This window comes from Micromys minutus (genome assembly GCF_963924665.1).
Source record: "Micromys minutus genome assembly, chromosome: 20".
Taxonomy (NCBI): domain Eukaryota; kingdom Metazoa; phylum Chordata; class Mammalia; order Rodentia; family Muridae; genus Micromys; species Micromys minutus.
The window spans coordinates 12,522,897-12,667,075 of NC_137955.1; the positions used below are offsets into that span (position 1 = coordinate 12,522,897).

Genomic DNA, 144,179 nt, shown 5'->3' on the forward strand with positions numbered 1-144,179 from the left:
TTTATTGATGCAGATTCCCAGGATGAAAAAGACTAGAGTCTATTCTTCATTCTGATCTGCTCCCAGAAGGAACTCGGAATGAGTTCTCTGAGTAGCCAGGGTTGAGTACAATGCATTATACAAGATTGACAAAAATGTCTTACTCGGTTTTCCTTCAGGGGAGCATCGAGAAGCACCATCCTTTGAGGAGATCATAGAACCCGAGCTTGGTGCCTTGAAGTTCTAGTCTCTAGTCTCAGGAAGAGATTTTGCAACATTTTTTTTTAACCAAAGTATTTTGTTTGTCAGTTTGTTTTTATGAACCCCAGAATATCAGAGAAAATGAGACAAATTATATTAAAACCAAAGAATGAGTTAGAAATAAAGAAAGGGTTCCATCAGTACTATTTCTCAAGTTAAAAAAGTTCTTCAAGGAAACTTGGGGAGGAGGGGAGAAGGGAGGAAAGGAAGACAAAGAGAAAGAAAGACAAGAAAAATTTGCAAAGTGACAGGTAGGAGCCAAATGAGAAGAGAGAGGCAGGAGGTCAGAGAATGAGGAATGTCTGAGGACTAGAAAAGAGTCGTTTCGTTGGCTGACACCAAACGTGCAGACTGCAAACCAGAGCCAGGAGCAGGGTCACTGTGAGAACACAGGGCCTAAAAGTCCAAGGGCAAGGGGCCCTGTTACCCCAGCTATGCAGAAAGAGTCTCAGAGCAGAAAACAACATCAAGAAGCCAAAGCAAACATCCATTCAGTGCCAAGGATATTTCACTTTGATTTCCTGTGTGTCTCTTGTTTTCCAAATTGCTGTTAGCATATTTATAATCAGAAAGAAAATATAATTAAACACATGTTTTTTATATAGAGAATATATATCAAAGCCATATATGTATATTTACACATATATGTTATATGCATACATACTATAATATATATTATATATAATATATTATACATTATGTATTATGTATTGTTTATTACATATAATAATAATAGTATATATTGTAATATATATAATATGATATATTGTATAATCATATATAATACATATTAAATATGATGTATAATATATTATACATGTATATAATATGCATCATATGTATTATATAGATATTCTATTATTTTATGTATATATAGATCCTATATATAATATCATGAATATTATATAAAATATATAAAATATATAATATGATATATATGATATATGTCTTAATAAGCATATATAAATATATTATGCTATAATTACACTAATCAAATAAAATGTATATACTATGTATTTTAAATATAAAGTATATAGTGTATAGTATATAGTATGTATTTATTATATAGTAAATATTACATGTTATATAGGATATGTTATATATTATATATTATGAATTATGAATTTATTAGCTATTATATGTTATATATCATATATTATACATCTTACATATTATATGTCACATGTTACCCATCATATATTACATATTATATTATGTAATTATTACATATTATTTAAAATATTATGAATTATATATTATATGTAATATGAAAGCTAAGAACTTAACTGATGTCATTGGCCTAAGTCATTGGTCTAGTGCTCATCTGTCTATTAGAAATTGTACATAAGGTGACTGTGTCCATAGAGAACATCAGCCAGTTAGTTGATAGGGGGATTGTACTACAGAAGATGGTGTATGCAGGAACAATGTAGAATGAGCAACAATGGTAGGACAAATGCCCAAAGAGGGTTTGAGTACAAAATCAGTATCCTAGGTAGACAAGGTTAGTGCTGACAATGAATTGCATTTTTAAATCAGTGGTTTTTCAAACTGAGGGCAAGACCAAGTATAAAGAGACAAAAGGGGTGTAACCTACTGTAATAGGGGGGTCTAGATTTCTACCTTCCCAGTGCGCTCTCAGCCCATAGAGATCATACTACATTTATGGAATCCTAGGCCCAGCAGAAGTTGATTGAATGAATTTTCAAAACCATTGCTTTAATGGTTTTAGACTTTAAATTATACCTACTAATTAGGATTTTTAACTTGCTGCATGGGAATTTATAGGAATATACATGTAGCACGAGCCCAAATGTCATTTAAAATATCTATTTAATGTAAAAATAGAAGTGATTTGCAGGCTAGGGAGTAAATTGCATGCTAGGGCTAAATCTGTGGTAGAGCGCTTTCTTAGCACATGTGACCTTCAATCTCTAGATCCACAAAATAAAATAATAAATATATCTTCTAAAGCTAGGCACGATTCCAACATGAGTCAGGAATGTCTCTCTGTACAACCCTTGGCAGAGACAGCATTGGCTGGTGAATGGTTGCTGAGGGAAAAGAATGTCTCTCCTTTGAGGACATGGATTCTGATAGGTTGCTTATGGCCCAGAGAATGTCCTCCCAAACCATACACATATAGGCAGCCATAACTGGTCTCAGGTGGTTACTAAAGACAAAACAGAAAGGGAGGCATTAAGTTTCAAGAGAGATGAGATGGGAGTGGGGACACTGGGGAGAGTGGGAGGGAGGTAATGATTAATATAATCAAAACATATGAATGTAAAAAATTTTAAAGAACAGATAAAAACATTATTTAAAAACACCCAAGTATAAAGTTTTAAAGTGTATATGTTTCCGGAGTTGGTGTCTGATATCCAGAATTTGTCCAGGGCTCTGTGAACATGGTTGAATGTATCCAGCTTTGAATTAGTGTCCGGCATAAACCACACACGGAGATCATACAGAATGGCTTAGCTAACACACTCCATGTCTGCATGTGTTGGTTAAATGCTACCACCCCCTATTTAAAGCATTCCTCAGAGAACACACTTAAATGAAATCCAGTGGCTGGGCTTTAGTAAAGTCAGTGAATAGCTTTAGTAAAGTTAAAATAAAAGGAAGAAAGGCAGGCAGGCAGGCAGGCAGGCAGGCAGGCAGACAGACAGACAGACAGACAGACAGACAGACAGAGGATCCAAAGCAAATCCAAAGCTTTAAGACTCTACTACCATAGGTACCCTAGGTACACCACTCACAGATCTTTTGCCCAAGGCTGGTCTTGAACTCACAAACAACCTATATAGACTGCAACACCACACCTGACCTGGTTTTGTTTTCAATGTTTCTTGTTGGGATTTGCTTTTTTGCCTTGATGGTCACATGTAGATCTCTTACAAAAGAACGGCTCTTCATGACATCTGCATATATGGTTTTCTGTGAATTTTGCTGTACACAGCCCACTAGCATGTTACAGAGGACCTACTGAGCTTGCTAGGAGGAATAGAGTGGAAGTAATAAATGACCTATAGAGGGCTCTAAATGAGCCCAAGTTTCTGTTGCAGTTCAATACTAATGCATAATGGAAGTGAAATCATACTGATTTGTCTTCTTGGACTTTTTTATGAGTCAAGAATAATAGGAAGTGCTTTCTGAGAAGACACACTGGGATGGGGAAAGGATCTAGTTAGCTGTTCTGTTCTTTTTCCTCTGTGTAGTCCAGCCTGGTCTAAAACTACAACTTCTCTTGCATCAGGCTCCTGAGAGCACAAGTTTGTTAATGGCGTACGTGTGTGTGTGCGTGTGTGTGTGTGTGTGTGTGTGTGTGTGTGTGTGTGTGTGTGTGTGTGATGGCTGATGACCATAGAATAAATGGAAATGTTCTGTTCATAGATTTTCCCAAGTGCACATGTGAATGAGATGAACACTGTAGACTAGGCCTGCCATTCCAGCACCTGAGGGACTCAGGTAGGAGGTTCATGACTTCGGGGCTCGCTTGGACCACAAAGCAAGACACTGTCTCAAAACCACCAAATATGAATGAATGAATTAGAGGTATAGATGAGGGCTAGGTGAGAACCTGGGTGTCACTTTCTTGCTGCTGTGGCTATGAGCCTTATTCAAGTCTGCAGTGTGCCTTCCTCCTGCACCACAGATGCTGGGACCCTGAACAAAGACACAAGCAAACCAGAGTTCTGTGAATGTTGGAGGAACTAGAAACAGGGCAGTATGGGCTTGGGGGCGGGGTGCTGTCTTTCTCCCTCCCTTCCTAACGAAATCCCTCACAGGGAAATCCCCTTTCCATTAAATTAAAACCAGAAAGGGTAGAGCTTACATTTTCAAACATCAAACCATTGTCTTCAGTTTCTGTGAAATAGGATATCACTTTCAAACGCTCCAGGAACTTCACCAGCTGGTTCAGCTCCTTCAAGCTCAGAGGTTTTGCGGCAGTGGCTGGCTCCAATCCCGGCACGGAAAATGACAAAAGCCCATTTTGAAGGTGGTTTACCGTGATGATGTATGGCCTCTGGAGAGTTGCAGAGAGAGAACAGAAGGGAGCCTGTGGGAATCCCAGAGCAGGGTGTGTTTGGAGTGCAGACCTGGGGCTTTCTTCATGCCCTGGTACAAAGACAGGGCTAGGAGGAGGAGCTGTCTGTTCTCAGGAAGCTGGAGTGACAAGTGTGCTGGAGGCTTAGCCAGAGCGGGTTTCCTCAGCAGCAACATGTGGAGGAAGGAAAAACCTCCCCTTTGGCCAGACAAAATGTTGCTGTTCTCCTTATGTGCAGCTTCTCATGGGACCCCTGAAGAAATCTCTGGAAATGACAGAAGGAAAATACCACATCTTTTACTTCTCGAAAAGAAGGAAAGAGCTGATCTCTTTGTTTAAACACGTTCCAAGCCTTCCTTCCCCTCTCTGAACAAAGGGGGGGGGGACTTAGCCTTCTCTGTTACTCTTCCTCCTGTGTCTGCCTGATGCCTTGAACCTTGGCTGTCTAGACATGAGTCTTTTTTCCATGGATTTCTCCTTAACTTTATGTTCACAACATCCACTGTGAAAGGTCACCCAGAGACAGGAAAGTAGGAGAAAGGCTGTTTTTAATCCTCTTATTTTATGAGCGCTGTATCAGTCTGAGTTTTCCCTATAAATTACCTCTATGGTTGGACTCTGCAAAGCCTGTATAGAATGTATTGATGAGGATGAAAATGGAAAAATCATTAGAACTATCTCGAGACAAAGAAACATTCCAAACCTTGTCAAGTCGCCCTCCCTCTAGGTTCCTTTATGACCAGGTGCCATCTTTCAACATATTCTGAGCCATCTTATTTTTGTAAGAACTCTGCTTAGTCAGGAAGAATCTACACAGTTCATTTTCCATCACCCCCTTGTCTTTCACTATTAGTATCTGATCACCCTGGCATGCCACTGAGAAAGAAAGAAAGAAAGAAAGAAAGAAAGAAAGAAAGAAAGAAAGAAAGAAAGAAAGAAAGAAAGTTGATTTAGTTGGAAACCCCTGGCTCCTGGTACTTCCTCTAGAGAATTCCCATCAATTACACCCACCTTTGTTCCTTGGCTATCACTTACCACTTGCACAGGATAGATTTAGAATGGAGAGCAGCTAAGAGAGATCTCTTCACCTGTTACCAGAGTCCTAAATGAAAAATAAATTGGCTGCTCCAGTCTCCAGACAAGCTTACTGGTGCCATAAGAATTGTGCCTAGGAAACTGGACCAATGAATGGACACTGCCATGTACTTATTCACAGAACAGAAGGAATCTTGTCAAGGGTAGATGGACTTCAAACACCCAACACAGAAAAGGTTTTCTGAACTGAGAACGTTCGCTCACAACTGGAGAACTAGTAAGAGACAATCACAAGATCCATGACACTGAATTCAACATAGATACTGTGAGATTTGAGAAAGTGGTGATAAAGCTCAGAACTGGGAGCCTCCCAAGTTCTGAAGTCCCTTCAAGTTCTATAAGAGAACTTCAGTTCCTCCAGCCTTGGGTTCTCTCCCTGGGAAGTCAAGGACTATCACCCTCCAAGTTACACAGTTCCCATATCTGGACTGTGAAATACAATGCCAGTCAATTGACAGAAACACAGCATTTGAAATGGTCCTGCCTCTGGAAATCATCTTCGAGTCCTTGCTTCCCAGGATCTGGGAGCTGACCTTCTGAAGTGTCCACTGCCCCCTCCCCCATGGCAATGGTTTTCAGACAGATAAGTGAAGAATAACATTTGCAAACTAAGCTCAGAAGAGACAAAAGCAAAGAGAACAAGTTCAATTCCAAAACACATTCAAGAGATGGGAACCTTTAGTAAAGACAAGATTTTTCTCACCATAAGAAATTTAAGTTGTTCATTTAAAACCTGCCACCTTCAACTGACTTAACTCTACTATTAAAACCCCATCTTTTTTTATCAAATGTGCAATTTTCAAACTCAAAAAAATATGATATTAATAGGCCTGCTACATGCTCTCTTCATAAGAGTTAAGTCATTCACTCCTCAGTACAGTTTACTTGATAGGTTTTGATACTAATTGTACTTCATAGATAAGGATTGTAAGTTCAGAGAGCCACTGAGTAGCTGAAAATTTCATAGCCAGGATTCCTTGCCCAGGCAGGATAATCAACTCTTCATTATTATATTACAATCTAAATATACACAATTATTACACCACAATCTAAAGGAGTTTGAAATTATAAAACTGAAATTCTGGCAAAGATCTCTGGAAGGAAAGTACATGACTCTGGGCTGGGGAGTCAAAGATGTGACAGATCAAAGGGTCTTATTTTGTAAACAAAGAAGACAATAAAATAGATTTGATGCTTGGGAATCTAACATCAGGTCTCAGGAAGTACATGTCTAAACATACAGCTTATCCAATTACAAAGTGATGCTCTAAGTCCTGAATGACAGTTCATATTCATTAAGAACAAACCTTACCTACTGATATGCTCACTGAATAACAGATCAGAGAGCACACAGAGGCAGAGAATACCTGAGTCCAGTAACACAATGGCATTGGCTACCTGGTTTGTTTCGTTTTGGGATGTGTGTGTGTGTGTGTGTGTGTGTGTGTGTGTGTGTGTGTGTGTGTGTGTGTACATTTTTCTGTGTGGATTCACATGTATGCTTAAGTACATGTGTGTGAGCAGAAGCCAGGAGACAACCTTGGCAGTTGTCTCTCCAGATACCATCCAGCTAATTTTCAGACAGGTCTGTATTGCCAAACAGGCTACATGGCTGTCCAGTGAGCAGCAGAAATCTATCTGTCACCCCCTCCCCAGTATTGGGTTGTAAGACTGCATCACCAAGTCCACCTTCTCTACACAGGTTATGGGCCTTGAACACAGGTCCTGTCTTGGGCAGCAAAAACCTTGCCTACTAAACTATCTTCTCTGTCAGCAATGTTCATCTTAGTGTTCTGAAAAATGTAGTAGAGAATGAGGAGGGTGAAAACTGTCCCCAAAGAGTGTTAATTGGTGGGTGACTAGCAAAGTAGAAGGAGGCAGTGCTCTTGATAAGTCCTTTTCTAGCTGTGATTAGGATAAAACATACTTTGCAAAGAGAGATCTCACAGAATGTAGATCCCACAAATAGAAAACACACATTTTAGAACACCTTTTCAACAGGTCAGAATAATTTATTCAAGCTCATGTATAAAATGTAACAGAACAATTTTTTAACGGCTTTCACACTTTTAAAAGTCAACATACTGCATAAAAATACAGCTTCATCTCACTGAGGACTTAGTTCAGTGATTAAATGCTTGCCTAGGATACTCAAGGTCCTGGATTCAAACTCCAATATAAGAAAAAGAATTTGCATCAAAAACTATTATATAAAAAATACCTCAGGGTTTGAGTGGATGGCAGTTCAAAATAGGCTTTCTGAATTGAGAGAAATATAGTTGTCATTTCCTATGGGCTCAGCCAGTGTGCCCAGCTCAGGATTCACTGTGATCCAGAACAGATCTGAGGTATGTGTCCTATTGTAGAGGAGAAAAATCAGCACAAGGTGCCTATGCGGAAGCAGAATTCATTCCCTTCTCCCCATCTGATCTTCCTCTACTGTGGACCACCTTGGTGAATGACACTATCCCGCTCTCCCATAGGCCAGAAAGATAAGCACCGCCCCACCACTTATGCCAATCTAAACAGTTGACCCCTTGTGCTTTTCTGTAGCTCTTTAAGTGATTTTTGTGTTTTTTGTGCTTCCTCTTTAAGGGCTCCAACGTGCTTGCATGTGTTCTCCTGGCTTTCCTATACTTCTTTAAGTGTGTTATTTATGCTCTTCTCCAGGACCTCCATAATCATCATGAAGTATGATTTTAAGTCTAAATCTTGTTTTTCTGGTGAGTTTGGCTATGCTCTATTTGATGTGCTTGGAGAACTGGGTTCTGATGTTGCCAGGTTGTCTTTCTTTCCGTTTCTTAGATTCTTGCGCTTGACTCTTGCCATCGTGTTATTGGTGATCTTGTTGTCTCTGACTAGAGCCTGTCTCTCCGGTAGGTCTGTGTACCTGTGTGCTCTGGAGGGAGAATGGTCCTGGGTGTTTGTCTCTCTGGGTAGGCTGTGAGTAATTATGGCAGTGGGCAGGCTCTGGGTTTGGTCCCCAACAGTTCTTTATCATGCAGCACTGGATAGTCAGTGGGAAGGACTGTGGACTCACCCGTGGGCTCAGGAGTGACAGCACTCCTGAGGCTCCTCCAGGTCCCAGCAATATGGGCTACCAGTGCTGATGAAACTGTGCTGGCTCCCCACAAAATGTATTAAACCATTGACTAAAGCAGTTATCCTTTCATGTGGCCTCTGAACTGCACCGTCTATTAAGATACTGTTAGGAGGGAAGATGACTAAGCCTCATGCTACTACTGTCCCTTCACATCTATTACCTCCTCTGTGCACAACCACAGTCCTTGAGACATGCTCCTAGCTCCAGCAGAAAGGAGTTGAGCTCAGCTGAATGGGTGGAGTCTTGTCTAATGAGCAACTTTGCATTAAGGTCTCTCCATCAGCTTGCTTAAAACTATCTCGTAGTGCATGCATCCTTCTCCTTCCTGGATGAAGAGCTATATTGTGGGTGAGGTCCCCTCCTTCTGCTCCCCCATCCTGATGATTTTTTGCATGTATATTTGCAGCTAGTATTTGCTTCTTATCAGAATGTATACATCATCTACATTAGAATGTGTTATAGTTTTACTTTATCCCTATGTCATCTGTCTCCTAATCAACGCCTTTCACCATGTTGACATTTGCCTTCTATCCTAAGGCTCAGAAAGTATTGGAGAGGTATTATTCATTCAAAACTGTGCTCTCTTCTCTGAGTGGGGGTTTGGAAGTGTTTGAGTATGTGACTCAATCCCAGACAAATCACACCAAGCAGCAGGACTCATGTGAGACATTTTTATTGGTAGAGGTGGCCTCTGTGAAGTGAGGAAGGGGTTTGAGAAGAGAAGAGGATGAGAAGGAAGATGATGAAGACAAGGATCAGGATGAAGAAGAAGTCGAAGAGGAGGGGGAAAGAAAAAGAAAAAGAGAAGAAGGAAAGAAAGAAAAAATACAGAAACAAAATGCTTACCCTCTGTGTCAAATGCCAAGAGAAATCTCTCTGCCTCCCAGAAATATTTGCAACAAGAATCTTCTCCTCCTCCTCCTCTACACCACACACACACACACACACACACACACACACACACACACACACACCTTTGATGGCTTAAAAGTAACTCAATAAAAAATATTCTGAGGCCAAAATATTGATAGGCAGCTGAGAGAGAAATGGGTTTCATAAGGCAGACAAGGATCTATCCAATCTGACAGCATAAAGAAACCCTACTGCTTGTTTATTTACAAAGTCAGCAACCCATCTGAAGAGTGGGCAGTGGCTAGCCCTTCACAGATTAGGGAACACTGGTTTTTGTATATAAGAAGACAGCTGGCCTCATTCATAATAAGAGAAATACAAGCTGAAACTACAAGGACTAATTATCATGTTCCATGGTTTAGATTGGCAAATATATAAAAGCTTCCAGATGTTCCATGTCATTAAGGTGTGGGGAATATAACCTGGAATCATACCTAATTACTGCAGATTAATAGTAATTAGTAACACCCTATAAATATACTTGCAGAGGCACACCAAAATAGATATTTTTCATTGGAGCATAATTATCAGAGGAAATGGTTAAATTCAAAATAAATGTCATAAGTAAGAGAATATAAAACTATGCAATAATTTTAAAACAGACCCCAAACTAGAAGAGTTATAAAATATTAAAGAATCAATTTCCAGGGCTGATACTCCCTGACCTCAAATCTTATTATAAGTTCCAGTAATCAAGAGACTGTGGTTTTGGCAGAAGATTAGACAAATAAATCAATGCAACACAATGGGGAGGGCAGAAATAAACTTACATAAATGTAATCAGCTCATCTGTGTAAACCTAGAAACACAATGAAGCAAAGAACCAACGGTTGCTTCACCATCACTGTCGAAAAAACAGGACAGGTATGCAAAGATCTGAATCCAGACAAAGGCCTTATCTAAACACATCCCAAAATTACCTCAAAATAAGGAGCAACTCTGCTGTATTTGCTTTGTGTGCATGTGGGTGCATGCCGGTGAACACACACCACAGCACATTCGTGAAGGTAGGGAACAACATTCAGCTGTTAGTTCTCTCCATCACCCCAGGGATCTGGAGATAGAACTGAGGTCATTCATGCCCCAGCACAAGCACTTCTCTTTGCTGAGCTGTCTACAAAATGGACAGTATAGAGCCAAACGTAAGATGCCAAGCTTCTGAGAAAGAACAGTAGAACATCACATTAAACTTGAATATGATCCACAGAAGAGATATCCGGCTGAACCTCATTAAAATTAAAAATATATGCTTCATAGAAGACATAGCAAGTGTGTGAGTAGGAGAAAATATTTACAAAATACACAACAGTTGAAGGAATACTATCCAAAGAACTCATATATCAACAAAGGGCAAAAGCCTGGTTCAAAACTGAGCAAGACCTTAAGGGGCACTTCACTAAAGAAGATATGCAGAAGTGAGCAGACAAAAAAATTCTTATTTGTCATTAGTACCCTGAAAGCTAAGACAATGACATCAATGATAAGCCTATATCAGCCACCAAATTCTAAGATATGACGTCAAATGCTGACAGGGATATGGAGCCATAAAAACTTATTTATTTCTGTGAAGAATTTCTGCCTGTGTCCTGGACCTGCCCAACCCTACTTGTCCTCAGGGAGTGGAGGTGAGGTGGAGCAGAATCAGCAGACTCCAGGAGCAGGGGAGAAACACCGCTGCAAGCTCTTCTGATCCTTGCTGCAAGCTCCTTTAATACTCTCTTCTCAGGCCCCATTGGCCCCAAGAAAGCATCTCTTATCAACAGCAGTTCCCTATTGGCTGACATTGTCTGCATCAGCAATCCTTAGTCTCTCGGGCAGTCCTCTATTAGATCCACCTGCAGAAGATGCTTTGGTAGATGCTCCCCACCCAGCATTTATGCAGAGGCAGCTGCACCGTTCCTCTTACAGAGAATATGCATGGGTGCAGCCACTTGAAAAGATACCTGGTCAATTTTTAACAAAATGAACCATATTCTTTCCTTCCAGTCCAGGAAATTGCACTCTTCTGGCTTCTCACCAGATGTGCTGAAAAACAACCTGTCCACATGAAATCTTTGTTACACAAAGAAGTTGACCAGAAACGAATAAGTCAACCATGATTTCCAAACTTTGAAAGCTACCAAGATCTCCCTTGATAAATAAATGGATAAACAAACCGTGGAATGCCGAAATAATGAAAGATTCCCAGCAGGAAATAGACACGAGCTACTGAGTCATGAGAAGAGAGGAAGTTTACATGTGTGTGACTAAGGAGGAGATGCCAATCTGAAAAGACTACGTGCTATATAACTGCAGCTATGAGGCATTCTTTTTATTTAAAAAAAGGCAAAACTATGGAGACCATAAAAATGATGGGTTGTTGCCAGGGGCTGAGGGGATGGAGAGAAGGGATTGAACATGGAGGATATCTAAAGAAAATATTGTATATATTTTAATGATAGATGTGTGCCATCTTGTGTTTGTCAACCCTCAAGAGGTGCATACCAAGAAAGTAACCATATAAACTTATTGTAACTAAGGCATTTGAGTGACAGTTATGTGTTCCCATGGTTCCACTGATACAAGAGCCCCGATGTTGATAGTAGAGTGAGTTACTCATAAAAATAAAGTATTTTAAAAAAACTAAATAAGGCAGGCATAGTGGCAGCTGTGATGCCAGTGCTCAGAAGGCAGAAATAATAGTGTCACAGATAGATGCCAGCCAATGACACTAGTTAGATCCTGCCTCAAAAAGCAGGGAGGGGTTGGCAGTTAATTGTGTATGTCAGTTTGACTAGACTGTGGGGTGTTCTGATATTTAGCCAAACATTAGTCTGCTTATATTAATGAGAAAACTTCTAGGTGAGATTAATATTTGAGTGTAGGTGAGTCTCATCTATTCCTGGGAGGTCTCTTTCCTGGACGTATAATCAGAAACCTTGTATGTTCTCTGGCCCCAGACTGAAATACTAGCTCCTCCCTGTCAGTTCTGCACCCTTTCTGGTCCTTTAGTTCTTTAGCTTGTCATTTACAGACAGGAGGACTTTTTACCTTCAATAATTGTATAAGCCAGTTCCTTACACACACACACACACACACACACACACACACACACACACACGCATGCACGCACACACACACACGCGCACACACACACACACACACACACACACACACACACACACACACACACCCCAGTGGTATTGATTCTAGAGAACGTAGATGCATATCCAATTGTGATGTCTATGCCCTTGGGACCCACTGTGAGTTGTTCAGAGTGACTCATCATTACCCCATGGACGTTCCTTATCTCATGTCATGTTACCTCACGTTGTATTTCCCTGTCTGTATTGTGTTGTCATGTCTGGTTTAGCACAGATTTGGATCTTTATCTCAAAGATAGAAATACACTTAGAACATTCATTTGGTCCTCTATTATTTCAAGAAAGAAACTCCTGTGTATGTTTTAGAAGGAGAAAGGGGAAGCGTTGTCTTTAAATCTTTTCTGTGTTACTTACTTTTCTCAAAGCTGTGACAAAATGCTCAACAGAAGCAGCTTAAAGGAGAAGTGATTTGGTTTGGCTAACAGTTTGAGAAAGGGGAGTCCACCATAGCAAAGAAGGGCCAGTTCTATTGTGACATCAGGAATATGACTAGACTCCTTACAAGGTGCCCATCGGGAAGCAGACAGGTCACAGCTCAGATGGCAGGCTATAACTCATAAGACCTGTTCACTCCAACAATTTAGTTCCTACATCTATGCCCTGCACAACCCCCAAAACATTGCCACCAGCAGGAGATGGAGAGTACAATCACACAAGTCTGTGGAGGACATTTCACATCCAAACAGTCACTTCATAGAATACACTGTCTGGAAATCAACTGCTAGGCATCCCCAGACCTGTAGCCTACTGGCTGTCAATGTGCTTCTTTCCTGTGAAATAAAGATAATGACTGCCTTCTCTTGGGGTGGTGATAGGGAACCACCTGAGGGAAAAAAGAATATAGACAGGTACCACATAATTGACCAATTACTTCCTCTTCTCTGGAGAATTCTACTTCCTGTCTCCTTGGGGAAGTATCAAAGCTTGAATTTTCTCTGCATTCAGGAACCTGGTAACCCTGAATTCAAACCGGTCCTACAAGCAAGGGTCTCATGCTGTCTCATTACATCAGCTGAACTGTCAGACACATGCTTTCTTTGAATGTTCCCCAGAAAGCTGCAGAAAAGATGATCTCTCTGTGACAGCAGAATCAGGAAGGAGAAGAGCAGAGGAGGGGAGAGGCTCTAATGCTAGCCCAACTTTTCACATTGAGGGATCAGTGAGGCAGACTACAAAAGGGGTTTGACTTCGTTTTTGGAAATTCCTACTTGTCCTTTCTTTCCAAAATAAACTAGATCCTCAATCTTCAGTTTCAAAAAAAAAGTGAGAACAAAGAACACCCCGAAGAGCACCAGCCAGCACACAAGCAGAGTCGCAGCCTGCTTATCCTTTGATGAGTTTGAACTTTCTTAGTAACTTTAGGATAGGTGCTTTAACTTTCCCCCAGCTGAATAATGCTACAGTTGAGGACCAGCCAAGTTGATCTGTCCCAGGTCATAGAGCCCATATGGTGGACTGGGAACTAGCAGAGTCCAAGTGTTTAATCACTAGACTAAACTGTCCTCCAGAGACCTGACCACTGCAGCCTGAGGCAGAAAGAGGAGGAAGCAGCCTTTGAAGCCAGGAAGGAAACGCCCTTCCTTTATCCCTCTTCTCAACCCTATCACTAACGTGAGGCGTTCATCCCAGCTCTGCCCGGTTCTCTAGTCTCTGCATCCAGTCTCTATGAGTCTTTGGTTCCTTAACTCTGACCAGAACTTTATTTTTGAATGTTTTACTTGGGTCTCCATACCTAGCCCCTGCCCCCAATCACTTTACTGTGATGAACTCACATATTGAAACATCACAGCTTGTTTTCGTTGTCGTCGTTGTTTGGTTGATTTGTTTTGGTTTGTTTTCTCAAGGAAGGATGTAGCCCTGGCTGTCTTGGAGCTCACTCTGTAGACTAGGCTGGCCTCAAACTCATATGCCTGCCTCTGCTTCCCAAGTGCTGGGATTAAAGGCTACCAGCTATCACATAGCTTGTTTAAGAAAGACACGCACACACTCAAAACATAGTCCCAAACTTTATGTATCTCAGTGAACTATGTGGTTATATTTAGAAGCTGTGAGGCTCTGAGGGGGTTCACACCTCACTACCAATTCCAACCCATGTTGTCTGCTTCCCTTTTAAAATACATGTCTGAGTCTATTTGACTGGTTGTTCACATGTGCACATGTGCATGTGTGATTGGATGCACAGGAGCCACAGTGTGTGCACGGGGCTGAGAGAAGGAGTCCATTTTTGCCCTCTACATGCAGGTTACAGAGATCAAACTCATCAAGACCCCTCACTGGCCCACCTCGCCCCATGTCCTCACCCATCCACCCTTGCTTCTCCTAGATCACTAATCTAGACTCACATTGCACGTCTGTCTGCCTTACTTCTCTACTTTAGATCCATTTATTCCTGCCAGTCATACTGCTGGGTTTCAGACCTTGCCAATGCCCTCGGCTGCAGTTCTGACTGGACCAGCATTTCCGCTCCCTGTGCCACCCAGAGCCTGCAGCTGCTCGTGCAAGCCTTACCTCCTCTCCTCTAGAATCTTCTCCTCCGTATCTCAGCAGGGATGTGTCTCCCAGCATGACATGCCTTCTTCAGGCATTGAATGACCTCTCCTTTGTGTATTGTCCCAACTCACATAACACAATGCAGTGTAGACACTCAGAGCCTGGTCAATTCTCACTATTCTCACAAGCATTCTGGCAATTTCAGCTATGGTTATCCAATCTCCTTCAAGTTGATTAAAGACAAACCATAAAATGTATACAACCTACAGGTCTAGAGAGATGGCTCGGTTTATAAAGTCCTTACCGCACAGCCTGAGGGCCTGAGTTCAGTCCCCACAATCCACATCAAAGAGTGGGTGTGACAGTTCTTACTTACAATCTCAGTACCGGGAAGGCAGAGACAGGAGAATCTGAGAAGCTCACTGGCCAGCCAGTGTAGCTCCAGGTCTACTGAGAGACTCAATCTCAAGGAAGCAAAATGGACAGAAACTGAGAAAGACGTTTGACATTGATTACAAGCACCCACATACATACTCACACATGAGCACAACCATGCACTCACACATAAGCACAACCATGCACTCACACATAAGCACAACCATGCACTCACACATAAGCACAACCATGCACTCACACATAAGCACATCCATGCCCTCACATATGAGCACATCTATGCACTCACACATGAGCACATCCATGCACTCACACATGAGCACATCCATGCACTCACACATGAGCACATCCATGCACTCACACATAAGCACATCCATGCACTCACACATGAGCACATCCACGCACTCACACATGAGCACATCCATGCATTCACACATAAGCACATCCATGCACTCACACATGAGCACAACCATGCACTCACACATGAGCACATCCATGCACTCACACATAAGCACATCCATGCACTCACACATAAGCACATCCATGCACTCACACATAAGCACATCCATGCACTCACACATAAACACATCCATGCACTCACACATGAGCACATCCATGCACTCACACATGAACACATCCATGCACTCACACATAAGCACATCCATGCACTCACACATGAGCACATCCATGCACTCACACATGAGCACATCCATGCACTCACACATGAGCACATCCATGCACTCACACATAAACACATCTATGCACTCACACATAAGCACATCCATGCACTCACACATGAACACATCCATGCACTCACACATAAGTACATCCATGCACTCACACATAAGTACATCCATGCACTCACACATAAGCACATCCATGCACTCACACATAAACACATCCATGCACTCACACATGAGCACATCGATGCACTCACACATGAGCACATCCATGCACTCACACATGAGCCAACCATGCATTCACACATAAGCACATCCATGCACTCACACATGTGCACATCCATGCACTCACACATAAGCACATCCATGCACGTACACATGAGTACATCCATGCACTCACACATAAGCACATCCATGCACTCACACATGTGCACATCCACTTATATCTGCTCATAATCGTGACTACTGTCAGCAAAAGTAGAAGTAACTATATTATTTGTGGGAAAAGAAAGCTATTCCTCACAAAGAGACACACAAAGAAGCCGGTATTAGGGAGAGAAAGACTGGGAGGATGATACAGGATCAAGGGCGATGCTGTGATATTTGGGGTGGAAGTTGGAGGGCTGAATTTCAGGTGAATTTAAGGTAAGCAATTCCTGCCCTTAGGCCTATTTGAAAATAGAACAGGGAGATGAAAACAATATATACTGAAATATATATATCGAAAATACATTTTCAATTTATATTTCAGTATATATTATTTTCATATATATATATATATATATATATATATATATATATACTGGAAATATATTTCAGCAAATTTAATAGTCCTAAACTTCTATTGCATGTTATAACAAGGTTAATGATACCAAGTTTCGGGATTTTTTCTTTTAGGTGCCTTTATTCACCATCTAATTAACAAACAGATATTTGCACAGCTCTGGGATCCATTCCTATTGTTTGTTAGCTTGTTTTTCCAATCATATTTAATTAAAGAGGGGTTTTTTATTATTAAAAAGGAATCAAAACAATTAAATGTGAAGTGCACTGCTGTTCTCCAAAATTCAGCAGACCATTGCTAAGGCACTGAAGTCAGGAAGCAATCATGAGCCCTTCTCTTTATACAATGTCTTTTCTCCTTGGGAAACTTCAAAGCCCTTTTCTGATGCTTGGTCTCTGCAGCTGCCAGGAAAGAAATGTGGCTCCACTTACCTCAAAGGGGGTCAGAGCACACGGGGACCGGCTGGACCCACAGCGGACACGCCTCCCGCTGTAGCCATGCTGCCTCACTCCACCAGAGACCACCCCAGGGATCTGGAGTGGGGGTAGAAAATAGAAGATGTACAGGAGTGCCAAACCTCTCCAGTGCACACACTCCCCAGATAAGCACCATAAGAGCAGGAGCAGCCAGAGGTGGAGATGTGTTCTGTCATCCTACGGGTTGTTGGGATGGAAAGTAGGGCAGGCAAATAGGAAGCAATGCATAGACAGTATATGTGCCTAGGGATAATCCTAGCAACAACCTCACAAGAGCACACTTCTGGTGTAACAGGAAATGCAGAAACAAACTACAAATGACCATGGTGGCTCCCTAAAGAGAGAAGGAAAACAGCGAGATAGGAAATCAAGTCAGGATTTCTGGTTCTGACTCTCTGGCCAGGATGCCCTCTATACACATGATTTTAGGTGGGGGGCTCTGTTTCCTTCCAGAAAGAAGGAATAAATAAATAATGTTTATTCCACTCTATAGGCTAGAAAACATCTCACAGACTCATGTGAGGCAAGCCACAGAGCTGGGATTTGTATCCATGTTTTTCTAAATCTGAAATCACATGATTATTTTTTTATTATTATGATACCAGGTTGCATTTCTGTTTCAGATACTCAGGGCCTTTTAGCCATGTGCTCCCCAAAATTCTAAGATGGTTCTCATTCTGGATAGTTCTCATACTTGGCTTCTAGCAGGAAAAGGGAGTCCATATGCTCTATGTATGAATCTTGGCAGAGAGGCTAATAAAGAGTGAAAGCTTGATATGCTGGGTATTGAAATAAGATCTTGATTGAAATAGGTAGTTTCCCCAAATCTCTCTGACATTTCAACAAATAGGAGGTATAAGGGGGCTATGGCTGTATAACACATTTTTTTCTGACAGCTAGGACATTGTTGACCTACAAAACAATATAATTTTAAGAGTCTATAAAAAATCATTTTAAAGTAGCAGAGTTATATCAGTAGGTGCTCTGATGCTCTAATGATATCACAAATGTTTGTGTGTGTGTATATAGTTTATACACACATATATGTTACATACATGTAAAATAGAAAGCAGATGATAGGTATGTAGGTAGATGATAGACAGACAGACAAACAGAAGACAGATAGATATGAATTTCCACTCAACCCTTAGGATCATCTTGCTTTTTATATCCACTGTATTTGGCAGGGATCATAAATCTTTTATTCTATTGTGGGTAGAGGAAGGAAACAATATTTCATGTATCTCAAGCTAACTTTGGAGTTGCTATGCAACCAGGAATGACCTGGAACTCATGATCCTCCTGCCTCTACCTCCCAAATACAAGGATTGCAGGTGTATATTGCCACACCAACTTTAAATCTTTTGTTCTTTATATGGGGTTCCTGCTTCTATGCCTGAGTTCTGCATTTTCACTACTGGTACCTATTTCCAAGACTCCCTTGCAAGCTCCTCCTGTTGCTTCTACCTTCTATATGGAGAAGTGCCCTAGGACAGTCTCCTGTCCACATTATCTGGTTCACCTCTTCAGAATTCATGGCTTTTTTTCCCATTTTTATTATATAATCTCTGGATTTATATTTCAAATGTTATACCCTTTCACCTCTTCCTCTCCTCCCTCCTCCCCCTCAAATTGCTTCCATGAAGGTGCTCCCTCTCCAAATCACCCTCTTCACCTCAGTGCCTTGGCTGGTTGATGATGTTGTTCTTCCTATGAGGTTGCAAACCTTTAGTCCTTTCTCTAGCTCTTTCTTTGCAGTTCTTGTGTTCAGTCTGATAGTTAGCTGCAAACATCCTCAGCCATATCTGTAAGATTCTGGCAGAGCCTCTGAGGAGACATCCATATCTGGTTCCTGCTAGTAAGCACTTCTTGGCATGAGCAATAGTGCTTGGGTTTGGTGGCTGCATATGCGGTGGTTCTCCAGGTGAGGCAGTCTCTGTAGATCTTTTCATCAATCCCTGCTCCTCTATTTGACCTTGTATTTCCTCCCATGAGTGTTTTGTTCTCTCTTATAAGAAGGACTGAGGCATCTTATGGCTTTTATAAGACATTTATACATTAGGTCCCAAGATGTATGACTCCAGTCTATCCTTCCCTCTAAGCTCCTGGTTTGAACATCTACTTGTCTTCTTAACATTAGGTCTTGGAATCCAGCAGGCATTTCAGACTCAGCATATCTGAAAAACCTCAATAGCTTTTCATGTCATTATTTCATATCATTATTCCATATCATTACTTCAAGCAAATCCCTGAAAGTCATTTAATACCTGCCTCCTCCTCTTCCTCCCCCTCCCCTTTCTCCTCTTCCTCCTCACTGTCTTCCTCTTCCTTTTCCTCCTCTAGTCTATTTTCATCCATCCACTGCACACTTGAACTTCTTCTGAGCACACTTCAAGCCTTCTCCTGCCTTGGAGCTTTCTACTGCCTCTTGCTGCTCTTACAACATGACCCCCTGAGACGTTCACAGAGCCATCTCTCTGGGTAACATGGCTCTTTTCAGATAGAGCCTCTTCAGAGGAGGTCTGCAAGAACTATCCAGTTTCTCTCCCTGGTCTCCAAGACCATCATAACTGCAGACCTCTCTCTTCCTGTCTCGCAGGATGTCATTTTAATTGTAGCTGCATGTGCTATTATTTGTCTGTGTATATTTATCCATAAATTGATTTGTCTGCTGACATGTGTGATTCTGGGCCTAGTCCTCTATATATGACCTTCAGAGGTCCTTGTCCATTGTTTGACAGTGTGTTCCAGCATTTACCAAAGAACCTGGAATTTTGTGAACTGTGTAACTAAATCCTCCGTGATGCCTGGATGTTCTTCTTCTAATTCCGCATTTATCTTTGCCATCTGCCTATGAACTTCTCTAAAGTTCACAAAGTTTACAGTTCTTATCTACTTATCTCTTCCACACTAGCTACCACTTCGTTGTTAGTTAATTGATACTTTGCATAATCCTTTAATTCTCCCAAGCACAGCCTATCCACTCACAGTGGAGTCATGACACTGTGTTCCTCCTAACAATGCAATCTGACTTACCTTCAGGGAGAAAGCTTTTTCTCATCTCTGTCTCCGCCCAGCCCCTGCCCATCCCAGCCCCAGACACACCCCAGTTCAGCATCCTTCCATGTGTTTGTGTCTAACGCTGTGTGACATGTCATACATGGGAGAACAAACATGACAACTTTCCTAGTCTAGATGTGGAGTAGAAGGCTCCAACACTCTCACAGTGTGGACATTACTGCGTGTCTGCATTTTTCCAGGGCCAGAAAGAAAATCAAAGCCAGACTGGCTTTGTCCAGAAATAGCCAATGAACCATGCTCACAGACCTTTACTTGAAACAAATCAAAATTAGAAACTTAAAGATCATGCCAGACAATTCTTAAACTATATAAAACTTTGGAAGTTTTAGAAATGATTTTAGAAAGATGCTTCCAAGTCTTTCCTTCTAAAATCCATTAAACAATAGAAAGAATAGTGTTACTCACGGAGGCAGAGGCCAGATCAGTAGACGGCTTTCACGAATGATTGACAGCAACACTACTTCCCTTCGATTTACAGAAGCTGCATTTACATAATTGCATAAAGTGACTCAGAACTGACCTCACTCCTGAAAACAGGCAACAGATGGCATTGGGATGCTCTGCTGCAGGGAGAAGGATAATGAGAATCACTTGCAACAGCAGAGCCATCAAACCTGTTTGCAGGCTCCCTGGACTCTGTAAGCATTCATTAGCTGCTACCTTTGCTCCTTTTGAAAGATGTGACCAGGATTTCATGAAGCTCCTAACGGTGTCCCTTTTTTTTTTACCTAGACGTGAACAAGGAGGGAAAGAAAAGAGTTTCTGTAATCTCTGAACCTTCTGTATTCCTTATATCCTGTTTTCACTCAAATCTGTTCTGTCAATGTGTGGGTGTTCTCTGATGTTCAGTATGATACAGAGGTCCTTTTAATTGATCTACAGTTCAGTTGGAGCAGTCCAACTCTCAGCGAGTTTGCCATGGGTGAACGTTGAATGCAAAAAGACTTTTAATTCATGTGCTATCCAGATAAGAAGATGCACTGTGGACTGGAGAGATGGCTCAGTGGTTAAGAACACTGACTGCTCTTTCAGAGTTCCTGAGTTCAAATCCCAGCAACCACATGGTGGCTTACAGCCATCTGTAATGAGATCTGATGCCCTCTCTTCTGGTGTGTCTCATGACAGCTAAGGTGTACTTATATATAATAAATTAATAAATATTTTTTAAAAGAACATGCATTGTTGGAGAAAGGCCATAGGCCAATGAAAATAGTATGTTTCTACATCAAATAAACAATAAACATTAAAATAATAAAACCAATATCTGTTAAATAGACGTATACATTTCTTTTAAGGCAGTCAGTGTCCAGGGCAGCACACAAACAGGTGATTTTTCTTTCTGAGATCTACTACCTTTTTCTTCAGAAAAATCATAAAAATGAAATTTGATCTTCCCATGGCAAACAAATAAAAAATGATTGGCACTGTTTGGTTCCCAGAAAACTCTTCCCAGGCACCTACTGTGTGCCAAGCATTTACCCTGAGCTCTGACAACAGATAGCCCGACTTTTCCTTAGAAGGGAGGGGGCACACTGCACCCCTGTTTCTATTGCAATGCACTGCACACAAAGCAATGCTCCTGTCCCTTGACTCATAACGGGACACACACATCACTTCTCAAGGCAGTCTCTCTCACTGGTCACACCCACACACTCCCCACTGTCTCAAGTCCATGCATTGACTACAGTGGTCTGCAACCCACATCTGCTGTCTGCCCTGCTCACGACAGCGCCCCAGCTGTCTCTGTCCTGACCCCAGAGACAAGTTCCAACAAAGAGCAGGCTAGAGTTCTTCCAAATTACCTTGATGCCTTTTGTAGGGATGTCTGCTTGTCCAGAGGCTGGTGGCACCTCTTTGGTGCACCCCTGTTCACCCTCAGAAGCTGTGCAATCCCATACCTGCTAACACTCCTTCCGTTTGCATGTCTGCTTTCCCACAAAGTCTGTACCCTTTCCCTACATTTTACCTAATGAAAATGGAAGAGGCTAAAGGGTACTGGAGGGTAGGAAGGGAGGTGGAAAGATAAACAGAATATGCTGCAGGTTGCATCTGTAGAAAGATATCATAACACAACTATTTTGCTAGTTTCATATAATTCAATTCTAAAAGTAAAACGTGGATTGATTTTTTTTCAAAAGCCTGGTAAGAAAACTGTGGTTGGTGACACATATATGTAAGTCCAGCACTCGGGACAGAGAGAGGTAAGAGGAGGAAGAGTCTGAGGCCTTCCTGCACAACCTGAAAGACCCTGTCTCAGAGAGAAAAAAGCAAAAAGCAAGCACTTGGGTTGAGACTCGGTGGCATGTTTACATCACTGTTTGGATGTAAAATGTCCCCCATAGACTCATGTTTGAACATTTCGTCCCCAGCCAATGGTGCCCTTTGAGGATGTAATGGAACCTTTGGGAGATGGAACAATCATGGAACTGGCTTCAAGGTTTTATATCCTGGCCCTACCTACTCTTATGCCTCTCCTTCCCCGCCATGCTGAATTCTATACCTGTGAAAATATAAATGAACCCTTTCTTAAGCTGTTTGGGTTAGAGTATTTTATCAGAGTGACAGAGAAAAATCTAATACATCTCCAATGTCCAAGGCCCTAGATTAGATCCCCAGCACAGAGAGAGGGGCCAGGGAAGGAAATGAGCAACCAGTCCATTGGACTGTCATGTAACTACCACTTTCTCCAATAAATTTGTTATTATGGGGATCTGCCTCCACAGCCCTAACAACAGACCACAAACAAATTTTGGAGCACAAGCCATTCATAAGTTGAGGACTGCCTACAAATGATGCTCCTTCCTGTATAAGACAGGCTGATGGATTGTGTTTATTAGAATTACGGGATGAAGAAACCACAAAATGCTGACTCCAAATCTCCAGATAGCCCTCCCAGCCTTCTGGCTCCAAAATACAATCGCAATCTGAGCTTATCTGGGGGTGAGCCAGGCCAGCTCAAGAAAAAAAAAATGGGGTCAGGGCTGCAGTCAGACTCAGAAGGCCACAGTGAGGCCATGTGTGTAAAGCTGGAAACACTAGAAAGCCTGATTCCCCAGCAGTCAGCTGTGGGGTGTGTGTGTAAAGCTGCACCCAATCCTACCCACCGGAATAACCTGTGAAGTCTTCTAATTCTAGCCAGCACTCCGGGTGCAAAGTTCTTCCTTTACTCGCTGCTCCCTATAATTTACAAGGCCTTCCTGTAGTCCACAGCAGGCTTGATTGGTTCTGCTGCATGGAGGAACTTCTGGGGCAAGAGCCCAGCATGTTTTGGTGGTGTTCCCTCAGAATAATCGGTGATACCTTTGCATTTGCTGTGTTCCTAGAAGGATCTCTTTCCTTTAAAATCTGCTTACGACCTGTGTTTTCAGGAAAGCTTCTAACTTAATGACATAATGCATGGCTTGGTCTTTCCCCTCTACACAGAGAGGGTTGACACTGCAGAAAGGAACCCGGCTCAGGGTGTAGGAGGCAAAAGTCATGTCCTCAGGCATGGAGTTCTTTCTGCCCAGGGGACCCCCAGTTTCTTTATTCGCACAGAGCCAATGTGGGATAACAGTCGCTCTGACAGAGACAGTTGATTTGTATCTGTTCAAAGATTTACTAAATGGTAAAGTTTCAGACTCTAGCCTATCTCCCTGTCAAAACAGATGGATAAATGTTATACTTATAAACTAGACAGAGAATCACGCACTTATCTTGCAAGCACACATTTTCTTTCTAAAATTGTTTATGTCACACAAGGGCAAAATATTAATCAGTGTTGCAAAAGAAAGCCTGTACTCTGTCCGGCCAATTTCATTCACTGGCGAAAGCAAAGCAGAACATGACAGGCCCCTTGTTTTGCTGTCTCTGTTTCCCATGTGCCGAGTGAAATTGCACAGGAATTTTAAGCGAGCAGTTAGACAAATGGTGTATCAATGACCAAAAACCAAATGACAGCTCCGTGAACAGAAGCAGGCTGGCCGTAGCCGAGCAAACTGCTTGAGCTCTGGAACAAGAATGGGGAGTCAAGTTCCGTCCCTGGCACTGAACCCAGCTCACAATTCATCGTCACTTGCTCTCACACGTGTGACTTCCCAGAGCACACACAGGGCTTTGTGACCTGCGTTGCAATGTAAAGACAGAGCCTACTAAGCCAAGTTGGGGGGGGGGGGGCGGTCGGGGGAGCTTCAGCTAATCCAAGGTTATATGGAGGGATCCTGCAACATGTTTCTGCTAGGGAGGGTGTAGAACTACAAAGAATCTCTGTGGAGCTTGTGAACTATTGTTTCATTGGCAAACTTTGATGTCACAAGAATTATGGGAGAAAAAAAATAGTCTCTCCAGTGGTGCCAATGCTGTTGACAGCTTGATGCAACAGTATTAGAACTTAAGCAGTGCTTTGCTCTCTTCAAAGGTCAGACCAGCTCCATCCATCTGAACTGCCTTCTCGGCTCTCCCAATACCATTCCTTCTCCAGGCCCACTCAATACTAAGCCATTTCATAAGCTGGGTGTGTTGCTATTGTTTAGGTTCAGGGAGAGAAGACTCAAACTGTTTCATTTAGATTCTAGATTCTAGTCTTCATCTTTTTATCAGAAACACACTTAGCCAGGCTTTCTGAGTGCACCTTGAAGCCTGGTTTGGTTGGTTGTTTAGAGAAGTTATCTGTTTTCTCCAAAACCAGAGATGTTCCTAAATGGGAACAGATGTAGCACACACCTAGGCAACTTGTCTCAATCCAGATCCTGTACTGGTCTCACGTCTTTTTCCTGCTCCAAGCCATGTCCCTGAAATGCACCGTGAGCATGTGGGACAGATCAAAAGCAAGTTTCTGCCCGGAGGGTAACAGAGCTTTCCGTGATGTTCTCGTGCTCTGGGGTTCATTTTGTCAGTGTTAATAGTTCATCCTGCTACGTGGGGAGGGGCTGATCTTCCCCTTGCTCAGTGAGAGGGGACACAAGCCATGAAGCTACAGGTACTGCCTTTTGGCATACTCTATCCACATCTGAACTAGGGAAGCCCAATTTATAGACTAGGAAGTAGAATAGAATGATGCTAAAATTCTGCTAAAACAGTAATTTTAAACTTCTGCATTTTTCCTATCTACTAAATTTTCTGGGGTTTTTTATTATTATTATTAATTATTATTATTATTATTATTATTATTATTATTATTATTATTATTATTATTCCTGACTGCTTTATTTTAAAAGGGGATACATTTACAGGTTTTTAAAGGCATTTTAGCATAACATTATATGAATAATTTTGTCAGTACTTAATTCTTTTAGAGGTTTGATAGCATGCATAGAAATTCCACTAGTTACCATAAGCAAGAAGTACATGTAGGACAGAATGTAACATGGAAACAGAATTCTTTTTGGTTATAAATTAAGCATAATGATTTATGAATACCAAACATTGCCACAAGGCTATTATCTTAGCTCTTGGAATATTAATGATTTGAGGTCCAGGTGTACCACACTCTGAGAGGGTGCTATGTATTTTGTTTTCCTAAGAAGGACTGAGGCTTTTTTTTTTTTTTTTTTTGGCCTTTGTTTTTCTTAAGCTTCATATAGTCGGTGAGTTGTTTCTGGGGTATTCAGAGCTTTCTGGGGTTAGTATACAATTATCAGTGACTGCATATTATGTCTGTTCTTTTGTGACTGGGTTACCTCACTCAGAATGATATTCTCTAGATGCATCCATTTTCTTAGGAATTTCATAAAGTCATTGTTTCTGATAGCTGAGTAGTACTCCATTGTGTAAATGTACCACAATTTTTGTATCCATTCATCTACTGAAGGACATCTGGGTTCTTTCCAGCTTCTGGCTATTATAAATAGAGCTGCTATGAACATTGTGTTACATGTGTCTTTGTTGTATGTTGGAGCGTCTCTGCCAAGAAGTGGAATAACTGGGTCTTCAGGTAGTACTATGTCTAATTTGCTGAGGAATTGCCAAACTGATTTCCAGAGTGGTTGTACCAGTTTACAACCCCACCAACAGTGGAGAAGTGTTCCTCTTTCTCCACATCCTCGCCAGCATCTGTTGTCATCTGAGTTTTGGATCTTGGCCAATCTGACTGGTGTGAGGTAGATTCTCAGGGTTGTTTTGATTTGCATTTCCCTGATGACTAAGGATGTCGAGCACTTCCTTAGCTGCTTCTCAGCCATTCGATATTCCTCAATTGAGAACTTTTTGTTTAGCTCTGTACCCCATTTTTTAATAGGGTTGTTTGATTCTCTGGTGTCTAGTTTTTTTGAGTTCTTTGTGTACCTTGGATATTAGGCCTCTATCTGATGTGGTGTTGGTAAAGATCATTTCCCAATCTGTTGGCTGCCGTTTTGTTTTCTTGACGATGTCCTTAACCTTACAGAAACTTTGCAATCTCATTAAGTCCCATTTGTCAATCTTTGACCTTAGAGCACTAGCCATTGGTGTTCTGTTAAGAAAATTTTCTCCTGTGCCTATATGTTCTAAGGTTTTCCCTACTTTCTCTTCTAATAGTTTGAGTGTACCTGGTTTAATGTGGAGATTTTTGATCCACTTGCACTTGAGCTTTGTACAAGGAGATAAGAAAGGGTCTATTTTCAGTCTTCTACATGCTGAGTGCCAGTTGAATCAACACCATTTGTTGAAGAGGCTGTCCTTTTTCCATTGAGTGTTTACAGCTCCTTTGTCAGAATTCAAGTGACCATATATGTGAAGGTTCATTTCTGGATCTTCTATTTAATTCCATTGATCCACGTGCCTATCTCTGTACCAGTACCATGCAGTTTTTAACACAATTGCCTTGTAATATAGCTTGAGGTCCAGAATGGTGATTTCCGCAAATGTTTTCGTGTTGTTGAGGAAGGATTTCGCTATTCTAGATTTTTTTATTATTCCAGATGAACTTGCACATTGCTCTTTCCAACTCTATAAAAAATTGGGTTGGAATTATGATGGGGATTTCATTGAATCTGTAGATTGCTTTTGGTAAGATGGCCATTTTTACAGTGATGATCCTTCCAATTCGTGAGCATGGGAAATCTTTCCATTTTCTGAGATCTTCCTTGATTTCCTTCATCAGAGTTTTGAAGTTCTTGTAATATAGATCCTTCACTTGCTTAGAGTCACACCTAGGTATTTCATATTGTTTGTGACTGTTGTGAAGGGTATCTTTTTCCTAATTTCTTTCTCTGCATGTTTTTCCTTTGAGTAGAGGTAGGCTACTGATTTGAGTTAATTTTATAACCAGCCATTTTGCTGAACTTGTTTATCAGCTGTAGAATTTCTCTGGTGGAATTTTTGGGGTCACTTACATACACTATCATGTCATCTGCAAACAGTGATATTTTTACTTCTTCCTTTCCAATTTGTATCCCTTTGATTTCCTTTTGCTATCTAATTGCTCTGGCCAGGATTTCCAGTACTATGTTGAATAGGTGGGGGAGAGTGGGCAGCCTTGTCTAGTCCATGATTTTAGTAAGATTGCTTCAAGTTTCTAACCATTAAGTTTGATGTTGGCTATTGGTTTGCTGTATATTGCTTTTATTATGTTTAGGTATGGGCCTTGGATTCCTGTTCTTTCCAAGACTTTTAACATGAGGGGGTGTTGAATTTTATCAAATGCTTTCTCAGCATCTAGTGAGATGACCATGTGGTTTTTTAATTTGAGTTTGTTTATATGGTGGATTACATTGATGGATTTCCATATATTAAACCATCCCTGCACCACAGGGATGAAGCCTACTTGATCATGGTGAATAGTCGTTTTGATGTGTTCTTGGATTCAGTTTGCAAGGATTTTGTTGAGTATATTTGCATCAATGTTCATAAATGAGATTGGTCTGAAGTTTTTTTTCCTTGTAAGGTCTTTGTGTAGTTTAGGAACGAGGGATATTGTGACCTCGAAAAATGAGTTAGGTAATGTTCCATCTGACTCTTTTGTGGAATAGTTTGGAGAGTAATGGTATTAGTTCGTGAATAAATGTCTAATAGAATTCTGCACTGAACCCATCTGGACCTGGGCTTTTTGGTTGGGAGGCTTTTGATAACTGCTTCTATTTCTTTAAATGTTATGGGATTATTTAGATGGTTTTCCTGGTCCTGATTTAACTTTAGCATCTGGTATCTGTCTAGGAATTCATCCATTTCCTCCAGATTTTCGAGCTTTGATGAGTATAGACTTTTGTAGTAGGATCTGATGATTTCTTGAATTTCCTCAGTTTCAGTTGTTATGTCTCCACTTTCTTTCCAATTTTTTTTTAATTTGGATACTCTCTCTTTGCCCTCTAGTTACTCTGGCTAAGGGTTTATCAATCTTGTTAATTTTATCAAAGAACCAGCTCTAGGTTTTGTTGATTCTTTGAATGGTTCTTTTTGTTTCTATTTGGTAAATATCTACTCTCAGTTTTATTATTTCTACTCCTTTTGGGTGTATCTGCTTTCTTTGTTCTTGAGCTTTCAGCTGTGCTGTCAAGTTGCTAGTGTATGCTCTCTACAGTTTCTATTTGGAAGCACTCAGAGCTATGAGTTTTCCTCTCCGTACTGCCTTCATTGCATCCCATAGGTTTTGGTATGTAGTGTTTTCATTTTCATTAAATTCTAGAAAATCCTTAAATTTTTTTTTAATTTCTTCTTTGACCATGTTATCGTTTAATAGAGCATTGTTTAGTTTCCATGTGTATATGGGCTTTTTGTTGCCTTTGTTGTTATTAAAGACCAGCCTTAGTCCATGGTGATCTGATAGAATGCATGTGAGTATTTCAATCATCTTTTATATATTGAGGCTTGTTTTTTGACGAATTATATGATCAATTTTGGAAGGTGCTGTGAGGTGCTGAGAAGAAGGTGCATTCTTCTGTTTTAGGATGAAATGTTCTGTAGATGTCTATTAATTCCAATTGGTTCATAACCTCTGCTAGTTTCACTGCTTCCTTGTTCAGTCTCTGCTTCCATGATCTGTCTATTGATGAGAGTGAGGTGTTCAGGTCTCCCACTATTATTGTGTGGAGTGCAATGTATTTTTTGAACTTTAGTAGGGTTTCTTTTATGAATATGGGTGCTCTTGTATTCGGAGTATATAAGTTAAGGGTTGAGAGTTCCTCATGATAAATTTTCTCTGTAATGAGTAAAAATTGTTCTTCCTTATCTTTTTTGATAACTTTTGATTGAAAATCTACTTTTCTCGATATTAGAATGGCTACTCAAGCTTGCTTCTTGGGGCCATTTGCTTGGAAGGTTTTTTTTCATCCTGTTACTCTGAGGTAGTCTGTCTTTGTCTCTGAGATGAGTTTCCTGTATACAGCAAAATGCTGAATTCTGTTTATGTATCCAGTCTGATAGCCTATGTCTTTTTATTGGGAAATTGAGTCCATTTATGTCAACTGATATTAAGGAATAGTCGTTGTTGTTTCCTGCTATTTTAGCTTTTAGAGGTAGAATTCTGCCTGTGTTTCTTCTTTTGATTTTCTTGCTTAGGTATTTTCTTGTAGTTTCCCTTTTTGTATTGGCTTTTCCACCTATAATTCCTTGTAGTGCTGGGTTTGTGGTCAGATATTGTGTAAATTAGGTTTTGTCTTGGAATATCTCGGTCTCTCCATCTACGGTGATTGAGAGTTTTGCTGGGTATAGCAGCTTGGGCTGGCACTTGTGCTCTCTTAGGGTCTGCATGATGTCTGTCCAGGATCTTCTAGCTTTCACAGTCTCTGTTGAGAAGTGAGGTGTGATTCTGATTGGCCTGCCTTTATATGTTACATGTCCTTTTTCCCTTACTGCTTTAAGTATTCTTTCTTTGCTTTGGGCACTTGGCATTTTGACTATTATGTGTCGGGAACAATTTCTTTTCTAGTCCACTCTGTTTGGAGTTCTGTGGGCTTCTTTATGCTCATGGTCATCTCATTCTTAAGGGTAGGGAAGTTTTCTTCTAAGATTTAGTTGAAGATATTTCCTGTGCCTCTTAGTTGATATTCTTCGCCCTCTTCTATTCCTATTATCCTTAGGTTTGGTCTTCTCATGTGTCCTGGATCTTTTTCAGCACACTAGGCCTAGACCTCTCTGTGCCCTGGCCACTGGAGGCACAGTCTCACCAGGCCTGTGTCCCTGGATCTCCACTGTTCCAGGTGGCAAATGGCTTGAACATTTGGTCTGCACACAAGGGCCTTTGGGGTGGACACCGAGTCCTTACGGCAGAGTTTCTGCTCCCCTAGACCAATCAAAGGGCCGTACCTACCGTGCACTAGGCCTAGCCCTCTCTGCCAAACTTTCTGCTTTTTAAATATAGTTTTTCTCTTTAACTGCTAACATCAAAAAGAATCAAAAGTAAATGAACCATATGTCTGTGTTTATTAATAATAAGAAAGTATACTCCAAATTATCTATCTTGTTTCAGGATAGCATGTGCCACATCTTTACCTTTTCAAAGTCATTAGTTTTGTTTTGGTTTGGTTTGGTTTTTCTTCCTCCATTACAAATATCTCAAAAGGGGGCAGGGAAGTTGGATCAGCAGTTAAGAGCACCTTGTTGCTCTTCCTGAAAAACCCATTCAATTCTCAGCACCCACATAGCAAGTAGCAACTGCCTACAACTCTACTTCCAAAGCATCTGATGCCCTTTTCTGGACTCCTAGGGCACTACACACAAGAGGTGCACATACATGCAGACAAAACACACATACACACAAAGAGTGTGTGTGTGAGTGTGTGTGTGTGTGTGTGTGTGTGTGTGTGTGTGTGTGTGTCTGTTTGCCAGGTGTGGTGGTACATGCCTGTAATACTAGTAGCAAGAAGAAATATCCAGCTCCAAACATCAACAATGGCAGTGCCGAGAAACTGGTCTATAAATACAAATGGTCCTGGATATACAAAGCCGTTCTGGATGTACAAAATCATTAATAGATAATAGAGTTGCTGTGACAGTGGTCATAGAAATAGTACATTAAAGGTATTATATATACTGGAGAGCAAAGACTAAGGAGCCAGGATTTGTAGCTGCTCCCTTTAAGTACAGATTTGCCTAGCAACAGAAATGACTAGTAGGTGCTAAAGAACATTGCTGCCATCTAGAGGACAAGAAGAAAATTTCCTCCTAATGCCACACCACTTTTTCCAAGGGCACAAACTGCAAGAATTCTGGCCACATGTTTTTCTTTCATAACACTAAGGACACCAATTGTTCACAATGCATACATGCTTAGTTGCAGTGCACAAAGTCAACTAGTATCTCCAGAGTTCTCTTGTAAGACCTTTCTTTCTTCATATCATTTCTCCACATCATAGCCAGATAGCAATAAGATTCAGGCCACTTGCAAATCACAGTGGTTCATTATTCACTTTTACCAAATTATGAAGTTTTAAAAGTTAAATTAGCTGAAATAAAATGAATACAAAGAAGAATATAGCCGGAGCTGGAGAGATGACTCAGTGGTTAAAATCAGTTGCTCTTACAGGACTAGATTCAGTTCGCAGAATCCACAAAGTGGCTCCCAAACTTCTCTACCTGTAGTTTCAATTGATCTGAACTTCTAACCTCCTTAGGCACCAGGTATGCATGTGGTAAAAGAAAGATTCAAGCAAAAACCCCTACACCCTAGAGAGATATGTAAATAGATGGATAGATGATAGATAGATAGACAGATAGATGATAGATAGATAGATAGATAGATAGATAGATAGATAGATAGATAGATAGATAGATAGATAGAGATAGATAGATAGATAGATAGATAGATAGATAGATAGATAGGCAGACAGACAGACTGGCAGACTAAATAAACAGGGAAGAAAAGAACAATAATGTCTTGAGAGAAGTTTTTCTCTAACCAAACATAATGTGACCCATACACACACACATACACACACACACATAGGTACAGACACAAACATACTGACACACACATATTCAAACACACAGAGACACAAAACACACATTCACAGAAACAAACACACATACATGAAGATACACATGCAGCCTACAGATATAAAGTCCGTAGGAAAGACTTCTCTAAGAACTTGAAAAGTGTGAAAAGGTTTGCTCAGTTTTGCTTGTTTGTTTTCTGTTTCCTCTCATCTCTGCAGAAGCTATACACACTACAGGTGACATGTACCACAGACGCTCAATTCCCGTCCTATATGTGGTCTTCTTCAGCTTCACCATGGCCAAAACGACTGAACATGAGTGATTATCTCCCACCACCAGAGCTGAAAGGCTTCTACCTCCATCATGGGATCTCCCAGACATCCTACAATAATATGAAACTTAGCTTCATAACTCACTTTGAAATAAGTCTGAATTCATTTGTGCTTCAGGGGAAAAATATAAAGATCAAGACATTCTATTGTGACTTACCTACAAAACCTTTAGATCACAACCAGCTCATAATTCGGGTCACTGTTGGACAAAATAAAACGGTTCTTTGTCCTCACTGTCTCTTTGGAGCATCCCTACTGCACCCCACAACTAACACTGTTAATCCTCGAGTTTTCGGTAGAGAATCCCCACCACCTTCTACCTCTAATATCCCACATCATATGATAACCACATCCATGCCTTCCTTCATTTGAGAAGGAAGGGAAACTACAATACGGAGAGAAGAGAGCCTCATGGATAAGACATGATTCCACAGCAGAAAGAATAATCTGATGCCCAGCGTTACCCCTTTTACAGCTCATGGACCACAGCTAGACTGATGAAAAGATGCTGTTTGGATAAATGAGAGATAAAGTGATAACTATAGAACAGAGGTTCTCAACCTGTGGGTCAGGACCCTTTGGAAGTTGCCTATTTGATACTCTATATATCTAATAGTTACCTTTCAATACAGAACCGTAGCAAAATTACAGTTATGAAGTAGTAACGAAATAACCTTGTGGCCAGGGGTCTCCACAGGAGGAATTGTAGTAAAAGGTCACAGCATTAGGAAGGTTGAGAACCACTAATGTAAAGCAAGATACAAAATTTTCATTAGAATTCAAGCATATAAGTTTGCTACATGCCACTTCTCCTAAGTACAGAAACGTGGGCAGCATTAGCTATTACAAGAGAAAGCTCTTTCTTAAGAAAATGCATGACACTTTTTGGAATGCACACTGTTATTAATGTTTATCTTATATCAAATATTAATGTGACAAAATGAAAGACTTGTCTTCACATCCCTCTCAGTTGTTTGAGGGTCAACTGACATAGGGAAGAGATGTCTCGTAAAATGGCCCTACACTACGACAGTAAAAAACGCAGTAAGATCAGCCACAGAAATGCATTTAAAGAAATATATTTCAGGCTGGAGAGATGGCTTAATAGTTAAGAGCGCTGACTGCTCTTCCAAAGGTCCTGAGTTCAAATCCCAGCAACAAAATACTAGTTTACAACCATCTGTAATGAAATTTGATGCTCTTTTCTGGTGTATCTGAGGACGTTAGCTAAGTACATACATACATAAATATATTTCTTCTTTGAGCAGTGATGCCTATTCCTTCAAAGATCACATATTTTGAGCACTCTCCAAAAATGAAAAGAGGAACCCAAGGAATTGCCTACAAATTTCCATTTATACCAATTTTGTCTCCTATCAAGTGCACAGCAACCAATATTTTCTGTACAACTAATCTAAGAATGGAGCCTTTTTCCGTGTTTGCAAGCACGTAGGTGTTCTTTGAGTGAACCTGTCTCCTGTAACATCTTTATGAGGAATTCTCTTTCCTGCTTATTTTTGAACATATTCATTAAGCCTATTTATGTATCCATCCCATTCATGGTCATTCTAGAAATTTCCATCTTATCTCCTGAGTTAGTAATTTTGTTTTGTTTTGCTTTGCTTTGCTTTGTTTTTCAGATCTCATAATCGCACTGCTTGGCACGCCTCTGGTTTTCCTGAAACAAAGAGGTTAATTCTGATAAGGAATGAGGTAGGAGATACAGCTTGAAGCCTCAGCATTTGTCTGGGAAGATTACCCCCTCGTCCTCATTGTGAGGGTTGTAGGCCTGATGTCATTTCTTCTCATTAACACTGACACTGAGATTTTGGACATTCTGATCCCGTTCTTCACATAACTGTTGGGCATTTCTGCTTAAAAGTCAAAGATATATCCCCTACCTCTTTCCTACCCTCTTCCCTCTTTCTCCATCCCCCTCTCCTCCCCCTCTCCTCCCCCTCTCCCCCTCTCCCCCTCTCCTACCCCTCTCCTCCCTGTCTCCTCCCTTTCTCCTCCTCCATCCCCAGTCTCCTTCCCCTCTCCCCCCTCTCCTCCCCCTCTCCTTCCTCTCTCCTCCCCCTCTCCTCCTGTCTCCTCCCTTTCTCCTCCTCCTCTATCCCCAGTCTTCTTCCCCTCTCCCCCCCTCCACCCCCTCTCCTACCCCTCTCCTCCCCCTCTCCTTCCTCTCTCCTCTCCCTCTCCTCCCTGTCTCCTTCCCCTCTTCTTCCCTTCTCCCTCTCCCCCTTTTATTCTCTCCAGTTCTAAACCATCACAACAATGTAGGCTGAGTTATGGACTGTTCCACCAATCTCTGAGATAACTAACTCAATCCAGAATCTTCACTCACACCTAGAAGATTTTTCTTAATTCTCTCCTTTCACCATAGCCTTTCCGTTTGTCTGTTCTATAATTTCTATTTATTGGATGCTTCACTTGATGAATTAATCCCTTAATTTTTAAGAAAAAAATGAGTTTCCACTTATCATTTTGTGATATTTGACAAACTCTGTCTTCTTTTTTAAAAAATGCTACAGAAATTTTTATTTGTTTTTAAGTGTCATGAGCTCTTTCTGTTTTGTGACAATTTGGGGTTATTTTGGATGACCTTCTGTTCTTGTTCCTCAGGCAATATTACCTTTTATTCTTAGAAGGTATTATTTATAGCTTTACCTTTTCAAAGAGTTTTCATTGTTTTTCTTTTTCTTTCGTTGTCCTTTGTGTCCACTTTCCTTTGTTTCCCTGTTGTTTCAGATATTTCTACTCACTGCATCCTTTTAATTAAAAGCTTGTTTTCAATCGTCCCTGATACCTGAGTAAGGGGAGATAAAAAGGCGCCTCAGAGTTCTTTGTGCTTGAAGTGACAGACTTCACTGAGAACACATTTGGAAGGCCTTGAATTGAGGAATCCCCAAAATTCAATATTCCTACATCTCAACTTCTTATCCCCTCCACTCTGGCCACAGCGATGTGGCCAGGCTGTGGACATCCTCTAGCAGATTTCTTTCTGTACTGTATAGACTTGCCCTCCACCTTCAGTGAGTCTGTTCTACCACAGACAGAGGAGTGTCTATCACACAGTGAAACTGGCAGTAAAAAATTAATGGCCAAACAATGCAGATGCCCCATGAACTCACGTGTACTATTTTCTGAGCCAGGAAAGCACAGTGAAGGACACTTATACTCTTCAGCAGAAAACATGGCCATCAGTCCAATTATCCTGTTGACAACAGGAACAACTTTGCCTGGGTTTTGAGTATTCCAAACAATCACCTATATCTTGGTTTCCACCCCAGAGACCCCTGAGCCTTTGGCCCCTGGCAAGTCATGCTGTGGTGCCTGTCTGCGCTGCCTCAATTCCAACCACCCTACATCCTCACCTGACGTCTTCTCTGACTATATGTCATCTCTAATAGACCCCAGGAACAATGAGTTTTCTGTTTTATAGTCCAAATGTATTCCCTGTGCATAAGCTGCTGTTGTTGCAAATACTTTGTCATGGATTTGATTCCATTTCCCATTTCCTTACTGTTTTGTTTGCTTGTTTGATTTTGTTTTTGACATGTGCCTTTTGCTTTCATTGCACAGGCATAAAAATGATAATCTTTTTCAGGGCTCCTATCAGAGCTGCTTCCTGTAGTTGTTTCCCAGGCTGGCTGCTATTTCTCTCTGGCATCTGAACCTGGCTGGGATGTGATCATATAATTCCAGCCACCAAGAGGTAGACCCTGTGCTAGCACTAGGACTGCTCCAAACATGCTTAATCTCTACCTATAGTGTGTGTGTGTGTGTGTGTGTGTGTGTGTGTGTGTGTGTGAGAGAGAGAGAGGGGGGGGGAGGGGGGAAGGGAGGGAAGGATGGAGGGAGGGAGGGAGGGAGAGAGGGGGGGAGAGAGAGGGAGAGAGAGAGAGAGAGAGAGAGAGAGAGAGAGAGAGAGGGAGGGAGGGAGGGAGAGAGAGAGAGGGAGGGAGGGAGGGAGAGAGAGAGAGAGAGAGAGAGTTCCAGCATCTTGTCAAGTCCAGGTGCTCCTTACATCTAGAACAGCTCCAGAGAAGCAACCTACAGCTGCCCCAACCTTCTCTCGCAGACACAGATGTTTTTATTGGACCTGTTCCTTCTGGCCTGTCCTCAGATGGTTCCACAGACCCTGGACAACAAGGAAACAGCCAACTCTAAGCCTGAACACACACCCCAACTCCCACTTTTCTAGATTTTCTAGAAACAGAAACATTGCCCCGAGGAAAGCATGAAGCAGTCAGAGATCACAACAACCCTGTTCTTGTTCCATTATTGCCTCTAATTTTTCTTTTTCATTAAGCCAAAATGGGGGAATGTTGGCATTTTGTAAATCTCACCCCACAGTTACCTGGTACTATAAAGGGGGATGCTTGCCCCCTCCTAGCTCTCTTGCTTTCTTGTCCCTTTGTCCCTCCTCTTCCCATTCCCTTCCCCCTCTCTCTCTTCACTTGCTCATGGCCAGCCTCTACTTCTCTACTCCTCTTCTCCTTTTCTCTCTCTCTCTCTCTCTGCCCCTACTCTTAACTTCCTTCCCCATGCCCTGAATAAACTCTATTCTATATCATACCATCATGTGGCTGGTCCCTCAGGGGGAAGAGATTTCTCAGCGTGAGTCTTCCAGAGGCATCCCCCTTACTCCCATGCCTCACTGCACCTCCACAGAACATATCCCCCCCCCTCTCTCTCTAATCCTGAGCCTTTCTGGGCCTCTGCAATAAGAACATTTGCTGCTTTTGGGCCTCCCTAAGCCCAGTAGAGATTCTACCTCCTTAGTTACTGTCTGTTCATGGCTTTCCTGCTTTAAAGGTGATGGGACTATGATTTCTTGTTCTAGCCTTTTTTTTATTAGATATTCTCTGCATTTACATTTCAGATGTTATCCCTTTCCCACAATCCCATCCCCTTCTCCCCCTCCCCTTACCTCCATGAAGGTGCTCCCTCTCCCAACCACCCTCTCTTACCTCAGCACCTTGGCATTCCCCTACACTGGGAAAATGACCCTTCACTGGACCAAAGGCCTCTCCTCCCATTGATGCCAGAGAATGCCATCCTCTGCTGCATATGCACCTGGGGCCAAGGGTCTCTCCATGCAAACTCACAGTCCCTGGGAACTGTGGTGGGTTTGAATAGTTGATAATTTTGTTCTTCCCATGGGGTTGCAGATCCTTTCAGCTCCTTCAGTCCTTTCTCTAGTTCCTTCATTGGGGTGCCTGTGTTCAGTTCGATGGATAGCTGCAAGCATTCTCCTCTGTATCAGTATGGCTCCAGCAGAGCCTCTTAGGAGGCATCTATATCAGGTTCTTGCCAATAAGCACTACATCAGCAATAGTGCCTCGGTTTATTGGGTACATATGGGATATATCCCCAGGTGAGGCAGTCTCTGGATGATCTTTTCTCCAATCCCTGCTCCTTTATTTCCTCTCATGAACATTTTGTTTTTTCTTCTAAGAAAGACAGAGGTATCCACTTTCTGACTTTCCTTCTCTTTGAGCTTCATAAGTTCTGGGGTGGTTTCTTGGGTATTCCAAGTTTTTGGGCTAGTATCCACTTATAAGTGAGTACATACTATGAGAGTTCTGTTGTGACTGGGTTACCTCACTCAGGATGATAGCTTCAAGTTCCATCTATTTGCCTAGGAATTTTATGAAGTCATTATTTTTGATAGCTGAGTAGTACTCCATTGTATATATGTACCACAATTTTTTCTATCCATTCCTCGGTTGAAGGACATCTGGGTTCTTTCCAGCTTCTGGCTATTATATATAAGGCTGCTGTGAACATGTTAGATCTTGGAGCGTCTTTTGGTTATATGTTCAAGAGTGGTATAGCTGGGTCCTCAGGTAGTACTATGTTTAATTTTCTGAGGAACTGCCAGACTGATTTCCATAATGGTTGTACTAGTTTATAGTTGAACCAGTAGTGGAGTGTTCCTCTTTCTCCACATCCTTGGCAGCATCTGCTGTCACCTGAGTTTTTGATCTTAGCCATTCTGACTTTGATTTGCATTTCCCTGATGACTAGGGATGTTGAGTATTTCTTTAGGTGCTTCTCAGCAATTCTTTATTCCTCAGTTGAGAATTCTTTGTTTAGCTCTGCACCCCATGTTTAATAAGATTATTTAGTTCTCTACAGTCTAATTGTTTTTAGTTCTTTGTATATATTGGAAATTAGCCCTCTATCAGATATAGGATTGGTAAAAATCTTTTCCCAATCTGTTGGTTGCCCTTTTTTCCTTTTGACAGTGTCCTTTGCCTTACAGAAGCTTTGAAATTTCATGAGGTTCCATTTGTCGATTCTTGATCTTAGAGCACGAGCCATTGGTGTTCTGTTCAGGAGATTTTCCCTGTGCCTATGTGTTCTAAGCTCTTCCCCACTTTCTCTTCAAATAGGTTCAGTGTACCTGGTTTTATGTGGAGGTCTTTGATCAACTTGAACTTGAGTTTTGTACAAGGAGATAAGAAAGAATCGATTTGCATTCTTCTGTTTGCTGACTGCCAGTTGAATCAGCATGATTTGTTGAAGAGGCTGTCCTTTTTATTTGACTGTTTTTAGTTCCTTTGTCAAAGATCAAGTGACCATATGTGTGTGGGTTCATTTCTGGGTCTTCAATTCTATTCCATTGATCTACCTGCCTGTCTCTGTACCAATACCATTCAGTTTTTATCATATTTTATCTGTAATAGAGCTTGAAGTCAGAGATGGTGATTCCCCTGGAAGATTTTTTATTATTGAGAATGATTTTTGCTATCCTGGGTTTTTTTATTATTCCAATGAATTTGCAAATTGTTCTTTTTAACTCTATAAAGAATTGAGTTGGAATTTTGATGGGGATTGAATTGAATCTATAGATTGCTCTAAGCAAGATTGCCAGTTTTATAATGTTGATCCTTCCAATCCATGAGCATGGGAGAGCTTTCCATCTTCTGAGGTATTCTTTCGTTTCTTTTTTCAGAGACTGGAAGTTCTTGTCATACAGACTTGTTGTGGTTTGTAATGGCCTTTTATTTCCTAGCTGCAAAGTTTAGTGGTCTTTTGAGAGAATGTTAGGTGAACAGATTATTAGACTAGACAGATGTACAGCCAAAATTAACAAGCCCCCTCACTTTGTTTTATACATAAGGAAACAGAAGACCATAGCTTGTAAATAACTTGCCCAAAGCTACATGATAGTGGTTAGTGGGGAGAAATTTTTTAAAAGAGGAACGATTCACAGTCCAGTGTTTCTTCCTCCACTTCATGCTACATTCATGGTTAGGTAAGGCAGCCCATTTGACGGGCCAAGTCTTACCCCCAGTTTACATTATTATAGATTCCTCTGTACAGCAAGTGAGAGTCTGCAGTCAAGAGGTTTGTTCTAGCCTTGACAAGTATTAACATGATCAGCTTATGTAATGAACACTGTAAAGTCAACAATGGGACATTTTCTATTTCCCAGCTAATGTCTAACTGTATACACTCACTCACACAGAATTGTGAAGTTTGTCAGCTCTCATATGTAAACCAGAATATGATTAGTCAGTATTTAGAATTTTAACAACATAGGCAAATAGCCGAGCTTCAAACTAAAACAAATTTGCAAGCTACAGGGTGTGGCCATGACACACAGGTAAATGACCCTCAAGCTAGTTGGAAATGACTAGAAATAGGTGTTTCATGACTTAGTATATCATATCACACAGATCAGTTACAATACCTTGTTTCTGCTAACAACTATCAGTGACTATACCAAAAGCTCTGTTCTGGTCACTTATATGAAACTGTCACAGTCTGCCACATTTTCTCTCAGACCCTTTTCAGAAGACTACACTCAGCATCACCATACAACTCCAGGAAGAATCAAACCAGCATGGGTGCTGGGATAGGGTCTGACGACATGGATAGATTATCCCATACCTCTGAGTAAAAAAAATAAATTAAATAAAAACAAAAATCATTGCTTCTAGATAAATGATACTGATACTTCTTGTCTTGTTTCTTCACATAGACCTGTCTGTATTTATGGATTTCCTCAAGACAATTGCATTCTGCAGAATGTAGCTGCTTGTACCACAACAGTGTGAGCATCGCTGCCTGGCTTCTAGAACTCAAACCCTCATGTTTAGTGAAGACATATTTGCTGCAAGGCCTTTCATCAGTTTCAATCCCCCTATCCTCGTTCCATTTTTTCTTGCTAATCAGACACTCTTGCCTCATGCACAGGGTCTGCTCAGTCCCCATCAGTCCCTCCCAAGGGTGTGTGCTCACTGCATTTTACCTGGCATGGTGAGAAGGTTTGGTTAGCACACTGAGCAGGCCCCCTTATGAATGATGGGAAAAGTTAAGACTGCTAATATGTAATGAACTTTTGTTCTTACCATACACTTTGACAGACACTTTATAGGCATCTCATGTCAACCTAAGACAACTTTATGAGGCAAAAATGATTATTATCTTCCTTTTATGGAATCAGAAGCTGAGACTTTGGAAAGTTCTGGATGACTCAGTTTGCAAGTATAGCAAGTAGGAGACAAGCCTAATTTTTTCAAATTCAAAAGATGTGTTCCTAACCACTGTGATTACTATCAAACCAAACCAAAGTGGAGAAGGTTTGATTTATGTGACAGAAAATTAGGGGCCCAGGATATTTTAGGATGTGTGATTTAAAAGTCTAAGGACAATGGTCTTCAGAGTTTAAGACTGAAAAAAGAAATACTTGTCAAAGTACAGAGGAATGTAGCTCTGGAGAGGCCAGTGTCTCAATTAAGGCCAAACAAAGGGGGGAAAACTGCAAAGCTTGTAAGAAAGGTCTCCAAGACTATCCAATAAAACTCAGTTTCATATTTAAGTAAATTAGATTCCAAGGTAATACTCAAATCAGAAATAGACTGATTTTGACAATATTGAGACCACTTACATAAACAACATGTAAAAGAAGCCGCTGGATTTGGTTTTCAGTATGTTAAATCAGAGCTGACTTGGGGACAGAGCTTATCTTGGAATGTTAACATAACCCAAACAATCAACTATTTGTTTCAAAATAAATATTGGAGGTACAAGCTAACAATCAATGCCTGAACCACTAGAGTTTTAAGATGTTGTTATAGGCAATGTCAGAAATAATATGTGAGGGTAATAGAAAGATTCTAGTGATGGAAACAACCATGTGCATAAACAATACAGAACAGAGGAAGGAACTGTAAGAAAGAGATGAGCTGGGTGCTAGGAGACTTCCAAGATGTATTCCTCCTAGCCAAAGTAGAGAGGGCTTTATTGGGGAACAGGGGAGCAGCTGAGGTGGGTTTTCAATGATGCATCTAACATCAAAGGGTAGAGCAAAGGGGAGGGAGGTTCCCAGTAGAGTAAGCAAATCTTGCAGCTCTCAGGAGCTGGCTGGCTTAGGAATGCAGTTAGTCAGGAGGCAGAAATAGAAGGTTCTGGAGTAGGGAGGAGAAAGCATAGTAAAATGCGAGGCAGGGGAAGTAGGTTGGAGCCAGATAATGGAAGGTCTTGAAGTCTGAACGGGGAGCTTGGGCTTTGTTCTGAAGATAATTTGAGGTCATCTGAAGTTTGATCATATATGACTCATAGGCTGATGTTTTATTTCTTTCTGTATATAAATATATCATTTTTTATGGCGTTTGGCTCTTATCTCTTACCAGTCCTCTACTTTGTTTGGTGGCCTGTACCTTGGGTTAATGTTCCTCACATCCCTTGCAGTTTTCATGCTCTACTCAGTATTTCTAATTAACCCTTTATCTAACCCAAAGCTCTTTGATTTTCTCCTTGCTAGGCTCATAGCCTAAAGTCTTATCAACATTGAACAGAAATGTCAACAAAATAATTTTTCTTTTATTTTAATCCTAAAGTCTCTTTCTGATAGCTACTTATTTGACCCAGATCCCATTTGCAATAACAAAAGGAAGTCTTTCTGAATTCTTTTACCTCCCTGGTTTTTCTTTAGAGATGTCTCCTTTTATACCATCTTTGGGTGTTTTCCTTCAAAGGACCTGCTTCACAGTAAATAGATCTGAAGAAGTAAAAATGTGTCCCCTAGGGAGAGCCTTCCAGCTTCAGACCTGAAAAGAACCTGGAAAGTGAGAATGTTAGTTTAAGGAGGGGGGGATTCAAGGAGTCAGATTCCTGATGTTTGTCCCCAAGTGGCAACAAAAATAGTTCACCAAAAATAGTTGAATTTAATTATAATCTTAAGAACTTTACTTTAAGTGTTAGCTAAAACTCCTTTTTGTGACAAGAATCCACCCTCAATTTAAAAAATAAATTAAATAAACCTTCTTTCCTTGTGTGACTGTTATCTGAATTATAGTTCTCTTTAACTGTTAAAGACTTAATGCTATATTTGGGCATTTTTCACATAATTAAAAAGCTCAACTATCTAATATTTTATATCTTGCTCTTTTAAACATCAAAGTCTCCCCCAACAGCCCTCCCCACACATCTCTCCCATCCCACTCTTCCCTTGACCACTCTTTAGCTTCTCAGGACACATTCATAAATGACATGAATGGGGGTTGGGAGGATTGCAGCAGGAAGTGGGGACCAAGAAGGGAGGACAGTCGCTCCCATGGTTACTTCATGTCCTAATGTTTAAGAGAAGTGGGAATTCAATGGCTCCACAGATTTTCTGTACATTCAGAATTTAAAATTTGAAATGTTTTAGAACATCATCTAGACCCAAGCAGTCATGTAGGAACCTAGTCTGCAGGCTGAGTACTCAGTCACAACCTGACTGCAGAGGCCAATCCAGAATCCCCACCACATGCTGCTGGTCTTTTTATGCTGTCTTTTTACTGTCTCCTGGCCTTGGTGACATCAGGAAAGAAAAGGGTGCCTTCAGCAGGTAGGTCCACTTCCTCTTTGAGTTCTAGTGGTCTTCTCTCTGAGTTGTTCACCAGAGAGCCACCTGCCTACTCATCTCCCTGTCAACAGATTATGTGCTGCCTTGATATAAGCAAATGGGAGCTAAGAAAGCTGTCAGGGGGTTAACAGTTCCCTGGCTGTGTCTTCTAAAGTTCCCAGGAAACCACATTCTTAGGAAAAGAAGTTCCACAACAGAATAATGATTCATACTATGTCAACCACGCTTTTCCCCTGGAAGTTAAGTGAATTAGACAGCTTTCTAAACTGAATTGAATTCCTCATCCTGTGTTGTCTGCCTTGAGTCCCTTACCCAGGACAGCACATAGCATCAGAACACTCTGTACATGAAGAAAGAAAGGCTGTGTGTGCCAGTATGTGACAACCCCTGTCCTGATTTGTCAGTCCTTGAGCAACTGGCTGATGTACGTGAACATGTGCAAAATTTGCTTAAGTGTGACACTTAAGCAGCCACCGAACCAGCCAAGTTCACCAGAATAAAAATTATGTGCAGACCACTAGAAGCCACAGATGTACCATTTTTTATTTGGTGTCTTATGATAGACCATAGGGATAAAATTCACCTTTAAAGGACCATGAGCCTTGCTCACCTGTCAAGCTGCATGCACAGAATTGGCAATCTCCAAACCCTCGAGGATATGACTCAGGGTAGACTGTGTGCTTCCCAGCTCTTGGTCGAGTTATCCCTGAGTCCAGCTTACCTTCTCCAATGGTGTGACTTTCTTTCTGTTGGATCCCTTCTCTTCACTTTTGAGACACCTCTAGACTTTGGTGGTTCTTATCTACCTTGGTTGAGTTCTTTATTTGATGTGCTTTAGAGACTGTTGTACTTATTGATAAGCTCACCCCGTTTCCTAAATCAGAGCCTTTGCCCTCTTCTAGCCTCCTTACTTGACTAATTATGGCCAATATTGATGTCCTAAAACAGTGTCATTCAGGCTATGAAATCTGAAACCTGACAGGCTCTACTTCCCATGTGGCTGTGATGAAAACATGCGTTTGTTTTCCTGATTCAGTTTTTGCTTCCTAATGGCCTGTTGCCTACATCAATACTTTCTTGGAAACTCATTTTCATCCTTTTTTTTCTTATTTTAGATGGGAAGTTTGTCTCTTGTAAACAGCTTTCTTAATTCAGACATCAATACTTGCTTTCTCCTTCCATTTTGAGAGGAAAATATCCTTGTATTATAAGAATGTTGAAACGGCATTTGGACACTTTGAGGTGATCCTTCCCAACAGAAAATGCAAAACCTTTACAAGAGTAGGTACTGGTAACTACTTCTGACACTAGGGACTATCCAGATGTCCTGAGGCATTTCTTTTAACCTTTTACTGAGCTATGGGGCTGGCCTTAGGGTGACATATTCTTCTGGTCAGTTCAGCCTTTCAGCTATCATTCATCACATCTCAAGATGGATGGCAGCACACATCCTCTATACAAGTCGCCATGACAACTAAAGAAATAATGTGTGCATACAGAACATTTAGCTTGAAGTCTAGCATACTCTCCCTGTCCTCAGTCTCCCTCTGCCTCTCAGCTTGGGACTTACCTCTGTCTTCAGTAGCATGCAGGGCCCACCACTAATGGGTGGCCTTTTGCAACTGTGAATATTTCCCATTGCACTCTTCCTCCACAGTTGTTCTTCCTTGTCCTTAAAACCAAAACATCTTTAAAGGTTCCGCACAAGCAAATCTATTCTCCCTCTTCACATCCTTATTCACAGGTCAAATGCTACTCAATGACATGCTTTTAAAATAGGAAATAGCACTGTAAACCCCATGTTTGGCCCTTTTAAACCACAGGGAAGTCCCACTGCCCTGCAGAGTGAGAAATGGTTCTGTTCACAGAAGTTGGACTAGTTCGGTGAGGGCTGGGAGCTACAGTTGCCTGGGTTATAAAACCCATGCTTAAGTCATTTTCCTTCTACACACAACCACTCTTCTCCCAACTGGCCATGCCAGCATCAGTAAAGAAGAAAGTTGGGCTCCATTTGGCAAAAAGTTTGTTCTATTTAAATTGTTTCCGTTTGACCTTTTTAAAACAAATATGTATGTATTAAAGCAAATAATCAGAATATTCCTATAAAGTTTAATTATTATTGATGGGTCTATCGTCTAAAAAAATTATCAAAGTCATATATTAAAGGCTTATCCAGAACGAATGTTTGTAGTTCAAATGATGTCATGATAAATGCATTTGGTCAACATGAAAAGTAAACATGAGAGAGGGTTTAGCCACGAATAATAAGGGTTAACTTGTAAAAGTGGGTCAGCCATATAAGTCAATTAATGAACGGATGAAACGTAATAAAAGTCCGCATAGCTTCCCTTCCCCGTTTCTGTTAGACCCTTTATAGGTCTCTACCAAGAGCAAGCACTGTGGATGGAAACTGCCCAAGCTATTAACACTCATAGAAAACTGACCAAGGAAAGAGTACAGGGCAAAGGAAAGGACGGAGTGAGGGCCAGAGAAGAAGACAGCTGACCTCAATATTCTAAGTTGATGGTGGCCAACAGGGACTTTATTAAAACTCCAAGCCTCAGTAGTCCAGTAAAAGAGGTGAGTCTACACCAGAGATAATCATTAGATATGGCCTCCCAGGGCTTCCCAGCAGAGCACATGCAACACAGGAAATGTAACCTGACGTCCAGAGTCTCTTGTGCTTCTTCCTGCTTATTAAAGTTCAGCACAACCTCCTCTGAGCCTTGTAAAATGACCTAGTTCCAAGTAGTTCTCATGCCTGTGGCATTGTCTTCATTTGACACTGAAAGAAACCTGTCCTGTGTGTAAAACACCCCAGATGTCACACTCCTTGGGCCTCTCTTCCTCTTGCCCTAACCACAGGTTCGTCCCATCTCTGTGTCTCCCTGTGCCCTTCTCTATAGCTATCTGCCATGTTGTTCTGTTTATCTGAGAGTGACAGTCAAAATCTTTGACAACTGGTCAGCAATAGCAGTGTCCTGTCAGAGCACAAGCCACCATTCCATGACAGTATGGAGTGGTCGCCTGTAAGCCTGAAGGAAGGTGTAAATCTATTAAAGTATTGGCAATACCAAATGCATGGGAGAAGCCTAATCAATATTTATTGATAGACTAAATTGTCTTAGGTGACTCTGCAAAGAAAATTGTTTTCTGTTTATAGTGGTATTGTTTCCCCATTGTCACTGATCACTGTCCTTAAATATAATGAGCATACCTGCCCCATAATCTGGGTTTGTACACCACACTCAAATAAAATGCAGCAGATAGATAGATAGATAGATAGATAGATAGATAGATAGATAGATAGATAGATGGATGGATGGATGGATGGATGGATGGATGGATGGATGGATGGATGGATAGATAGATACATAGATACATAGATACATAGATAGATAGATGATGGATAGATGGATAGATAGATAGATAGATAGATAGATAGATAGATAGATAGATAGATAGATAGATGGATGGATGGATGGATGGATGGATGGATGGATGGATGGATGGATAGGGATGTGTGTATGTGTATATATATGATAGATAGGTAGAAGATAGAGATACATGATTTTCATTTTTAAAGGTCTTTATAAGTTTAGGCAATCAAGAAATCTATAAACTCCAGTTAATTATAAACCTAGTGCCATTGGGAATAGCATTCCCCAGACCCACCTTAGAAACCCATCTTCCCATATTTTACTCACACAAATTTGAGCTACCTTTTCCAAATTTAACCAGCCCAAGAGATGACATTAAAATAGCCATTGTTTTGCGAGAACGTTGTGGTTTTGTTTCCTCTGTTGAAACAGGAACTCTCCATGTAGCCCTGGCTGGCCTGGGATTCTGGGTCCTCCTGTCTCAGCCTCCTGAGTGTCAGGTTACAAGGTACACACAGCCACACCTTGCTCGCACAGCTGCTGAATTAGAAAATGCCTTCTTGTGTTATTGAGAGTTAATTAAAATGTCAAAAGCTTGTTTTAAGAACACATAATTAGTAAAATTTTCCCTGAGGACACCAAACACTAAAATAGAAGCTATCTATCAAATCGTACCACAGACTCATTCTCTATGCTATGTTATGCTAGGTCTATACAATAACCTTCCTTCTGAAGGCAATTCTGAGGACAGCTCTGAAACAAATCTAGGGTGCAAGGATGCTCTGGGTACTACCTAAGGTTCTCTACTGGCATTCTACTAGCATGGGTTTGTATTATACTCTAGCCTGAAATTCATAATCCATGAATAGAGCCTGTGAAAAAAAATACAATGTATATTTTGCTCATTTTTAGGATACCCATATGGTATGTTGTGGAGATTTAAAATAAAGGCATTCCCAGAAGCAGCATTCAATATTCTATAGCCAGAAATCATTACTATAATGGATAGCTTTGTTGTGCTGCCTAAAAAGGAAGTTCATAAAGCCAGTCAGGGTAGGGGCTCAGTTCTTCAGTACTCCAAGGAGGAATTTTTTCAGTTATATAAAAGATTGAAAGGAAGGTTGGTCCTGGTAGGGTCCAAAGCAAGACCTTAAGTCCTTGTGCTCTGATACTCTTTCTGCCATGTCTGATTTCAGCAGGAAAGTTTTGAGGATACATTAGATGCCCAGAGAAAGGTAATTCTACTTCAAACCGAACAACCAGAAAAGAGGGTCAGACACAACATGCTGTTGTCGTGACTATCCAAGGGGCTTGCTAGGTAGAAGCACAGACTTTCTCTTGTCAGGTTTGAAGCTGAAAGTATATTTCTACTCAACAAGGAGGAGTTGTTGCCTTCACTTTTCAAGTGAGATTTTGGGGTGGGTGAAAGAACAAATGAACCAAACTAAAGATGACTTTGGAAAACTCAAATGTGGATATGAAAAATCACTTTGCTTTAGAAGAACTGACCAGAAAAGTTATTTTTTAACTTTTTATTGATTCTTTGTGAGTTTTACAACATGCACCCCAGCCTCACTCATCTCTCTGTCCCCTCATATTCACTCTTGTCCTTGCAATCCCCCCCTTAAAAAAACTATACACATAAACAAAATGAACAAGACAAAGCGTAGAAACATCCTGTCACCGAGGCTGTAGTGTATTTCACGGAGTACCTCTCTGTCCCCACATCTTCACAAGGACCACCACAAGGTCACTGGTCTGGCTCGAGGCCACTGATTTCTGTTACATCATCAATATTGGCTCCTCGGGACTCCTCGGTGCTCACCCACACTCATGCCCCCAGAGCCAACTCCACTGTGCTACCCAGTCAAAGACTATGGCCCTCTCTCATGTGCTCCAGCCAGAGAAGGCCTGAGCCAGCTTCCCTACTCTCATGACCCCAGGGTCAGCTCTCCCAATTGCTTCAGGTAGTGAGGGGTGAGGGGTAAAGAGACAAGGAAGTTCTTATCCTACTTACCTGACACATTTGGGATAAGAAGTCATGACTATTGGTAACTGATGGTTTCTAAGTTCCTCCTGTCCTATGGTCTATCATGACACACATCTACCAAGTTGTCTGAATTCCTACATTAAACATTCAGTTCAAATAAACTGCCTCCAAAGTGGCCAGGATGTCTTTAAATGAGAGGAAAGCAATACTGTACCTGTTGTGTCGAGTTAACAACCACAGAGGGTCTTGATGTCTTAATAAGATATATACATCTTGAAGATCCGGCTGTTTTAAAGATCAATACGTACCTAAATACATAATTTAAAGTTTTATCTTATCATTTACTTTGCTTATTGTTGTGTAACAACTATTTTATAAAGCCTTGTTGTGAATAAGAGTATCATAATTTGTATTTTAAAAGTAAATCACTCAAAAACATTGGCATTCTGCCTCTGTGCAGTCAACATCAGGTTTGTAAACCTATGAACAAGGTCAATGCATAATAAAAAATTGATTATTAGAAAGTATAAATAATATAATGTGGTTATTAGATAGTATATCAAAAACTATATAGTGATTTACTTTATTGATCACCTATTGCCTTTACTTGTGCCTGTGGATTTGAAATCAGTTAACTGGCTCTACATCTTTCATGGTACAAAAACATTCTGATTAAAACCATTAGGCCACCCAAGACCACTCATTATTTTCTTTCATTAAAACAGCTTCTATCAGCTAAACAATACGTTCTCAATGGAGGAATATCGAATGGCTGAGAAGCATCTAAGGAACTGCTCGACATCCTTAGCCATCAGGGAAATGCAAATCAAAACAACCCTGAGATTCCACCTCACACCAGTCAGATTGGCCAAGATCCAAAACTCAGATGACAGCAGATGCTGGCAAGGATGTGGAGAAAGAGGAACACTTCTCCACTGTTGGTGGGGTTGTAAACTGGTACAACCACTCTGGAAATCAGTCTGGCGATTCCTCAGAAAATTGGACATAGTACTTACTACCTGAAGACCCAGTTATTCCACTTCTGGGCATTTACCCCAGAGAAGCTCCAACATACAACAAAGACACATGTGCCACAATGTTCATAGCAGCTCTATTTATAATAGCCAGAAGCTGGAAAGAACCCAGATGTCCTTCAGTAGATGAATGGATACAAAAATTGTGGTACATTTACACAATGGAGTACTACTCATCTATCAGAAACAATGACTTAACTAAATTCTTAAGAAAATGGATTCATCTAGAGAATATCATCCTGAGTGAGATAACCCAGTCACAAAAGAACAGACATAATATGCAGTCACTGATAATTGGATACTAACCCCAGAAAGCTCTGAACACCCCAGAAACAACTCACAGACTGTGTGAAGTTGATAAAAAGAAAGAAAGAAAGAAAAGAAAAAACCATTATGTTTACTCCTTACACACCAAGAAAACTTTGACTAATTCCAGGTTACATCCTGTTTTACATGTACTTTATGCTCATTGTAACTAGTAAGATCTTAATGCACACTATCAACCCTTAAAAAAAAAAAGCCAAGTAATGACAAAAATGTATTCATATATTTTTATGCAAAAATGCTTAAAATTTATACATTTATCTTTGTTTTTTAATAAAGTTCTTCAATAAAAAAAAAAAAACAGCTTCTATCATGATGACATCTTATAATAATGGGAAAGAAAAAATTTTTCAAGTGAAGACAGAATCAGACCCTTTGTGTGTGTGTGTGTGTGTGTGTGTGTGTGTGTGTATGAAAACTGGAAAGACAAAGCTAAGCACAGTCAGATTGCGTGCTAAAGAGGAGCAGTCCTCTGAGCAGGGGCACGGACTCCATTCTAGCTCTCTCTCTCTCTCTCTCTCTCTCTCTCTCTCTCTCTCTCTCTCTCTCTCCCCTTGTGGCTACATTCCCTCAGCATCACATAGTAATCTAGAGACCTCACCAAGCAGAATGGCAGCAGTGTGTGGGATGCCTAATTATAGCACCCTGAGATTTAGCCACTTGGTAGCTAGTTTTCTCTTTATGAAAGAAGGCCTACTAATGGTTTCTGTAATTATCATTATTATTAATACCTCAAAGGTAGCCCCACCCAGAAATGCTGAGAACTGGTAGGAAAGAATATGGGTGGAGTCAGTATGTTTCTTTAAATACCTGTGCTCAAGGTCCAGGCTCTCTTCTCCAAGGGCAGTTCTGAAGTGTTCTGAGTATCAACTCTCTGTCTCTCGAATGATAGTCTAAAACTATCTATTTAACTTCTGTCCACCCATCTGGAAGATCCCAACCAGCAACCATGGTTGATGATGACATGACTGCCTTGGTAGTAGATAATGGGTCAGGTATGTGCAAGGCAGGTTTTGGAGGTGACGATGCCCCCCGTGCTGTGTTCCCCTCCATGGTTGGGCGTCCACGACACCAGGGGGTCATGGTAGGCATGGGCCAGAAGGACTGTTACGTGGGAGATGAGGCCCAGAGCAAACGAGGCATCTTGACCCTGAAGTATCCCATTGAACATGGAGTCGTCACCAACTGGGATGATATGGAGAAGATCTGGTACCACACTTTCTACAACGAGCTCCGTGTAGCACCGGATGAGCATCCTATTCTTCTCACCGAGGCACCCCTAAACCCCAAGATCAACCGAGAAAAGATGACACAGATAATGTTCGAGGCTTTCAACACACCTGCCATGTATGTGGCTATCCAAGCTGTCCTGTCCCTCTATGCGTCGGGACGGACGACAGGTATTGTGATGGACTCTGGGGATGGTGTCACTCATACTGTGCCTATCTATGAAGGATATGCTCTGCCCCATGCCATTCTACGACTCGATCTGGCAGGCAGAGACCTGACTGATTACCTCATGAAGATCCTGACAGAACGGGGCTATAATTTCACCACCACAGCTGAGAGGGAGATTGTGCGGGATGTCAAAGAAAAGATGTGCTATGTGGCTCTGGACTTTGAGCAGGAGATGGTCACTGCAGCTGCTTCACCCTCACTCGAAAGAAGCTATGAGCTCCCTGATGGGCAGGTGATCACCATTGGGAATGAACGCTTCCGATGCCCAGAAGCCATCTTCCAGCCTTCCTTTCTAGGCATTGAATCCAGAGGGATCCATGAGACCACCTTCAACTCTATCATGAAGTGTGATGTGGATATTCGTAAGGATTTATATGCCAACACTGTGCTGTCTGGAGGCAGTACCATGTACCCAGGCATTGCTGACAGAATGCAGAAGGAAATTGTAACCTTGGCACCAAGCACCATGAAAATTAAGATCATAGCTCCCCCAGAACGCAAGTATTCAGTTTGGATTGGGGGCTCCATCCTTGCCAGCCTATCCACATTCCAGCAGATGTGGATCAGTAAGCAGGAATATGATGAAGCTGGTCCTCCTATTGTGCATAGAAAATGCTTCTAAATGAGATACCATGTCCCTTTTCCTAGGTCATAATGATGGTACCCAGGAAAATTAAGGTAAATCATTTATTTCTTATTGAGTGTACAAGCCAGGAAATCTATGTCTCCATCCAAGTATCCAGGGATATGTCACTGTGCTAACTACAGTGTGATTTGTATCAGAGGAGGGAATTCTGATATCATATTCTGTTTTCTATGCCTGTAGGTCTCAAAGAAATGTGGGCTTGCTTACGTGAAAATTAATTCAGGCTGAATAGCTACAATATGCAAGCTTTAAATCTAGTTCTTGCTAAAATGGTCCACAACACTCTACAAATCTACAACACAAAAGTTTAGCAACTATGTCTTATTAACTCTCTTTATTTATTTACTTCTTTCTATGGATACAATAAATTATATTGGTCAATCATCTATATCCACATAGGCATCAGGAAAATAAAATACTACATATTAAGACAATAACGTACTTGGCTGGCTAACCAGCTAACATGAATATTGACTCTCTAGTCAATGTTTTAGCTGCTCTGTATTTCAAGAAATTTCTTTATCACGTAAGCATAGCTAAAGAGTCACCATTCAATTAGCGGATATAGATCAAATACATCTTCAAGTCCAGGTGGAGTGCTGTTAGTCAAGTACATCTTAATGACTTAGTTACCGAATTCCATCAGACTCAAGAAACAGCAAAACTACCAAAGATGCCTAACTATTTACATAGATAGATACTATTATACTGAGTTAATTTTGTTCTGCCACAGGGTGACAAGAATAATTTTATCTGTATCTCTCAGCATAATAAAGTTTCTTGAGTGATATCTCTTGGCCTTGATTCTGTAAGGATATCACTGTGGGAAAGATAGCACCAGCCTTTTTGCAAGTATTAAACTGTAGTAGAAGTTCAGTAACCTCAAGTGTGCTCTTGGAAAGGTTTTTTTTGTAGTTCTTTATTTTATTACATCCAATGACTGTATTTACACATGTGTCTCTGAGATGATTGTGTCTCAAAAAAACATATTAGTGTTTCTTCCTGCAGTGTTTGAGATGTTTTAATGAACCCAGTGGTGATTTAACAACAAAATTTTAGTATGGCCATATCTGCTTCCATCTATGCTGTGATTTCTGATAGTGTGGTTATCAGGGTAATTTGTATTTTTCATGTTTTTATCTAAAAAGTTAAGATATTTATCTGCTTATATGATTATGAAGATACTGTTAGACCCATGGGAAGAAGGAAACTCTTCTCTTTCATATGAGTTTGGAAACTTCTTGTGTTTAAACATGTAACTATGGAATCTTTAACCAATTTTGATTAAGATAGAACTTTCCAAATAATTTGATTATTTCTTATTTCCTTTATTAGTTAGTGTAATTGTTTACTCTGCAAAGGCACTTTATTTTACAAAGTTTGCTTTTCGTTTGATTTCATTAAAGTCAACTTACAACATGATTGTGCTTTGGATTTCCTGTTATTTCCCTCACTCCTTCCCACGAGAGCGTGACTCAGAGAGCATCACTCTCCCTGTGAGTGACCATTTCATCTTCATGTTCCTCCACCTCCTACATTCAGTCCTGTGAAGCCAAAAGTCAGGTTTGAAATAGACAGGCAGAGAGGTTTATAAGATCCTCATAATATTAAGGTCTAGTGGATGACCCGGTATTCAGTAATTAAGTTAGAGGTAACAGCAACATAATAACATCCTGGATTTGTTGCTAGGATGCTTCTCATTTACAGGATGAGTAATTCTCACAAATATTCTGACCTATATTCTGAATTACTAGGGAAAAAGGAAAAATGTAGAACCTGCTCCATCCATGGAAAGTTTATTGGATAGATGAGGTGAATCAGAGTAACATAGAACTCTAACTTGGACATGTTAACCCTGGAAGGCGTTAATAATAATAATAAATGTAAACCTCAGGCCATTGGATAGGTTCTTTGTGTGCACTGATTACTTGAGTGATGAGTTTAATCAGGGCTCAGCCCACCTCAGAACTCTACAATTTGGAATCAATGTCATGCACTTAACTAATACAATTCGTCGTTATTCATCAGTGGTTCACACGCCTGGCTCATCACCAAAATTACTCAGAGAACCTTTTATAAATATAAAGTTCCAAGCCCTAGACTCAGAAATTCTGCCTCAGTAGATCTAGGGTAAAGACTTGGGGTCCCAGTGTACAACCAAATAGAAAAATTGCCCCTGTAAAGAACCCCGAATCTAAAGCACATTACAGATGCAAAGATGAGGAAGGACTGTGGACCCCTGAACTACCCATCTTCCTGCTGAGATTGGAAGAAAAAGCGAAGCCTCCAGTGTTAGCAACACAGCATAGCCCAAGGCTGTTCCCTTCCCCCATGCTGCAGCCTGACAACTGCAGCTGGTGCTCTGAGTGTCCCCAAATAGCAATTCCCGGAGTCATGAGGAATGCTTTCCTAAAAACGTGTCTGATCCAAAGCCTCTGACGTGGAGATACGCGCATTTTAAATACCCTTGCTGGATGTGGAACATCCAAGAGAGAAGCATGCAACCTTTAATGTTAAGTTCAAGTGTCACCCCTTCTGAGGAACCTTTTGTAGAGAGAGTAAATGTGACAGAGAAGCTCCTCTGTTGTGTTTCTAACATTGTTTATATGCATGCAACGTGATAAACACTTTCCAGGCACGTGTCCACACTCCCACACACGCCACCAAAAAGCACCTGGGGAACAGAAACACAGACAGTGTCCACCCACCTTTAAATTATTTGAGTGCTGACTACGCTGTATAATTCAACACATGTGGCTCAAATAAATGACTCTACTGAACCCGCATACAACACCATATACTTTGCTAGATCTGAACCATCTGAGCCCAGCTCCCTCTGAGCTCCCTCTGAGGCCCATTCTGTGTCCTCTTTTCCTCTCTTCTCTTTCCTTTCCCCTTCACAGCTCTTCAGCATGAGAGGCTAGATATTCAACTGCCTTTTGCTTGCTGCTAAGTTCATCATTTTTGGCTGACCAAACAACGAATCAACATTCTCTTCACAACTATGTGCTAGTCATGTGGCGGCTGAGATAGAGGGGGAAAAAAGGAAGGATGGGATGTGGAGACTGAAAAGAGAAGAAGCAGGGGCGGAGAAGACTAAGGAAAAGGAAGGAAAAAGAATGGGGAGATGAGGGGAGAGAAGGGGGGCGGGAGAAAGGACATTCGTGGCTCATTGAGTGCAGTGGAACATTTAGCTCTTTTAGAGCATTTGTATTCTTGCTGACAGTTTCCTTTGGACAGTTTCGTTGATGTTTCTGTTTTGGCTTTGCTTTTTGGTGCTTTTCGCCATCCCAGCATTGAGAGCTCCAGGTATCCGACTACAGTAACTCAAACACTGTAAAGCCTCGAAAAGTGTGCTTTTCGGGTGACTATTTGTAGCCTCCTTCTGGTTTACAAAACATTCCTTTCTAAGATATTTGAAGCTAAGAACTAAACACGTGGCTTGCCCAATACTGCTTCCAGATGTTGCTAATTACAGTGGGAATTACTTAAAGAACTCGTGTGCATGTACACATGAGGAACTACATCAAAATCGACTGATACCTTAACCCTTGCTTTTTAAAAGTGAAAAAGACTGTCTAAACTATAATCATCATTTTTATTAAAAGATAAATGGTGAAAATTCTACAGCTTTCTTGAGCTGCCTACCTGGATTTACAGCCCATTAGGAATCTGCCTTTGTAAGTAGCTGATTTTTTTTTAACTTATAAATGGGAATGTCAATAAGATGTGGTGGTAAGATGTTTCGTCTAGACAACATCCCCTCGTACAGATTTGCAAATCCAGTCCATCAGCATTTGGCTCTTCTTTACTGAGAACGTGAACACTTGACAGTCTTGTTTAAAGCAAATGAAAGCCTGTAAGTAAACGCCACATTATCCTCTCTAGCTTTGGGAATAATGTGGAATATGAACACACCACCCATGTGACACTGTATCCGGTGAGGAAGAAATAGACACACAAGTAGAATGGGAAACTTAGAGTTCTCACTGAGATACCCTTCAAGGTCATGTGGTGTCAAGAGAAGTTCTTCTTGGCTGTGGTATAGTTTGAGGGTAAAGCAAGGAAGGAGGGGCTTCAATACTGAATCTTAACTTGATGGTCAATTCTTCCATTTGGCATGTTCCCCGGGAGCTTCACAGAGAAAGCCACACAATTCTTCTACTACAGAATAGAAAAAACATAGAGTACTCATAAGTAAATAATCAGGAATGTGTTGTCACAGGTCTTTTGTTTGTTTGTCTGTTTGTTTGTTTACTAAAATGGCGATGAACTGAATTTGGCCAATTGGCAATAGATTAAAGAAAGAAAAATTTTACATGTGAATTTTTAATTCATTTCATTCAAAGCCTAATTATTACTTACTGTTCTTATCATTGTGTGTGAATGGGGGGGGGCAACTTATAGAAGGGTTTGTTTTAGTATTGTCCATATGGAAGGGGAGGCATCATAAACCATGGTGGCAGGAGAATGTCACAAGAACCAGGAAGTCAGGGGTGAATGGCAGTGTTCAGCTGGCTTCTTCATGTTCCCTTTTTATTCAGGGCAGGACCCCAGACAGTGGCATGGTGGTACCATTCAGAATGACTGTTCCCTCTCTGGATCCTCACACAGACACTCAGAATTGTGTCTGCAGGTGGTTCCAAACCCATCAGGTTAACAGTAAAGACTAACCATCCTGACCCATGTCAGCCCTTCTTACAGAGGAGAAACTGACACGGAGGAAATGCTATTGGCTTAAGTAATTGAAGCTGACCACCAAGGGAAGCTCCGTTTGCTAGTTTTCACAGGGACAGGGAGGAAGAACAGGCCCAGGGGATGCTTTGAAATCCTTCTGGAACAACTCTGTGTAGAAGTAAAAGTATGCAAAGATATTACAGTTCCACGTGGATGGAACACCAAGGCTCAGTTCTTCCTTGGTGAGGTATCTCAAACACATCACTAACACTACTACCATATATCACACAACATACACATATATACTCCACCACAACACACACAAACATACACACTCATACACATGGACACACTACCTCCACCACAACACATACACACTCATAAACACATATGCATATACATATAGCCATAATCATACAACACAACACATACTGTCATACACATACACACACCACTTCCATCATAACTCACAACACACACACACACACACACACACACACACACTTAAATATACCACCTTCACCACAATACACAAAACACAATACACACAGTCATACACATATACACATACTCATACATACCATCATACCACACAACACACACACACACACACATGACCATATCACATACATTCACACTCATACATGCACACACATAACACTTTCATCACAGCATACAACAGACACAGACACTCTTGTGAGCACACACACACACACACACACACACACACACACACACACGCACGCACACCATCTCCAACATAATATATATACACACCACAACCACCATAACACACAACACAAACATACACCACCCCCACCACAACATACACACACATACACACCAGATAAATACACCGTTCCACACAATAGGCATACACATATACCCCAGAAGCTTGGAAGGGAAAGTTTTGGGCTACATATTGACATATTTAAGATCTGAAATGACAAAGGACAGAAAAGATGTGATGCCACAGGACGGAACAGGTCATAGTCCTCTGATACAACTGAACACGTCAGTTATATAGTAGACAGGTAAGACTGCAAGGCCACGGCAGAGAAGCAGACAGCTCAAATTTGTCAAAAGGGAACCTGGAACCATGCATGTAGGGTACATTAACATGTTCAAAGTCATATAAAGGAACTGGGAAGAGGTAGGAAGCAGTGTTTGTCTTGACCATAGCTCCAATTATTGTGACTCTGTGCTAAGATTTAAGGGTGCTAATGAGGTGCAGGAAATATGCCTATTCCTGTCAGGCACCCTGAAGGAGATGATAAGGCATAATACATAGAAACTAAATTAAAAATGAAAACAATTAAGAATGATGTTATAAAAAGTCGCTCTGAGAAAAAAAATCAGACAAGAATGTGCAGTTTTGCTGGTGACTGTTGGAGCAGGAGCTGGGGTGGAGTCTCTCTTGTCTATGCAGTTTATGTTCCAAAGCCACCCCTGGTTCTCCCAGAGATGATCCAGTCCAGGTGTCCCCAGCATTCCTGAGCACTAAGGGGTAGTTTTGCTGGAAGACTGGGCACCTTGTTCCAAATACCAGTTGGCAGAATGTGGAGATACAGAAGACTGTAAGTGACCATTTCAGTCTGAGTTGAAATTCCCGGATCATTAGAAGGCTTTTAGAACAAGCCAAGCCGGACCCTTGAATGTTATATCACAATGGTCCCCATTCTAGATGTAGCAACTAACATTAAGCATTCCTAAAACAGGTTATTTAGACCGGGGAAGGGGGTGGGTGACAGCAGCGTGTAAAAGGTGGTTACCTCACAGTAACTGGATGACAGGCCTTCCACATCTCCATGAGAACCCACAGCATCAAGCAGTTTATAGTAGGTGCATTATTCAGTGAATCCAGATGGTAGACTTTGAGCTGAGGGCTTGCTAGGTCCGTGGAGACTCCACAGTCGGACCTGATCAAGACGGTGAGGGGATGAAGAAGGGAAAAGCACAGAGGACACTCAGCGTGCAGGAGTGCACAGAACAGAGAGGCCCAGCATGTAGCTGAACAAGGAGGCAGGGTCATTACAGATAAACAAGATTTACCTTCTCTCTCTAGATGTGTCCATAGGGATCCTGTCTTGAGGCCATAAAGCATCAAGAAAAAGAAAGCAATGGCAGACATTTTCTTTTTTTTTAATTGAGTATTTCTTTATTTACATTTCAAATGTTAGCCCTCTTCCTGGTTTCCCCTCCAGACCCTCTATCCCAACCCCCTCCCCCTGCTTCTATGAGGGTGTTTACCCACCCATCCCTTCCTACCTCCCCGCCCCGTCATTCCCCTACACTGGGGCATTGAGGCATGGCAGGACCAAGGGCTTCTCCTACCATTGATGCCCAACAAGGTCATTCCCTGCTACATATGCAACTGGAGCCATGGGTTCATCCATGTGTACTCTTTGGATGGTGGTTTAGTCCCTGGGAGCTCTGGTTGGTTGGTATTGTTGTTCTTACAAGGTTGCAAACCCCTTCAGCTTTCTTTCTCTAACTCTTCCACTGGGGACCCTGTTCTCAATTCAGTGGTTGGCTATGAGCATCTGCCTCTGTATTTGTCATGACATTTTCTGTACACATCATCAACATCACACTCAAGCATCAAGGATGGCTTTGACATTCATTCCCCTTGGAGCATCGCCTAGGGGGTAGAAGAAGGCTGTGTAGTTTCCTTCTCAGTCTGAGACTTTGGGGGTCCTTGGCATGACTACATCCATGTCAAAAACCCACATTCACTCTGAACCTGGCTCACTCAGGGCCCTTCAGTCCCCACAAGGACATTGTCCCTGTCCCTGGCTGAGAGACGCCTGTTTTCAGGGATTCCACACGGCATATGGAACAGAATTTTAGCTAGAAGTGAACATTTGCTTGGGAACTTTAAAGTCTCAGCCATACACATTGGTGGAGTCTGTTCTCTTTGAAAATACAATGTGAGAAATTTTTGACATTTAAAAGTTTTATTTCCATATCCAGTAATATTAAGGCTTGCAGATTTAGAAAGGAAACATGCGCTTTAAAACATGCTGAAGTAACAGACCTTTCCAAGGCGTACAATTTGGTAACTCGATGTGGGTCTAACAGGACTGTAGGGTGTGGATGACTCCATAATTCATCTACCAAAGGGAAATCTAAAGCATTTCCACTGATTCTTTTAATATTGGTGCCCTCTGCGCTTTAGAACTAATCAACCATAGTAATTTAGTTTAGCTCTATTTTTAGAAAACAAAAATATATCAAGAATCACTCTTATGTACAATGGGCTAACTCAATTAAAAACTCAGAAAAAAAATAACCCTTCATGGTTGAGCATTAATTCTAGTAAAACAGAAAGTTCTCTTCAAATAAAAGGAAAGCTAGCTTTCAGAAAATTACATGAAGTAGATTGGCACTATATTTTAATTTTAGACGGAAATCCTTAAAACAGCTCAACGTTATCTTTGTTCTTTAAAAATGTCATTTCTTTTTTGTCCTTTAAAAATGTGGTCTTGTTGTTAGATTTGGAATGAATTTTCTGACTTCCTATACTTCTTAAATACTTTCCTGGAAATCACAGAGGAGTATGTTTGTCTCTGCCCCTAGCTAATGTGCGTTCCTGCTCAATCTACCCTTCCTGGCTTCTGGCCCTCCCCAACCTTCTGGCTCCTCTCTCTGTCTTGCTCTCCATCTCTCTCTCTCTCTCTCTCTCTCTCTCTCTCTCTCTCTCTCTCTCTCTCTCTCTCTCTCTCTCAAGAGCCTGCAATTGCACCAGGTCACACATGGATAATCCCATTGAGCTGAGCCAGGCTTCAGAGGTGTGTGAGGAGCAGGACCCTTGAAGAGTCAGGCCAGGATCCCAGTCAAAACCTTGATTTTAGAAAACTGCTCAACTACTCAACTACAAGCACCAAAACAAAGAGTTTTTTTGTTGTTGTTGTGTTTTGTGGGGTTTCAAAAGGACATTTCCAGAAAGTTTGGTAACTGATTGATTAAATAACTGATTGATTAAGTAGCAAAAAGGAAAGGAAAAGGAGATGAAAAGGCGAAAGCACCTCTGGTGGAGACCTCTGATGACTCAGCTCTCACTGTGGGCATATTAAGTGACCAGAATAGAAGAAAGGTCACAGCCTCTACCCTAGCCTTAGCTTGAAGCTGAGGAAAAGTAAAAGATCTGCTATGTGTGTGACAGCAAGGTGGCTTACCACGTGCCTACACGGTCGCTCTCTTTTTCTGTCCCGTCACGTGCCAGTTTGTAAGGTCCTCAGAACCACTTACAAATGCAGATTTTGCATGAGATATGTATTAATAGGACCTTGTATTGGTCCCACGGTTCCTTTCCTGATGCTCCTGTGACCCATCAGGCATCCTAGGCATGAACTTCCAACTCACCCATCCAACACACACTCAACTCACAGATGTCTCCAGTGGAGCACTTCTACAGCGTCCAGAGAACCAGCTTCTAACCCAGGGAAACAGACTTTGGGGTCGTCAGTAGACAGCCTGCCAGACTCTAGATATCTGTGGTTTGAAATATTGAGAGATATAGGATGTGCACCTCCAGCTGTCCCTGACCAGATCTGAAGGCAGTGTGTCCTCCTGTCATCTCCAGACTCATTCCTGAAGGGACAAAAATGAACCAGGAAGGATGGAGAGAGAGAGAGAGAGAGAGAGAGAGAGAGAGAGAGAGAGAGAGAGAGAGAGAGAGAGAGAGAGAATTTAGCTACCAGCCCTTCCAGAGACTAAACTCCCAAGTAGCTCAAGGTGCCATTAGCCCTAAATGGAAATGGTGTTAGTTACCTTGGGAATCAATTTTGTGACTGTTGTCTGAAGGAAGGAAAAAGACTCAGAATTCCATCCTGTCCTCTGTGATAAAGGAAATGGCAAGGACATCAGCAGACACTCCCCACAATCCTGGAATGCAGTCCTCTTCTGTGCTGTGAGATTCATCTTCATCTCCAAAGGGTATGAGGGCCTGGGCAGTTGCACTGGGCCTTTGGGAACAAACATGTCTGATAAAGCCCAGGGCTAGTGTAACCCTGGGAACTCTCATCTGCTGCTGTCTCAAGCCTCTCTCAATGCCTGTGCCTTGAGATCTTACCTTCCACAGGGACACTGACCACCTACAATTCCCTGTCCCAAGTATGTCCCACATCTCTACATAAGAGTCTCATTTCAGAAAATCTGTGCCACTGATGCCATTAAATAATCTTTTAAGACAACGAGCCCTAACAACCAAAGGGAGCAAAGCCTGTCTAAAAGAACCATGACAATAGGAAAAATCCCAAATGCTCAGCCAAGGAAATGAAGGAACACATGTGGCAAAGAGGAGTGGGGAGAAAAGCTGGGGGTGGGGGCCTTTGTCTGGATTATAGTCATCTGTCTGGCAGCTGCAATCAAGGGGGCAGTAAAGGGTCTGAGCCCCACCTCAGTCATCCTGGGAGGCCTGGGGATCACTTTTTTCTCCCTTACCCCCTTCCCCACTCTTTTTGTCTCTGATGAGCAACCACATCTCTTTCTGTCCCCTCTACAGCTTTGTTCCCAAATCTACAATGCAAATATTTTGACATTTCAGCTATGATCAGATGTATAAGTGGTACACATGGCATATCACAGAAAAAGAATAAATAAATAAATAAAAAGAAAGCCAAAGTCTAGAGCTTTAAAAAAATGTCAGTCGCTGCACACAGGAACCGGGTCTTGAAACAATCAACACACGGCATTCCTCACTTCCCCCTCAAAGCCCTCGGGTCCAAAGGAAAAGTCTGGGAGACACTGGCAAGGTAGTTTGGAGCCTTGCCTTTCCTAAACAATAGTGTCTTTGTAGGTTTGGTGTTGGGCTTTCTCGGGAGTTTTGCAATTCCCACGTCTCCCCACTGGCTACTGAGTGCAGCCTTATTAAATTCCAAGATACATGTTTGGAATGCAAAGAGTGGTCTCATGACCACCTAGCCTCTTCTTCAGCAGGATGTGGGCAGGGGTGACAAGGGGTCATTACCCTTTAGACACTTTTGTTTCTGATGCCTTAACTTTCTTCTCTGAGAGCTTCCTGAGGCTATTAAATCTGCCTCCTGCTACTGCTACGGATAATAAATTAAGTTCACAGTTTTCTCCCTCCCCCAACCCCCCCCCAAAAAAGTGTTTTCTTCTGCTAAAATTTAGCTTCAGAAGGAAAGCATCACCTGTTGCCCTACCCCCATGAATGTATTCCTCAGTCCAGAGCCCTCTGGTTCTGCCTTTGTCCTCTGACCTCACAGAGAACTCACCCTTCCTCAGAAATGGTGGTTTCTGTGTAGCGGGCTGCCTGCACGAACATGAATCTCAGGAGTAGCCTCAGTCTTACTAACCAGAATCCGGACCGCAGCTCTGACCTTAACTTTAAAATAGCTTTTTCTGTGTTTGCTTCTAAACCCAGAAGTGAAAATAACACTAACCACTTGGGAGTATGTATCATAGAGACATAAGAAGTTATATTTCATTTGGTTTGGTTTGGTTTGGTTTGGTGAGTGGCTGTGTTTGTGTTTTAATAAATATAAAAATTAAAAAAACCATAGAGAAAAACAACAAAGTCCAGATGCATCTCTGGAGAGATGTCACTAGGCATATGTGGCTCTGGGGACATACTAATCAGGCACTCCATGTTACAGCCCAAATACTGTTTGTTACTCCATGGTCAGGTGTGTGGGGTATGCTTGTGTAAAATACAATGAAATGCTTAATGAAAAAAAAATCATCTCAGTATATTCATGATGCCACAGAGGAGAAGGGGGCAGGAGACATGGAAGAGAGCAGAGGGGAAAATGGGGAAAACAATGAACAGCTTAACTTTGTTTTCAGTGCTTCTGATCAAACCCAAAGCCTTTTGCAGGCTGCACCTTCCATCTACGCCAGAGCCATATCCCATCTTGGGAATGGATAAAATCTCCCCAATTCCAGAGGACTCCAAGGAAAAAGAAGGGAAGGCTTCAAGCCTAAAGTAGCCTCGGGTGTTTCAAGTCTTAACCGAAGCCAATACATGACCTTTCTCAGGCTCCAACTATTGACTTGGTTACTGTGTTGGCTTCAGGCTAGTCTTAGTTTCTTCTTCCAATTCCAAAACCATCAGTTAGCACTTCTCCTAATGATGTGCCATAGACTCCCTCAGAGAAAGCAAACTGCTTCTTTCCCTGGAGGGGTCACTAATGAGATAAGGTGAGGCACATACAAAAGATTTGGGGGAAATCAGACTCACCGTGTCCAGTCCTACCAGGGAGAATAAAGGACCATGACTGTCCAGAGGGTGACACAAGGCAGCCAAAAATATGGAAAATGACATTCAAAGTGACGGTGATGTACAAAGATAGAAATATGGAGGCCAGACCGATATACACTCTAACAAAACCCTCTGCCACATAGCTGCTGCCCCCACATCGCCTGCCAACCCAGATCCAACAAGTCCTCTTGTGCTTTCCTAGATTTTAATACGCCTGCACTTCAGAGCCTTCTCTGATTTGTTCTTTCAAAACTTAAAATAAACACAAAATTTTACAAATCAGCAGCAGACTATAAGCCACATATATGAAGACACCCCAGGCTCCAACCCTCCCATGTCTTTCTCCCTACCATCCCTACTGCTTTCTTCCTCTCTCCTCCATTTCTTCAGCCCTTCCTTCTTTCTTCTTCCTTCTTTCTTTCTCCTTCCTTCTCATTCTTGTCTCTAAGCTTCTCAAGACAGATTAAACCTAAGATGAACCTGAACTTGGACGTTAGAAGGCCAGGCGAGGACCTGGCACATGCTGGCAATGTAGCATTTACCACTGAGCTTGAAGTTCCTCCTTCACAAAATGTGGCTAAAATTCTACATCGCAGGGTCGGGCTCTACACAACCATTACAAACACACCAACACAGTGACGAGGACTAAGGTGTGCTTGTGGACTCCGTTCTGTCGGCTCCTTCCGCCAGGGGATAATATATGGTCCCTCCTCTGGGGCTCGCACGAAGTAAAGAATCTACTTTCTATTTCGGGGTTTTGTCTGATAATTTTGCTCCTCTTACCACGAGAACATTTTTGTTTGTTTAAGGCCAGTTTGCTTACGCTCTGGATCTGTTTATATTTATACAGTCACTAGTGTGTTTCTTTTTCCTATTTATTCCTCCCCTGAAATCAATCTGACTTTAAGTGACTATCACGTGTGCTGAGAGGACTACGACCCAAATCCTGTTCTGCTTTGTTTAGACAGTGCCTGGGTCGGTGCATGAAGGAAAAGTGCTCAGCCAATGCCACAAGGAAACTTCAATTCAACCCTCTTCTGATGTTTCCTTTCTTGACCACAGGGCCCAGACCCGACAGACAGAGAGGTCACAATAATCGATTCCATCTTCAAACCAGAAAACAAAGCATGGACAGGTGGAGAGACCGGTCTTATGCTGCCTGTGTGTTTCTCTCTCTTTCTTCCTTCAACCCTTTCCTTCTCCCACTACCACAGATCCCCTTCACTCTAAATTGGCCCTCTCAAAGCCAAGGGAGGCATAGCCTGGTGACAACACGAACTTCAAACTTGAAAGCTGGCTCTGGTGCTTGGAGACCCTGGAGCTGGAATGTCTATCCATTTCCCCAAAGGACAAAGTGAGAGGCTCTGCGCAGGGCCAGGAAGACCTGGCTCCTGCCTTCCTCGTTCTCTAGAATGTATGGATATGGACAAGTAGATGGGGCTATTTCCCAACTCCATTAGATTTATAGTCTTTAAAATTATTCCACAGCACCTCTATTTGATGGGACATGCCTCACAGGAAAGGCAACAGAAAACAAAAGCTTCTAGAAGAATTTTGTTAAGTAGAATGTCCTCCAATAACACTATTTTTCTTGACTTTATAGGGAAAAATAATCTTAAAAACAAAACAAAAATTGCCATTTGGCAGGAAGGGGGTTAAAAAATCAAAGTCAACCTTGACTTGTGACCAGAGCAAAAGCTGTGGCATGCTGCATTGCAGAAAGCCTGGAGCTGCAACCTATAAAGAACACTGATACCTTTGTCCTGGGCTGTGGGCTTTGCTCAAACTGTGTCCCTAGAGTTACCTTCTTTGTTCCTTCTTGGCTCTTTCTTCAGTGTGAAGCACATCCAGACAGAAGATCTGGGCAATGTTAGACTTTCTGTGTGGGAAAAGAAGCAAAGAACAAAACAACCCTCAATCTTGGTCCTCTGTACGTCTCCCCCGCCCAGACCTTCCTGCTATGAAATTTGTATGGAGCCAGCACTTTCAAATCAAATATTGAAAGCCCTTCAAATCAACTTTAGGTAAATGGCTTCATCACTACAGTAAAAGCCATGGGGCACTATGCGCTCATGTTCTAAAGGTCTGGTGCACATAAGCACAGCACATCAACCGTTGCAGGTGCACATCTTGAGGCTCTATAAATTAAGAAGATGCTGATGGGAACCTGCCAAATTCAAAGTTATTGTGGCTTGTCCTATGCTCGAGAGCCAAATTGAATGACACATAGCGCCGTGGCCTCTTTGGTAAAAGACGATGTTTTCCTGCCTTTCTGTGCCAGTGACTAATCAAACGGGGAGGGGGACTTTGGGAATAACCATCACCATGACTTGAGAAGCATCAAAACCAAAGATAGATGCTTCCAAACTCTGTGTTCTCAGTGTGTTCCCAGTGCTGGGTTTCTCTGGCAGAGCTGGAAAGCTCAGTATACCAAAACACTTGCCAGGCTCAAGAACAGGAGACCAGCAGCATGCCTGCCACCTTCTGCACGTGCTTAAGTCCTGTCGAGTCAGACTCAGCTCTGAAAACACACCAGAAAGGACGAAGGAGAGAGTGTGGAATGCAAACAGACAAAGGTGTTGGGTAATGTATCTTGGAAGACTCCCCACTCCAATTCAAAGACTTGCTTATGTTGGATAGCAATTGTCACTTCATCTAGTGTACCGTGCACAGATTCCAATGAAAATAAGGCAAAACTTCAGTACAACACAAGTTGGGGAGGGGACTCTGTTCTTCTGTGAAAAGTAAATACTCTGGTATCACAGTAAGGGTGAGTGCTTGCAAAGGCACTGATTGTTTTGGATCCAAGGTCTGAAGTCTTCACATTCCCAGGAAGTCTCTTAAACCATGAAATCTTCTAACTCAGCATATCAAGGAAGTCTACTGGGAAGCATTGTCCAGCTTCTTGGCTTACTTCAGGCACGTAGATCATTGATTCCATTTCCCCATCCCTTAATTTAATCTGCCCTTATCTCGGTAGTTAATCAGACTCTCTCCCTGACATGCGCAGAAAACATTTATCTTCTCTTGGGTTGCTTCCAGTGTCTAATGAGACCACATCCTCTAAACCGTCTACCCAGTCACCTTCAGGGGAGCAATGCAACATAGAATCCCTCTCTCATCTACAAATTCAGCTCACCACCACCTCCCAAGTCTGAAGTCTCAGCATCTCTCTCCTGTTCCCACCCACTTGGAACCTCTACATCTAACCTGTTCAGTAGAAACCATCCCACTTGTGGCTAAACGTCGTCACCTCTGGTCTCACTCTATCAGGCTGTATAGAATGCAGTGCCTGTGGAAAGAATGTTCATACCTGTACTTCAGACTTCTGCCTGCCCCCCAAACCTGTGAGATATGCCTGCTGTGGGCTATTCACTCTAGCAGGCTCAGAAAACAGAATTAATACCAGGTCTACTGTGTTCCTTCCTCAGCCCCTGATACTCACAGCCTCCTCTCCATCTTACGGTTTCCCTTTCCTCTGGTTTTCTTTTGATCCTTCGTTACCAGCAGTTGGATCCCTCGCAGGCTTCATACCCTTACACTGGGTCTACTGGGTCTTTACAATAATGATGTTCATTTCGAAGGCATCTCTTCCATAGGATGCTATCAATATTTTAAGGGAAATACCTCATTATTGCCTTCACACCTTAACTGTGGTACCTTTAGCACCCTGAAGTGGGAAGGTTCCCCCTTTGATTCTAAGTCACCTCTCCAGGATGCAGCCCGTTACCTGCTCCTGCACTTTTAGTGTAACTTGTGAGTAATTTCTGGAGGACTGATCATCTGGAGACTCAAAGAACTAATCCACAGTGAGTCCTGAATCATTCTAAACTGCCTGGTACACACCGGAGCACCTCCATCTTTCCCAAGCAGGAGTAATAGCCAAGATCATTAAAAAACAAAACAAAAAAAAAAAAAAAACCAAATGTTTCTAAATTCTTTATTTGTTCATTAATCGTATGCACTGAATCTGCAATAAAAAAAAACATTTTTCTAGATACTCAAAGAAAAATGCAGGAAACCAGAAATGGATATAATCACAGCTGTGTATGAATTTTTTTGTGATGGGTAAGTCAAATAGAGACCATGCGGGATATGGAGGAAATGCTAGAGAAAAAGAAATCCCCTGGTCCAAAAGTGGATCCCAGGGTGAAGAATGATTTTCAAGTCTCAACTTCAAGTGTGATAGAAAGAACAATGCCAGCAAAAGATGCTGATTTTTCTTATCCCCCAAACTTATGAATATTACTTTACAAGGTGAAGCAGACTTTAAGGGTGTAATTAAGTGAGGAGCTGGGGCTGGGAGTGTTACTGTTCACCATCTAGATGAGCCCAAATTAACTACTTATTTTACGTAGTCAGCATAGAAAAAGGCAGATCTACAAAGGAGCTGTGGTGGTGGAAGCCATCCGAGAAAGAACCATGGAGATACCACAGTCAACGCTACTCTTAAATATACAGGAAGGGAAAGCCATGGAAGACAGGAGCCTATAAGACGAATAAAAACAGGGAATCAGATTCATCTGGATCTTCCAGCAAAGGGTAGCCCTGCTGCTCTGACTCACAGAAACATACGTATTCAGTTTGTTTGAAGCTATTATGTTTTAGATAATTTGTTATAGCAGCAACAGGAAACTGATATGTATTTTCCAGAGAACAGACAGAGACTCTAACTAGCAAGTCTGTTTCTAACCTACACAGCTAAAGATCAGCCCTTGGCTGTGTTAGGATTGGACCTAACAATGAGAGAGTCTATAAGAACTCCCAATCTACTCCAAGCTCTAAGGAGTGAGGATAGGTCCTCTGTGGCAGGCAGGGGACATGCCAATACCCACAGTGCCATCATGGGAATAAGCATGTTCTTATGTTCATCTGGTCATAGCATGTTCATAATAAAAAGCAGTAATTTGGTACGTACCAAACACTGGTAGTTTTCTATTAGGTACACCATATATGCCAGGCCTGCTTTCTCCAATTACCACATAAGACAAATAGAAATGTCTCCACATCAATCACCTATTAAGAAAATGCCCTACAGACTTCCCCACAGCCCAATCTTATTGGAGGTGTTTTCTCAACTGAGGTTCCTTCATTTTGTGACTCTAGCTTGCAAGGGTCAAGTTGACATAAAACCAGACCATATAGGTGGGGTTTCCCATGTCAGTTAACCTAGTCAAGATAAAAATCTCATAGGCCAAAGGCTAACCTAATGGAGAAAATCTCTAACAATGATGCTTGGAGGCCTGTCTGTTGAGTGATTCTAGATTCTGTCAGGTTGAAAATCAATGTCAACCATCATAGCCACATAGATGTTAGGCCTGTGTTGTCTGATGCTAAAAATTCCTTCTTTTCTTTGTATACCACTGTTGTTTCAGAAAGACCTGAACGGTTGTTAATTAATTATTAATAGAGTTACATTCCAAATGCCGCCGCCTTACTTCCCTCCTCACAGAGTCCCTCCCCCCGTCTCTCTTCTCTTTCTCCTCTGAGAAGATGGCCCCCACCCTAGAGCATCCAAGTCTGGAGGCGTAGGCACATTCTCTCCCACTGAGGCCAGACAAGCCAGCCCTATTTGGAACGGACACCATTCAGGCTGCAGTTTTAAGAAGAGCCTCTGTTCCAGTTGTATGGAGACCAAGCTGCTCATCTGCTACTTTTGTGCTGGGGGCCTTGGCCCATCCTGTGTATCCTCTTATGTGGTGTCTCAGTTTCTGAGAGCTCCAAGGGTCCTGGTTAGTTGACTATGTTGGCCTTCCTGCGGGGTTTCTATCCTCATCAGGACTTCCGATTCTTCCCACAACCCTTCCATAAGAGTCCCCGACCTCTGTCCAGTGACTGTATGGGTTTCAGTCAGCGGCTGAGTGGACCTTTCAGAGGACAGTTATGTTAGACTTGTCAATAGTGTCAGGGATTGGTGATTGAGCACGGGATGGGTCTCAAGCTAGGCCTTTATTGGTTGACCATTCCCTCTGCTCCATCTTTGTTCCTGCATTTCTTTTGGACAGGACGAATTCGGGGTTGAAAGTTTTGTGGGTGGGTTGGTGTCCTTATTTCTCCAACTGGGGGTCCTGCCTGGCTACAGGAGGTGACCTCTTCAGGTTCCATGTCCCCACTGGTAGGCTGTAGTATTTAATCCGGATGGAGGCTTGTTCCTTGCTACCTGTTAGATCTGTTAGCATCTTAGCTTTGCACTTCTCAGGTTCTAGAACTATGAAAAGAAATAAGTTCCAGTTGTTATATAAGCTACTGGGAATATTGCATCCTGTTATAACCAAGCTGAACAAATAAAGACAGCAGCCTCCCTGGGACCTGTACTGGCTTTAGGTGTGCAGTTTACAGCAATACCAAAGGAACCTTCAAGAAACTCAGCATCTCTGGTCCTCTGTTTATCAGATGCATGTCACATACATTCACTGCCATTCTTCACAGTATCACCAGCTGACCCAAAGTCATAAGCAACCCTGGGATATTTAGATTATCTGCACCCTGGATCAGAGCAAACCAGGTATGCTCCGATATTCACCCAATATGCACAGTGGACACACAGCTCACATTTATTGTCTTACCTGGCCTTCATGCTATCTCTCAGTCTATCATGGATTCCCTTTGTCATAAATGAAAAACTAAATTTTGAAAAGGTAAGGGGCTTATCTAAGGCTGCTGATGACCAGAAGAGTCAGGGCTCAACTTGGGGCCTTCTTGTTAACCTAGTGTTAGAGTGAAGCCCCTCACAAAGAAAGCATCATAGAAACGTGGGAACTAAGGGTACCCTGGGTCTCACACAGAACAACAGAGATTCTGAGACAGTATGACCATCTTCTCACTGGAACCCGTGATTCTCTCTTCCCTCCTCTCAGAACAATAAATATGACAGTCTCTATAGGAGAAGAAGATACCTAGAGAGAGGAAGACACAAAGTTCCAGACATAGAAGCCAGCTAAGCATGAGGGAGGACTATGAAGGGGGACGTTTTGCCCTCTTCATGTGATATCAGCTACAGGGCAATCATCTTTTCCCAAACTGTAGCCTAGATGTTAGGTCTCAGAAAGAACCTGAACTCAACTGAGCAAAGAAACTTCAAAAGAGTAAAAAAAAAAAAGAATAAAGGCCATGAATAAGGGTTTCATAAACTAAAAATAATAATATTAAGTTGGCTCTCCAGTCAGGTTTGTTTTCCATATTCACTAAAATAGAATATAGCAAAGATAATAGATGTATAAAGAATAGAGTTCTTTCTCTGGAGCCTGCCATCTTCCTCCAAATGCAACTCAACGTGGAGAAGCATGAAAGGCCTTTATATAAACCCCAGGCTTCTCCGAGAAAAACTTCCCAAGCCACCAGGGCTGTGGCCTGGCCCAGAGACTCTGCTCCTGCCGTCACAGACAAGACTCAAGTCCCTGAAGAGTCTTATGGAAGAGAAGAAGAAAAATGTTTTGTTTGGAGCTTGTGGGTGCATTTTTAACTACAGGGTAGAAACAAAAATCCAGGCTAGCTCAATATGCCCTGCCCTGGAAATGCTAGAGGCCATAAAATTACATTTTACCTTCATCCGCCTCCTCCACAGAATTCCCTAAGCTCTGCCTAACGTTTGGCTGTGGGTCTCTGCCTCTGTTTCCATGAGTGGCTGGGTAAAGCCTCTTGGTGTCTCAAGCTGGGCCACTCTTTCAATTTCTGCTCCATCTTTACCCCTGCACATCTTATTGACAGGGGAAATTGTGGACCAAGGACACTACAAAAAAACACAGAATCAACTGACCTGGGCCCATAGAGACCCACAGAGACTGAGCTACCCAACAGAGACATGACCTAGGCCCTCAGCACAAATGTAAGAATTGTGCAGCTCAGCCTTTATGTGGGACCCCTCGCCACAGGAGAAGGAGCTGTGTCTGACTCTAGTGCCTGCCTTTGGATCCCTTTCCCCTTACTGGGCTTCCTTGTCAAGCCACAACAGGAGAAAATGCGCCCAGTCCTACTGGGACTTGATAGGCCAAACCAGGTTGATATCTATGGGAGGCCTCCCTTTCTCTGAGCCTTGTCTGAGGAGAAGGAGAAGACAACAGGATGGCGGGGAGGTGAAGTGAGAAGGAGGAACTGGGAAGAGAGGAGGAAGAGGAAGCTATGATCAGAATTAATTAATTAATTAAAATAATATCAGGATAAATACATTAATAAAAATAAATAATTTTTACTTTGATAATCACACACGTGCACACACACACACACACACACACACACACACACACAAACATGCATACACATTCTAAAGCCAGAGTGGAATTTTAACTTCAGGTTCAAATATGTAACTCAGGAAGACAGGATTTCTTCAGTGTTGCCTGCAGTGCCTGTGGATTGTCACTGGAAGAATATCCATGCCCAGGAAGGTCCACATGGCACTTCCCCATCCTAGCCCAGTAGGCTAAGCAGACCCCAGAATGGATCCACTCACTGTGCCCTGTAGTTGGGACTCAGCAAACACGTAGTGAATGAGTGACGAGACAGACCTCAGCAGACTCACTCCGCGCCCCCAGTCATCCTCTGTTCCTCACAAACAGCCCAGCCTCCTACACTAGATGACCTGAGAGAAAACTCAGCCTTTATTCGATTCAAAGGGCACTTGTGAGGTGCTGCATTGGTTCTTAAGAAGTGTGTGCAGCAGAGGACGGCATTCTCTGCATCAATGGGAGGAGAGGCCTTTGGTCCAGCGAAAGCTCATTCTCCTAGTGTAGGGGAATCCAAGGCGCTGAGGTGGGAGAGGGAGGTTGGGAGAGGGAGCACCCTCATGGAGGCAATGGGAGGGGGGAAGGGGATGGGGTTGGGAGAAGTAATAACATCTGAAATGTAAATGCAGAGAATATCCAATGAAAAAGAAGTGTGTGCAGCCCTTCAAGGAACTGCTTGCTTGACAAGTGCCAAGCAGGAAGAAACCAGTGGGCAAGGCAAACACGAAAGAGGCGTATGACACACCCTCTGAGACCAAATGTACCAGGCTTGATACTGACTGTCCTCTCAAGCAGAATCTTAGGAATATCATTACTTGTCTGAAACTCTTTGAGGATACCATCTCCACAGGGGAGAATCAAACATTCAACCACTGATAAATCCAAACACCCCACCAGGGTCTCCACCACCCTTGGATTATTACGTGGGTGGTTTCCAGTGCAGAAACATTTCATCGAACTGCCCCAAGCAGCGCTGATACTCCCAGAGAAGCCTGGTGATGAAGCTGGTGTGCTCGTTTTTAAAGCCAGGGTGGTGGGTTCTATAATCCCTGCGCTTGGGAGGTGGAGGCAGAAGAAACAAGAGTTCAAGCTCATCCTCAGCTACTCAACAAGTTCAGGACCAGCCTGGCTACATGAGGCCCTGTCCCAACAACAAAACTATGAAGCAGCCTCCTTGTTCCTGTCCAACTGCAATCCTGCCTCTTTGAAACTCTGATGGCCACATCAGCACCTGATAATTCGTTGCCCAGAGGAAGCCAGCCCTGGCTGTCCTTTGACTCTGCTCTTATCCCATCCATGCACAGGGAGAAATTCAGACGGTATTCTGAGACTGCCTCTCAAGCACACTGAGAGCTGCTTCCCAAACATCCGAACATGCTGCTTCCGCTGCATGCAAGAATTCTTGGCTTCTCCCCTGCCAAGAATGCCTGCTCACTTCCTCTTTACCAAACCATACCACATGGCAAAAAGGAAAGGAAAAGGAAAAGGTTAAGACTTAAAGTCATACATAATCCATGACCTGTGCTGTGTTGTACATCCATCCATTTCTTTGACTCTAGATTTGGACTAGTAAAAATGATGATGATGATGATAATGATGATGATGATGATGATGATGATGATGATGATGATGGTTAAAATGAGGAGGAGGAATAGGAAGAAGAGGAGGAGGAGGAAGAGGAGGAAGAGGAGGACATGGATATATTAAGTACTTGTGAGAATCAAATGGATTCTGCAAATTCTAGTTACAGAGCATGACATACAGCAGAATACCCAAGATGTTCATCTCATTCTCTTTCTTGGAGCCCCTTTATCTATAAAATCAAAACCCCATTAGTATCCTCCCTGGGGGGTGATGATCGGGTGGGCTGGAGCTGATACAGTAATTTTGAGAGCCAAGCAGGAAAAGTACTCTCTTCGGTGTACAGCTGTATCTGTCTTCCTGGATACAGAACACAGACTGGCTGGACCTCTCAGGAAGTTAGAAAAGACTTTGGGGGAGGGTTTTTTTTTGTTGATTGATGGTGCTGGAGCTCATTTGGGCTTCCCTGCCTTTTCTTTAGTCGCTCATCTGTCCACCCAAATCAACCACAAGGTCGGAGAGAAAGAACAGGATCTCATGCTGCAGCTACACAGCTCCCAAAACCTTGTACACAAAAGGAACTCAGTTGTCCACACTGGCTGCTATCTCTTGGAAATACAACAGCCTGGCTGTGGACATAAAACTCTAGTGAGCACCACTCCGGCAAAGGCTGCTCCCACGATAGAGGGTCTACAGCCAATGAAAGCTGCTTCTCCTGATCCATGCCATGGCAACGGTATGCAAGATTCTGCTGAGACACTGAGACCTGAACTCAGCAGTGTCATTGGTAGGAGGAAGGAAAGATGTGTTCCACTGTAATTCAATCCCCGGGTTCTCACGACACAGGAAGGTACAGGAGACGTGACGCCCACACAGTGACACGGACCTGCACTACCTTCCCGCACTCTGCACATCTGCCCAGCAGTGGTAGGCTTACTTCTCATCTAACAGGCTGGCTATGATTACCCTATATGGGAGCCATGTCTTAGACATAAATCAGGTTCTCCATAGCTTCCATGTTCCTCATAGTTAGCTCTTTCTTGACAATCAGCGAGGGTCAGTTCCATCAGAGAACTTGAATGCCCATGTCTAGCTCTTCTCTCTTATTTTCATTCATTCCTGAAAAATTCAAAACAGAAAACTGAGAGCACTCAGAGGACAGATGTACCCAAAGCTAGAAACACCAACACGTAGGTGGAATAAGTCTATTACACCATGCTATCATTTTCTCCACTCTCAAATCAATATTAGAGAAGTCTTGCTGACCAGAGTTCAGTGTGTGTGTGTGTGTGTGTGTGTGTGTGTGTGTGTGTGTCTGTGTGTGTCTGTGTGTGTCTGTGTGTGTCTGTGTGTAAGTGTGTGTGTGTGTGTGTGTGTGTGTGTGTGTGTATGTGTGTGTGTTACTGTCCTTTACTGGAGATCAGTAAGGAAGGATGGGCTGCTACTGGCCTCTACTGGGGGAAGCCTGTGATTGAGCACCCTACAGTGCCAGAAGCCATTAATAAAGGGGCATCCAGCTCAAGTGTAACAGGACCGAGGTTGAGAATCCCTATTTAGCAAGAAGGATTTGGGCAGAGTTAAGGTGAATGTGGCAGTTACAATGCCCTTCTGTCCCTAAATGGGATGAACTCATTACTGAAGAAAAATACCAGAAGTAGACAGTAGAACAGAATCTTACAGTTCAAGCCAGTGAAGAGAGCCATAGAGGTACCTTAAAGTCAAGGCCAAGGAAAGCACTGGAGACCGAGTCACAGTAACCCTAGGAGTGGGAGAACCTTACTGTGTGTGAGCAAAGGAAACCGTCAGTACCACTCTACAAGGCAGATTGAGAACAGGAGCTGAGGGAGGCAGAAAGCAGTCAGTAAACCCAACTCAGTACCCATGGGTCCCAGTTGGAGGTCAGCATTCCACACAAGCTGAGCCAGGGCAAGTGGAAGCACAGCTTCTGTGCTAACCAGAAGCCTGCCAGTGAGGAGCAGACAGTGTTTTCTGGGGACCCCTCGCTGTGCCGTGGGACTTCATTTCTACTCTCCCTTCATGGAGAACTTCTTCCATATTCCAGCTGGTCGTTCCCAGGTAGGGATGGGACTCTGCCAGTTTATGCCCTGAAGGAAATCTGGGTTTAGGAAGCTTGGCAACTTGACAGCATAAACTACAGGAAGGAATTTTTACTGTCACCCCTCGGGATGTCGGGGTTCTCCCCAGTGTCTCTCCATCCCTCTGGGTCCCTCCAAGCATCATCTCAAAATGGTAGCCGATAACCCAGATAAGCAGTTAGTTAGATGGCTCTAACTTTGGGTGGGCCTGCAAGGATGCTGACAAAGAGACTGCTCTTCAGAGCTGCCACCACGCTGGGATGGTTTCCTTTTCCTGCAGGCATAAGTAAGTAGAAAATAAGATTTAACAGTTTATAGACTGTGAAAGAATTTTTTTAAGATCTATTTATTTTGACTTTATGTCAATGGGTATTGTGCCTGCATGTCAAAATGTGTGTGCCCTGCATGCTAGCTTGGTACCGTCAGTCGTCAGCAGAAAGCATCAGCTAGCTCCCCTGGAACTGGAGCTCCAGGGAGTTTTGGGCCACTCTGTTGGTGCTGGAAATTGAACTAGGTCTTCTTCCAGGCAATACTCTTAACCACTGAGTCATCTTTTCAGCCCTAGAGGTGATGTTTTTTTTTTTTTAAACAGACAAAAATATTAGGAAAAGAGATATATTTGCTAATTTTTAAACTTAAAAAAATTTTAAACTAACAAAATCAATATAAAACCTTGATTTTGACATGTGAATGGTAATTGGCTGTTACAGTTTGCTCAGGAACTGTAACAGAAGTTTGTCTTTAGTTCAAGGACAGACTCAGCTCCAGAGTGAATGCCAGACTAGGGGGAGGGGACACAGAGAAGCAGATTGGGAGGGAGGAGGAGGAAAAAGAAGGGAAGAGTGGGAGGAAGGGTAGAACAACCCACAGAGCTGAGGAAAGGGTGCAATTTGAAAAGTACTACAGCAGAATTTAATCAGCCTTTGAAGGAGGAGACTTAAGAGTACGTGAGCCTGTGAAACGGTTCACTGAATGAAGGCAGTGAAAAGCTGAGTTCAGTCTCCGTGATCCACAAGGTAGGAGGAGACCCCCAACTCCTGTAAGTGCCTCTCTGACCTCCACACTCGTAAGCATGTGCACGTACATGTCCGAGTGCAAGCACACACACACATGTGCACACATGTGTGCACACACATACACGCAGAGTATAAACATAATTTTTAAGATGTTTAATTTTTTTAAGTGCTGAAAACTGAGTGTAGCTCAGTGGTATATGCATGCCTAGAATCCTCAAATCTCTGGTTTTAACCCCAGCACTTCAAAAGTAAATTAACTATACAGTTTTGAAAAATTCAGAAAACTAAACTATGTAGCAAGTATATAAGAACATCTCACCTAGAGTCACATGAAAACGTCAAAGAGAGGAAAATTCTGAAAGGGACAATTCTCTTTACTAGCAGTTCTCAACCTTCTCATGATTCGACCCTTTAATGAAGCTCCTCGTGTTGTGGTGACCCCCCAAAATAAAGTTATTTCTGTTGCTACTTCATAACTGTAATCTTGATACTGTTATGAATCATAATGCAAATATTTTTGACAACAGATGTTTTTGGGGGCGGGGCCAGTGGTAGGGCGCATAGATTGAGAACCACTGGTCTACATGGAGAACAAAAGCAGCCCAGTATGGATAGTTGATGTGCTTTCACAATGTAAAGAAAGAAATATTGTGGAATAATACTAAATTAGGAAATTCAAGGGATGGAAAAGGGATTACTTTGACTTACAGACTGCGGTGAAAAAGACCTGAAAGGCTTGGTCCTAAAAGCACCACATGCTGCCTACGTATGAGGGCACATACTCTTAATCCTAGCCCTCATGAAGGAGGCTGGAGCTGAAAAAGCAAAAGTTGGGCCACCCTGAGCTGCAGAGCAAGATCCTGTAACAAACAGCCAAAAGAGAAAGCTGAATGTTTCTGTTAGAACATTCACCAGCAACCCTACCACCATGCCCTGAGAAAGTCGGACGACCAAAGAGCAAGGCTACATATATGTGTTCTGGCTGATTTCTGTAATGAGGAGCCCAGCCATTACCTGTGTCAAATGCTGACACCTGAGTGACCCTTTAGTCTAAGCCACTGCCACCCCAAGTGATATTGGGTAATGTAAGCTATCCTCACCAATTTCTGACCAACATGGAAATTCATAAGCAAACTAATGACTATTGCCTTTCTGAGACACTAAAGTTTCTGAGGGTTTATTATGCAACAGATAACTTGAATACCAACCAAAGAATTCCTAACTAAAGAAAAAGAGGATATGGCGACTTCGATGTGACTGCCTGGTAACCAAGATGTGGTGGGGGCAGGGCAAACAGAAGGTTGAAGTTCCATCCTCCCCTCATGAAATTGCCCTGAACCCTGAGGACATTAAATCTTCAGAGTATGTTCCCAAAATAACACTGTGGTCACCTAAGACACCCTCAAGTAATCACCAGCTAGCTTTTGAAAATGTTTCCAATGCAAGATGCTCCAGCTCTTCGTGTGGTGAATGAGGGCCTTGTTCCAAGTTTACAGCTTGGCTTCGAGAACTATTTTCCAGGGGTCACTTAGAAGGGATTAACAGAGATTTGTCTGAAAACCATCTTGGAGCTGTGACAAGTGCAATTTCCAAGGTGTTTCAGGGGGAGGATGGTCAGAGATTACCACAGGGACCCGATTTCTTTTCCTTAGTTACTTTAGTCCTTCTAGTCCTTGTGACCCCTAAAACCTAGCTTCAAGCCCCTAAAGTTAGCTTTCTACCTACCTGACACTGTCTTACAAGACAAACTCTGGGAAGCCTCAGGAGAGCCACCAGACCCCCTTCTAGGTCCTTCAACCCTGATGGCTGGCTCCTCTCTGGTTTGCTCTAGGGAAAACTGGGACATCTGCTAAAGTGGTTCTATGTGGCATGTCTGGGGTAGTTACTACATAAGGAACAGGGAAAAGAGAATCTCTTAACACTCCCCTCCTCAAACAAAGCATTCACTCTGGAAAACAATATGGAGAATTCTTTAAAAGCTAAAAATAGCACACCATATGCCCCAGTAACCACTTGTCACTATAGAGCTAAAGAAAATAAAATCAGAGCTTATCAAAGAGATGCCTACATCTCTTTGGTCATTGTGGTACCATTCACAATAGCCAAATATAGAATTAACACGGGTGCCCATCAGGGCACAAGTGAATAAAACAGAATTCAATACAGGCGCACAATGGGCTATTATTCGTCCACTCAAAAGTCAATGTTGTCATTTGTGTCAAGGGAGAGGCTGTAAGCCATCCTGTTAGATTTACTAAGCCAGGCACAGAGGACAGGCGCTGCACGTTCTCATTTGTGGAAACGGAAGTATCCATTATACAGCAGAGAGGGGAACTTTGACAAGAGAGACTGAGAAGGGGAAAGAGACACGTGCAAGGAGGATTCGAAAGAAGACACCAAGCACAGTTAAGTAGAAAAAAAATGGTTCTGGTGCCATATTGCCAAAGCTAACTATGGCTTATGACCCATGATATATTTCAATAACAAGAGACCTTCAGCACATAGAGATGATTCATGCTTGAGTACATGGAAATGCTAGCTGCCTTGAGTTGCTCATTATTCTTCATGTGTGTATATTGGACTTTTAAGTTATCTGTCACAAACATTAACAACACAAACAAATAGCAGGGCCTGATGATACACAGCTGTAATCCCAGCACTCAGGAAGCAGAAGTAGAGGATGAAAAGTTCAAGGTCAGCCTGGGATACTTAGCCAGACTCTGTCGCAAAAAGACCAAAACAATGACCAAGTATAGATAGACAGTCCACAGCTTACTAGTCGTTAGACCTATGTTTTTTTTTTTCAATTTTGCAATGATGTCAAAGAAATATGCATTCTGTAAAGACTGTATAGTTTGACCTCTGACTACTAAGTCATCATCCTCAGAAGACATGGGTATCTCAGGAGTCAGAAAATCCCAAACAATTCCGTTATGTAAAGGAAAAAAGTATAATTTTAATTACACAGGTACGAGTAGTATCACAGAATTGCTGTGGAGCAAATGCATAGCTCTCTTCAGTCTACAAAATAAAAAGTGTTTGACGACTAACACAAGCTAAGTGTGGAAATAAAATAAGGCCTTGCAGTGACAGAGGAAAGCTGAGGATCGCTCTCCACTGCCTAACAACAGAGGCTGATAGGAGGTGCCGTTCGATGGGTGTTCACTTGGCTCACATTCGAGAGGGAGGCAGCCATGGGCAGCCATGCCTTGATCGTTCACCAGGATCCATGTGACTATCTTTCTGTGTGATCCTCAGCACAAGGGTCCCTTCCTCAAGGTTCTCTCATTTCAGTTCATAGTTTTATTAGCATGCATTAAGTACAAAGAATGATGAGTGTCCTGATGATTCTTCATGATGACGTGTCTACCATATACTTCAATTATATTTGCCCACCTCCATTATTATCTCCTGTCCCCTGCATTCCTCTAATGCCCTCAAGTTTGTGCGACAATCCAAGATGGCTTCCACAACATCAACCATTATCTCTACTTTCCAAGCAAAGTAGAAGATGTAGTTGAGGAATGCGGTCTCTGACTTTACTTCCTTTTCCCGGAATTCTCACTCAACAGCTTCTTAATGTTTCACCAGCTAGAAGTAGATCATATGACAACTTTCAGAAGCAAAGCCATTAGGAAGTAATCTGGTTATTGAGCACATTGACATCCAAATGAAATCAGAATTCCAGAAGTAAATCAAAAGAAATCCTGGATATTGATTAGACAACCAGCAATCTGACCATGGAAAAGAACTAAATTTTATTATATACCAACTCCCTGCCAGATACTTCTCATAAATTTTTCACTTAATCCTAATAATAAACCAGAAAGGTTTCAAAGTGATCATTACATTTACAGATAAGGAAATGGGATCAAAGACCACACATAGGACCACCCCTCATATGGAGCAAATTTAAGCCAGACCTGAGTTTAGAACTTGAACTCCCTCTGCCATGCTGTTTCCTCTAAGGAAAAACACTCCGTGACTGTTTCAAGCACTGTGCATGTCCTTAAAACTCTTGTGTTATGGTGTGTCAGTGATTGAATATGGGACTGACTGGTTACTGAGTGAAGTCTGTGACACTACAACTGCAGGTCATTTCGGCTGCTCCAGCAGGAGCAGCCACTAAGTGCAAACAGAGATCCCCGTGACAGACATGTCAGTGTTCGGCAAGCGTTTCCTGGCCCCTCTCCTCAGCAGTTAGGATAAACAGACACCAAAGGTCATTTCTGCAGGAAGCTGTTTCTGGCTGAGCACTCCAGCCAGCATGCTCCAGGGTCTGCAGCCATCAGCACTGATCGCTGATGTTCTTTAAAACAAAACAAAAAAAAGTGTTCTTCCTGTTTCCTCCCCTGATTCATTTCTGAAAGGATAATGTGGCCACAAGCACAAAGGAACCTTGTCCGAATCCAGAAGCTCCAATGGCATCCGGGCTCCAGTCCAGAAACCTAAGTGTTGGAAGATTGGAAGAGGTGCAAAGCTAGGAAGGAAACAAAAATACCCCATCAGCTGCAAGAAAGCTCTTCAACTCTGCTCAAGATTTCTTGCAATTTGCTTCCCTGCCCGAGGGAGAAACCAGCTCTGATTTGCATCAAAAAAGCATAAATGGCTATTGTACTTTCTACAATATGACCCATTATAAGGCACATAGACTCAGCCCCATAGGGCCCTCCATGCTTCAGATCCCCATGTTTATAGGCATCTGCTGGCATACTGTGCCTTCTCCAGGTTGGCAAAGTGTCCCAGAACACTTGCTCCTGACAGCAACATTTTCCTTAGAAGACCAAGCCTGCTGGGCCATGACAGCGCACACCTTTAATCCCAGCCCTCAGGAAGCAGAGGCAAGTAGATCTCTGTGAGCCTGGTCTACAGAGGGAGTCCAGGTCAGCCAGGGCTCATTACACAGAAACCAGAAACCAAAAACAAGAAGGAGGAGAAAGAGGAGGAAGGTGCAAGAGGAGAGGAGAGGAAAGATCCGGCCTTTCATCCCACTTTACAGATGCCACACTTTAGCTGTTGGTACCTAAGAGCTGATTTCAACAGGTAGAGGGAATGGAAACAGCACCAGGATGTCTGGAAGATGACACTTTCATCTTATACACTCTGGGTTCTAACTAATCTTTAATACACTTCACTTGGCTCCTCTGAAGGGCAGTTTAATGGCTTCAAAAAGATGTAGCTGGAGCATTCTCAAAGCACAGGATGCATGAGGGTGCTGGGGTGAAGGAGGCAAAAGAAGATTGAGAGAACAGATATTTGCCATAGAGAAAGAACTCTCTGGCAATGGGGACTGGAGAGGTGGCTCTTTGGTTAAGGGTGCCCGATGCTCTTGAGAAATCATGTTCCAGGGGCTTACAACAGCCTGACCCCAGCTCCTTGGAGTCCAGTTGTCCTCACTGGACTTCGTAGGCATACACTCACATTTGTACACACACACACACACACACACACACACACACACACAAAATTTAAAAAGAAAGAAGAAACGTCTGTTAAGGAAGAAAGAACTGGCAAAGACCCCGTGTCTGCCCTGACGTAGTGCCTTTTCCACCAAACCCGGCAGTGCAACTTCGATGAGGTTGCATTTGTACCAGAAGCTCCATGAGGGGAGATGGAGCGCAAATCAAACAGAAGAGGAGGGAGTCGTTTCAGGTCCGATACATGATGATAACAGGCAGGTTAGGTTCTTACTGACTAGACTCGGGGGTCGAGGGGAGGCTTGTCAGAGGGAAATCAGGGTAGAGCCAGTTCTGAAAGATGACATGATGTCAGAAACTGTACTGAGGCCCCTCATAATCTCAGTGATGCTCTTAGACCCAGTAACGCGGGTTCTGCCTTGAACACCCAACCATCGTGATGGCTACTTTCAGTGGAGCAAGAAGTTTGCATGGCCAAGGTGAGCTCACTTCTTCATGTGCTTTCTTCTAGGTGTTTCTCATAAGAATTTGCCGATGGCTAGTGTGGTCCCTTTCAACCCAAATGGTAGCTTTGGAATATGCGAACATGACTTGTTTGTGAGGATACATGGCCCCTCTTGGTGCTGCTTAGGGTTCATGCTTAGAAGGAGAACTGATGAGCCCACACTCATACAGCACTGCTGTGTGAACGCTAAGAAGATTTAAGAATTTCACATGTAAAGCCAGTCTTCCAACTCACTTGTTAGAAGTGACTCAACTATAAGTTAGAATATACTTATCAAAAAAGGAAAGGTAGAAGGTTCCATGTCTAACACAGTACAGTTTGACTCATAGTGGTCACAGGCGGTGTGACTGTATCTATGCTTGTTTTAGATCCCATGAGAGAGAGTGTGGTGGTTTAAATATCCTTGGCCCAGGGCGTGGCGTTATTAGGAGGTGTGGCCTTGCTGGAGTAGGTGTGGCCTTGCTGGAGGAGGTGTGGCCTTGCTGGAGGAGGTGTGGCCTTGCTGGAGGAGGTGTGGCCTTGCTGGAGTAGGTGTGGCCTTGCTGGAGGAGGTGTGGCCTTGTTGGAGTAGGTGTGGCCTTCTTATAGGAAGTGCGTTAGTGGGTGGGTGGGCTTTGAGGGCTCCATGTGTTCAGGCTCCGCCCAGTGCAGACAAGTCAGTCTTTTCCTGGCTGCCTTCAAAATAAGAAGTAGAACTCTCGGCTCCTTCTCCAGCATGCTGCCGTGTTCCTGCTGTGATGATAATGGACTGAACCTCTGAAACTGTAACCTAGCCCCAATTAAATGTCGTTCCTTACATAAAATTTGTGTTGGTCTTTTTACATCAATAAAACCCTAAGACAGAGGATGAGGCACTGGGTTTCATGTTCATTCAAGTAGATAGGACATTTAAAGGAGAGACTGAACATCTATGTTCTGTCAGGACTGATCTGGGACCCTGACATCAGCCATGTGGACTCTTTGGGCTTCTGAGACCTTTGTCAAGCTTATCCACTGTGCTGGAAGTTGCATTCAGTATAACACTTGGTAAACAAGAGAATCAGAATCTCAGTTCACCAACAGAGAGACAGCAGAGTGTTGCCAGTGTTGCGTAGGAACTAAAGCAGAAGGAAACCCATTGTCCTCCTTTCCCCAGACCTTCTCAATAAGAGCCAGCAAGACGGCTCAGCCGGTAAAGATGCTTGCCACCAAGCTGAAGTTCTATCCCTGGGACTCACTTAGTATAAAGTGAAAAGCACTTGTACAAGATGTTCTCAGACTCCCATATACCTGCCATAGCATGTATATACCCATACACATGCACACTCACACATGCACACTCACACATGCACACTCACACATGCACACTCACATGCACACTCACATATGGCACACTCACACATGGACACTCACACATGGCACACTCACATGCACACTCTCACATGCACACTCACATGCACACTCACACATGAACACTCACATGCACACTCACACATGAACACTCACACATGGACACTCACACATGCACACTCACATGCACACTCACACATGAACACTCACACATGGACATTCACACATGCACACTCACATGCACACTCACACATGAACACTCACACATGGACACTCACACATGCACACTCACATGCACACTCACACATGCACACTCACACATGGACACTCACACATGCACACTCACACATGCACACTCACACATCCACACTCACACATGCACACTCACACATGGACACTCACACATGCACACTCACATGGACACTCACACATGCACACTCACACATGCACACTCACACATCCACACTCACACATGGCACACTCACACATGCATACTCACACATGGACACACATGGACACACATGGACACACATGGACACACATGGACACACAGACACGCTGGGGGAATAAACACAGTATTTTATCTAACTTAAAAAGAAAATATTTTTTCACAAAGCCCTGAATTTAAAAATAACAAAAAACAAAGCCTCCACAGACCAGATCTCCGAGGAGGGAAATTTTTACACTCCAGGGCTCATATGACCACACTCTTTCTCTGATTAGCACATAGTTTCTCAGGTGTTATTAGCAGACATAGAAACTAGTTCCAGAATCAATATGGATTGTTAATACCTTATCTCATCCCAGAAAGGAAAAACAATAAAGAATGTCGTGAGCTATGTCTGGGAGGCTAGAGGTCCACTCACTCATGTCTGATACAAAAGGATCACAGTTCTGGGACAGAAGCTATCAGACTTCATGTAGGATCCGGTTGTCCCAACGTGAGGCACTGGATCAGAAAGAAGACACAGTCGGAAGGTAAGTCTGGGAACTGCTTTTGTTTTCCTTGCTGTCTGCTTATATTGCAACTAGGAAAGCCATCAGGGAGCATTAAAATGTAATTCTATTGTGTAATTCGGATGTGTAAGTCTATTCCTTCCATGAAAAGAACAAACTTGTCCCTAGATAAGTTGGAATCTCTTGTCTTTTAGTTGTAAGAAGCACATAGAACAATATAAAGAAAGAGCGACCCAAAACAGACATAAATCATATAAAATGATCATGTACACGAAGATACTGCAGTCGGATGGCATGTACAATGAAGAAGTGGTCAGCTGAATCATAAATAATAGTAATTTAAAAACCAAACAAACTAAACCAGACTGACCACTGAAATAGAAAAGTTGATGAAATAAAATAGCAGGGTGGGGGGTGACAAAGAAGTGCTTTCTTGCTGTGCTTAGAGGTGACTGGAGACCAAAACAAACCCACTGAACTTCAGCGGATAGGTAGATTGTTTCAGCAGAAATGAAGAAATCTGAGAGATCCTGGAAAGAATAGGTCAGATCTAGGTATCAACATGATGCTGTCCAGTAGATGCTGGAGAGTCAAGGCAACTGTATACTACTGTTCTGATCAATCAGCACAAAAGGGGTGACCGTCAAGGCGTCAGCAACCAGGGACATGTGAGCATGATTTTAAGGACAATGGAATCCAACAGCAAATACTAGCGGTGGCAGGCCAGGAGCCCACACTTACTCCAGGAATGCCAGAAGGAACAGGTGACCTCACAGCCACAGGCAAGTGCCAAACAAGCCTCACAGTCCTCCAACCTGATATCAGAGCTGATCAGACATGTGTATCTTGAACAAGCCTGGACTTTCTCAAAGAAAAGAGTAACAGAAACACAAGCCATTGTGATAAGCTGCTCATGCATACAGAACAAAGGTTGGCCAGCACAGTTCCGAAAGTGAAGGCTGATCTTTATGGGAAATGACTCAAACGTCCCCAGGGACCCATTGAAACCCATGTTTCATAGGCATGAGTACAATAGACTATCAACATGAATTTGAGACACAGGAAACCTAATTATGAACATAACTCTGCCATTCTCTTTAGGGAGCCCCTCAGCTTCTGGGGCTCATTTTCACAAGTGAAGAAAGAAACAAAATCTCCATGACCTATCATGCAGGTGGTTAGTGGACAAAGCTGCTTTTTGAATCAGTGGTCTCTGCAGTACATATCTGTTTCTTCGGTTATATCCCTAAGGCAAATAAAATTGTATTGTCAGTTGTCTCAAAAGAAATGTTAATTAATTTAAGACTTCTGCCTTATTATTTTACATCGAAGTGGTATGGAAGACTACTGTCTAAAATACAGAGAGGAATTCATATAGTAACAAGCTGAAGGGATGCTACTCCCAGTCTTTGAAGGAGGCACTCACAGCTCTTTACAGTTGATTAATCTACTGTGTGAATCTGCTTTTAAGACTCACAATACAAACACTATCGAAATATTAGAACAATCACAGAAATTGGAGAGACTCCTTCCTCTAAGCAGAAAACTTTAAAATTTTAAAACCCAGTTACAGGACATGAAAAAAATCAGGTTGGCACTAGCCAGGAAGAAGTTTCCTCCCTGGTGGCTAGCTTTCATAGGTTGGAAAGGTGTTATGCAGGCTGCTGTGGCTAAAAAGTCATTAAAGTTGTGATGGTTTGAGTGTGATTGGCCCAGGGAGTGGTACTATTAGAAGGTGTGGCCTTGTTGTTGTGGGCATAGCCTTACTGGAGGAAGTGTGTCGTTGTAGGCTTTAAGACCCTTCACCTAGCTGCCTGGAAGCCACTCCTAGCAGCCTTCAGAAGAAGTACAACTCTCAGTTTCTCCTGCACCATGTTTGCCTGAATGCTGCCAAGCTTCTGCTATAATAATAATGGGTTGGACCTGTAAGCCAGCCCCAGTCAAATGTTTGGTCATCGTTTCTGTTCACAGCAGTACTACCCTAACTAAGCAGCCTTACCTCATTGTGAAACCTGAGAACTATAATGTCAGCTGATGTGGCAACATATTCCCAGGAGTATAATAGTGGCACAAGTGTAGTGGAGGAAACCAACAACTCTCTGCTTGGAAGTAAAGCCTGAGCCACAGAAGGAAATCAAAGCCTAGTACTTAAATCTGACGAAGAATCCACAGTTGGGAAGTTCAGAAATCCAGGAGTAAGCTTATTGTCAGTATTTTTTCTAACTGCCTTCTAGATTTCTTCCATGCCCCTCTCTAATAGATTAGTGTTGCTCTCAGACTTCATGAGTGATTGTGGGTGGGGACAGTGATGAATGATGATTAGCACAGAAATTCACAGCTGGCCCGAGTACATAGAATGTCAGTGGAATGCTAACACACACACACACACACACACACACACACACACACACACACACGACATCTATATAATACTCCTCCACTCCAGGTTCAAGAACTACCAAGGAAGAGACTACCTCTGTGCTCATGACCAACAGCCTGGTTGCCTGCACAAGATTAAGCCAGCCAAAATTTCAATATGTAGAGGGGGAGTTCATGAGCCTCACCTCCAGCTAAGAAGCTACTGATAATTGATGGTCTTCTGGGGAAAGGAGAGGCGGTTTTTATCTTAAGTATAATGGCCCCTGGTGTGCCTGTTGGGCTCCTGTAAAGACAGAAAAAAGAAGGAAAGAAACAAACAAACAAAAGAAGGAAAGAAGGAAGGAAGGGAAAAGAAAGAAAAAAAGGAAGGGGAGGAAAGGAGAGAAGGAAAGGGGGAAGGAAGGAAGAAGGAAAAAAGGAGAGGGGGGAAAGAAAGAAGGAAGAAGAGAAAAAGAGGGAGAAAGGAAAAAAAGAAAAAGAAAGAGAAAGAATAGGACTCAAAGTGGGAGGAGTAGAGGAGAGAGTGTCTCTATGGAGAATTGAGGAAGGGGTGTGAAAAAGTGAGTGTGTTCAAAATATCTTGTATACACACATGAAATCCTTTCAGACTTAATAAAATATTATTTTAAAATAATTTAACATTTCCACTCAAATGTAGGTGCTATAAAACACATTTCCACAGGGAAGGAAAGAAATCTGATTTTTATAAGAATATTTTGTATTTATTCTTTGATAATTTCACACATATATACAATGTATCCTCATCTTATCCATTCTCAGCTCCTATTCACTACAGCAGATTTCTCCCCCAAAACACCACCCGCCCATGTTCATGTGCACAAGTATGGGGCCGTTCACTGAGGATGGTCACCATTCCACCCAGCACATCCCCAAAGATAAATGATTCCCACCACCACCACACCCAACAGCCACCAAATACCAATAGATCCTTAGTAATGATGAGGCCTAGTAAGCCCCTCCCCACTCCACGAGGAAATGTTGACACGTCCAATCTTTCACAGGTCTTGTGCAGTTAACCACAACTACTGTGATTTCATGAGTTCCACAGACTCAAGTGTGGAACACAGCAAATCTCAGCACCCCTTCGAACCTCTGGCTTTTACATTCTTTCTGTCCCCTCTTCAGCCATGTTCTCTGATCCTTGGGGGACATAAGTAACACAGATGTCCCATTTATGTATGGGCTTGTTTTCAGCATCTTGACAACTTAGGAGTCTCTGCATTAATCTCTACTCCGTGGGAAAAAAAAAAGCTTTTCTGATTAAACTTGAGAGCAGTGCTAACTTACAATTATAAATACAAAGTAAACTGTTTGACATGTTAACATATTTAGAAAAATGATGGAAATATGGTTTCTTAATGAAGATATTTGGTATCTAGAAAAAATGAAAATAGAAAAATAAACACTTCATTAACGTTTAAAGAGTTGCTAGCTTCTCTTCCTAGAAACAGCAAGAAAAACTTGAAGGTGAGACAAGTTGGGATAAATCAGGCAAGAAGAATATTCTTCTTCCCATAGAAGTTCTCTGGTTCATTAACACACATTCTCAGTTGAGTTGGAATGCTTTAGACAAAATAAAAAAGACTGTGACTTCACAATTAATATTTTAAGAATATGATCATGCAAATGTGTAAAGTCAAATTAGGTTCACAAGGGGAAGGGTAACGGTCTTCATTTGACCTTCTTGTAAGTATCTCAATTGAATGTTTTGAAATGCATCTCTATGTTCTGCTGCATGTGAACTGCCTTTCTAGCCCCTCAAAATAGCACTTCAGAGTTATGAAAAGTAGATAATTTACTCTAGAATGTCTAGGGACTAATTAGTAAAGTATGTATTTATATCCAGATATGCCCGGTCCAAGGATTATCTTAAAGCCCTCATTCTCAGTCTGGCTCTTTCTGTATGACAAGAACATGACAGGACAGTGCTGCCTACTTCCTTCTCCCTCCATGTGTACAATCACACAGCTTCACGGGAGTCCCTGTCTTCTAAGATGGACCTTGGTCCTCAAGGACAATGTGATTGAGGCTCCTCACTGCATAGTACAGATGTCTCCTGCTTCCTACAGAGTGTGGACCACAACAAAAGCATAGGCCAACACTCACCTGCTAACCTGTCATTGTTCTACTTGCTGGATTTTTGCAGTCTTCCTGTTATTACTGTTATTGCTGTTATTTATTATATTTTTTCCAAACTCAAGCATAGCCAGTGTTTCCATGGGGCTACTCATAAAATGACCTCATGGTTGTTTTTGCTACATCCGCTTGTATTTTCTACCTCATTCTACCTTCATCTTTATGCTCAGAAGCCTCAGCACCAGGAGGCTTTTGCAGGCCTAATAAACATTTACATGCAATATTTATTGCAATCCATTCCTATTACATCAGGTGCCATTAAAATCAAAAGGGGGGAAAAAACTAATTCTTTTCCCAGAGCAAGTTTCATTTGCTATGACGTGCTTCATACTGGGTAAAAATCAAGCAGATTTGGACTTCTTTAAAACCTCTCTCCCCCAGCTCCAATACAGCCTTTCTGATATAAAAATTCTTAGATCTCTTTACCACTTATAAGTTATATGAATCTTTCTCGATACAAGTGTGAGTCCAGATCAAGGCTGCTGAAATGCCGAAGGAAAAGTGCCTCTTGCTGCACACACCCTTTCGGGCCATAGTTGACAGTACGCTTGAACAATCACCTTGGCAAGTCTTCTGTCTGATTTCACACAGGCAAGTTCCACATTTCCTCCCATCAATTTGTCTCCAAAAGGGACTTCTGCTCTGTCTCCCCTTTATTCCACTCCCATGATGGAGAATTTGATAAAGTATAAAAAGAAACACTTGTCTAATGATGTCCAGTATGCTGATTCTTGGCTTGCACGATGTTTTCTCACACCGTGCCTGATTTCCCATTTGTATCCTTGCAGACTCTCAGGGAGGTAAATATTATTAGTGATTTCCAGATGGAGAAACTATTTTGTGTCTCACATCACACTCTGCTGTAAAGAGTCGAATCCATCTAGTTACTGATGGGCTTAGCAATCACGCTCTAAAAGAGCCTTCTTCCTCCTGCAGTTGGTTATAGAACCATCAGCTTTTGGCTGGGTGCATGACCACCAAGCAGAATGGTACTTCCAGCTCCTCTTGTGGCTGTTTGTGACCCTATCACTGAGCTTCATATGAAAGTGTTTCAGACAAGACACATTCAGGCCCCTAAGAAGATTCTGAAGGAAGTGTGAATCCTTCCTTCACCCCTTCCTAGAATGGGGACAAGATGGTACGAGCAGAAATAAACACTGGGTCTCCAAAGGGCTCGTGATCACCCCATGACAAGACAGTAGGTAAAAGGAACTGGGTACTTACAGCCTTTATGGCCTAAAATGACCAAATGACCCCAAAATACTTACCATTAATACAGGAGAAAGAACCTGGCAGAGATAAAAGAGAAAATGTCTCCCCTTGTAACCTACTGTTCGTTTAACTTTTGTAACAGCTGAACTTAATCTCAACAAGTAAGTTTAACTGACAAATAGCTTGACCCTTGTATAACACACTGGAGCTAAACAACCCCAAAGAGAAGTAGATTTGCTAAAGGACATGGACAATTCCCTAGAAAAGCAAGATAATTAGGAAATCCAGGTGACACATGTGGGGTATGAAATGGCCTTCCAATCTGTTAATCTATAAGGAAACTAGTTTTTCAGAGTTCTCTTGGCTGGGGAAGTAATTTCATTTACAGGCCCCACACACACTGACACTTTAAAAAGGAAGGTTACAGCCTCTTAAATGTCAGTCTTCACAAAAAAGTCTTCACATTGGAAGAAAGAACTCATGAAGAACTGTATTATAATTTTGATGTTATACCTAGGAGGCTGTCCTGTCTCAATTCTAAAAATCCCTGTTCAGGTGTCAGACCACTCGTTTAAAACCGATGGTCCTTCCATTTGTTGATACAGCCTAGCAAAGGGCTCTCATTACCTTCTACCCTTGGTTTCAGGTGGAAATCACCCAACCAGTTCCCACCTACACTGATGTCCACCCAGTAAACAAGACCACCTCAGCTTTACCTTCTCAAGCTGGAGAATATCCAAAAAAGCCGCCTCTGGGGCTGGAGCCACTCTATGACCAAGCTGCACTCCAAAGAGCTGGGAAAAACCTGAGGCCTTGGCCAAGACCTAAGAACTACAGGTGGGAAGGCTGCTTCTTGACTGCGCACACTGTGACAGCTGCTGCAAGGTCCTGTTCTCATGACTGCTCTCCGTGATGGACTGAACCGTCAAGTCATGAGCCAACACACACACACACACACACACACACACACACTTTCACTTGCCCACATGCACACACCAGACACCATTTTCTTGCAGTATCTTCCATACCCTTTCCTACATACACGTGTGAGTGGGTGTGCACGCGTGTGTTCCCAGCCTTAATTCTAACTCTCTTGCTGCTCTTCCATCAAAATTCAGCTCTTTGTGGCCATGTCCTAGCTGTTTGGTTCTTTGTCCCATTCTCCTTCATTCTTATCTCTAAATTCCCCTCTGTCTCCAGGAGAGTCATTTTCAGTACTGCTAGCAATATGCTGTTTTGGAACTCTTCCCTTTAAAACAATTCACTTCTCTTTTCCTGTCTTTGCATAAATCCTTGAGGCCATGAATACCTGAGCTAACCTCACACCAATAAATAAATAAATAAATAAATAAATAAATAAATAATAAAGTATAAATGTTAGGGAAAATAATCTGTAACTATGAAAAAGAGGTTACGTGTCAGAGGCTGCTGGTTCTTAACATTTAAATAATCCTCTGCTAGCATCTTTGGTTCCCTGATGTTATCTGACAATAGATAATACCAGGGCCTGGGGAATCAACTCAGTGTTGAAGCTTGCTGCACAAGCAAGAGGACCTGAGTCTGTACTCATGAGAGCACAGCAGCTGCCTGTAATCCCACTTTGGTAGGCTAAATCAGAGAGATGGAGCTGCTTCCCAAAGGTGTCCAAATCTGATCCACAAGCTCTGGGTTTGACTAGGAGACCCTGCACCAAGCTCTGGGTTTGACTAGGAGACCCTGCACCAAGCTCTGGGTTTGACTAGGAGACCCTGCACCAAGCTCTGGGTTTGACTAGGAGACCCTGCACCAAGCTCTGGGTTTGACTAGGAGACCCTGCACCAAAGAACAAGATTGAAGAGCAACCAAGGACCATTTTCAGTATCAACCTTGGGCCTTCACTTGTATGAGCATCCATGAGCACCTACCAGTACACACACATATAAAAAAGAGGAAAATTGGGTTTTACAAGAACACTCGAGACTACAGAGTCCAATTAAGATTATTTATCACACATTTTCATATGGTTTCATGTTTCCAAAATAAGCCTGCATCCATTATGTAGAATTTCCTAATTTATATTAATTTGAATTTGCAGGGGTTCAGTTAATGAAGATAAGTTTCTTAATTCTAACCACATCAAAAGGTAGAATTTCTTTTCACATCTCACTCCCACATGCTTTGGAAGTTGGACTTTGGAAAACATGAGTACATGGCATCCCTTTGCTGGGGGCTATAGACACCCCAAGTGAGGCTACTGAAATTCATGTTTTACCTAGGGAACATGGAGGTTGCCAGGAGCCACATAGCTCTGGTGCTATATATGTTTGAGGTTTATTTGTTTTACTTGACAATATTTAGACAAGGCTGAAAGGCCAAGTGCCGGGTACGCAGCTGATCTGGCAGACTGCCTTCCTAGCGTCTAGAAAAGCCAGGGTTCAATCCCCAGCATATAATCCATAGAATGCTGTAGTGTCATCCAAGCCCTAAAGAGGCACAGGCAAGGGGACCATAAGTTCAGAGTCATCCTCAACTACATAGAGAGTTTTAAGACCAATCTGGATCACATGAGACCCTAGATAAATAAATGTCAAAAGGGAGGTCATGAAAGGGGAGAAATAAGATAGAAGACAGAACCACTGTTCAGAACAGAGGGAACTTCTTCCAAGTTCACTCTATATATGTGTAGACTTGAGGTCTTGGTTCTTTTATCCTGTTTACTTTAATTAAAATATGTCTACAAGAATCTGTCTCTTCGGACAGACAGAAGGGTTTACTAATCACAAAAGAGCAATGAAATATGGCTGTGCTCCATGAGATCCAAGCATACTGTCATCATGGCTGAGCCGAACAGTCTAGACTCTAACCACTTATTAGAAATCAGCTGAAGAAACTCCTGGAAGGAATAAACCCTTCACATGGCTTCAGTACCACCACAGCTCTCAACACCCTCACCCTCTCCACGCTCACCGTTAGCTTGTTTCCTTTGCTAATCTGCCCTAAGACTTCTCCCACATCCAGTTCTTTGAATGTTATTGCTTTCACCTGGAATATTCTCCTAATCCGTATTTGATGTTTGTTTGTTTGTTTGTTTGTTTGTTTGTTTCAGATCTCATATCGGTATCAATCACTTCCTTCAGGGAGGTCCTCTTGGGTCCCTTGCACATGGGATACCTGATGTACACTAAGATATAATCTGATTTAACACCAGATCGACACAAGGCAGCACCACACAGGCTGACAATCCAAGTTAGAGACACAAGCACAAACAGCAATAAATACAAGTCCAAGATCATGGAAAGTTCCAATCTGTGACATTAAAATCAAGGCTCAGTTCAGGAAATTAGGCCATGAAATCAAACAAGAAATAAAGTTGTAATCACTACCCCACTCCCTCACCCCCCTACTCCAATAAAAGCAAGGAACGATCGGTCATAGGTCACTATAAGACTCTGTGTGTAAGGCATTTTGAGCTGTTCTTGGTTTGTTTCCAAAACACCATGTAGGAGGCTTGGCATGTGAAAGCAGAGATGATGGATTGAAAATAGAAAATGTGTGTGTAAGACTTGGATCCGAAATTCAGGCAAGCAATTGAAACCTTCGGAAAAGCAATTTTCAGGACTAGACAGGGCTTAGGGGTATTTGAAAGTGCTGAAATGGAAATAAAAGAAAGGTCTAAAATAAGGGGACAGCTGACTTGGTGAGTGTTCATCATGTGTTGAGCAATGGCATCACCTTGCTCAGTCCATCCCACGAGGCGGGCACCCCTAGGCTTTCATTTCTAAAAGAGGTGACTCAGGTTTTAAATAGTGAGGAAATTTCCCCCAAACCATGTAAAACAACATTTTGGAAGCACAAATTTTTAAACTCACTGGACCGTAAATAATCCAAATCAAAACCTTTTTGCCATTTCTACCATCTATATGTAAATATTGGCCCCTTAAGTGACATTGCCAACCATTAGTGACATTGTAACCATTCACCCCAAACTGTCAGAGTGAAAATGTCAGAAGACTATGTTTAAGTTCAGTTCTACATAGCAGCTGCAGGATGTTCCCAGATAAAATGTAGAGAAGAGCTTCAAAGAGAGGTAAGTTGGTACCACAAATGCAGCCCGCTGTCAAGGTCCAGAAGAATGATGCAAATGTAGACAGGCACTCTACCACTGAGGACTATACTAATGTAGACAGGTACTCTAAACAGGCACTGTACCACTGAAGATGATACTATGTAGAGAGGCACTCTACCACTGAAACATATCCAGAACACTAGGATGATACAGCTGGGAAGCCTTCTTCATTTCATGGGTGTGTGTGTGTAGTCTGCACACATACCTCTGTGATTTTGTGTGTTAACATACATATAGGTGAACCCAAAAGCTCAGAAAACCACCTAGATGTGCATATCTTAATGCTAACAGAATGATTCACAGGAGAAGAGTGGACTCAGGAGCAGAGATAGAAGGCGGGTCTGCCTTTGTCAATTGTGCTCCAGAATGGTCATCATTTTTACATGCCAATAAGTGTATCATTTCACCTGAAAACAGTCATCCAGGCCCTTTTCTTCTTGAAGGGGACATTCTAATGTAGCCATGGTGGGTAGCTCCCCTCCCCCACCCCAGCCCAGCTCCACTGCTGAGCCCATCTCCTGGTATAATTCCCAATGGATGCTAAATTCCTACTGTGAGCACTAATTTCAGTTTCAGTTGATGTCTTTCCCATTGTGCTCTCCTGTGTATGTCTGCTTCTTCGATTTTAGCCACTAAGACCTCATTTAAATTGACCACAATAAACACTGCTGCCTAACAGTTCCCAGAACACTTCAGAGCACTACAGTCCCTTGGGCCACAAGAACTTAAACAAGACTTCAAGGATGTGTGCCCTCAAATGGGTGTCCTATGCCAATGGTGGCAATTGGTCTGTCCAGATCATTGAATTTGAGCCAATTCACCTGTATAGTGAAACCCCAAATCATCATTAACTCATCTGTCCCCACCCCTTAGTTTCCAAGTCACTAGATCGTGGTTTCTTCATTTTATTGTTTTTTAAAATATATAATAAACATGTAAATATGCTCTTTGTAAGAAGCAAACATGTGACAAACAACATGCTTAAAGCATTTTTAAAAAGAGGCAATGAACTTGAAAGATGGCGTTGGGGTTATATGGCAGGGTTTGGGGGGAGGAAAAAAAGGGTGGATTAGGCAACTATATTGTAATTTTACAAAGTTAAAGATTATTTTCAATAAAGTAAACCAATCTGGGTATATGGCTCATGGGCTACTAACTGACCTGGTGGGTGCCCAACACCCACACAAAGACAGGGAGCGGGTATGCATAACCCCAGCGTTCTTACAACAAGATGGAAGGCAGAAACAAGTCCTCAGAAGCTTGTGACACAGCTGGCCTGACATACTCATCAGCAACCATCCAAAGACCTTGTCAAACGATGTTACGAGTGAAGACCAACACCCAAGGTTGTCCTCCGACTTTCATAAATATGCATATGACATGCATATGTTTGCATTCCCATATGTAAACACACGTGTGCATACCATAAACAAGCACGAACACAAAAATATAAAAAGGTAAAATCTGAAATCTGGCAAGTAGAAAGTGAAAAGTCTACCGTTGGCTTTGTCTAGATTGGAAAGCTGCTCACAGGAAGCAACATGTGCAGTCCCCCAGGGTTACACTGACATGACCAGAGCTCACAGTGCCATTCACTATTCGGAGGCATGCTTTCTTCATTCCTTCATTTTCGATATTCTTCAAATCTTTTACTCTGCATTTGGTTTGCCACAATCCCGTTAGCCATCCCATAGAATGGCTGCATGTAGTGGACGTCTAAGACAAGACTTTTCTAATATCACAAACAGCCCTGTAACTCACAGCCTCGCACATGAGCCCTGGCATATTCTACTGGTTTCTGTAGAATAGCTTTTAAAATGCAATTCCGACATATTGTCAATTTTGATAAATATTACAGGATGGCTATCTGAAATTGTGCAGATGCTGTTTCATGGTTCAGCTTTATGGTATTTTTTTTTAATATTTAGTAAGACAAAACAGGCTCCATACCCCTCACATATTATTCTTACTTCTCAGAATAAATGATGCAACCAAGTTTCTAAATTCAGCTTAAAAAACAAATGTATGGATCAAGACAGGAATAAAAGGAGTTTGTTTCCAGGCACGTGTGATCCATCCAGTGGGAGCAGTGGCCCTGAAAAGTGGACTTGAGCCCAGCAGGCCAGGGCCTGGACTGCCAGCCTGGTGCTCAGACTCACACTCATGGAGGCAGGCAATGGGCCTGCTCTCTGGATCCCATGGCACCCGTGAGTTTCTTGTTTCACTGGTGCAATGCCCAGGGCTTCTGCAAGGAGAGAAATAGCACTGGGACTCATCTCAAAGAGGGGATGGGGATGGAGGTGGGGCACCTAAGGGTAGGTTCAGAAGGGCATTGGAGCCAGTCAGAGCTGGAAATGACCTCTGCCTGGCCTCAGTGTTTACATGAGCCCAGATGAGTCACATGACCAATCTGTGTCAATAAAGCACGGAGGCAGCATGAGAAGGGCCTCTCATAGTGACTAAAGCACAGAGAGTAGGCAATAGGTTTGCTGAACAGAGAACTTGTTCTCACTCATGTTTTGGGAAGGTACTCCCCATTATGACCCTGGTGTTTCTGTGACCTTTTTTCTCTACTCAGTCCCACTTCTGTCCACTCTCTGCCATAAGAGTCAAGTGTCACCTGGTATCAGCTGCTACTTGGCATGAATGAGTTGAGGACTGGGATATGTGTCTTGGTAATTACCGGAGGCCAGGAACATCTCTCCCTGCCATAGATGGAGGATCAGAAGCCGAGCCATAACCATCTTGAATGGCTCTCTTCTAAAAGTGTTCTTACCATGTATTTAGAATTTTTCAGAAAGCCATTGACAAGGGCCAGTGAAGCTTCTGGGTGCAATGCAGGCCATGGCTATCCCTACACTGGGCAACAGCTGTATTCTCCCTTCCATTCTTTTGCAAAAGTGTTTGATGCATCCATGATCTGGGACTGATTTTAATTAATTTCCCTTTTGTCTCGTCTGCACACTCCTACTCCCATCAAGGATGGCCATTCTTCTGTGGAGCAGTAAAAGGATCTGCATCTCCCAGCACGCATCAAGGATACTAACATTTTGTTTGTTACTGCGTCAGCCCTGATGACATACTACTGTCAAAGAAACTCTAAAATCATCTACTCTGAGAAGCATTAATGTTGGAAACCACGCTGGGTTCTGTAAAGCCAAAATAAGCCAGCTTTCAATCCAAGATGGGTGGAATGTTGAGTGTGCTGAAGATGCTGTGTTCTAGTCCAGGACTCAGTCTCGAACTTTGTTGCTGCTTCTGCTCATCGAAATCATCTGTGCTGCCCAGCAACTGTGTGTAAGCTCCATTTAGACATGGCTAAGAGGAAGCCATATTCTGTAAGACAGGGCTTGACTGGCAAGTATAATAACAAAATTCATTTACAGAATTGGGACCTGTTTTCCCAGGAGCCGAGTTAAAGGCAGCATTCCTATGGCCTGCAGGCTCTCCAGCACCATGGGGACCAAGAACAGTAGATAACAAGATGTGCCTGGAAGCTTTCCAGGTAAGAAAAGGCAGAACATTAGTGGTGAGTCTTTGTTCCCTGTATCTAAACATGATACAATTTTGTTTCCAGTAACTATGACTGACACTTTTTGGCCACACATCCATCTCCTATTGCAGGCAAGTGAAATGACCCGAAGTGATTTATGATTTTTTCAGTCACACGCTGTCACAAAGAGATTTATCTCTGTTCAATTCAGTTAATTCTAGAATCTCGGTTGTGTCTTCTGGTAAGAGATCTCTCTTCCTCTCCACTTAGGGTAGAGCCAGGAGGAAGGGAAAGATGTGTGCTTTCATTCCTTGACTCACTGAAGGTCATGGGTTTGTGTTCTCTTTCCTACTCCTATGGTAGAAAAAGCTGGCACTGGAGAACAGGGTCTTTGATTCACTGGATTCAGGATCTTCCATCTTTTCCAGGCAAAGGTACTAGTAGAATATGTGTGGTTAAGGGCAGGGGAACAAGAATGGACCAATCCATGTGCACTGTGATTATATTTAGCAATCCGATGTATATATGAGCTAAGCAAAGGGCACACTTACCTCTTCTGGGTAGTTAATCTTTCTGGATAAAACCATGCTGCATACCATTATTTATGAGCATTTATGAAATTCATGACATTTCCCCACCTTGACACAGCAGACCTTTTGTCTTTTTTGATTCATGTGTATCTGCATGTGTGTGGGGTGAGAGAAAGAGAGAGAGAGAGAGAGAGAGAGAGAGAGAGAGAGAGAGAGAGAGAGAGAGATCCCATTGCCCACAGCATCCTCTTTATGTGGCATAGAAGAGAGAAAGCAAACCATGAGTGCCAGCTCACATAAAATATAAGTAAGGTTATTCAGAAGACCTGATGGTACTAATAATAGCCTGGCATTTGCAAAGGGTGGAATCTGCACGTGGGCTAGGCCCAGTGATCACTCGGGGGCTCTGAAACAATGAGAGCATCATTAGTAGCCATCAAAATGGAACTAACAGGCTCAAAAGTGTTCACTATTTTTAAATGAAGGAAAATAAAGAACAGTCAGATAAATGTGACTTCTGGATAACAAGTCATCCAAAGGATTGCTCAAGAGACATAATAATAGACCCTTTTTTATTCCTCTGGCATTATTCAACTGTGAACTAAAAATGCACCTTGAATGATTCACTGACAACTGGGAGGAACGTGAATCTAGAGTCACACAGGATGTCACACAGAGAACGTGGATGTCTCTGGAAATGTGCAGATTCTAGGATGTAGGGGAAGGGGCCTGGGACAGGTGAGACCAAGGCAAATAAGACAACATCAGATAGAATCCTTTAGAAAACCTTCGAAAAAAGAAGAACTGGAAAGTAAAATTTTCCTTCCAGGAAGACACTTTGGGTCCTGATTCTTGGCTTCCTACATCAGTGAGTTGCCATAGTACAGAGCCAGCTATAAATGTCAGTGTGCTGAATGCTTTCTGGCCATGGGGCTTTTGTTACCATGGAAACAACCGCCCTCAATTTTCCGGAAGGTGGTTAATAATTAAACTGAGGGGAAAAAAAATCAAATCCTGTCCCAGACTTGTCTGCAACCCACTCCTGCTACTGCCATCTTGGTTGCTATGACCGGAAATGCAGAGTCTCCTGGGAACTGACACCCAGGAAAGGACACCAGATCTTCTGAGTCATCAGAACTGGTATGTAGGACAAGGCAAAGACTCCAATCATCTGGCCAGGGAGAGTAGCTGTGTTCTGTCTCACCTAAGGCTCCTAACTCCAAGCTTCAGATATTAAGTCCATGTCCTACAGAAACCAGGAAACTATATAGGGACCATTCCTGATGTGTGAGGAGGAATCATAGAGAGGGGAATAGTAAGGTAGGTGTGATCTGATGATGAAATGGAGAGAAAGTAGAAATGCTTTAATTAGGGAGGAGAAAAGGAAATAAATGCAGAAGAAAGGAAGAGAATAAAATAACATTGATGTTGTCTAGAAATGTAAGGAAAGGAATCATACTATTAACTATCTACCTAAAAATTTGTAAAAATGCACATAAGTCAGTACATAAATATACATATGCAGTTTAAATAAATGTCCTGGATGACAATCTAACCAAAGACCAGCTAACAGAAACCCTAACACCAAGTATGTGATGCCCTTATTTGAATTGTTGGTCAGGGTTGTTCAAGAGACTCCCAAAACATTCCAGGATATTGCTGTTCCTCCTGAAGAGAATGGGAAGTCCTATTTCTGAAGACACCATATATTCCTGAAAGTGGGCCACAGACCTGGAGCCAACTTGAAAACTTCCTCTCTGAGAACTAGCTTTCATAGTACCAGATGGCATCATGCAAACTTCCAAAACAGGAACTGCACAGCTATGATGTCTATGAATGACATCGATCAGCATAGCACAGAAGCCCTAAGTGGGCAATAGTGGCACACATACCTTTGTGGCAACCAACAGCTCACTAATTGGGCTTACCACCCCCTCACCAAGAAGAAAATCATGCATGGTTTTAGAAACCTAGTCAATCATTCAGGGCTATCAAGCCACGTACCTTGGAGGAAACCTAAGACTTCCACTTTACTAAACCAGCATAATCTCTTAGCCACACACAAAATATTTGTCATGCTCACAAATAAGTGTATCCCTCACCCTTCATCAAGAAAATTCTCTTTTCAATAGATGGAGACCTTTACAGAAAACCACAACCCATCAAAATGCAGAGTTGTGGAACACAGTCACAACTGATACATCTACAACACAATTCCTGAACCTAAGGCTCGGAAGGCATTGAGAAAGAGGAACCAGAAAGACTTTAAGAGCCAGAGGAACACAAACTTATTGTGAGATTGTATCTCTTAAGAATGTCAGAAGCTACAACCACAGTCTCCCTAACATGGCTGCCTAAACAAAAGGAGGATATAATTATCGTTATCATAAACACACTAACGTGGAGAGGACAAAGTCCAGGAGGCTCCGTCCTTGCACAAGGAACTACAGGCAACTAAGAAATGTGAGAGTGGGAAAAAAGTAGTCTTCCCCAAAAAAGAGCACACCTATTGTTTAGCCAGTACGAAATAGTCAGCCTATGGAAACATATAATTGTGTGTGTGTGTGAGAGAGAGAGAGAGAAAGAGAGAGAGAGAGAGAGAGAGAGAGAGAGAGAGAGAGAGAGAGAGAGAGAGTGTGTGTGTGTAACAACAATTAAAAGAAAGCAAAGAGAATTTGAATGGAAAAAATGGAAATGGGAAATAACATGATTATATTATAATATCAAAAAATAAGACTTTTAAGTACTAAAGAATTGACTAGAAACAATAACAAAGCATGTTACATCCTATAATGTTAGAGAGAATATGGTTAGCCCAGCAATGCTAACATTTTTTATATTTTTCTAGAAGTCTATTTTACTTTTAATGTTAATGATCTTGAGTTTTAGGATATACTCATTGCACAAAATGATGACATTTTCATGCATGCCACATATTTTCTACCATATATTTTAATGATACTTTCCCCATCACCCACTCTTACAACACCTTTTCCTTCCTCTAGTGCTTTTCCTGTTCTTAAATAGTTTCCTGCAACGTTCATGTCTTATTTCTTTAAATAAAAAAAAACCCACATCTGAGAAAAAAATGTGATGTCTATCTTCCTGAGTCTGGCTTATTTTACTTAGCAGGAAGATCTCTAATTCTAACCATTGTCCTTGAAATTGCATAACCAAGCTGTTCTTGATGGCTGAGTAAAATCCATTGCCTATTATTTATGTCTAGCACTTCATCCATTCATCTGTTGCTAGGCAACACTGCTGTATGGGCAGAGATGTGCAAGAATGTCTGTGGAACACTGACTTACATTCCTTTAAGTATATACTGAGAATATAACTAGGTCATGTAGTAGCTGTTTTGTTCAAGTATAGCTGACTCTATAAAGATTATAAAGATTTTATTTTTACTTTTATTTATATGTGAATGTAGTCAGTGCCTACAGAGGGTATAGGAGGTTGTCAGATCCTCTGCTAGAACTATTGACAGTTGAAAGTTTCCTGAAATTGGTGCTAAGAACCAAACTCACCTATTCTGTATGATCAGCAAGTAATTTTTAACTGCTGAGATACCTCTCCAGCACCTGTGTTTAATTGTTCAAGAAACTTCCATACTGATTTTTCATAGTGGCCATACTTATGCGCATTGGGGGCTGGTCAGAGAACAAGATTGTGGTGGTTTAAATATGCTTGGGCCAGGGAGTGGCTCTATTAAGAGGCATGGCCTTGTTTGAGAAAGTAGGCCTTAAGACATTTTCCTAGCTGCCTGGAATTTAGGCTTCTCCTGTTTACCTTTGGAACAAGATGTAGAACTCTCAGTTTCCCCTGCACCATGCCTGCCTGGACACTGCCATGTTCCTGCCTTGATGATAATGCACTGAACCTCTGAACCTGCAAGTCAACCCCAATTAGATGTTGTCCTTTATAAGACTTGCCTTGGTCATGGTATCTGCTCACAGCAGTAAAACCCTAACTAAGACAAAGATAGAAATCTCTGTTTTAGTGTATTTTATTAAGTTATCTTTTGTGTGTATACCTGTCTGTGCAAATATGCATGTGTGAGTGTATGCATGGCCTAGTGTGCGTGTGGAGATCAATGAACAACTTTAAGGGGTCAGCTCTTACCTTCCACCTTCTTGGGGCACAGTCACTTTCATTTCTGCTGCTGCTTTGTACACTTCAGGCTAGCTGGCTAGTCCATCTCCCTGTCCCATCGCCCATCTCACAACAGGAGCACTGGGACTATGGGTGTGCACCACATCATCCAGCTGTTTACAGGAGTTCTGGAGATTAAACGTGAATGGTCATGTTTACACAGGTATTGCTTTTGCTAACTGAGCCCTCTCTAAGCCCTAGGACTCTTCTTTACACAGGTACTTTTAGAATTTCTTTAAAAATTAAAAATTCAGTTGCCTAATCTTCTAGGCCACTTCTAGTGCAACAAAGAATCTTACATCAATACCAAAGACCACTATGGCTCCAGTTTAAGAACGAATCATTCTTATTCAAACTAGAAGCAGAAGTGATAATAAGTCATACTTACAAATACGGCAATACTAAATCAGGAGGGCTCATTGTGTGTCTGTGTGTGGGGATGTGTGTATCAACCATTGGTGATGACTGCACTGTACACACTAGCATGACTGCGCATGCATGACCACTGGAACTATAAAATAATACAGTCTCTATAAAACACACCACTGTGTTTCCTTGAAAAATTTAGCAGAGCCATTGGCTGGGGAGATGGCTTAACAAAATACCTGACAGACAAGCAGGGTGGCCTGAGTTCGGATCTTCCACACCCACATCAAAGCGGGGCACAGCCGAACACGTTTGCAAGCACAGCACTGGAGAGGCAGGGTCAATGCCAAGACGATAGGCAGAGCTCACTGGCCATCACACAGTCATGTGTGCACACACATGTACTACGTATTCACGCACACAAATAAATATTTTTAAAATTAAACAGAATTATCATTCCACCCAGCAGTTCCACTTCCAAGTACATATTCAAACAATCAAAACCAGGATCCTGGACTGACAATCTATGCGCCAAGCTCATAGCAGAATGATTTACAAGATGCAAACCCCAAGAACTTCTGACAAACGAAAAGTGCTTTAGTTGGGGTTTCTGTTGCTGTGAAGAGACATCATAACCCTATCAACTCAGAAATAAAAACATTCTTAACACTTTCATCACATTTTTGGCCTTTTTCTCCTTAGAAACAACTTTCCATTATAGCAGTTTATTAGGAGTGGCTCGTGCACACTGCTGTATGTGTGTAGCAGAGGATAACATGTGGGAATATGTTGTCTCCACTCCATCATGGGAAACCTGGAGACTAAGCTTACGTCATTGGGCTTGATGGCAGGTGGCTTTTTGACTTCGCCATTTGCCCACCCCGTTGCTCTCTCAACTCCATCTGTCTTCAGCTTTGTCCATATCTGTCCTCTTCTCGTCTCTTAGGATGCTCCCTCCCTCCAACCTGAGAACAGGTTTAACCCTCACATCAAACTCAAAGATGCTCAGCGCTCAGAAACAAGATTCATATATCTCTAAAATTCTTTTTTCATTAATTTATTTATTCACTTTATATCCTGATCACGGCCCCTTCTTCCAGTCCCACTCTTGTACCCCACCCCATTCCCCCATTCCCCCATTCTCCCTCCCCTTCTATTAGGGAATGGCTTACAGATTCAGAGGTTAGTTTACTGCCCTCAAGGTAGGAAGCACGCAGCATGTAGGCAGACATTGTGTTGGAGAAGGAGCTGAGAGTTCTACACCTGTAAATCCCAACACTTATGTGTTAGAGGCAAGAGAATCAGGAGTTCAAGGGCAGCCTCAGCTACAGAACAAATTTGAGACTAGCCTGGGTTAAAATAAGACTCTATAAAATCATCACTTGTGTGATTGCTGAAGATAGAAGAAAGAAAGATGAATTATTTCGTTGATAAAAATCTTCACGTTGGAAAGTGGAAATATTAATGGAAATAGCTGTTGGTGCTGGTTGCGAACCACTGTGTATATACTGAATTGTACAGTTCAGAATGGTTAGCATGGTAAATTGTGTTAGACATGCTCTACCCAAAATGTGGCCGTGCAAGCCACACCAGGGGTGTTATTAGCATCTTCAAACCTGCTATTTCTTTCTCAGTGTCTTATCCCCAAGGCTCATGCACCCAGACGTCCCCTAGAGTCCACCGAGATACCTAAAGTTGGTTTGTCACTCTAATCAGGATTTGTGATAAAATAAGAGATGGAATAGAAATACTCAGGATACTTCATCCAAATTGTCATAATGGCCAGATCGGTAAATAGCACTTAGATTAGAGCTGCAGGTAAATCTTAAATTATTTAAATTTATTTAAAATTTATTTGTTTTAGAATATGACCTAAACACCACATGGAAAATTAATCCTAAAAAAAATTATCTTAGTTCAAATGTAACTGGACATCTTGAGTTTTATCTGTTAATTCTAAGGAAAATGGTTTCCAGTAAGGGGAACAGCATCACACACACACACACACACACACACACACACACACACATACACACACACACATAAATACCACACACTTATATGCACATCACACAAGCAAACACACACACAAGCATATATGCACACACACATACACACACACGCACACACACACACACACACATGGTTTTTCAATATAATTTTATTAAGAATTTCATATATGTCATATATGCATATACAATGAATTTTGATTATACTCGCCTCCACTCCTTCCTTGGCTCCTGCCATATCCACCCCCACCCCCACCTCTTCCCAATATCATGTTCTTCTTTTTGCTTTTAATAACCCACTAAGTCCAGTTTGTGCTTTTGGGCATGTGATCTCTGAAGAGTGGTCTATTACAGGACTTATACTCAAAGAAAATTGACTCTCTTCCCCAGAAGCCACCGTCACTAGTCTCTCAACTAGGGAACAGGGCTTATGAGCCCTTCTGCAATCTATACTGACGTGTTGACAGGCTTGGTCTTGTGCAGGGGCCATAGCTGCTGTAAGTTCCTGAGTGCAAAGGTCCTATCACGCCCATGGAGATACTGATTCACTCCGATCCTGCCTGACCTCCAGCTCTTACCATTCTTCATTTCCAAGCCCTCCTCCTCAATGTTCCCCTCAACGGTAATAGAGATTCCCCATACCCATCACCCCACAGACACTTTCCTATGCATTTTGACCAGTGATACAATTCTGTGTTAACCCCTGACCACTGCATGAAGAAACTCATGTGGTCTGAAAGCTGCACTAGTCTGTGAGTCTAGACACAGAAACATAGATATAGACATAGTTTAATACTAAGAACGGTGTCTCCTTCCCTATAAAGAGGATGAAAAGCCCACAACAGCTGGGTCTAGCACATTTGGATGAAAACCCATGCTGTTACCAACCCACCTATGGCAGAGAGAAGAAAACAAAGGCCCTGCTGTCTCCCACTGTGCAGTAGTCAGTGTCTCCCAGACCAGACACTGAGCCCTCGTCCTCAGCCTTGCAGTTGGGTAATAGTCCATTCCACCCATTATCTCAGCTCTCAGCAGTGTCTGTAGCTGGCAGTCTGCTGGATTGTATCTGTCCTCCGTAACTGCTCATTAGATCCAGAGCCATTGCACAGAGAAGCTGTTTACCCTATCGGCTGGAGCACTCTTATCTAAGTAGGGCTGATTCCTAGCAATAGGGAGGTCATTTTAAAGCGATCACTGCTGACTTTCTGTAAATACTCTCCCCAGAGATACTAAACCTGTAGTACAATGATCAATAGACATTATGACAAGGATTTTCATAATGACAAGAGCTTTCATTTTACACCTAAAAAAGATGGGTGAGTAACATTTAATGATGCATCTGCATGAAAAATGTCATAATCAAACCTGTCATTTTGTATGCTAACCTTCAAAAACACTTTCATTTTTTTCCCATTTATTCACTGCTGGGAGGAGAGGGCTTGTCACAGCACCCATGTAGAGCTCAGAGGACAACTGTCAAGAGTCTGTTCTCTCTGGGGACAAAATCCTGGTCACCAGGCTTCATATCAAGTGTTCTTACCATTTTATTTCCTGGACAAAAACTTACAATGAAGTGGGAGGGAAGAGAAATTAAAAGCTTGAATAGGATTATATTCAAGGTTCTTCCTCCTCTTCCCCATTCCCTTCTCCCGCTTCTTCCTTCTTCTCATGCTGAGTGTCGAACTCAAGAACTCACAGCACCTAAGCAAATATACTACAAATGAGCTAGAACCCCACTCCATCCCACCAACTCTTTGGCTCTTTTTCCCATTTCATGGTCCCATACATCTTAAACTAATGCCACATAAACGCTTGTACTTTCTCCACAGTCGCTCATCTAGCTCCAGTTCACTATCATTCCTCCATGGAAAAAACACAGGCTTGGACCAGGGCAAGAGACTACAAATACGTGTGTGTGATACTGGCCAGACCATGTTTGCCTCTGTTTCTGCCCCTTTTAAAATTTGGGCAAAAAAAAATTATATATATATATATATATATATATCCTGAAAGTATATATATATTCCCTGAAAGTCTGTCAGCGTCTACAAGAGAATACATTATGAAGCTTAGTAAATTCACACTCTAGTCTTTGTTTCTGTCATTCTTGTTAATTTACCATATCATTATCCTGTAGTCAAGTTTCAAAAATTTGACAAATGGCACTTCCTTATGGAACTTCCTCAACTGCCTTAATGAAGCCATCTCTGGCTCTTCAAGTTATCACATTCTTCATTTTAATTAGCTCCTTTATAGGAATATCCTTCAAAACCTCCTCCACAGAGCCTACCCCTCCCATCTCAGTCAAAATTAAGGTTTCTATTGCTATAAAGAGACATCATGACCACAGCAACTCTTATAAGGAAACACTTACTTGGCGCTGGCTTACAGTTCAGAGATGTAGTTCATTGTCGTGATGTTGGGAAGTATGTCCGCATGCAGGAAGACATGGTAATGAAGAAACTTAGAATTCCATATCCAAATCCTTAGGCAGCAGGAAGAGAGAGCTATACTGGGCCTAGCTTGAGCATCTGAAACTGCAGAGCTCACCCCCAGTGATACACTTTCTCCAATAAGGCAACATGTCCTAATCCTTTCAAGTAGAACCACTCCCCTATGAGCCTATGGTGGCCATGTTCATTCAGACAACCATACCTGCCAAGCAAATGGGGTGCTACCTTTTATTTGTATAGAGTCTTTGGCGACTCTAGCTAAACATGTCAGATCATAGCTAGTGGTAAGACAGACCCTGTGTTCAGAGATGGCTTCCTGCTGGCTGTGGCTCTCAATGATACCTGAGGATACAGAGCAGTTTCTCGTCCTGTTTTCAGTCCTGTTGCTATGGTAAATAACTAGTTCTCCATCATGCCTTGCTCATGGAATTCATCCATAATTACACTAAGCTCTCCATATTTTTTTGAGAGTTTCTTAAGTGTTTTTCTAATTGCCTGAAAAAAAAAAAATCACAGCTTTCCCTCAAGTTTCTCTTTGAATCACTGAGGCCCAATTTAGAAATGACAGTACACACACACACACACACACACACACACACAAAGATGAGTTGAACTACTGTTTTTTAAAAGATGATCCTCAACACATTAGAGCTCCTAAATTTGACACTTGATTGTCATCTAAGAAATTTTACAGGGTCTCAAAGGTGGCTCAGCAGTTGAGAGTGCTGAATGCTCTTCTGAAGAACCCAGATTTGATGACCAGCACCCACCCTGGCTCACAACCATCTCTTGTTACACCCCAGATGATCTGCTTCCTCCTCCTGCCCTCCTTATGCACCAGCCGTTCATGTGATGCACAGTAATGCATGCAGAGAAAACATCAGTAATTTTTAAAGAACAACTTTAAAGAAATTTTACATTTTTTTTAAAAAATCATACTTTGATGTCTATGTGTAAAATATTTTAGACATCAAATGCTGCAAAATTACTTTACTTTTTATTATTACATAGTAGCCTCATAAACTGGTAAAATTGAGCTCACAGATATTATCACATTTGGCATAACGCTGATGGAGATGGGGCCCAAGGGGAGCCACTGTGGCTGAGCATAGAGACCCCGTCCTTCATGCTCATTTTTGCTCAAGCAAACGCCAAGGAAGGTAAATTTAAACTTCCCCTCAGTGTTTTATCCTGATGCTTTTCCCCATCCTCAAGCAGGTTCGAATTCAAAATACGCTTAATTTACAGGAAATTGAAAAATCAATGTTTACCCCACATTTTGCCGGGGTTGTGCATACAAATATTTACTGGACATGAAAATTCAATATCCTAACACAAACCATCTGACTTCAGGAAACTGAATACACACAGCTACAAAGAGCGGTGTGGGAGCCCAGGCATACTCAGGAGAGCAGGACTGGGGTGGGGGTGGGGTGCAGCACTTTGGAGAAGCATGTTTTTGTTGCTCTGCTGTTTCTATAGTCCCACTCAAGCACAGAGAAAACACTGGTCTCCGACCTGAAGTGGGGTTAAAAATAGAAAGTAAATGAATAACTTGTCTTTGAGATTTCCTGAGATGAACTTTGACTCCAGACCAAAGCGTTGTTGAGAAATTGTCCTTTTTAGCTAAAACGGGAGAATCCGAAGCACAGCACCAGAAACCATTACAGCGCCGGCAGAGAGTTGGTTCTCTGTGCTTCCTGGGAAGGCTCAGTCAGAACCGATGGCCTGGGCTGGCGTGTGATGGATCCACATTTTGTTCTGTAGTGACTAGTGATTCGCGGAATGGTGGAATTCTAAACTGCAACTACTTTTATTTCAAAGATGTAAAAAAGAAAGTGCAGCTTTAAGGGACCAGTCCAGACCACCACATTCTGCAGCCGCGCTCTCTGTGTTCCCGGTAGATGTGTGCATGTTCTTGACAAACCATGGCACTGCAGGAAAGGCCTTCTGAAAACCCAAATACCTCTGGCAAGTTGTCCCCACACCCACACTAGCAAGGTCCTGATTACCAAGAGAGAACAACTCTTACTCTGAGTATAACCTCACCCCAAACATATGTTTGTGTCCAGGTAGAAACCGCAGCATCCACCATGGGGAAACCCCAGAAGCCCAGTGGTTTGAGAAAGAAAGTTGATTTTCTCCCAAGATCACAGAATCTGGAGCCACCTCTGGATAGGAATGTCTACTGTCTAGGGACAAAGCGTCCTGTGTTAGTCTGTTAGGGTCCTGTTACACAGCACCACACACTGGGTCACTTCAAGGTTTTATTTTATTTTCATCCAATTTCTAGAAGCAGGAAGTCCGAGATCTGGATCAGCTGCTCTTCTGAAGCCTTCCTCCTTGGTGTATGATTTTCTACTTGCCTCTGCAGATCTCTGTCTTGATTTCATTTATAACGCCACAAACAGGACTACAGACACCCTGATAACCTTTGCAAACTTATTTTAACCTAATTGTGTCTCTAAAGACTTTTTCTTCAAATAGAGCCAGATACTAAGATGCTGGGAGTAAGGACAGCAGTCATGAATTTTGGAGAAAACAATATAGTTCATAATACATCCCAGATATACCTAAGGCCAACACACTTTTACAGTGGTTCAACTGCCTCACTCTCTCTCTCTCTCTCTCTCTCTCTCTCTCTCTCTCTCTGTGTGTGTGTGTGTGTGTGTGTGTGTATGACACATACACACTCGTACTCTTTTCTCCACTTCTGGAAGAACCATGAGAACTATGCAGTGGTGGAGTGTGTTAAGAAGTTCTAGGGATCCCCCTGAACCCAGCATGACAATACAAATGTCAAAGATGCCTACCTAAGCTTTCCAGTCCTGGTTATTCAATCAAACATGGATCTAGATGTCACTATGAAGAGACCCCTTTTCTTTTCATATTGTGAATGGATAGAAGATAGAATAAATACAACTGCCATTCAGAAAGATGTGTTCAGCTGATATTAAAAGAAATTTATTTCTAGATAGGACAGAGTGCTTAGTAACAAGATGTATTTATTCTATCTTCTATCCATCCATCTGTCTGTCTGTCTGTCTGTCTGTCTGTCTATGTGTGCTATGGGTCAGATTTGTGGCCCTGCCATATAAGGCAGGTGCTCTGTTTCCTAATTACAGCTCTAGCTCTCATCTTTACTATACTGTAAAAATCATCATAGATAGATTCAAATATTTTAAACAACATGAACATATCATCTCGTGGTTCTGTTAGTCAGATGCTCATGTTGGCTTGGCCGTTTTTTTTTTTTCTTTCCAGGGTTCACTAAGTATCAACAGCAAACCAAAGCCATGTAAAGTCACAGATCTTGCCCTAAAATCAATAGCTGATACCCTAAACATGTGTACATTCTATGTGTACATTCTCTGCCCTGGACTCTCCCCACAGGTAAGGGAGAGGTTACAAATGCTCAAATCGCCGCCACCACAGTCACCACCACCACCACTGTCACCACCACCACCACCGTCACCACCACCACCACCACCACCACCTGCTCTATATGTGGATCCTGAAGCTGACCCCATAAGAAACTACTCAGATCTGCCTCATTGATTTTTATAATGTGATCCTTTTGACCTCACATCCCCTTGAAAATAATCCTGTCATGAATTCATTTTTTAAAGCACTGGTATGAAATAAATGAAGAGAGGGTTTAGAAAAACCCACACCATCAAATAGATAAAAATAGCAATGAGGAAAAGAACAGCCAACGCCTTAGGCAAGAGATTCCAGAGAGAACAGTAGAACACAACCCAGGTTTGGTTCCACAGCCCCAGGAGAAAGAATGTTCCAACAGCAGCAGAGCCAGGCCCAGGGCCTCTCGCTCAGTCCTCAGTCTGTTTGTAACTTCAAAGAGCAGGGCGTACCTTGGCTTGAAGAGGCATTAAAATAGGTAACAATCCCCATAATTCTAAGCACAGCCTCACCTAGATATTATTCCCATGTGGCAGCTCTGTTTCTCTGCCGGCCTGCTAGCCATGTCTTTCTCAGCCTTCCGTGGGCATCTTAGACACCACTGGACCATGAGGAAGCTGTCACTCTCCTCTCTAAAGCACAGTGCCTCTGGGCTTTTTCTTTAAAACAATCACTTCTTGGACATCAGCCTGATATCTGGCTTGGCACTCACATGTATTTAAATTCCCAATTTTTTTTACAAATGTGAAAGTTATATTAAAAACATTAAGTTGACTTTTAAGACAAACAACTTTTAGGAACTATTCTTGTCTCATCTGGAAAGAAATCACTCCCTTTGTGAAGAAAAAGATACTAAACTCAAGCGTTCTAAATCTGCTGCTGACAGCCATCTTGCCTAACAGGTATGGTAAGAATGAAATGCTGAAAAAAGCAGCCAAAGCCTGAGAAAATGAAGGGAGGGAGGGACGGAGGGAGGGAGGGAGGGAGGGAGGGAGGGAGGGAGGGACGGAGGGAGGGAGGGAGAGAGGGAGGGAGGGAGGGAGGGAGGGAGGGAGGGAAAGAGAGAAGAGAAGGAAGAAGGAAAGGGATAACAGAGGGAGGGACAGATTGAGGGAGAGACAGAATGAGGGAGGGAGGAACATGAAAATGTGCAGTGCTAGGAAGAAAGCAGGTGTGAACACCGTTCAAGTATTTGACTCAAGTGCCTGTAACCATGTCTATTCCGTATTTTCTAGCTTTTCTTTTCTCTTCTCTTCTCTTCTTTACTTTTCTCATTAATGAACAAATTCCTTTCTATGGTTCCAGACCATAGTGAGGCTCTTGACTCTCCCCTATTGAAGAAAATTACAACTATTCTTTTTTTTCTGTTTTTTTTTTTTTTATTAACTTGGATATTCTCTGTTATTTACATGTCAATGATATTCCCTTTCCCACCACCATTCCCAGCTCCCCTCCCCCTCCACTTGCTTCCTTGAAGGTGCTTCCTCTCCCAGCCACCCTCTCCACCTCAGTGTCTTGGCATTCACCTTCACTGGAAAAACAGACATTCACTGGAAAAACAGACATTCACTGGACCAAAGGCCTCTTCTCCCATTGATGGCAGACAATGCTATCCTCTGCTGTATATGCAACTGGAGCCATGGGTCTCTCCATGTGTGCTCATTGGCTGGTGTTTTAGTTCCTAAAAGTTTTGAGGGGTTTGATTGGTTGATAATTTTGTTCTTCCCATGGAGTGGCAAACCTTTCAAGCTACTTCAGTCCTTTTCTCTACCTCTTACATTGGGGTCTCTGTGTTCAGCCTAATGGTTAGCTGCAAGCATCCTCAACTGTATCTGAATGACTCTGGAAAAGCCTCAGAGGAGGCATCTATATCTGGTTTCTGCCAGTAAGCACTTTTTTACATCAGCAATACTGCTTAGGTTTGATGGCTGAATATGGGGTGTATCCCCAGGTGAGGCAGTCTCTGATTGGTCTTTTCTACAATCCCTGCTCCTATATTTGTCCCTGTGTTTCCTCCCATGAGTGCTTTATTCTCCCTTCTAAGAAGGACTGAGGCATCCACCTTCGGGCCTTACTTCTCTTTGAGCTTCATGAGGGCTATGGATTACTTCTTGGTTATTCAAAGCTTTATAGCGCTAGTATCCAATTATCAGTGACTGCATACTATGTATACAGTATGCACACATATCAGGATGATAGTCTCTAGTTTCATCCATTTACCTAAGAATTTCATGAACTCATTGTTTCTAATAGCTGAATAGTACTAAATTGTGTGTATGTACCACAATTTTTGAATCCATTTTTCTATTAAAGAACATCTGGGTTCTTTATATTTATAGCTTCTTGCTATTATAAATAGGGGTGCTATGAACATGGTGGAGCATGTGTCCTTGTTAGATGTTGGAGCTTCTTTTGGACATATGCTCAGGAGTGGAATAGCAGGTAGTACTATGTCGAATTTTCTGAGGAACTGTCAGACTGTTTCCAGCAGGGTTGTATCAGCTTGAAATCCAACCAACCAGGGAGGAATGCTCCTCTTTCTCCACATCCTCACCAGCATCTGCTGTCACCTGAGTTTTTGATCTTAGCCATTCTGACTGGTGTGAGGTGGAATCTTGGGGTGATTTGATTTGCACTTCTTTAGTGGCTTCTCAGCCATTTGATATTCCTCAGTTGAGAATTCTTTGTTTAGCTCTGTACCCCATTTTGTAATAGGATTATGTGATTCTCTAGAGTCTAACTTCTTAAGTTCTTTGTATATATTGGATATTAACTCTCAATCAGATGTAGGATTTGTAAAGATCCTTTACCAATCTGTTGGCTACCATTTTGTTCTCTTGACAGTATCCTTTACCTTATAAAAGCTTTGCAATTTCATGAGGTCCCATTTGTTGATTCTTGATCTTAGAGCATATGCCATTGGTGTTCCATTTAGGAAATTTTCTCCTGTTCCTGTGTTTCTAAGCTCTTCACCACTTTCTCCTTTATTAATGTCAGTATACCTGGTTTTATGTGGAGGCATTTGATCTACTTGGACTTGAGCTTTATCCAAAGAGATAAGAATAAATAGATTTGCATTCTTCTGCATGCTGCCAGTTGCACCAGCACCATTTATTGAAGAGGCTGGAATTTTTCCATTGAATGTATTTAGCTCCTTTGTCAAAAATCAAGTTACCATAGATGTATGTGTTCATTTCTGGGTGTTTGATTCTGTTCCTTTGATCTGCCTGCCTGTCTCTGTACCAATACCAGGTGGTTTTTATCACTATTGACCTGTAATACAGCTTGAGGTTAGAGATGGTGATTCCCCTGAAAGTTCTTTATTGTTTAAAATAGATTTCACTATCCTAGGTTTTTAGTTATTCCAAATGAATTTGCAAATTGCTCTTTCTAACTCTATGAAGAATTGAGTTGGAATATTGATGAGGATTTTATTAAATCTGTAGACTGCTTTTGACAAGATGACCATTTCTAATATATTGATCCTTCCAATCCATGAGCATGGGAGATCTTTCCATCTTCTGAGATCTTATTTAATTTTCTTCTTCAGAGACTTAAAGTTCTTGTCATACCATCTTTCACTTGCTTGGTTAGGGTCATACCAATGTATTTTACATTTTTTGTAACTATAGTTAAGGGTGTCGTTTCCCTAATTTCTTTCTCAGCCTGTTTCTTTTGAGTAGAGGAAGGCTACTGATTTGTTTGATATAATTTTAGATCCAGCCAGTTTTTTGAAGTTGTTTATCAGGTGTAGGAGTTCTTTGTTGGAATATTTGGGGTCACTTAAGTACACTATCATACCATCTGCAAATGGTGATATTTTTACTTCTTCCTTTTCTATTTGTATACCTTTGGCTTCATTTTGTTATCTAATGGCTCTGGCTAGTGCTTCTAGTACTATAGTGAATAGGTAGGGAGAGAGTGGGCAACCTTGTCTAGTCCCTGATTTTAGTGGGATTGCTTCAAGTTTTTTACCATTTAGTTTGATACTGGCTGTATATTGCTGTTAATATGTTTAGGTATAGGCCTTGAATTCCTTATCTTTCCAATACTTTTAAAACGAAGGGGTATTATTTTTTGTCAAATGCTTTCTCAGCATCTAATGTGATTATCATGTAATTTTTTTCTTTGAGCTAGTTTATATAATGGATTACTTTGATGGATTTCCTAATAATGAACCATTCCTCCATCCCTGCAATGAAGTCTACTTGATCAGAATGAATGATTGTTTTGATATGTCCTTAGATTCAGTGTGCAAAAATTTTATTGAGTATTTTTGCATCAATGTTCATGAGGAAAATTGATCTGAAGTTTTCTTTCTCTGAAGTAGAGTATTTGTGTAGTTTAGGTATGTGCACAATTGTGACTTAGAAGAATATGTTAGGTAGTGCTCTTTCTGTTTCTATTTTGTGGAATAGTTTTGAAAGTATTGGTATTAGGTCTTCTGTGAAGGTCTTAGAGTTCTGCACTGATCCCATCTGGTCCTGAGCTTTTTTTTTTGGGGGGGGGGGTTGATGATTCCTTCTATTTCTTTAGGGGTTATGAGGCTGTTTATATGGTTTATCTGATCTTGATTTAACTTTGGCACCTGGTATCTCTTTTAAAATTTTTTCATTTCCTCTAGATTTTTCAGTTTTGTTGAGTATAGGCTTTTGTAGTAGGATCTAATGATTTCTTGAATTTCCTCGGTTTCTGTTGTTATGTCTCCCCTTTCATTTCTGATTTTGTTAACATGGATACTCTCTCTGTGCCTTTTATTAATCTGGCTAAAGGTTTATCATTCTTGCTGATTTTCTTAAAGAATCTGGTTTGGGTCTTTCCATAGTTCTTTTTGTTTCCATTTTAGCTCTGAGCTTGATTACTTCCTGTCATTTACTCCTCTTGGGTGTATCTGCTTCCTTTTGTTCTAGAGCTTTCAACTGTGCTGTCAAGCTGCTAGTGTATGCTCTCTCCAGTTTCTTTTTGGGGGCACTCAGAGCTATGAGTTTTCCTCTCAGTACTGCTTTCATTGCATCCCATAAGTCTTAGTTTCTTTCTTTATTTCTTCCTTTACCAGTTATAATGGTGTGGAGCATTGTTCAGCTTCCATGTGTATGTGGGCTTTTTGTTGATTTTGTTATTATTGAAGACCAGCCTTAGTCCATGATGATCTGATAGAATGCATGGGAGTATTTTGACCTTCTTGTATCTGTTGATGCCTATTTTATGACTGACTATATGGTCAGTTTTAGAGAAGGTGATGTGAGTAGGGTATTGTAGTCCCCCACTATTATTGTGTATGGTGCAATATATGCTTGGAGCTTTAGTAAAGTTTCTTTTATGAATGTGGTTGCCCTTGTATTTGGAGCATAGATGTTCAGGATTGAGAGTTCATCTTGAGAAATTTTTCCTGTGATAAGTAAAAAGTGTTCTTCCTTATCTTTTTTGGTAACTTTTGGTTGAAAATGTATTTTATTTGATATTAGAATGTCTACTCCTGCTTGTTTCTTGGGACCATTTGCTTGGAAAGTTTTCCCAGCCTTTCACTGTGAAGTAGTGTCTGTCTTTGCCACTGAGGTGAGTTTCCTGTATGCAGCAAAAAGCTGGATCCTATTTTATGTAACCAGTCTGATAGTCTATGTCTTTTTATTGGGGAATTGGCACATTGATGTTATCAGAATAGTGATTGTTGTTTCCTGCTATTTTTGAAGTTAGAGGTAGAATTATGTTTGTGTGCTTTTCTTCTTTGGAGTTCATTGCAAGATTAATTTCTTGTTTTCCTAGGGTGTAGTTTCCCTCCTTTTGTTGGAGTTTTCTATCTCTTATCCTTTGTGGAGCTGGGTTTGTGGACAAATATTGTGTTAATTTGCTTTTGTCCTAGAATATCTTAGTTTCTTCATCTATGGTAATTGAGAGTTTTGCTATATATAGTAACCTAGGCTGGCATTTTTGTTCTCTTAGGGTCTGTATGATGTCTCTCCAGGATCTTCTAGCTTTCATAGTTTTTGTTGAGAAGTCGAGTGTAATTCTGATCATTTTGCCTTTATATGTTACATGTCCTTTTTCCCTTACTCCTTTGAGTATTCTTTCTTTGCTTGGAACATTTAGTATTTTGACTATTATGTATTGGGAGAAGTTTCTTTTCTGGTCCAATCTATTTGGAGTTCTGTAGGCCTCTTGTATGTTCATGGTCATCTTATTCTTTAGGTTAGAGAAGTTTTCTTCTATGATTTTGTTGAAGATATTTGGTGGGCCTTTACTTTCTTCTACACCTATTATCCTTAGGTTTGTTCTTCTCAAAACCCAGATTTCCCGGTTGTTTTGCATTTGCAGCTTTTTGACTTTTGCATTTTCTCTGAGTGGTGTGTCAATGTTTTCTATAGTATGTTCTGCCCTGAGATTCTTTCTTCCATCTCTGTTATTCTGTTAGTAATGTTTGCATCTATGACTCCTGATCTCTTTCCTAGGTTTTCTATTCCTCTCCTTTTATGATTTCTTTATTGTTTCTATTTCTGTTTTCAATTCCTTCACCTGTTTGGTTGTGTTCTCCTGTAGCTCTTTAAGTGATTTTTGTTTTTCCTCTTTAAGGGCTTCTATTTGTTTACGTGTGTTCTCCTGTTTCTCCTGTATTTCTTTAAGGCAGATATTTATGTGTTCCTCAAGGACCTGCATTATTGTCATGAAGTATAATTTTTAAGTCCAAATCATGTTTTTCTGGTGCGTTAGGCTATCCACTACTTACTGTGGTGAGAGGTTGCCAGGTTGTCTTGGTTTCCATTGCTTAGGCTCTTGTGCTTGCCTCTTTCCATCTTGTTATCTGTGATGCTAGGTGATCTTATTGTCTCTACTGGAGCTTGTCTCCTCTGTGGGCTCAGGTGAGAGAGAGCTCCTGAGGCTCCACTGGGTGCTCATACAACTACTCTTTATTTCGTTTTCTACTTCATTTTGGTAGTCAAGCAACTCTGATGAATGAGGTAACCTAGCATCATGGTGATTTTCAGTAATTATGAAAACTTATGTAATAAATCACAGGCCAGCATTTCTCTAAGTGATGTTTCCTCCATTCAAGTTTTTCTGGTTTGCTTGCTTTATATGTTATTACCCAGAATTCCTTAACTTAGCTACTAGGAGAAATAACATAGTACAGGACTGAGGAGTTTGCTTAGCAGGTAAAGCACTTGCCATGCAAGACAAAGACCTGAGCTCAGGTCCCAGCACCCACATAAAGTTTGTGCCACTTATAATCTCCCCATGGGAGGCAGAGATGAATTCCCAAGATAATTAGCTAGGCATGAACTTTTGATTCAAGTGAGAGTATACAAGTATACAAGGTGGACAACAACTAAGGAAGACTCTCAAAATGGTCCTCTGATCCCCACATCCACACTCAGGCATAGAAACCTGCACACACTTGCATTCACACACACACAGGCATGCATATATGCCCACACATACAAACATGCACATACATCACACATATACACACCACCAAAAAGATAAAGTTCATTTAAAAATCAAGTCACTTATCTGGGCAGTAGTAGCGTGTCTTTAATCCCAGTGCTCGGGAGGCAGTGGCAAGTAGATCTGTGAGTTCAAGGCCACCTGGGTTACAGAGCCATTTCTACACATAAAAACTTTGTTTCAGGTAAGGGAGGGACACTAATTAGAATTCACTCTAAATTCATAATAATATAATCTAGGCATTTTAACTGATACTGAGTAATACTTTAATTGTTTGCTGCTTTAGAAGGGCTTTATTTTTAAAGGGAAATTTTTCTTTTCTTTTTCTTACTTTTCTTTTCTTCTTCTTCTTTTTTTTTTTTTTTTTTTTTTTTTTTTTTTTTTTTTTTTTTTTTTTTTTTGCTTTTCACTTTTTTAATTGGATATTCTCTGCATTTACATTTCAGATGTTATCCCCTTCTCCCAGTTCCATTTTCCCCTCCCCCTCCCATTGCTTCCATGAAGGTGCTCCCTCTCCCAACCACCCTCTCCCATCTCAGCACCTTGGCATTTCCCTACACTGGGAAAACGAGCCTTCACTGGACCAAAGGCCTCTCCTCCCATTGATGCCAAAGAATGCTGTCCTCTGCTGCATATGCACCTGGGGCCATGGGTCTCTGCATGCAAAGTCATTGGTTGCTGTTTTAGTCCCTGGGAGCTGAGGTGAGTTTGGTTAGTTGATCACTTTGTTTTTCCCATGGAGTTGCAGAAGGGGAGAATTTTCTAGATGACAAAAACATAAAAGCAAGGGCTGGGCAGACTCGTTGCTTAAGAGGATTTGGTTCACAGCACTCATATGGCAACTCAACCATCCCTAACTCCAGTTCCAGGGAATCTGATGCCCTCTTTTGACCTCTGTAGACATCAGACATGTGGTACTCATACATGCAGCCACAACACGCCTATGAATAAAATAACTATAAAAACTATTTTTTGAACATAAAAAAGACTTTAAACAAAAAATCAACAGATTACTCCCTACGTTACAGGTAGGTATGCCAAGATTGGAGGTGCTGGCTGTGGTAGACTCTTCCTTCCTCACACTCTATAGGTCAGCTCCTAGAGGCCCTGCCAGGAAGGAGGTGAGAGAACAAGGCCATAGCACTGACTTCCTCAGCTCACTCCCTCCTCCCCAAGTGCAGGGTCACTTCAGGGTTGATGGTCCTTCAGCCCAAGGTGGCAGTTGCTCTGTTGTTTCATACCTTGGTGGGCTTGGAAGCTGTTTATCTTCTCTACCCTTCAGGAAGTGATGGTCTCTGCTTCCATCTTTGTTGTTGGTTGGTCGGTTGATGGTTTTTTGTTTTGGTTTGGGAGGTTTTGTTTTGGTTTGGTTTTGGGGTTGTTTTCTTTTGTTTTGAGACAGAGTTCTCAGGCTGACCTAAAACACCAAGATCTCCCTGCCCCTCCATCCTGAATGCTGGGATTAAAGGCATTCACCACACCCAATCTCACCACATCCAAACTCCCTAGAATTTCCACCACAGCTTTGTAAAAGGTGTTTATCTTGCTGTACCTTATAATCATCTGAAAGTGCTAGAACCTTCTATTTTCTTTTCCCTAGGTCATAAGCCTCTTGAAGATAGAGAGAGGCTTCTTTTACTCTCTTGTAGCTACAGTAATAGCTCGTAGGATCCTGCACAGTCATAAATAAGCCTTGCTATCGTAGCTAGTATTAAATTCTGGGTTGTTCCATTACTGCTTATGTTCTGGATGCTGTTTTCCCTTAAAGAAAATGAAAGCACTGACCACATTTCTCTCAGCTGTCTCACTACCCTACATGCAACATGACTAACAAACTTGTGGGACTAAATTGAAGGTCTGCAAGGAGCCGTCGACTCAGTTAATAGGACGGTCCTTGAAGATATTCACTTTGGCTCAGACTTTGGAAAAACACAAACGATCAGATGTGTTCTAAGAATAGCAGAGGAACTGTCTCAGGGGAGGGGAGAACGATTCTTACAGTTACGTTTATTTTCCTTTAGGACGTGAAATTCTTTTATCTTCTGTCAATACATATGGACTAAATTACATTGAAAAGATTATATTCCCTTATCCTGCAGTTTCGTAATGTCTTTCCCCAAAACTGATCTCTGTTATTTTTAAATGTCAGTGTGGGTATATATATTCCTAAATGGATGTGAAATAATGTGGAAATAATCATATCCTGAAAAAAAAACTGTTAAAGAGCTCAGAGCCAAGGCTTGTTATGAAGAGTGAAAGGCTTCAAAACTCGCAAGCCTTTTACTTTTACTCCTGACAGAGACCAAAGCAGAAGTAACCGCCTTCAGACTGTATCCTCCTCTATATGACATGGAATATACAAGGTCCCAGTCAGAGTTCAAATAATCCCAGTGGACTAAGGAGTGCGTAGACTACAAAAAGAAAAAAAAAAAAATAAAGATCATTTGAAGAAGTATTCAATAGAACTAATAAACATCAATGAAATATTTATTGACAAGCATTTTGCTCAATCTTTTCTTTCAGATTTACCGTAATTCGGTGTTTGTTCATATAGCTTCAAAAGAGAAGTTTTAACACTGGAGACGTAGCCCCATGGCAAAGCCACACTTAATATGCACAAGGCCTGAGATTCATCCTCAGTACACACTACAGGAAGCTGGGGGCAGGAGGAAGGAGGGACGGTGCTTTGAAGAGATGTTTACACAAATGCCCATTTTGTGTTTATATATTTGCAGGCACCCAGATTCCAGTTTTTACCCATTGACATTATGGCTCTATTAAAAATGATGGCGGTCCTTTTTCAATAGAGCCAATGTAAATCTAAATATTTGTATTCACGTCAGGAGTTGTAAGACTGCGGGACGGCGATTCATCTTCGTTTTCTCTTCTGCTTCTCTCATGTGGTGGGGTCACAGGCAGATGCGGCAGAAGTGGCCAAGCGCTGGGAAATGGAGTCCAACTCTGTGTCAAAATGACGCACTCCGGTTTCTTCTGCTCCATCTGCTTTGGATCATAGATCTGACAAGAGAAGGCAGAGGTGAGAAGCCAGGTCATCTGAACACTGCACACAGCCCTGTGTCCTGCTAGGAGGTTTCCATCATTTTTCCATAAGCATTTTACAGCGACGCCTGTAAAGTGAGGGGCTGTGCAGCTGAGCAGGGCGTTGATGAATGTGCATCCAAAGGAAGACACACCCACAGTGGACATGTTTCCCTAAATGTTTTTCTGCTATGTATATACTCGAAGAGTTTGGCATTTCCTTGAGCTAATACTCAGGTAGTAAGTACATCCTCTTCTGCTTCCTGTTCCTCAGAATATGCCCACATTTAAGGCTCTAGTCAGGATGTCTAAGGTAGTAGAAGTAGAAAGTCATATCTTCAAACATGCTGATGTAGACCATACCACATCCCCACTAGACCATGATGATATCTACCCACCAGATGGCTTCTGGCAATCAACCCCCTAAGGTCTCAGGTTTCTCCTCCTTACCTCCAACTACATTCCAGTTTCCTCCAGATTACTGACCAAAGGTCAGTCTGTGACACTGTGCCTACAAGAAGAAAAATGGGGACTTAAGAGGCACCAGCAAAGCAGAAATCCCACCATCTGCCCCTCAAGAAAGGAAATGGACTAATGGCTTCATGATAATTAAAAGTTAAAAACAGATTTAATGAAATTACCTCCTGAACCCCTAACTATAGCCTCTATCCCAGGCACTTTCTGGGAGGACTGGTGACAAACAGGGATGTTCTTCCTGGATATTAACTCACAGAAATCCCAAGCTCTCTGAGCACTTTCATAGAAGAAAATTCTCTAGGGAAACATGTCCACCTTGGGTCTATTTTCCTTTGGATGTACATTTATCGACACCATGCACAGTCTTGCTTTAGCTGTTTGGTTTTGGGATTTGGGGGTTTTGTTTGTTTCAGGAGATTGGGTTTTTTGTTTGTTTATTTTATTTTGTTTGTTTGTTTGTTTTTTAGTGGAGATCATGTGGAATTCTTGCAGGAGGATGATAAAGGTGTGCTAATAATGGAAGCCTGCAATGTCTGTGACTGAGAGAGCATCTAGTGCTCCCCCATTTATCATCTGTCTCCCAAAGTCTCTCTCTGATCCTTGCCTGTAACATAGAAATAATTTGGTAGATCATTTGCCTGGCTTGCATGGGTTCAATTCCCCGGAATCAAGGAAACCCGGGGACTTTGTCTCAATGTTATGTAATAAACACAACTGACTAAAGTCCCAGTCCAAGAGATTCAATTGCTCTTTGGAAGGTATTTTATTTTCTAGACATATACTTCCCAAATTCCATTTCATAACATAAAGTATACATACAGTTTTTACATATTAAGTTTTAAAATGCTACCTCTGTGACTCTTCTTTGATTAATAAATATTGCGGGTCATAGAATGAATAGTTTCTATTGACAAAGTGTAAACTAGAGACACATTGTGGTAATGTGTGTAAAGGGAGAAATGTTTAGTGTTTCATTTACTAACTTTAACTTTAAAAATATACTCAAAGAGAATAATCCAAAGACTAGATAGGCACAAGTGAATTATTTCTTTGGACAAAATAAAACCTTGAAATATTTTTAAAGAAATGATGGTGGTTACATAAAATATAAATTGTCATAAAGCATTTAGAATTATTAGTACAAATAAGTTGCAATTATTTATTCTTTGTAAAATTTAATTCCCAGTATTATATAAAAAAATGGTAGAGACTTTACATGTTCATATTAATGACCCCGTCCACCCATGCCCTCTGATATCCTCTAATCCCACCAGAACAGCACTGGAGAGCAAGGTCCCCTGATATATATGATCAAGATGGTCTGATTCATTCTCCTTCTTTTCCTTATTCTTTGACATCCTTTAGCCTAAAGCTCATAAAGTTGTCCCAGAGGATTGATACAGCCAAAGGTCCCACATAACTATTTAATAGTTTCTCTGATTTATGTGGGCCTGATGAAAATCATAGGGGCTATTTGTCTAGCTGCCCAGTGCTGACGAATATGTGATCCTCTGATAGTGATTCAGAGGATGAGAAACTGGTAAGGGAAGTGGTTAAGATGTTGACTTTATTGCTGGCCAAAAATGAGAAACTCACTAGCCTCCAGCCTCCACACCAGGTCAAGGCAACCTTTAAGCAAACAGTAGGGCAGCATCTGAAAGTGCTTACACACTGAAGAGCATTAGTGAAACTCTCAAACACCGCAGATGGGAAGAGAACACACAGGGATGTCATCATATTTAAAATCCTTCATTCACATCTCTACTAATTCCACTCAGGTACCAAGTCTGTTCTCAACATCCCTCGAGATTCCTCTTCAAGTTCCACTTAGTGTCTCTTCTTCAGCTGCCACTGGGTTTGGTGCAGGGGAATAAGGGTCTGACTTCTGTCCTGCTGGTTACTTGGAAAGGCTAGGAATTCTTCTGAAATCAGATTGAACTGTTTCTATACCATGTGGACCCTGATCAAAAGAAAGCGAGGACTGCCATATAAGTTCTAGATGGAGAAACCTTTTAACACAGGAAGTCGTCAAGGATTTTTAAACCACGATGTAAAGGTAAAGGAGTCAATTCACAAAGTCAGCAGATAAAACAACTTTAATGTGACTGTGCCTGAAAACACTGCAAAATACATCCAAACATGATAAGACTTGAAAGAGAGGGGGATGGGTGGCTCCACAACTGTCCTTGGAGACCTTTATACACCTCTGTTAAAAATGGACAGATCCAGTGAGCAGGAAAGGACACAACTGAATTTCACACCTTCAACCAACTGGATATACTGGACATCCATAGGCTACTTCATCCATCAACAAGATGTATCTTCTTCCAAAGCATACATGAAGCATCCACAAGCTAGACAGCATCTGTACCACTGAACACAGCGACAAGTCTAAAAGAAGAAAAATCATGCAATGTCTGCTCACATGCCACAATGAAATTAAACTAGAAATAAATAAGAGAAAAACGAAAACTCTCTAAGCAAGGAGATTAAACATAGTTGCCAAGTAAACCATGAATCAAAAGGGGACATTTAATACTTAGAGCTTTGGGAGGGGTCATATGAAAACCTACGACAACTTCTTAAGCTATATATAATATATATAATTAACCATATACATATAATTATATATACTATGTAGTGGGAATATTATAATTATATACATATACATGTGTATAGTACATTGTATATAATACAGTATACATGGTATATATTTATATATACTATATACTATATATAATGTATATGTGTATACAGATAAAAAGAAATTTAAATGGAGTAACCAACTAATAGGGGAGACAATGGCCCAACTAGAAATCTTCCATCACTAAGTGAAACCTTCAGTACCAGAAATGAGTTACATCTAATTGAATTGCTGGCCAAAGTGGCCCCATTGAAACTCCAAAACAACTTTTTGAAAATGTAACTAAAATAATAGAACTGTAGCCAGGCTAGAGAAAAAAAATAAGATTAAAAACAAAAATGACTACATCGTGGCTGGGCATATAGTTCACAGATAGAGCACTTCTACAAAATCCTGGTTTCAATAAAACTAACTCTGAATAAAATTAAAATCAGAAATGAAAGAAAGGATGCACTACAGACCCTGTGGTCATGAAGAGGACGGTATACTACAGCAATTTTATGCTCACAAATTCGATAACCTATATGAAAAGGATCAATTCCTTGAAACACACAACCTATCAATCAACACTCATAAAAAAAAAATGAATGGTCAAAGGCTCTATCTGTTCAAGAAATTAAATCACTCATTAATATCTTTCAAAACAAAAATATCAGATTCATATGGGGGTCACTTGTGAACTCTGTCATCAGTGTAAGGACATTTTACCAATTCTATCTGTCCTCGTTGGAGGGCAGAAGATGTGAACACACTTCTTAAGTCAGTTTACACTGCTGTCACTAAAGCTGTTATAAGAGAAAAACTAAAATCCAATTATTGTTCATCAACATAAATGCAAAATCCTCAAAAATATCAGCAACTTGAATCCGACAGTGTACAGTGTTATATACAACAGCCAAACACATTCTAGCCTGGGTATGTGCATGTTATACAACAGCCAAGCAAACTCTAATCTGGGTACGCAGTATGCACATGCTATTGAAAAGTCAATGACTACAGCTCAGCATATCAACAGGTTGAAGAAGAAACGTGCAGGATCCCATCAAAAAGGCAGAAATAGATAATCATTCACTATAAGAACTTAAAAAACTAGAATTAAAATGAACTTGGTAAAGAACAATAGTTACTACATACCAAAAACAAAACAAAAAAATCAAAACCTAAAAGCAAGCAAACAAAACTATAGCGGCATCGTACTTAGTGGCAGGGAACTGAAACCCTTCCCAGGAGAGAGGCAAGGATATCCTTTTATCACATCTTTTTCAGTGTTATACTAAAGTTCTCATCTCACTAACACAAGAAACACTAACACTAAAACAAGAAACAAAGATAAGGTGTGTGTTAAGATTGCCAAGTAAAGAATAAAGCAGCGGTTACTTACAGGAGATTTTATCATCTGTATAGAAAATCCAAAAGAACTGATTTATATAAGGAAGAGGAAGAGGAATGGAGGGGGAAGGGGAGAAAGTAAAGGGAGAGAAGAGAGAATAGCAGAGAGGGGAGAAGCAGGGAGGGAGAAGAAGGAGGGGATTGTGGGATTGTGGTTATACAACTACCACTGGAGCTAAATGGCTATGTAGAAAAAGTTTCTGAATTCAAACTTAATACACAAAAGTCACCCACACACAAAAGAAACTTGAAATTTAACATGCAACAATATTTACACTATACCCCAAAATAAAATGTTTAGGATACCTAGCAAGAAGCATATAATACCTATAAGAGAAAAACTACAAAATTCTGATGATTATTAAATAAATAAATAAATAAATAAATAAATAAATAAATAAATAAATAAATAAATAAAAGAACTAACTTGGTGGTGGGATCTCCATCCACATTCATGATCAAAAAGACACTAAGCTACTGAGATGTTTGCAATGAAATTCCAACCAAAGTCCCATCAGTTAGTTCCTGGGTACTTTTACTGTGGCTCTAACATTTCTATGGCATAGGAAAAGACCTAGAAGAGTCACATGGTGTTGAAATGAGCAGCAGACACGTCCTGACTCCTACTATCAGCCGGCTGCCGTAAAGAACACAGAAAGGGGCCCATGAAAAACAACCGATTTTTGGCAAAGGAGTAAAAGCAATAGGATATATAAATCACATTTTGCTCAAATTAATCTGAAACAATAGATCTCTATATTAAAATAATTAATAATGGCAATGCTGAGAGTGAAAATCTGAATACAGATCTTCCATTTTTCATAAATTTATGAATACATATATTCAAAATGAATCATGAACATATATATGAAATGCAAAAGATAGAATCCAAAAACTTAACAGGAAAAAAATCTAGAATCTTTGGGTTTAGCTATAACTTTAAGATATAATACCAAATATATAATCAATAAAAAAAAACTGATGAACTAATCTTGAATTCAAAACCATTTAAGCTGGGCACACACACACACACACACACACACACACACACACACACGTGCACACGTGCACACGCACATGCACACACACACACTATGTAAATGTAAAGGGAAATTTTTAAAGCCTGTAAAAATGGCCTCATGGGTAATAAGTGCAACACCATATACTTTTTGTGGGACAGGAATTTGGAATTTGTTACCAGGGGTTATCGAAATGATTCACCAGGTAAAAGAAACTGCTACAAAAGCATAATGACCAGAGTTATGTCTACAGAACCATGGTGAAAGAGAATGACTTCTAAAAATTGTATTTTAGCCAGGCTTAATAGAATATATCTTTAATCCTAGTACAAAGGAGGTAGAGGCACTAAGGTCTCTGAATTCTGGGCCAGCTTAGTCTATATAGTGAATTCCAGGCTAGCCAAGGCTACCCAGTGAGAACCTCGTCTCAAGGGAAAGAAGAGGTATCCTGCTGCCCACAGACTTTTTTGACATGAGTTTGCCTACATGTCCATACACATATCACACACATGCATACACAGTAATAATAAATAAAATAAAAAGTATAAAATTTGGAATCATAGCTGCCTTAGACATCTACGTAAGAGTGCTTGAGTTAAAAAATTGTCATGACTTTCTGATTGAGACTGATTGATGGATGGATATATAGAGCAATGTACATGGGTAGACATGTGCATTGGAGGATGGACAAATATGTCTGGAGATTGGAAGGGCATCACATACTAAGTTAAAGTTCTGATAACTCTACTGGTCAAAATCAGGGGAGCTGCATCTTGTGTGAATTTGTGCCTTCATTTCTCTTTGCATGTGATATATATACATATAGGATGATGAAGGGGAAGAATGTTACCCATTAGTATAATAGTCCTGCTTGTAACACACAAATACATGTGTGTATATATATGCATATATACCGTATATGTGTATACTTGCATATATACATACATATATGTATATATAAATGTAACCTGTTCAATCCTTAAAATGCATGTGTGTTTTCAGACATGACTGTGCTTCCCTGGGGAAAACCACCTCTCCTGTTCCCAGCTCTCCTTGGTTGCCTTTTGTGTATGGTTGAGGCTTCCTGGGCTCCCTTTATCTGGTTTGGCACATTCTTTGGTGTCATCTTTATTCAGCTCACATTTGGGCACTCATGTTAGTGAAACTATATCGGTGTAGCTCCTGATATTACTAAAGGACACAGTCTCCTGCTCCCTGGCTCTCACAATCTTTCTGGACCTTCTTTTGCAAAGCAGAACCTACTTCTTATGTATTGCAACATAGGCTGAAACCCTATGTCCTCTAGGATTCCAGCACCAAATTGGGACTTCCGAGACATCCAGACTCATGGACTAAACAACTACTTGATCCTTAGCCTTTAATTAGGTGATAGTCATTGTTGAACTACTTGGACCACAGTCTAAGTCACTCTAATAAATCATATATATTAAAAAATTATATATTATAAATCATATATATACTATACTGTCCAAGACAGCTTTTCAATATCAAATTCTCCATCATTTGGAGGAGTGTATCTGTGTCTGTGTCTGTGTGTGTGTGTGTGTGTGTCTGTGTGTGTCTGTGTGTCTGTGTGTGTGTGTGTAAGAGAGAGAGAGAGAGAGAGAGAGAGAGAGAGAGAGAGAGAGAGAGAGAGAGAGAGAGAGAGAGAGAGAGAGAGAGCTTCTTAAGAATTATTGACTCTTAGGCCAGTGCTGGTAGTATATACCTTTAATCCCAGCACTCAGGAGACAGAAGTATGTGGATCTCTATGTTTAAGGCCAACCTGGACTACAGAGCAAATTCCAAGATGGTCAAGCTACACAGAGAATCCTTGTCTCAAAGGTCGGAGAGGGGGAGATGAGAAGGAGGAAGGGGGGAGTATATTGTTGGTTCTTTTTGTCTTTGTACTCTACCTTTCTTGACATAACAGTCTTCAACATTGGCTATGAAAGCTTCAGACCCCACAAGCATTACCATTTGTTGTTCTTATTGTTTTAAGATGGGAAAGAAAGGAACAACTTTAAAGGGCCTTGGTTACAATACCTCAACTCATTCCCATCAAAGGAGACCATCCACTGCAGGTTACCCCTTCCATCTTCTCCTTCAGCTCCTTGTGTATTGTTTATCAGAACTGGATTGGAAACCCTGACAAATCCCTGATCACTGGCAACAGAGAGTGAGAGTCTGTTGCCAGGCTCCAGAGGTTTAATCTTATGTGTCTTACCTAAGAATGATCCCCAGATCAATCTGCTCTGCTCTGCCTATTCCCTAAATAAACTTGTGCTCAGAATAAAGGGAAGTTGAGGAAAGACATGGCTTTATTTAGGCAACATGCAAATGACTGCCTCGTGCTGTCTTAGAAGTCTGAAGGTCCACAGACTACATTAGGATGATGTTGACAGAGGCAGATCACGGAGGTCTTGTTGATGCCTTTCTCTTTCTCCTTGCTGCCCCGCCTCCTCCCCGTCTTTCCTATAAACATGCACATACATATGGAGAAAGAGCCAAGAAACATCTGATCATCACCTGGACCAAGAGATCCCTGTGAGAAGACTACCCCTCAGTGTCCACGTGATCTACAGGCAGAATCTCATGGAAGGGTCCTTTTCTGCCTTGCACTGTGCTGGAAATGGCACAGCTCCTTCCCCCACCTCTGCCCTCACTCCTGCCCCCACCCCCACCTCCATACGTACACACAGCCAAGCAGCCTCTCTCCATCTTCAAGCATCTGCCCTTGGCCAGGAAGTTAGTCGTGGCTTCACATCAGGGCGCTGAGCAAACAGAAGCCTGTTAGAAACAACTCAGGGAAACCCATCTGACTCATCACAACGCTCTTAATAGAAATATTTACATCCAAACCAGCAGGAGCTGACAACCATGTTTTTTTTTTTCCTACTGGAGTTTTTACAGTTAATAAAGATCATCCACAGCCAATGGGTACAAAAACAACCCATTTGGTGTTAGGATTTCCTGCATGCAACCTGAGCACTATTTGCCCAGGGGGACTGCACTCATCAGAGCTGTCACTTTAAAGTGTGGCAGAGGGAACAGATAGAACATCAAGCTTCCTACAATGTCACACTGGTTGTCATCTGTGAATGCCATGCACAATGAAGGTGAGTCATAAAAGAGAAATTATTTTGCTATAAAAGCTAACCACAGAGACTCCACAAAATAAACATATTTTATTAGAAGAATTCATGTGCTTTAGTTCCTTTGCTGACTTCATCTTCTGAAAATGATGCAATGTGACTCATTAGCATAGAACAACTCATGTTCTAAACAGAGTGGATTGCACTGGGGAACCTGTTCCCCAGCAGAGTAGCCTTATCTCTCAGAGCCCAGAAGCCAGGCTGGGTGATGACGCAGGTCCCTTACCATTGCTGTCCTTATCTAATTAGGTTTTGCTTGACAACCACGTTGGATCACTTCCATTCTACAGAGGTCATGGCCTACTTCACTCTCTCTGCTCTTACCAGAGCTGTACCAAATATTCTCCCTCCCAGGAGGCCACAAACCTTCTGTGGTTTTTTTTTTTTTTTTTTTTTTTTTTTTTTTTTTTTTTTTTTTTTTTTTTTTTTTTTTGCCCACTGTTATCCACTGCAATAATAGTGCGTGTACTAAAAAGTTATGCTGACATGTCATTGAGACCTGCTCCTTTCAAATCCTGATAACTGAATTCCTCATCAGAAATATTCAGTTACTGTGTGACATACACTTTACTAAGTAGTATTAACAATTCACTACAACCACCCCATGACACAGGGACTTCTCAGTAAGCCCACTGGCACAGATGAAAATAAAGAGAGCTAGAAAGTCCAGCAGAGCCACCAGCCAACCTCCTCTTCTCCTGGATCACAGAAAAGTCTGCTCTTGGAATATACTAGGTTATGGGTGAAGACCTCTTGCAGCTATCTTCTTTGGGCTGTGTGTTTTCAATTTTCAAAATAAATGAAATATGCTTGTCCACCTCTGAGCCTAGAGCTTGCCCTGCTAACTAAACAGATGCAAGGAATTTGTCCATTTAGTGGTATTTGTGAGTAAAAAAGCTATATTTAGTAGGAAGTTTAAAATGTAATACTACAGAGACAGAGCCGGGTCTCCGCCATCAGGACTCAGGGCCTGTCCACAGACTGCTGAGCACCAAGAAGAGCCTCACGAGCGCTCCCCCTGAGCCCACAAGTGATCTCCCCATCCCCCCCTACACTGAGGACTATTCAGGGAGAGACCTCCAGGAACTCGTGGGACTCAGGTACTATGGTACTGCCTGGGAACTGGTCTGTTCTGGCACAGACACAAAGCCAGATAGATCTCTGCCATCCTGCCTGCCTGAAGCCTGCTGAGCACCCAGAAGCGTCTTACAAGCACTCTCCCACCTGAGCCCATGGAGGCAGAGCCAGATAATGGCCGTGAGAACTCCCTGCCTGCCCACAAAGAGCCTAACTCAAAGGAGCAATTTTCCTCCTGAGCCTACAGGCCCCCAGACCCACAGGAGAGACAAGCTCCAGTGAGGTCACAGATAGCAAGGTGGCAAGAGGCAAGCACAAGAACCTAAGCAACAGAAACCAAGACAACCTGGCAACATCAGAACCCAGTTCTCTCACCACAGCAAGTAGTGGATATGCCAACACACCAGAAAAACAAGGTATGGACTTAAAATCATACATACGGACAATGATGGAGGTCCTCGAGAAGCACATGAATAACCCCCTTAAAGAATTACAGGAGAACACATATAAACAAGTAGAAGCCCTTAAAGAGGAAACACAAAAACCACCTAAAGAGTTACAGGAAATAAACAACCAAACAGGTTAAGGAATTGAAAATGGAAATGGAAATAATAAAGAAATCACATAAGGAGACAAGTCTGGAGATAGAAAAACTAGGAAAGAAATCAGAAGCCATAGATACAAGCATCACCAACAGACTACAAGAGATGAGGAAGAGTGTTTCAGAAGCAGAAGATAACATAGAAAACATTGACACAACAGTTAGAGAAAATGCAAAAATTAAATAGCTCCTAACCGAAAATATCCAGGATATTCAGGACACCATGAGAAGACAAAAATTAAGGATAATAGATGTAGAGGATAGCAAAGACTCCCAACTAAAAGGCCCAGTAAATATCTTCAAAAATCATAGAAGAAAATGTCCCTAACCTTAAAAATGAGATGACCATGAACATACAAGAAGCCTAAAGAACTCCCAATAAATTGGACCAGAAAAGAAACTTCTGATACACAATAGTCAAAACACCAAATGTTAAAAACAAAGAAAGAATACTAAAATCAGTAAGGGAAAAAAGGACAAGTAATATATAAAGGCAGACCAATCAGAATTACACCAGACTTTTAACAGAGACTATGAAAGCTAAAAGATCCTAGACAAATGTCATACAGACCCTAAGAGAACACATATGCCAGCCCAGGTTACCATATCCAGCAAAACTCTCAATTACCAAAAATGGAAAAACCAATATATTCCAGGACAAAGCCAAATTTACACAATAATTTTTTAAAATCTGTCCACAAATCCAGCCTTACAAAGGATAATAGATGAAAAACTCTAAGAGAGAAAAACTACATCCTAGAAAAAGCAAGAAAACAATTTTCTTGCAAGAAAACCAAAAGAAGAAAAGCACGCAGACATAATTCTACCTCTAACAACAAAAATAACAAGAAACAACAATCACTATTTCTTAATCTCTCTTTAACACCAATAGACTTAATTTACCAATAAAAAGATATAGACTATCAGACTGGATACGTAAACAGGATCCAACACTTTGCTGCATACAGGAAACGCATCGCAGCAACAAAGACAGACACAACCTCAGAGTAAACAGCTGGAAAAAAAACTTTCCAAGCAAATGGTCCCAGGAAGCAAGCTGAGTAGCCATTCAAATATCAAATAAAATAGATTTTCAACCAAAAGTTATCAAGAAGATAAGGAAAAACACTTTTTACTTATAACAAGAAAAAATCTATCAAGACAAACTCTCAATCCTGAACATCTATGCTCTAAATACAAGGGCACCCACATTCATTAAAGAAACCTTACTAAAAAGCTCATAGCATATATTGCACCACACACAATAATAATGGGAGGCTTCAACCCCCAACCCTCACCAATGGACAGATCATGTAAGCAGCAAAGTGGTTGGATATAAAATTATTTCAAACTAATCACTAGCCTTCCTCTACTCAACAGATAAACAGGTTGAGAAAGAAATTAGGGAAACAACACCCTTAACCATAGTTACAAACAATATAAAATGCCTTGGAGTGACCCTAACCAAGCAAGTGAAAGATCTGTATGACAAGAACTTCAAGTCTCTGAAGAAGGAAATTGAAGATCTCAGAAGATGGAAAGATCTCCCATGCTCATGGACTGGAAGGATTAACACAGTAAAAAAAGGCCATCTTGCCTAAGACAAACTACAAATTCAATGCAATCCCCATCAAAATTCCAACTCAACTCTAACTGTATGAAGAGTTAGAGCAATTGGAAAATTCATTTGGAATAATAAAAAACCCAGGATAGCAAAAACTATTCTCAATAATAAAAACACTTCCAGGGGAATCACCATCCCTGACCTCAAGATCAATTGTAATTAAAACTACAAGTTATTGATACAAAGACAGGCAGGTAGATCAATAAAATAGAGTTGGAAACCCAAAAATGAACCCACACACCTATGGTCACTTGACCTTTGAGAAAGGACCTAAAAACATTCAATTGGACAAAGTACAGAGACCCCAATGAAGGAGCTAGAGAAAGGACTGAAGGAACTTAAAGGGGTTACAACCTCATGGGAAGAACAACAATTATCAACCAACCAAACCCTCTACAACTCCCATGGACTAAAACACCAACCATTGAGCCCATATGGAGAGACCCATGGCTCAAGTTGCATATGGGGCAGAAGATAGATGTCTGGCATTATTGGGAGAAGAGGTTTTGGTCCAGTAAAGATGCATTTTCCCATTGTATGGGAATGTCAAAGTGCTGAGTTTGAGAGGGTGATTGGGAGAGGAAGCACCTTCATGGAAACAAGTGGAAGGGAGGGAGAATGGGAGCGTGGGGGGAGGGGATAACATTTGAAATATAAATACAGAGAATATCCAATATAATAATTTTTTAAATGTAATATTACTTAGAGTCTTATAAGTAAGTCAGAAGTGAGAAGAAATAGCAGTAAAAGACTGTCCTAAATCCAACAGAGTACTTGTCTTAAGTACTTAATGTACTTGTCTAAGACTGGCCATAGAGAAGGCCAAGGAAAAGAGAGATATTAAAGAGCTTGGCACAAGCCAAGAACATGTGGAAACAGCAGCCTAGCAGAGTCCCAGAAAGACTTCTTTGGACTGTTCAGAGGGATCATGGGTCTGCTGACACCTTGATTTTAGACTTGCTGCTAGGTAGCTTGGAAAGAATGGGTTCCTCTTGTTTTAAAGCACTGTGTTTGTAGTATTTCGCTATTACACTGAAAAAGTTCACCCACACCCTTCTGTCCCCTGGAGAAAGACTTCCTTCAGGTAGTAGTTGAGCCCCCATTTGGGGAGCAGCTAGCAACCATGATCGAGCCCAGTCTGCTTGAACAGAGCCATATGTCTTTGCCTCCATCAGACAGGCTGTCATCAACCCACAGATCTCCAAGGGTTATGACAACCTCCCTCTGTTTATGGACCACTCTGTTTTATGTAGCCTATGAAGTAGCACTGTTCTTCCTACAGCTAACAAATATACTGTCCCAGCATTCTCTGAAGTTAGTTGCAGATAGTAGGCTAAATCTCAGAGAATGCAGTATGAGGCACTGTGATATGGACTACTGAGTCCTGGCCATGAAACTCCCTTAGGTACCCCTATCTTCTTTCCTCATCTGTGGTGGTCCTGGGAGCCACATCTAGGCAGGAAAACCTGGAGTCCGCAGCTGTGTGATTTCAACACCCTGTCCATTATTAGTTAAAACAGTGCTTCTGCTGTGAGACCTCAAGGAAGTTAAAGGAGGCTCCTAGAGGACTGTGCTCATCCAACCTCTGCCGTCAGAGAAGTGAGCTAGCCAGAGGAGGTTCAGCAGAGAAGGTGGGACCTCAAGGAAATTCTGAAGCACCAGAAATTAGCAGCACCCTAGCGATCAGATAATCTGGGCACGAGAGACAGAAAGACTGCCTCCAGTTGCGACAGGCATGTCAAAGACACCTCACACCTTCCTCTCAGCTTCGTGGTGATGATTACTGCTTTATCACCGGTGTATAGAGGAAAGTAAGCCAGCAGCAGCTGAGGGAATTGCCCAAGAGCTGCTAATGGATGGAGCCAGAACCGAACTACAGGCAGCCTGGCTGCAGGGTTCTGATGCTAGAGGCACATGCTAGCATTGCACACTAGGGTGTGCTTTCTAGTGTGAGCAAAGCAAGAAACCACCATGAATAGTGATAAACACGGGGCGGGGGGAACAGTAGTGACTGGACCATCACATACCTGTGATTCTAGCACTCAAGAGGATGAGGCAGGAGGACTTCCATGAGTTCCAGGCCAGTTACATACTAAGCTCTGGGTCAACCAGAGCTATAAAGCAAGACCCTGTATAAAAGAAAAAAAAACATAATATCATAATCTACAATAAAGTGATAAAAGTCAGAAGAAATCTTAAATGTTTATCTGCACAATATAAAGAAAGCCCATACGTGTTATCTATTACTGATCCAGTACTTAATATATCTCCTTAAATATGGACAACCTCACTGATTTTTATCTTTAACACTAGGTCATCCTTGTTCTAGCTTTGGCATAAAGTCACCCATGTAAAGGGCTTTCAGGGGAGGTTCTACTAGATTGTGTCATGGGGACAGTGTGACCTGAAGCTCTGCAGTTTCCCAGATGTTAACACCAAGCCATGTTATTAAAGCTAAGTGACCTAAGCAAGTTACTAAGCTTCTAGAAAATCCCATTCCTTCATCAGTAAAATGTACATTATAACAGTTCCTATTGTAAAGGAAAAACTGCTTAGACACACACACCTACATGCACATATATATACACACATACAGTATACCTAAACACACATTTGTACTTACACACATGAACACATACACACACACACACACACACACACACACACACACACAGTACATCCAAAAAACAAAACATGTTCTGCAAACATTAGCCACTCTTCCTTTTAATTACTGTTGTTAGAATGTATTGTAATTAGTTGACCAATGATATAAACTTCTACACAATCCTAAAAATAAAAAATATTCATTTGTATTAAAGTTTGTCCTTTAGCATGTTCCTGAATGTATTCAATGAATTCCAATGATTCTCACACTCCTCCCTCTCCTGTCTTTTCTCCCAGCCCCGAGAAAGCCCCTCTGCCCTATAAGGTTCTTCTATAATTACATATTTTCTTTTGAGACCCAATGAGCTTAATCAGGGCAAACTACTTCTATCCTGCTTTTGTTTAAAAATTCATCAACTCTCCCTAGGTTTGCACGTGTGTGTGTGTGTGTGTGTGTGTGTGTGTGTGTGTTGTATTTGTGTACATACACATATATATGCATAAATGTGCATATATATACACAGACATACATTTTGTTTAAAACGGATTTCTTCATCCTTCCTACCACCTCTAGCACATTTTTGTAGATGAATTTGCCAATTAATCTTCCCAGATCACCAACCCTCTCACGTGACTGAGTCACCCAACAGTCCTAAGTGGCTCCACTTTAACTCTGAAATTTCCCCACCCAACACTTTATCTTTCATTCATTTGTTCTTATGTAAATAGGCATATAGTCTTCCTGCACCTCTGCTTTCTGCTACGGAGTGACTGAAACCTTGGCCCATGGGCTCACGTTCTCAATGCATAACTCCCGCTGGCGGTTGGAGTGCTGTGCAGGTAATGAGAGGCAGAGTCTCGCTGGAGGAAGAACGTCGCAGGGCCAGGTCCTTGAAGATATGTCATCCCTGACCATTTCTGAGCAGGGCCAGGTCCTTGAAGGTATGTCATCCCTGACCATTTCTGATCTTGCTCTCTGCTTCCTGGTCCTCGGTGATACGAACAAAGCACTCTGTGAACCCTCCTCACAGTGACAGACACAGTGAGCCACATTGAGTCTCTTTGAGGTATTTTTGTCAGGCGATGGGAGCAGTAGCAATAAAAGCTAATGCACATCCTCATCCTCATCCTCCCTGTTCCGACTCACCTTTTACATGTTGGCTCAGGCACACCTTATTCATGAGCACACTGTAGCAGTGCCCAATTATAATACTTACTGATCCTGCCTGCCCCAGTGTTCTAGGTTCCTGAAGGAGAGATACATTCACACAGCCTTTATATTTTGATACGCCTTAAACAGCTCAATCACTAGGCCACTTCCTAACCTCCCCATGTCGAATTCATCTCCCTCAAATATTCCTGAGTTATTACTTACTAAAATCTATATTTTATCTTTGCTGCCCTGGATCCAGTCAGCCAGCCAGCCCTCTTGGGGCGCCATTTTCTGGCTCCTACAGGGCTGCTATGCTCTCTGTCCTTCCCCTTCTCAGGAGTGGCTTCTCCTGAACTTCTCCTGGCATGCTGGATCCCCATCTTCCCTTTTCTCCTTGTCCCTAGCCCAGGAATCCTAAAAGTCTCACCTCTGTCTGTCCTGATCAGCAGTTCGCTGCTGGCAACTTTATCAATCAAAACCAACTGGGGACAGGGTGCCTCAGTGTCGAACACGTGGAAGGGAGGATTCCCGTGCAACTTTGGGAACCCAGATTAACTTAAAACGAGCAGCACCAGACTAACTCATTACACATCACTTTTCCCCAATTCTGACTCCACCCATATGTCCCCCCCCTTCTTCCTGTGACACCCATTTGCTATCTCTTTTATGTCAACTATCACAAAAGGCCTTTACCGTGATTAATTTGATGTTTGACTCACTCATTCACAGGAAGAGACTGTGCCCTCTATATTTACCATATGTAGGATACATGGCATGCACTGTGTTGTAAATAAATATTTAAAATCTGAACACGGCAGCACACATTTCTAATCCTAGCCCTTGAAGGTAAGAGAGCCAGTAGTCCAAGGCCATCCTCTGCTATATATGAAGTTCAACTCCACACTGGGCTACATGAGGCCCAGTCTCAGACAAACATAGTTTTCTGATTAAGTTTGATGTGCACAACTTATTTCTCCTATTAAATAATTTTCATCACTAACTTATGGACACGGCTTCTATGCGTTTCTTCAGTGTCCTGTGCAGTAGCAAATACTTGATAAACATTTGTGAAATGAACAATGAATGAATGGATGGAAGAGTCAATGGACAGATAAAATATGGACAAACAGGTGAATGGAATATATTTATTTTTACACAGAACATTTCTTGGTTCTTCTAGTCATTGATCTTGTTTCCAACATCCTTGAAAGAACCAATTCTTTTTTATTAGATATATTTTATTTACATTTCGAATGTTATCCCCTTTCCCGGTTCCCCCTCTATACCCCCTATACCATTCCCTCTCCCCCTGCTTCTATGAGGGTGTTCATCAACCCACCACAACCTCTCACCTCTCCGCCCTGACATTCCCCTAAACTGCAGCATCAAGACTTGTCAGGACCAAGGACTTATTCTTTCATCGATGCCCACAAGGCCATCCTCTGCTACACGTGCAGCTGGAGTCAGGGGTCTGTCCATTTCTACACTTGGGATAGTGGTTTAGTACCTGGGAGCTCTGGTTGGTTGGTACTGTTGTTCCTATGGGGTTGCAAACTTCTTCAACTCCTTCAATTCTTTCTCCAACTACTCCATGAAGGACCCTGTACTCAGTTTAATGGTTGTCTGTGAGCATCCACCTCTATATTTGTCATGATCTGGCAGAGCCTCTCAGGAGGCAGCTATATCAGGATCCTGTCAGCAAACACTTCTTGGCATCAGCAATATTGTTTGCATTTGGTGAGTGTATATGGGCTGGATCCCCAGGTGGAGAAGTCTCTGGATGACTTTTCCTTCAGTCTGTGCTACAAAATTTGTCACCATATTTTCTCTTGTGAGTATTTTGTTCCCCCTTCTAAGAAAGATTGAAGCATCCAATCTATGGTCTTCCATCTTCTTGAGCTTGATGTGGTCTATGGATTGTATCTTGAGTATTCCAAGCTTTTGGCTAATATACGTTTATCAGTGAGTCCATACCATGTGTGCTCTTTTGTGATTGGGTTACCTCACTCAGGATGATATTTTCTAGTTCTATCAATTTGCCTAAAAATTTCATGAAGTCACTGTTTTTAATAGCTGAGTAGTATGCCATTGTGTAAATGTACCACACTTTCAGTATTCCTCTACTGAAGAACACCTAGGTTCTTTCCAGCTCTAGCTATTATAAATAAGGCTGCTATGAGCATAGTGAAGCATGTGTCCTTATTGTATGTTAGAACATCTTTTGGGTATATGCTGGAGTAGTATAGCTGGGTGCTCAGGTAGTACTATGTCTAATTTTCTGAGGAGCCTCCATATTGATTTCCAGAGTGGTTGTTCCAGCTTATAATCCCACCAACAGTGGAGGAGTGTTCCTTTTTCTCCACATCTTCACCAGCATGTGCTGTCTCCTGAGCTTTTGATCTTAACCATTCTGACTGGTATGAGGGGGTTTCTCAGAGTTATTTTGATTTGCATTACCCTGATGACTAAGGATATTGATCATTTCTTTAGGTGCTTCTCAACCATTTGGCATCCCTCAGTTGAGAATTCTTTGTTTAGCTCTGTTCTCAATTTTTAATAGGGTTATTTTATTCTCTGGAATCAATCTTCTTGAGTTCTTTGTATATGTTGTATATTAGCCCTCTATCAGGTATAGGATTGTCAAAGATCTTTTTTCCATTCTGTTGGTTGTGTTTTGTCTTCTTGACACCATCCTTTGCCTTACAGAAGTTTTGCAATTTTATGAGGTCCCATTTGTTGATTCTTGATCTTAGAGCATAAGCCACCTATGTCCTGTTCAGGAAACATTCACCAGTATTCATGTGTTCAAGGCTCTTCCCCACTTTCTCTTCTATTAGTTTCAGTGTACCTGGTTTTATGTGGAGGAGATCTTTGATCCACTTGGACTTGAGCTTTGTATGGGGCAATAAGAATTGATCCATTTGCATTCTTCTACATACTGACCACCAGTTGTACCAGCACCATTTGTTTAAAATGCTATCTTTTTCCACTGTATATTTTTAGCTCTATGTCAAACATCAAGTGGCCATAGGTATGTGGATTCATTTCTGAATCTTCAATTCTATTCCACTGATCTACTTTCTTGTTTCTATATCAATATCATACAGTTTTTATCACTATTGCTCTGTGATACAGCTTGAGGTCAGAGAAGAAAATTCACACAGAAGTTTTTTATTGTTGAGAATAGTTTTCACTGTCCTGGGTGTTTTGTTGTTGTTGTTGTTGTTGTTGTTGTTGTTGTTGTTGTTGTTTTGTTATTCCAGATGAATTTGCAAATTGCACTTTCCAACTCTATGAAGAATTGAGTTGGAATTTTGATGTGGATTGCATTGAATCTGAAGATTGCTTTTGAAAAGATGGCCATGTTAACTATATTAATTCTGCCAATTCATGAGCATGGATGATTTTTCCACCTTCTAAGATCTTCAATTTCTTTCTTCAGAGAGTCGAGGTTCTTGTCATACAGATCTTTCACATGTTTAGTTAGAGTCACACCAAGGTATTTTATATTATTTGGGACTATTGTAAAGGGTATCAATGCCATAATTTTTTTTCTCAGCCTGTTTATCCTTTGGGTGGAGAAAAACTACTGATTTGATAGGCTTCCATGTGTATGTGGGCTGTCTGTAGATTTTGTTGTTATAGGATGCATGGAATTATTTTAATCTTCTTGTATCTTGTTGAGGCATGTTTTGTGACAGATAATATGGTCAATTTTGGAGAAGGTACCATGAGGTGCTGAGAAGAAGGTATATTCTCTTGTTTTAGAATGAAGTGTTCTATAGATATCTATTAAATCCATAACTACTGTTCATAACTACTGTTAGTTTCACTGTGTCTCTGTTCAGTTTCTACTTCCATGATCTGTCCATTGATGAAATGGGGTGTTAAAGTCTCCCACTATTATTGTGTAAGGTGCAATGTGTGCTTTGAACTTCAGTAAGGTTCCTTTTGTGAAACCTTGCATTTGGAACCTAGATATTCATAACTGAGATTTCATTTTGGTGAATTTTTCCTTTTACATGTATAAAGTGTCCTTCCTTATGTTTTTTGATAACTTTTGATTGAAAGTTAATTTTGATATTAGAATTGCTACTCCAGCTTGTTTTGGGGGACAATTTGGTTGGAAAATTGTTTTCCAGCCTTTTACTCTGAGGTAGTGTCTGTCTTTTTCACTGAGGTATGTTTCCTATATGCAGCAAAATGTTTGGTCCTCCTTATATATTGAGTCTGATAGTCTATGTGTTTTTATTGGAGAATTGAGTCCATTGATGTTTAAAGATATTAGGGACCAATGAGTGTTGTTTTCTGTTGTTTTGATTGTTGGAGGTGGAATTATGTTTGTGTAGCTGTCTTTTTTTGAAAGAAGTTTATTTTCTCGCTTTCTCTAAGATGTAGTTTTGCTCCTTATTTTCCATCTATTATTCTTTGTGGGGCTGGATGTGTGGAAAGATATTGTGTAAATTTGGTTTTGTCAAGGAATATCTTGGTTTCTCCATCTATGTTGAGAGTTTTCCTGAATTTAGTAGCCTGGGCTGCCATTTGTGTTCTCTTAGGATTTGTATGACATCTTCCCAGAAACTTCTAGTTTTCATAGTCTCTGTAGAAAAGTCTAGTGTGATTCTAATAGGTCTGCCTTTATAGGTTACTTGACCTTTTTCCTTTACTGCTTTTAATATTATTTTGTGTATTTGGTGTTTTGACTATTATGTGATGGGAGGAATTTTTTCTGGTCCAATCTATTTGGAGTTCTGTAGGCTTCTTTTACGTTTATGAGCATCTCTTTTTTTTTAGGTTAGGAAAGTTTTCTTCTATAATTTTGTTGAAGACATTTACTGACCCTTAAAGTTGGGAATCTTTACTCTCTTCTATGCCTATTATCCTCGGGTTTAATCATTTCATTGTGTCCTGGATTTTCTGTATGTTTTAGGTTAGAAACTTTATGCATTTTGCATTTTCTTTGACTGGTGTGTCAATGTTTTCTATGGTATCTTTTGCCCCTGAGATTCTATCTCTTGTATTCTGTTGGTGGTGCTTGCATCTGTGACTCCTGATCTCTTTCCTAGGTTTTCTATCTCCATAATTGTCTCCCTTTATGATATATTTATTGGTTCTATTTCCATTTTTAGATCTTGGATGGTTTTGTTCAATTTCTTCACCTCTTTTGTGGATTTTTGCATTTTCTCTTGAAGGGCTTCTACCTGTTTACCTGTGTTATCTTGTATTTCTTTAAGGGAGTTATTTATGATCTTCTTAAAGTCCTCTAATATCATCATGAGTTGTGATTTTAAATCAGAATCTTGCTTTTCCAGTGTGTTGGGATATTCAGGACTTGCTGTACAGGAGAAACTGGGTTCTGATCATGTCAAATGGTCTTGGTTTCTGTTGTTTAGATTCTTGGACTTGCCTCTCACCATCTTCTTATCTCTGGTGCTAGCTGCTCTTGCTGATTCTGACAGTGGCTAGACCCTCCTGTAAGCCTGCCTATTGGCACAACTGGGGAACCAGCTCTCTTCCGGTAGATTCTGGGTAGAGAGAGCTGTGGCACATGGTCAGCACAGGGGGCAGACAAAAACCAGAATATCCCAGACTGTTTCTTAATTCCTGTGCCCTGAAGGCTCCAGGCTCATCCCTCAGAGCAGCAGTTTTGGTCTTACCTGTGCTCTCAGGTGTGTGAGCACTACTGTGAGACTGGCTCTGTCCCAGCACGGTCTGGGTACAGAGTGCTCTGGCACCAGGTCAGCTGCAGGTGCAGGCAGAAACCAGAAGGATCAAGAATTGATTCTTAGCAGTAACCATGGCTAGAAGACAAAACACGTAGAAATTATTGGCTTTTCCTTCTTTTATTTGCTCTTTCTTTATCTTAGAAACAAAACAAACAAACAAACAGAAAAACATTTTTAGCTAGCTCAGGCTGGCCTCAGACTCACAATCTCCCTGCCTCAGCCTTTCAAGATGTGTACCATTGTACTTGGCCTTACTGACTCACTTTGGACAGCGTGAATGCTCACAAAAACCTGACTCTACTCCCTAAAATAATAACAAGCTGTTTGGCAAGCTATGCTCTCTCTGCCATGAGGATATGATGGTTCTGATGATTGGGGACAAAGAGAGGGAGCAGCTGGCCCCCTATTTTGTTAGGGATTATCATCAGAAAACCTATGCTTGTATTAAGACAGTTCATATTACACTTTAAAACATTATAGAGAAGTCCTTTCAATTGTTCCAAAGTTAACAAATATATCTACTACTGGATTAGTCCACTTGAACAATTGGTATCAATTGGTGTGGGCTTAATAAGCCTTTAGTATAATACAAAATATCAAAGGCTCAATGGCAGCTTAGAATTTA

At 41.6% G+C, this 144,179-nt stretch overlaps 1 protein-coding gene across 1 annotated transcript; it reads left to right on the top strand.

Annotated features, from left to right (window-relative positions):
* Window positions 1-51,153: 51,153 nt before the first annotated feature.
* Window positions 51,154-52,284, top strand: ACTBL2 (actin beta like 2; the record flags this gene model as incomplete). Its single annotated transcript, XM_080933580.1, has 1 exon — window positions 51,154-52,284. The coding sequence occupies one exon, from the start codon at window positions 51,154-51,156 to the stop codon at window positions 52,282-52,284; it is 1,131 nt and encodes a 376-aa protein (XP_080789706.1).
* Between the last annotated feature and the right edge of the window lie 91,895 nt (window positions 52,285-144,179).